Source organism: Papio anubis, chromosome 2, assembly GCF_008728515.1.
Source record: "Papio anubis isolate 15944 chromosome 2, Panubis1.0, whole genome shotgun sequence".
NCBI lineage: Eukaryota > Metazoa > Chordata > Mammalia > Primates > Cercopithecidae > Papio > Papio anubis.
Window position 1 is genome coordinate 40,503,231 of NC_044977.1, and position 144,179 is coordinate 40,647,409.

Below are 144,179 nucleotides of genomic sequence, written 5' to 3' on the forward strand. Positions count from 1 at the left end.
AATATGGATCAATTCTTTTGGAAATAGCTTTTCTTAGAGCACTGTAGGGAAGAAGAGCTTTCTTTCTTCACACATCACTAGGTTCACAAATGAGGCACCTATAACAAAAGACAGATTATTGAGAAAAGCACACAAATTTATTTACCGTAAGTTTTACACGACAGGAATCTTCAGAAATGAAGACACAAAAGAAACAGGAAAACTTGCGTATTTTTATGTACAGTCTCATGCAGAAGTATAATCAGAGGACAAAAGGACATAATCTAATGGTAATAAACTGGAGAACTTAGCAAGTCCTGTTTGTCCACATTCTTCTTGGTGTTTCTGTATCTGTGAGGATATAGGGTACCTATGGAATGAAGGTTTTATGATCTACTTCAGGGGACAGTCACTTAGGTTTTATGGCCTGCTTCAGGGTAGAAGGGGTAAGAGGAAGGTATGAGAAACCTTGCTTCTGCAGTTTTCTCAAATATCAGGGTACAATATTTTGGGGTTGTGTGTCCTGAATCCCATCAACATTAAGATGGAGAGACCAGCCCAAATCTTTAGTTGGATTCCAACTAAGTCTTATCCACCCAAGGGACAGAGGAGTAGTCATAGATACGCCTTCACATCTGGTCACCTTCATTGGTTAGACACTGAAATCACAACAGGAAAAAAAAAAAAAAAATCTTTATTGCTACCAACTTGTCCCATCAAGAGAGTAATATATACATATGTAAAGAGATGGAGTCCCACTCTATCATCAGGCTGCTGGAAAGCAGTGGTGCAGTCATGAATCACTGCAGCCTCAAACTCCTAGGCTCAAGTGATCCTTCTGCCTCAGTCTCCTAGAGTGCTGGGATTATAGGCGTGAGCCAGCACCCAGCCAATTACACTTTTTAAAAAATATTTTGACATTTATACTTGTTTATTATCTAAAAGCATTTTTTACCAATAGTTCTCAAGAAGTCCTAGCAAAAATTATGCTTCATGCTTTTTTGAAGAACTCTAGCTAATAACATTCATTTGTGCAAAAGCCTTATTATGCTGCTGCTAATAATTTAAACAAATTTACCTTAGATTATTAAAAACTATTTTTTTCTTAGAAAACCATAATTCAAGGAATCAAGCTTGGCTGCAGAAAGAAATAGAGTTGAGGAATACTGTTAATTTTTCCAGATTGACCCTGGAGTCATCAGCAATGGTTTATTTATTTACTTACTTATTTAAGATGGAGTCTCACTGTGTCACCCAGACTGGAGTGCAGTGGCATGATCTTGACTCACTGCAACCTCCACCTCCTGGCTTCAAGTGATTCTCCTGCCTCAGCCTCCCGAGTAGCTGGGATTACAGGTGTGTGCCACCAGGCCTGGCTAATTTTTGTATTTTTAGTAGAGACAGTGTTTTGCTATGTTGGCCAGGCTGGTCTCAAACTCCTGATCTCAAGTGATCCACCCACCTTGGCCTCCCAAAGTGTTGGGATTACAGGGGTGAGCCACCGCACCTGGCCTATTTTTATTTTTTAAATAAGATAGAAAATAAAAAAATCAGGGTGAATTTTTTTTTAAATTAAAAGAAAGAGGAAGAAAGCATAGGGAAGGAAGGCATTTGATTTATTTCTTAAAGGAGAAATACAAAGAGCTTTAGTTGGGTTAGGTCTCTGTGTAGCATTTCGTTTCCACTTCCCAACTCTATAGCCAATCCCACAACACATTTGTGACCAATTCTACACATAGATCATGATCTGCATAGCTTTCCTTTGTGTCAAAAAGAAACCAGGGCTATGTCCTTTCAAAGAGGAAGTAAAGAAAGGCTGGAGAACAGTCTAGCTGATGAAAGCTGCTTTAAAAAAGCCATAAAAAAGGATGAGTTTGTGTCCTTTGTAGGGACATGGATGCAGCTGGAAACCATCATTCTCAGCAAACTATCGCAAGAACAGAAAACCAAACACCGCATGTTCTCACTCATAGGTGGGAACTGAACAATGAGATCACTTGGACTCAGGCAGGGGAACATCACACACTGGGGCCTATCACGGGGAGGGGGGAGGGGGGAGGGATTGCATTGGAAGTTATACCTGATGTAAATGACGAGTTGATGGGTGCTGACGAGTTGATGGGTGCGCACACCAACATGGCACAAGTATACATATGTAACAAACCTGCACGTTATGCACATGTACCCTAGAACTTAAAGTATAATTAAAAAAAAAAAATCCTTTTCCAAATTCCCAAGACCGCCTTTCTAAAAGGACTCTCTAACATTCTTATTTTAATATTCTCTTGCAGCACACCTTGATTTCCAAGGTACTTCTGAAACCTAATTAAAATGGAATAGAAAGTGAATTTGGTGTTTTCTACCTAGGTTTTAAATGAGAAATGAAAACTGTATATTTATTATTATTATTTAAAAGTATGGAGCAAAATCAGGAGTGCAGACCTGCAGCAGAGCCAGAGAGAGAATATGAGTGATAAAGTGTTGAATAAATTGTTTTTAGAAATCAAATTCACATACTAAGGAAGAACTGGGGCAGAGAAGATTAAGCAAGCAAAAAGATAGGTTAAAAAAATGATGAACAATTATGGACACACACACATACACACACACACACACACCCCACCCCCAAAAAGCTTTGGAGTGATTATGAAATCCAAGAATCCTAGTTCATAATTCATGTAAATGTGTTGCTGTGAAACTTATTTTTACTTCTCTCCATAAATACATTGTTGACACAAGAATAATATTCTTAGTTTTCTGACTATAGCTAAGGGACATTTCAGTTGACTTTTCCTTAAAAAAAAAAATGGAGAGGAGGCTGTACATCTCTCTCATTGCCCTTGTGCAGGTATTAGATTTTGCCCTACCTATTTCCAAACAGAAAGCCTAGATTGCATACAGCAACAACCTTAAGAGTGAGGGAGTTGCCAATTTTTTCACATCATTTTACCAGAATTCTTTTTTTCTGGTATTGCTGTTCTCTATGTATTATTAATTTGTATTTATATTTAACTCTGGCTATCAGTCCACCTCTTCCAGTCACTGAGCCATTTGCAAAGGAGAGAAGAGGAAGCCAAGGGTAGATATTATTAGGCATTCCTGTGTGTGACGAGGGTGGAGACAAATAACACGATCTTGCATCTTTGAAAATGACAAAGATTGTTTGGGGTGGACAACTCAGGTCTGGTTAACAAGGCCTTTTCCCTCAAGAAGGTAAAACAATGGAGATACATTTTTGAAGTACTTAATTAAGCTTTCAGCAATGTGTGGGGAAAAAGTACAGACCCGTAAAAACCCTCCCGTTGTAGGCAAGAGTAAATTTTCTCTGCAGTACACTGTCATTGCTCATTTACTGCATCATTTTGACAACATCTCATATTTCCACAAGGCTTTTACATAGTCTATACACAGGGACAGAAAGGTAAGGAACACAGAGAACAGGGACAAAGTTTGGACCTCCCGTGTTGTCACTTCCTATCATTTTTCCATTAAAGGGTGAGGCTGAAGGGTAGCATTTAAGATGATTTCATTAAAAGGCTGTGATGGTAATAACTGAACACAGCAAGAGGAAAGCTGTGAAAAACTGCCACTGCTTGCTAACTCTTCCAAAGGATGAGTGTAACTCAGTCATAATGAAGGCTCTTTAATGTTCCTGCCCCGAATCTTTTCCGATCAGGAAAGCCTGGAATCTGTAGGCAAGAAAGATAATTATATTAAGTCTCAAGCAATAAAAGTTCAAATACTAATAGTAATTTTTCCCTTCTTTTCCATTTCTGTATGGCAGCGTGTTGTTCCTTAAAAAAAAACCAGCTTTCTGAGGTTTTACTCAGAAAGCCACAGATTAAATAATAAAAATAAATTTTACCAAAATGGAAAACATTTGCCAACAAATTGGTGATAGTGTCATCTAAATCAGAAAGAATGAAGGTAAATCTCATAATACCTACTAGACTTTTATATAAATTATTTGTATTGTGACAGACCCTGAATGTATACTCTTGGAGTCCCAAGCAAATTATTTTCTTCTTCTATTTTATAACACAATCTTATTTCTAGATTATTCTTGTTTCCTAGATCCTTATTTTCTCTTTGTTCTGATTTTCCCCTTTTGTATTTAACAGGATAGAAGGAAATCAGTTGCTTGTGCCTACAAAGGGCTTTTCCCAACTTTTTAAAACTACTTCTGAACTTAAATTTGGAAATCACCTATCTAAATTTAAGAATCTATTTTATCAAGAAAAGATAGATACCAACCTGATTACCTTCTCTTAAAAAGTATCTCTTCTCTATGACCTGTGAAAAACAAAGATTTTAAAAGCTTAGCACACATACCTGCAAAAAGTGGCTAACTGAAACAACCACTAATGGTACTAAAAGGAATATATCCAAACTAAGAATCTTTTCCACAGCAGTAGACATGTAGTAGAGTGAGCTAAAAATCTGGTGTTAATTAGATCAGAACTGTGGGAGTATTTCCACAGAAGCCTGCCTCATTCCAAAACGCATTAATGATAGATCAAAAAATAAATAAATAACAAAAACTAAATAATGACAGAATGACATAAGAACCCATGCAATTCTTAGAGTATGGCAGCAAATCTGACTCTAAGTTTCCTAGCAGTCAGTCCCAAAAGGTACTAACCAGAATCCATAAGATAAAAAAAGCACTTGCCTGCTACAATAGTCTTGTCTATTTCTTAAAGAGGGGACTGTTTAACATAGCAAACCACCACATCCCTATAGTAAGTGGTGAAAAATTCTATATGTCCTCAATATAGACAGATGACACAACATCAAAAGCAGTCTAATGACTGTTGTAGAAAAAACAAGTTCAAGTAGTAGATGTACCTGCACAAATTCATCACCATTATTGAAAAGAAACCCTCAAAATATATGTTCAAATGTAATGAGTTTAAGAACACCATGTTTTCATTTTTTTTCCCCAAACTGCTGTGAACACTAAAGAGCACTATGTTTTCAGATGATGAAAAACAGTTTCAAGAAAAATAAATTCTGTTCTGACACTTCAAAAACTGCAGTGGTTACAGAGGAAGTATTATAAATGTCTCTGATTTAGGATGGCTTGACTACGATTTTTTTACTTTATGGTGGTGTGAAAGCAACATGCACTCAGTAGAAACTGTACTTTGAGTGCCCATACAATAGGCATTTTTTTCACTTTCAGTATAGTATTCAATAAATTACACGAGTCATTCACAACTTTTTAATAAAATAGGCTTGTGTTAGATGATTCTGCCCAACTGTAGGCTAACGTAAGTGTTCTGAGCATGTTTAAGGAAGGCTAGGCTAAGCTCTGATGCTTGGTAAGTTAGGTGTAATCAATGTATTTTTGACTAACAACATTTCCAATTTACATGGGGTTTACTGAAATATAACCCTATTGCAAGTTGAGGAGTATCTGTATTTCCTTTACACAGACCTGCTGTGATAAGAAAAGTTAATCGGATAATGATACAGATCAGCTGGAGATGAACTCTAAGACATTCAAATCTGAAATTACGCAGCTAAGAGTTCCTCTGAATTAGAACAGAGCATGTTCTTCTAAGGCCAAGGCCAGCTTGCTCTCTCTGGTACGACAGCGATTCATTCAGATTCTTGCTGTCTTGAAGACTATAGCTAGATTATTTTTAGCCACAAGACACCAGGGCAAAGTTGCATTCACTTACCCCAGAGGTAGAAAAGTTGGTTTATCATTAGTGTACATCTTAAAACAATCCCACAAAAACCAAGAAGGAGACTGATTCCCTTTCCTGTCTATGGCAGGACAGGAAAATCTGATTATTCTGGAGTGTGAGGAGTTACTATTAGAAGGAGTTAGACTTCCTTTTGGAGAAGAAATCTTTTTTTTTTTTTGAGATGGAGTCTTGCTCTGTCACCCAGGCTGCTGGAGGGCAGTGGCACGAACTCGGCTCACTGCAAGCTCCGCCTCCCGGGTTCACGCCATTCTCCTGCCTCAGCCTCCCGAGTAGCTGGGACTACAGGTGCCCACCACCGCGCCCAGCTAATTTTTTGTGTTTTTAGTAGAGATGGGGTTTCACTGTGCTAGCCAGGATGGTCTCAATCTCCTGACCTTGTGATCCGCCCGCCTTGGCCTCCCAAAGTGTTGGGATTACAGGCGTGAGGCACTGTGCCTAGAAGGAGAAGAAATCTTTATGCTAAATTCTGGAAGAACTGATGTATAGAAACTGGGTGAAATTTGGTTGTCAGCTCCTTTGATTTCAGGCAACCACCTCAGTCTGGAGGTCTGGCCAACCTCCTAACCCACATACATTTTGTTGTGATTCAGGCAATAAAAAGAGAAGTTACCTTTTTGGTTTTGGTCATAATTCTTTACCCCTGACTTGCAGCGTGTACTCCTGATTTTTTAAAAAATAAAGCCTTGCCTGACAACTTGGATTTTACCAGTCAATAATCCAGTTTCTCTAGGATGTAATTTAGTATATCTTATTTTTTAATTTTAGAACTAATAAAAATTTAAATTTAAACAACATACTGTGGGATCTTCCCAGGTCAGGGCAGATCTGTAAGATGTTGCTCATAGGGGACAAAATTTTGTATTGATGCGGCCACGGATCTAAACCAAATGGAAATTCTTACATTTTAAGTTTGAAAGCAATGTGGAGAGAAAATCTGGCTCCTTGCAGTGCTGCACAACATTTTTCATGTCATGGCACACGTAGAAAATGCTAATATTTGCACAGCACACTGGGGAAAATGGAAGAGGCTGCCAATCACCCAACCCCCACCCTGAGGGCTCTGGCTGCTCTGAGAATTGAGGGAAATCAGTATCTAGGCACATCTGTACCCTATTTGCCACATACCAGTTAAGAAGTTTTGCAGTGAGGCAAAATTTTCCTAGTGGCCTAATATTAATCGAGGAGGGTACTGGAGCTTATCTAATGCTGACAAAAAGGCCGAATATTAAATCCCAAATTAACTAAACCTGGGGCTTATCTAATGCTGAACAAAAGGGCCAAATATTAAATCCCTAAACAGTTAAAAGAAAAAAATGATTGCTAAAGAAGAGCTATGGGGAAGATGATCTTCTTAGGAGATGTCACTTAAAAAGAAATATAACACAGGAGTTAACCTTTTTCAATAATACAGGCAGAAAGATCCTATTTTACCTTACTATGCAATGTCAGCATTGGGCAAACAACTTAAACTTGGTCAATACTATGTGCAATGCAGTTGTATGGCCTTGTGAAGGAAAGACAAACAGTGCTCAAATTTACCAGTATGCTGAGTCATTCTACATTTTCCTTCCAGTTGAGGACAATAAAATGATGTTAGCAGAGAGTCAATAATTGGAATGCAAATATTTCTGAGAGGGAAACACTAGGAAATCTAGAAGACGACATTACCTTAAAAGGTAACAGTAACATTTATGTGGAGAATATTAACAGCTGGGAGAGCAAAAAGAACTCAGGGCTTTAAGCAGAATCTCCTCAGTTCAGTGCCTTTATGTGGGTGGGAGGGTGAATAAGTGAAAAAGAGAGCTAGAAAATGGGTAAATAGAAATTATTTTAAGGAGAGGAACTAGATATCTTTTTAAAACCCCCATTTCAATCCAGTAGCTTTTACCCTTTACTTAGAGAACACTGGTGATGGAATAAATATGTCAGCAGGCCTTGGGCAATTATACCAACAGATAAGAGAGACCAAAACAAGTATTAGTCAGGCTGTGAAATTTTGGACAAAAAAAATAAAGGGTCACAGGATTCTACAAAAAAATTTTAAACTCTCATAATATATAAATTAAGTTTAAAAATAACTTAATTGAAGCCATTACCTTATCAAAAAACCTACTGAGCTTGACAGCATTGGAAGAACCTGCAGCTAAGTACCGTGGATTTGTGCAGTCCTAGAAGATAAAACATAAGATCCACAAGTGAAAGTTAGGAAACCCAAGCTCTTTGCTATTCATAACTCATCCTGTTGCACATTTCTATAGGCATAATACTGTTAGGTATAATACTCTCGTAAAATATTCAAATAATTTTCAAATTATGGTGCACAAAGCAAGGAGGAAAGTACTAAAGGAAAATACGGTCACTTAATCTTTGTCATTTAAACAATTTTAGAGTATATCAAATCAATGTATTCATCATCAAATAATTCACAGAGGAAGACAAGATTACTAATATTTTACTAATAACAAAACCAAGGTACTAATGGAGTGACCTACCTACATTTACCCTGAAAACCAGAGAGACAGCCATAAAAAACAGTAAGCGTTTCACTTTTGTACTCGTTATTCACCAGTGCTCAACTAATTTAGTACCATGCAGTTCATATGAACTGCAGAAAGCATGAAAATAAGGATTTAGAGGCGCAAAGAACAAACAGAACAATTGCCAAGGATTTCTCTTTGGATGCAAGGTACTACATCTTTTGGTAGGCCACAAAGATATATTATTTTTGGTAATAAACATCTACTACTATCGTTTGATAATAAAGATATATTACTACTCTTGGATGGAAGTTTTTTATAGGGAAAAAAAATGGGCCCAGAAGGGACAGAACGATCTGGAACATTAATCATTACAATAACTTTAAAACCTTAAAAGGCCTACTATTCGATGGAATCCCAGTGTAGCTGTTTTGTTTTTTGCTTGTCACTATTGACTTGTCACCTTGTGAGATAGAGTACTTTGATTTTTACCTGAAATGTACCTAAGACCAAACTATAAGGGCTACCATGTAAGCTCCTTTCCAAGCATGAAATTTTATCTTTTAGCTATACACCCTCTGTGCCCCTAGAAATTACTAAAATTACTGTTGTTACATTTATTCTGTTTTTGTAATCTCCAGGCCCACAGGATTCCTTTCTAATGAAGCCTCCTATTTTATTCATATGCAACATTCCAAGGCTCACATTTTAAATTTTGGCCAGAAATTATAATACATTCTCCAAAACTACAAAAAAGAGAGGCTACAACAAAGTTGTCAAAGATCACAGAGTACTAGAAATCAGGGGTCTTCAAAGCCAGCAAGCTCTAAATCGGAATACCTATTCCAACATTTCTACTCTGTGTAACATTGGTTAGGTAACTAAACCTTTAAATTTGGGCTTACTGATTTGTGGAATGGGGATAACAATATTTTATCTGATGGGATTTTTGTGAAAAATTAAATAATCCATACCTGGATACAGTGGGTAGTAGAACATTAGTCCTTCTCTCTTCAATCTAAGAAAATGCTAGCAGAGTGAATTTTCAAGCACAACAAGCACTTACCATAATAAAGATAATTCCACATATGGATTACATAGACTGAAACATCATTGCACAAACTATGGTATTTGAAATAGTGTTTGAACACATTTCTACAGCAATTGGGGCATATAAGACACACCTTAGACCTGTGGTAGAAACGTTTTATAAAATAGATATTGATTAGCTAGTCATCAGAATGTCAAAAGTTTGAGACAATTCTAAATAGAGCTGAAGTACTATATACAAAAACTAAAGCAAACAAAAACACACCCCCAAAACCTTAATTCTATGGTACCATAATTTCAGGTTGAGCAGCCTAGAGAAACACTATGATTTTTGGGATAAGAAATTTAGAGCTGAAAGAGTCATCTGCCATTTATCATGGCTGAGGGAAAAGTCTGAAAATTAATAGCTCCAAATAGCTTGTCTGAGCTTGAGAAAGGACTATTAACCAGGGAAGATACTTCAATATGATCACTTCAAAGTAAATACATAACAGAGAAAATTTTTTACAGGGTACAATAAGCCTAACAGGATTTTAGAAAATAAGTAATCGTTCACCTATTTGTAATTTAAACAATTTGCATTTATTCAGGCAGTTATTTATTAACTTTGATTCCACCTTTGATGTATACATTTGTTAATTCTTACTTTTCTACAGTTTCAAGTAAATTTATACAGTAACTGATGTTAGCACTAATATTGTTACATTAGTTTTTATTTGAGGCTTTATATTTAATTGCTGAATCTTTTTGATGGCTATTTCTTTTTGAAACTCTCATATTCAATCTTCTTCCTCATTTTTTCCTCCCTTCATTCTCCGAACCTCTCCTAGTCTTATTTGTGCTGTGTTCTTGAAGCTGTACACTGATAAAGGCCAAAAACATGTTATATTTGAACTCTTTGGGGACTGTGTGTGCTGAAGTCTCACTAACTGAGTACCTTTACATCTGACTTACAGTTAAAAGAAGGCCTTGGCTTTGTAAGGCAAGTAGGAATAACACACACACACAGACACACACAGACACACAGGCAATTATCACAGAAACCCACAAGCACTAGAAACAGATACATTCTAAAATATATTAAAAGTAAGCACTGGAACAAATTAAGTGTTTTCAATGGTAAATTTCCCTTTGGAAATAATGTTCAAAGTAATCTCAGCACTTCTTCAACAAGAATATTGTATATCTATATAGCAAGAATCCTTTGGAATATCATGGTTCAGTGCTGACTACCTGGGATATGCCCATCAATATTCCATTGTGGCAGCTGAGAAAAATAAGGGGCTCTCCACTGCAAAGCAGAATGTAAAAAACAATGGAATGATAGGCAGAAGCTGGGGGTAGAGGTGGGGCTGAACCAAGCAGTGTTCACAAACGTTGATTCACAGAACAAGGCATCAGAATCACCTGAGTTATTTGTTAGAACTACAGATTCCTGGTCCTCCTGCCAGGCTTTATGAATAAAAAGCTCCAGCTGTGGGGCAGTTATTCAAAATTTTCCATAGGTACTATTGGTAATATAAATACACAATCCGATTTGGGTAACTGTTGGTCTAGATGATTTCTACGAGATTTTTCAGCCGCCAAATTCTCAAGGTGAGTTGAAGGATTAATTAAGTGGAAAAGAGGCTTAACTGTAGAGCACAGGCTCTGAATCTGAATACCCCATTTGACCTGGGTAACCTTCCTTGGTCTTGTTACCTCTCTCCTTCTTGTCTTCATCATTAAGAAGAGGACAGTAATAGTATCTGTCTTATAGAGTTGATTGTGAAGATGATGTATGTGAGATCATATATGTAAATAACTAAAACAGTTTTCAACCCCTAAGTGCTCAACAAATGTTGGTCACTAGTACTATTACACCACCACCACTGCATTTCTGGAATGCCAGTGCACAGTTGCAGAAATCCTATTTGTGAACAACAACATGACCATGACTGAAGTTGCTGGCCAGGATCTTTTTCTGGGATCCTAACAGGCTTACATGACAACCATTTCTTAGCTTTTTTAAGCACTCAGTTCTAATTGAGCTAGTTATCTTATCAAGGGACTCAATCCTCTATATATGCATAAGTGTACATAAATTAGTCCTTATGAAGCACTCCTAGTTTAAAGTTTGTAATTTTTTCATGTATCTGTTAGGTTGCCCTTTAAGGTAAAATTTGTAGTTTAAGAAGCTAAGAGGCTTTTTACAAGCAATAATAATAAACTTATAATGCCACTTTAATCAATTTATTTTAATTTTGGTGTGATTTTTAAAAACTTTCTCAAGAAAAAGTCCATGGACCAGGTGCAGTGGCTCACGCCTGTAATCCCAGCACTTTGGGAGGTCAAGGTGGGCAAATCCCTGGCAGTCAGGAGTTCAAGACTAGCCTGGGCAACATGGCAAAACCCCATCACTACTAAAAATATTTTAAAAATTAGCTGGACATGGTGGTATATGCCTGTAATCCCAGCTACTCGGGTGGCCTAGGCATGATAATTGCTTGAACCCAGTAGGTAGAGTTTGCAGCGAGCTGAGATCACGCCACTGCACTCCAGTCTGGGCGACAGAGCGAGACTGTCTCAAAAAAAGAAGCCCATGATTTAAATTATTCATAGAATAAAGTTGGAACATTCCAACAGATCAACATAAAAGGCTGAAGTGACTGTGCACATCTCTCAGTCTAGATATGTTGATTCCAATCTTGACTACATTTTGGACTAGAATCCAAAAAGCCTGATTTCAAGTATAAAGTTTCTTTCACTAGAATATATAATTTGAACATGTCTTTAGTTTTGTCTTTATGTGATAATAATACAAGCATGCATTAGTGAAAATACACACCAAATTAATTTCTTCTGGATTGAAATCCTCAGCCAGGAAAGCAGTCCTAGTTAAAACTTCATGGCGCTTTGTTTCATGAATCTGGTCCAGCTTAGTCCCTATTACCAACAGCGGTATTTGGTTATCAGCAAACTGTTCTCGATCATAATCCCTGTGATAAATAATAATGAAGAGGTGAAGAGAATTTACCTTTCTGATGTAGATGTGTAATATTTAAATGCAACTAACTTAAACTATTTTACTGAAAATTAACTGATTTTTGCTGCCTTCACCTATAAATCCACTTTCCTTCCAACTTCTTCCATCTACTTGTTCTTTTATCAATCCATCCTCATCATCTATCAAATTCCAGCTATTCATCTAACTTCTCAAAATTTGGTCCCATGTTTTTATTGAATGTTGAATAATACTGAATAATTGAACAACTAAGTGCCCATCAAGTATATTATAGTCAGTGGACTTGACTTCCAATGTAGCTCTGTCTTCTAAGGCTAACATAACAACTCAGGAATGTTTCAGAGTAGAAGCAGAGAGTGGATTTAAGTCTCTGTGTAGCGAAAACCCAAAAGCCTAGCATAGTGTGCTGCAAGACAAAATGGCAAGCTTCTTGGGTACCTTTTGGGGTACGCATTAACTCTGTATCTACAATACACATTTCTGTCTGAATAGTAAAGAAATAAGAAGAATAAGAAAATAGAAATAAGGAAGCTGAAACCCAGAATAAATCAAATATAGGTGATACTATAGACTGAGAAAGGTGGGTTAAACACATGGAAATGGAAGGAAACAGCTGAAATGCAAAATGAATAGTAAAAGGAAAGAACTTAGTACCAAGTAGTTGTTTCCTGAAATGAGAGCCATGGGAGATAGAGGACGGGCAATAAGAATCACTTAGGGTTAGTGGCCTTGGATCACTGGCTATTATAATCCTTATTTTTTTAAAAAATTATTTATCCAAAGAACAGAGTGGTGATGTAAATTAAACTTTTCATTACTGAAAAGAACACAGAGGCCATTGCTGTTGAATTAATTTAAATTCTACTCACATATTAGAAATAAAGCAGATTTGGATTTCTGACACATCATAAGCTCAATTTACAACAGTCAGCAAAATCTGGTTGTGCACAATTTATGACAGTAAATCAATATTGCATAATCCAATCACTATAACCCAGTTGAGCAAAGCTTTTTTTCTTCCTTTAACACTACCTTTTCTTTCTCTTAGAGAAATTCTAAATTGGGGTAGGGGGCAAAGTTACTAAGTATTTATGTCCTTCACAATAATCTTACAGAGCCTCAACAAACTGTTCAGCCTCAGAACACAACTGTTTTAAATATATAACCTCCCATCTCACAAAAATATTACCATTCTATTTATTGCATCAAAGTCAATAATAGCATGATCAAGACCTTTGATTATTCATACCAACAGCAACCCTAATTAAAGAGACATGGTTCAAAGCTGCAATTCGCTTTGTTAGGGAATAAAGTTTTGAGCGTGTCTTTTGTTTAGGACTGTTTCCTTCTGTCTCACATACAAATTTTTGCATATCTTCTATCAAATACCATCTTTGATGTACATACATCTCTCACATAGTCTTGCACAATTCCTTGCACATTGACACATATAAAGCATACATATATAGTTTGCTCTCTTATTTCTCTTTTTAGGTTTCCTTTTATCTTTTTCATAAAACTTGCAGCATCCAATTTAAAATTTAATCTTGAAATCTTTTCTGGTAACCTTCTGAAGGACTTTATCATGGATGGATAAGGCTGATAACTCCTTAACATCACAGAGAGACACACAGCCAGGTATCATATTATATGCGTAATACTGGGTGGAAAAATAAAGACAAAAAACTTGCATCTTTCAGATCACTATATTTAATTATCACTTTAGAGAAGATTTAGAATTCAGAGAAACAAGGTTAAAAGACAATACAGGGAGACAATCAGCAAATCCAGAATATAGGAAACTGTACAAGACAAACAGCCATCTTCTTCTACAAATAAACTGCTAGGAGGTTGGAAAAAAAACAACTAAGAAGGGAGAACCTAAGATTTGACTCTTAAGAAACGAAATACAATCAGAGGACTTTATTTAGATACTGTTTCAAAAAAATCAACTACAACATTTATGAGACAATTGGGGAAATTAAAATAATATTTGGTTATTAAAGAATTATTATTAAAGTTTTGGCTGTGATAATTATATGCTGTCATGTTAAAAAAAAAAAAGCCCTTATGTTTTGAAGTATATATGGATGAAATGATAGGATGTTTTAACATTTGGTTCAAAATAATCCAGTTGAGAGTGGGAGAAGATAGAAAGTAGGTAGAGATATGGATGAAACAAGACTGGCTATATGTTGATAATTGTTGAAACTAGGTGACAGGTATATGGGAGTTCATTTTCCATTCTTCGTATTTACATACATTTAAAATTTTCTATAATAAAAATTTAAAATTTATTGTGGTAAAAACCACATAACATTTATCTAAATTGTTTAAATATGGCTAAAAACTCAATCTGATATAAAAGATATATATGCTAAGTAGTCTTGCTCCTACCACTGCACCCATCCACCCGTTTCCCCTGGCCCCCTATAGGTTATCATTTTTGTTAGTTTCTTATTTATCTTTTCACTGATTCTTTATCCAAATATAAATACATATTCTTATTTCTTTCCTTTCTTACACAATAGAAGGTATATGATATATATTCTCTGCATTTTGATTTGTTAAACCTAATAATGTACCCTTTGTAGATCTTTCTAATTTAGTTCATAGAGATCTTCCTGATTATTTTTCAAATGTTGAATACTACTCCAGTATGTGGATATGTCATTATTTAGTCTATGAATCTTTTGTTGCTCGGACACTAGGGTTGTTTCCAAATCTTTTGATGCTATAAAATAATGCACCAACAAAGCACACCAATGTATTAAGGTTGTTTTATACATTTGCAGGTTTATCTATAGGATCAAAATGAAGCTGTACTGTCAAAATGCAAATGGATACAGAATTTTTACTGAATTCCCTCACACAAATACAGATTTCTTTCTGATATTAATATGCTGTCTCCTAATCCTAAATTTAAAGATAAGTTTCTTAAGTAGAAATTTTAGTAGAAAATAGAGAACAAGCTAGGTTAATGAAGACATCAGTGATGAAAGGAATTGAGATAGGAAACAAGAAATATCAACTAGGCTTTGAAATATAGGTTTTAAATTAGTTGTGCTTATTCTTTATTAGGTATTGCAGGAATCTACATATATATACTCAAACTTATATTACATTTAGGTTTCACATAACAATTAGACTTCCACACAGAAAACAAAGTCTTTGAAAGACTTGCTTCAATCAAAAAATAGAAAATGGGGTTCTGTTCTAGGTAAGACAGAATAAGCAAACTCTATTTTGTCTTTCCCAGTGAATGCAGCTAAAAAACCTGGACAGGATGCATGAAGTGGCTATTTGAAGACTCTGAAAAATTCATAGTGAGCATCTTGAGGAAGACCGCAATGTGAAGAACCATTGAATTAGCAGTTCCCTTCCATATCCCCTTGTCTGAATGCAACTCAGCTTAAAACTCAGAAGTGCGAACAGAAAACTCCAGAAGGCGGCCTGCAGTTCTGGTTCATGAAACAAGAAAGGGGGCTCCCGAATACTTGGAGATAGCGTAGAAATACAATATTTTTCCTTCTGTTGTAAGCCAGCCTCTGAGCAATTTCATGATAGTTGTGGCAAAGGCGGTAACACAAGCAGAATGCTCAAAAGCAACAACAGTCCCCAACCTTGTTGGTACCAGGGACTGGTTTCATGGAAGACAATTTTTCCATGGACAGGTGTTTCAGGATGAAGCTGTTCCACCTCAGATCACCAGGCATTAGATTCTCATAAGGAGCCTGCAACCTATATCCCTCACAGGCACAGTTCACAATAGGATTCATGCTCCTATGAGAATCTAACGCCTCTGTTGATCTGACAGGAGGTGGTAATGCCCACTAACCTGCCACTCACCTCTCACTGTGTGGCCTGGTTCCTAACAGGCCATGGACCAGGGGTTGGGAACCCCTGCTTATGAGTACAGAGGAAGGGAAATTTTTCCGATTGATAGAACTGTATCTCAAGATGGTGGGGCAAATTCCCATTGCTTTTATTCTTTGTCCTTCTACCACTTGGCCCTGGACATAGGTGCAGTTGTGCAAGTGCATGAGAAAATTTGGCTTGGCGACCAAAAAAGGGAGCCCCAGCAAATCACAAAGTATGGCAGAGACTGCAGAGAGGGTGAAGTGTGAGAAAGCAACCCCATGAAGTAGTTCATGAATGCCTGAGCTCATTGTCAAAGCTGTGCATGCATAGATTTTATCCTCCTTAGCATACCAAAGACACTGAAAACTGAAACAACAGAGATAACACCCAAGTCACATACTGGGTGTTGCACAAATATAAAATAAGTGAAACCATATGAAGTATGCTCTTAGATCATGATAAAATTAAGCTAGAAGTCAATAGTAAAGAATAACTTGAAAGCCTCTAAATACATGGAAACTAAGTAACACATTTCTAAACAGCCCATGGGAAAATCTCAAGAAGTATTAGAAAATATTGTGAACTAAATGAAAATAAAAGTAAAACATTCAAACATTTGCAGGATGCAGCTAAAGCAGTGTTTAGAGGGAAATTTACAGCATTAAAATGCTTGCATTAGCAAAAATGCAAGGTATCCAATCAGTAATCTAAGAAGCTATAAAGAGAGAACAAAATAAAGCAAAAGCAAGCAATAGGAAAGAAATAAGAGCAGAAATCAATTAAACTCTATATGGAAAAACAATAGAGAAAAATCAATGAAGCCAAAAGTTGCTTCTTTGGAAAAAAAAATCAATACAATTGATAAACCTCTACAAGTCTGACAAGAAAAAGAGACATAAAATACCAAAATCAGAATGAAAAAGGTCATATCACTACAAACCATGAAACTATCAAAAGGCCAATAAACAAATACTACAAACAACTCTATTGATATAAATTCAAAAATTTAATGAAATAGATGAATTCCTTGAAAATCACAAACTACCAAAACTCATCCAAGATGAAATAGATAACTTGAACAATCCTAATTACTAAAGAAGTTGATTTTGTGGTTAAAAACCTTTCAAATAAGAAACCTCCAGGCCCAGATGGTCTCTTGGTAAATTCTGCCAAACCTTCAAAGAAGAAATAACACCAAATATACGCAATTTCTCCTAAAAAATAGAAGAGGAAGGAATACTTCCAATTCATTCTATGGGGCCAACATTATCCTCACACTAAAACCAGTCAAAGACATTATGAGAACAGAAAACTACACACTAATGCTTGTCATGGATAAAAATCCTGAAGAAAATATTAGCAAATCAAATCCAGCAACATATAAAATGAGTAATATACCATGACCAAGGAACGGAAGGCTGGTTCAATATTTGAAAATCAGTGAATGTAATCCACCAATATTGAAAATCAGTGAACGTAATCCACCATACTAACAGCCAAAAGAAGCAGCCACATGTCCATATCAATTGATGCAGAAAAGGCTTTTGACAGAATTCAGTATCTGTTCATGATATTAATAAAATTATCAGCAAATTAGGGATATAAAGAAATTTTCTCAACTTGATAAATGGTGTCAACCAAAAAACCTAAAGCTTACATCATACTTAATAGTGAAATGACTGCTTTCCCCCTAAGATTGTGAATAACACATAGATATTCACTCTTATCACTCCCAGTTAGTACCCTTTTGGAAGTTGCTGCCAGTGTGATAAGGCAAGAAATAAGACAACAAGCACACAGATTGAAAAGGAAAAAATAAACTTGTCTATGTACAGCATCCTAAGGATTTTACTAAAAACTCCGGTCACAGGATACAGGTCAGCACTCAAAATCAATTCTGCTTTTTTATACTAGCAATGGACAATTTGAAACTGAAGTTTAAATATACCATTTATGGCCAGGTACAGTGGCTCATGCCTGTAACCCAGCACTTTCAGGTGGATCACCTGAGGTCAGGAGTTCGAGATCAGCCTGGCCAAGATGGTGAAACCCTGTCTCTGCCAAAAATACAAAAATCAGCCAGGTGTAGTGGCACATGCCTGTAATCCCAGCTACTTGGGAGGCTGAGGCACAACTGCTTGAACCTGGGAGACAAAGGTTGCAGTGAACTGAGATCTTGCTACTGCACTCCAGCCTGGGCAACAGAGCAAGGCTCAGTCTCAAAACAAAACAAAACAAAAAACAATTTATAATAGCTTCAAAAATATTAAATAATTTGGTATAAATCTAATAAAACATGCACAGGATTTGTATGATGAAAGCTACAAAATGCTGATAAGAGAAATAAAAGAAGATCTAAATAAATTTAGAGATACATTGTGTTCATGAACTGGAAGATGCAACAGAATAAAGATATTAATTCTCTCCAATGTGATCAATAGGTTTAATGCATTTCTAATAAAAGTCCAACCAAAATTTTTGTCAATATAGACAAGCTGATTCTCAAAATTTATGTGGAAAACAAAACTATAATAGCTAAACAATTATGAAAAAGAATAAAGTAGAAGGAATCATACTGCTCAATTTTAAGACTATAATCAAGACAGTGTAGTACTGGTGAAGGGACAGACACATAGATCAATGGAACAGAACTAGAGTACAGAAATAGACTCATACTAATATGGTCAACTGATTTTTGGCAAAGGAGCAACAGCAATTCAATGGAGAAAGGATATCTTTTCAATAAATGGTGCTGGAATAATTACACATTCATATGCAAACATTAACCTCAACCAAAACCTCACATCTTGTACAAAACTAACTTAAAACAGATCATGAATCTAAATGTAAACTTACAAAACTTAAAATGTTTTATATAAATGGTTTACTATAAAAATGTAAAACCATACAATCTGTAGAGGAAAACATAAGAGAAAACCTGCATCATCTAGGATTAGGCAAAGAGTTCTTAGACATGATATCAAAAGCACAATCCACAGAAGAAAAAAAGAGTAATCAGACTTCATCAAAATTAAAACTATTGCTTTGTGAAAGATACTGTTAAAAGGAAAAGATAATCTATACACTGAAAGAAAAATCTTTGCAAATCAAACATCTTACAAAGTGTTACGCAGGGGAGTACATTCCTGTGATTCCTGCAACCTTTCAAACCAATTGTGAAATAATTCTGGGCTTACCCATTTGTTACCAAGACGCCAGTGGGCACCAAATCCCTGTTGAGAGCTTCCAATGACCAACGACGCAAGTTTTGGGAGGACTTCTTATTTGTTAAGTCGTGTACGAAAATAATACCTAAAATAATCAGAGAAAAAAATGTTAGTCCCTTAACAATTCCTCTTCATTTCACAATTGGCCAAATGAAGCTTAGTAAATAGAAGCATTAGGTTGCTTAATGAATCTAGCATTCTAGTATGACTAACAACTCAGACACAACTATTTTAAAATTTCCTCTACAAATATTTATAAATAATTAGCCATAAACTTTTCTCTGTCAGTTTTATAACTCTTTATTTTACAAGGGCTGACGAAATGCCATTAAACTTTTAGCAGATCTTTACTTCATTCAACACTTCTTGAGTGCCTACTCCATGCCTGTTCCTACTTGTAGAACCACTTCATTAATCAAGAGAATCAAAACTACTTCAAGTACATATGAAATTATTCATCCAAAAAGCTATGTTGTTTCTTCACTGTACATAGTACTGCCATAGATACCAGTACATACATATATTATTTATGCTCATTACTTATACTCATTAAAAATAATACTAAGTAATGAAAATCTACTAAAATAGTACTGATTTGATACAATTGCTATTCTTTAGCTGACAAAATAGTGTCCTGTAGATCACCTGAGGCTAATCTACTCAAATGTCTAATTTTCTAGTTCTTTGAATAATGTTTAGTCATGTAAGCTTCCTACCTATAAGAGATTTAGTTATGAGAGCAAAGGAAATATGCCACTACAAGAGAGTGGGTGGAGACATTAAATAGTAAAGAAGTATGAATAGTAGAAAGTACATGCACGGATTTCGATAGACTGAGAAAAATAACAAAATGTAATGAGGCCCAGAAATACAATAAAATACAACTGAAGAGAATCAATTAAAATCCTAGATAGAAAGGTAAATCCGGGAATTAATTATTACAGCAACATATAGACAAAAGAGGAAAACCTTTGATGCCCACTAGAATTTAGGATATCATCTTATGGTCAAAACACTATAGGTTTCAAACTCCCAACCCTTTTCTATATTACCCAGATTGTGAATAGGACATGAAACCAATGATCCCTCCATCTTCAAGAGGTGGTATGTGTCAATTTGAAAAAGAAAAGCAGAAGAGGTAGAATTAGCTGGCTTCTACAGTTTTTACAGCCATCTGTGTAACTAAAGGGCTTGTACAAGCTATAGTTGAGTTGTTTCAGCCAGCTTAGATAAACCTGCATCTCTTCTGGTGTCTGAAACTAATAGAGATCAGACACTTGCCCTAATAGCCAATTGTACCCACTCTTCCTTCCTCAATGAGGGGTTTTAATCAGCATCAATGGCATAGATTTAAAAAAAGGAATAAAGAACTACCATTAAAGACCACAGCTAATATTTATTCAGTACTTATGTGCCAAATATTGTGCTTTACATGTGTTACCTAATTTAATTTTCAGAACAGTCCTATGAAGCAAGAATTATTATTATCTTTATACACAAGAGAAAACTGAAGTTCAGAGAAGTTGAGTAACTTGCCCTTGGGCACATGGTAAGTCAGAATTTGCACACAGGTAATCTGACAGTAAAGACATAAAGACTAGTGGTAAGCAGAATAAAATCTCATTTTAGGGCAAACAACTGGCATATATTTTCTGCCTTTCCTTTTCCCCAGGTTATAAACACGGCAAAACTACAGGTGAGAATTTTGGACGGGGGAGTGAAAGGATTACAAAGGCCTAAGTTGGCTATTAGATGGACAGGGAAAACTTTATTGAAGATCTTTAGGTAAGACTTTTGAGCTTTTAAGGGCATTTGAGCAATTCTTTCCCCTCTATTCTTCTCTTTCATTTGGGCTGAGAGTTCTGCTTTGCAGAACATGCTAGAAGAACTAAGGCGGGCTGAGATGAAAGGAGTCAGGGTGATGGCAAATGGTAATATATCTTAATCTTAAGGGAGAGAAGTAAAGACACTTCATTATTTCCTTCTGAGATTACTAGCCTAGGTTATCAGAGAGGGAAGAATGTAGGGTATTAAGGGATGAAAGCTATTGCTAAGAATATGGACTTTGTATTTGGACAGAGTGATCCTTATGTTCAGTTTCTTAGGAAACTAAGGTTGGTAGATGGAATAAAGAACTTTGAGTGCTTCTACTGGGAGGAATGTTCCAGAGCTAAGGTGAAAGAACACAGAAATAGGTTTTTCAATAAATGTGATTTTTTTTTTTTTACTTTTAAGAAATGGAAATATATCTCAGTCTTATCTGTAAAATCAACATGGATATATGCAATTCTTTCAATAACATTAAAGGAGACAAATCACTAATGAATAGTAGGTATAGAAGAGATAAACAAATATGGATTAGATGGATTTCTTCTTCAGCACTTACAAGTTTACAACTCAGAATTCCATAGCTTCTAGGATTTGGGTGGTATTTATCTCTATTATTTATTTATAATTTTAATAAATAAATTTTAATAAATTTTAAAATAAATTTTAATAGCCTAAGTTGGCTATTAGATGGACAGGGAAAACTTTATTGAGGATCTTTAGGTAAGACTTTTGAGCTTTTAAGGGCATTTGAGTACCCTTTTCCCTTATTTTTTCTCTTTCATTTGGGCTGAGAGTTCTTGCTTTGCAGAACATGTGCTAGAAGAATCAAGGCGGGGCTGAGATGAAAGGAGTCAGGGTGATGGCAAATGGTAATATATCTTAATCTTAAGGGAGAGAAGTAAAGACACTTCTGTCTCAAAAATACCTAAACATTGAAGGTGTTATATATTCAGACTTCTCTGTGCCAGATCAGATAGATATCTTACTTTGACAAGTAATTTTACTGATACAAGTATAAGTCTAAACTAGGTTTCACTTCCCTCTCTTTCTCTAAGAGGTCACCTCACACTATACTAGTCTTATTATTGTTTGTCTTATTTATATGCATTCTATTAATATATACCATTATATATACTTTTCTGCACGATGATGGCATATATTAAGGTCATCTTATAACTGTATTTTGTCTCATTTATGAATGCTTTGTTTCTTTATTAAGACTGTGACATTTTCAGATAGAATTCTGAGCTAAATAGGATATGAGTCTGAACTGACACATCTCATTCTATATCCTATAATATGTATCCAGTGAAAAGAACCTTCTCTACGTCTTTTTGTAGAATCTACAACACCTCATGATATGGGAAGACATCAAAAGAGGAATATAAGGAATGAACATACTGAATAAATGTAATGCTTACTTAATATTGAGTGAGATCTAAGCACAGCATAAATGAGGTCTATTAATGGCTATGCATTTACCATGGGGGAAATGCCAACTCCTTTGGTATGTTAATCAAACAGAAGTTGGAATTATGTTTCACAGTAAAAACAGGTTTTAAAAATGAATTTTTAAGAAGACTAAGAAAGAAACTCTATTGGCAAATCATAAGTATAAGCAGTTTAGTCTCTTGATATAGAGTAGGTACTCTATGAAAGGAAATTATGTCCTATATTACACACCTCCATCTGGAAGTCTGCTCCAGGTATTTGAATATTTATAACTGGATAAAATTTCTGCACCCATAAAGACTCCCTTAAGCAGCTCTTCATAAGTAGCTAAGAAAGAGCCTTAAGGCTCTTTCTAAGGGGCAAATGAACAAAATCCCTCTATCTCTGTGATATCTGGCTTAAGACTATGAGAATCCTATGGTCCTACTGTACTTAGTCAACTCACTGGAGAGATAGCAGCCCCAGAGGACAACATTTTAAGTTCCATGTTTTATGTCAAGTATCAAAAATATGATTTTATTTCTCAATATTTAGTTTATGACAATAATATAAATAGAAACACTTAAGACAAAGCACAGGTTCAATGTTCTGAATTAAATTAGATGGCTACAATGTAGAAACACAAACTGGAATGTACTATGCAGATTTAAATCAAGGGTTGTGAGTACATTACATCTTTCTCAATATAAGATGAGTCTGGCATGCTATGGCATTCCATATCAGATGATCTATACTCTTAGACCATTAATATAAGATAGAAATTAAAAAATGCTTTACCATTTACAGAGTTGTAGAATACTGCTCTTGTGCTTTTCACGCTGCTGGCACTGCCCACAGAGCCTCCAACATCCCATAATTCTATGTAGTAGGTCTTCTCTTCTGGGGTTCCTTCTTTGTAATCATGAACCTAACAAATCAATTAAAATAATATAGCCACTAAACAAACTAGTAAGTACCCTTATTCCAGTTTAAAGCATTTCAGCATCTTACTCTGAGTTTCTGATCGCTACTTCTTATCTTTTAAGCTAACTCTCTTTAATACTTTAAAAATTTTTACTCCAGAGGACCTTTTGGTTAATTGATCTTAACATCTTTCACAGCTCTCTGTTCCACTTCCAAAGCCTTACCACCCTCTTAACTAAGCATAAATTCCATGATCCATCATTACAGTCACTCCTTTGCCCCCTCTCATATTGCATTCATCTGACAAAATTCCACTCTGGGTTATATCCACCTTTTGCCCTCTTCCATGTCTACAACCCAGCAACCGAATGTGGAGCTCAGAAAAATACGCATTCAAGATAAATGGATTCTTTCTAAATTTAAGTGTACCTTTGGAGCTGTCTTTTAATTAATTCCACAGTTAATTTACCATTTTTCTCTTCCAGATAACTATTTCATACTTATTATTCTTTTTAAACTTCCAGTATCTCTTCCCCATCCTCAATCACAACTAACTTTGCTTCCTATTGCAGAAGCAATTAGAAAAGAACTTCTACAACCTGTTCTTCCTGTATTTATCCACTTTCCTCCATCTGTGCCCACATAATCTGCTTTCTTTCTTGTTGTTTTCTTAGGCTGCCTGTGTCCCTAAGGCTAAATCCTCTCTCTATGCATGAGATCCCATCCCCAGTTTCTTGCTCAAAGATGTAATTCTATCAGTTCTCCCCTCTCTCCCTTATATCATTAAATTTTCCTTCTCAGCTGGATAATCCTCACCACACAATTCAATTCTCAGCATACAAACATGGCATAATTTTCCTCATCTAAAAAAAATCTTTCTCTTGACCTCAAGTCCTCTTCCAGCTACCATGCCACTTTCCTTTTCCTTTTCACAGCAAAAGTCCTCCAAAGAGTTGTCTATTCTTAGTGGTAATTCTTTTCTTCACATTATCTTTTGAACTCATTTCTATCAAACTTATGCCCTAATGACCCCAATGAACTACTCCTTGTCAAGGTCACCAATGACCTCCACATTGCTAACTCCAATGGTCAATTAACAGTTTTCATTTTACTCCACCATTTGATCCACCTAGTCATTTCTTGTGTCTTGCAATATTTTTTCACCTGGCTTCTGGGATATCACACTCTTCTAGTTTTCTTCCTATCTCATTGGCTAGTGCTTTTCAGCTTCCATTTGGGTTCTTCTTCTCTCTCTGATTTCTAATTGCTAATGTGTCTCAAGGTTTAGTTCTTCAGTCTCTTTTCTTTTCTATCAATACTTGTTCTTGTGGCAATTTCATCTAAAAGGCAGTTTTATTCTTCCAGTTACTTGGGCCAAAAACTTAAGACTGATCCTTGACTCCTTTCATATTGCATTATTGCATTTGTCAACAAGTTTTGTTGCTTTGACTTTAAAAAAATATGGCAAAAATCTGTTCATTTCTCCCTATCTCCACTATTACCACCCAGGTCAAAGTCTGTATCTCCTTGCCTGAATTGATGTAATGGTCTCTAACCGATCTCCCTACTAGAGGCATCCCCCAACCTCCCTGTTTGTCTTCCATACAGTAGCTAGAGTGATCCTTTTAAAATGCAAGTTCTATCATATGCCCTTTTGCTCAAAATCCTCCAATGACTTTCTCACTCACAGTTATCTCCAAAGACTCTCTTTTCCTTATGTCTAGGCTCTACAGGCATTTATTGCCTGTACTGTATAACTATTCAGAAACAAATTATGATATGTGGCAAGCAGATTAAAGTATTCTGGTTCCTGAGTACACATTGGCATCTTCCAATAATTAATTTTTTTTTAAAGAAATATACATGCCAGTCTTACTGAAGCAGGACCTTTGGGATTAAATACTAGGCATGTATATTTTGAACAATTCTCCAAATGATTCTGCTGTAACCCCCTCATTAAGAACTGCTGCTTTTATAGAATGGGACTATTCTGGTATCAGGAGGCCTAGATTCTACTCCTTGATTGCCACTGATTATCCTTGGTATCTTGGAGCCTCAGTTACTTTGCCTATAAAATGAAAGAGTTGTATTATGTGATTTCTAAAGTATCTACTGGCTTTGACATCATAATTAAAAAAACAAAATCAGTAGTTAAAACAGATGTCATAAAATGCACTAAAACTCACATACTACATTCAACTTAATGCTTTACACTTTTACTTATTCACATTTTTTTCGTTCAAATCCTTTTGGCCAAGGAACAATTTAAATAAATATGCTACTCTATAAACAGCCACATTAACATTAAGAAGACAATTATCAGACTGACATCAAAGACAGTATGACAGAAAAATGAAAACAGCACAGTCACAGCAGCTGAGGACCATTTGGGATAATGGAAATTAATTTTGTATACTACAATAGAAGGCATCACTATTTTGTTATATGGCAAAAATAACTTATAATATGTGATCATGCCAAGTCAGCAATAAAAAAGTTAAACCAAGCAGAAAAAACACACGTTTTAGCAGATTTCTAAGCAAAACAATGAGAAAAAGCAGTATGAGGTCTTATAAGGAGTAAGTTTTCTGTCATGAAAAAGCTCAGCCACTTCAGTTAAGTCTTTCCGATCCTACCTTCCTTCTGGGCCCAAATCAACCAGAGCACGTTTTGCACTCCTCCTATTTGCTTCCATAGCATCCTACACACCTCTATCATTTCACTAAGCACACTGTCTTATTTATCTACTGATATCTCTTCTTCTGGGCTCTGAGTGTAAGGGCAGGGACCATGTATTATTCATCCTTTAGCCCTAGAAAATAGCATATCATCTAGCATATATTAGATGCTTAGACAGGTTTGTTAAATACATGAATACATTTTGGATAACTCATCCTCCAGGTTTTTATTACATTCAGTTTATTATTTACCAAATTCCAGTGTTTCTCCAGTACAGTTCCGAGAGCAAACTAAATCAAAACCAATAGGAAGTTTGTTAAAAAATACAGATTCCTGGACTGTCCTTGAAGCTTCTGGGATGGGGCTCAAAAGTCTGTATATTTTTTTTAAGTTCCCTAGGTGATTCTGATACATGATTAAGTTTGGCAACCACTGCAGCACACCATTTTTTTCTCTAAATTATTTCAAGTGTTTAATGTTGCCTCCTCTAAAAGACTGTAACTCCTCTGAGAACAGCCACGATCCAATATAAATTTCTAGGCAGCATACCCTCTTAGCCTTGCACTGTATCAAACCTGTTAGCCAGCACCTTTCAGGCTATGCATATTCCCAAGCCAGACTGACTCACTCATCTATACTCTTCTCTACCACAAATTACCTTTCCTAGTCAAATCCTTTCCTGTTTCCTTCTGAAATCAGAAGATAAGGTGTCCTCCTTCCTTTCCAACTTAATTAATACTGGCTAAGTTTAACCTAATTCACATGGAATGAATCCCAATGACTTTAAATCAGTAGCTTACAGCTTGTAGTTATGACATCACATCTTTCATATGTGTGAGTAATCTCCAAGGGAAAGCCTGACATTATAACAAGTATTGCTCTCGACACAGTAAGTAGTACTTTGGTGCTATACTGAGAGCCCAACATGATGGGAGGTAACGCCAAACTATAAGAAGTGTGTTTTATATTTAAAGCAGGTCATTGAGGATCTGATACTTAGAGTCACTGCAGACCTTACAGCTATACAAAAAAGGATTTTCTTAACAGGAAGCAACAGTACAGCTGATCATCAAATGGAAAAAGGAATACTTCTCAACGATGCTGCCACTTTGGACCTTCTCATTTATTCAGCTTTTGACTTTTTCTTGAAAACAATATTAAGACCTATGTACATAAGGTTTTGTTTCATTTGAAGAGTTCATTCATTGTAACTTTTAAAATGCAGAAACACATTGAGAAAGAAAATGACACACATCAAGAAAGAACAGTGGATAGTGTAGATGCTAATAAGTTTGGTTCAGTATTTGTACCTGCAGAATCATTATTAAAGAGAGGAAGGGAGGTAGGAGGTCTTAGGAGGGAGTTGGTAACAAAGAGAGAAAGGTGAAAAAGACATACTAGGAGAATATACCACAGGAGCAGAAATTAATTTCTCTCATTCACTGCTATACTTCCAGTTCCGTGTCTGATACCAAGGAAGTATGCAACATATGTACTGAAGGAACAGATGAACAAATGAATAGTGTCAAGGTTACTGCTAACTGTCTCTTCCCTTCTGGTTACTGCTCTTTTGCCTTCAGTCAAGCTTAATGTTTTCTAGTTTTAAAAAAGCCCTTCACTTTCCCTTCCATTCTGTAATCATTTGCTCCTTTATTTAATGTCTAAACTTTGTGAAAAATTGATTTAAACCTGTCTCTGTTTCCTCTCTGCCAGTCATATCATTTGGTTTCTGCCACAAATATTCCATTGCACTTTCATAGGTCAGCAGAGACTTTATCATCACCATATCCAGTATTTTTTTTCCTCTCTCAGTCCTCATATTGCTACTGTTTCAAACTAAAAATCAGTCCCTCTATGAAGTTCTCCTCTCTCTTTGCTCTTGTAGTTCATTTTGGCTATCCTCTTATTTCTTTGATTAGTCTTTCTCTGACCCCTCTTTTCCCATCAACTCTCTAAATATATCCCAAGATTCTCCCCACCTTTTTCTAAATTTTCTCTTTTAGAAATTGAATCAGTTCTAGTGGTTCAGGATTATTTCTATAAATATGATTCCAACTCAGAATTGTCTTTTGAGCTTTAGCATTTCATTTCCAGGACAGTTCCAGTTGGCTAGCTCACAGATACCTCCTTTCACCATGTTTGGAACTGAACTTACTATTGTTTCCTTCTTTTTCACCTATAATATGGCCCTCTTCTTGGGGACAGTTCATCTAGCCACTTACTCAAGCCACCCATTCAATCATTAGTGTCTAGGATAATTTTACACTTACTTTCTTGAACTATTATAACACTTATTTTCTATATCAGTGCTGTCCCCATGGAATTTTCTACAGCCATAGAAATGTCCAATACAGGCTGGGTGTGGTGGCTCATGCCTATAATCCCAGCACATTGGGAGGCTGAGGCAGGCAGATCACTTGAGGCCAAGAGTTTGAGACCAGCCTGGTCAACACGGTGAAACCCTGCCTCTACTAAAAATACAAAAATTAGCTGGGCATGGTGGCACGTGCCTATAATCTCAGCTACTCGGGAGGCTGAGGCACAAGAATCTCTTGAGCCTGGGAGGCAGAAGTTGCAGTGAACCGAGATGGTGCCACTGCACCCTAGCCTGGGCAACAAAATGAGACCCTGTTTCAAAAAAATAAAAAAATAAATAAATAATAAAAAAAGAAAGAGTGGATGAAATGTCCAATACAGTAACCATTAGCAACATGTGACTACTTAGCAATTGAAATGTGGCTTGTTTAACTGAGGAGCTAAATTTTTAATTTCAGTCAATTTAAATTGCCACATGAGGCTATTGGCTACTATATTGAACAGTATGAGAATTTTTTTTTTTTTCTTAATACTGTTCTGGAACAAGAGGCAGTACAGAGTAGTGATCAGGAACACAGTTTCTTGAAGCAGATTGCCTGGGTTTGAATCTCAATTCCATAACTTACTAACTATATGATCCAGGACAACTCATGTAGCGCCTCTGTGCTTCAACTGCTTCTATGTCAAACGAATAGGGGCACTAATAGTTTCTGCCTCAGAGGGTTGTGAGAATTAAATGAATTAGTATGAAAATGGATGCCTAGCCAAAGTAAGCAATAAAAAGTGTCCCACCTCATATGCTTAGTGAAGATAGAGACTATTCCTTTAACTTCTCCCCAGTGCCTGTATATTGATATGCTGTCCAAAGAGGAATTCAATAAATATCAATTGTATGAAATGTGTAAACTAGAGAGTTAAATTACCATTGAAGTGAACTAGAAATGACAAATCAATTTTCTTATTTATAATTTGTGAAAAGATTAAATTTGTTAAGTCTTGTTTTCATAATTAAGAGTAGCCATGCATTTATATTACTCCCATTAGACTTGGGGCAGCGAAGTTAAAGACAGGAATGAATGAAGAATACTACAAAATAAAACTTTTCCTTCTTTTCTCTTTAGTTCAGTTGTGAACACCTCTGTACTAAATACTAAATCCAAAATTTTCATAATTACTGAGCACATACATTAAACTCATTAGCTTCACCTGGTACTTAAGATTAAACAATTACATCATCACCGCTATCATCTCTATCTTTAGTTGGCTCTTAATAGATTTGAAGTAAAAGAGGCAACTGTTTCTAAGAGTTTTGAAAAGTGTGTATTCATGAATCTACACTAATTCTGGAGATCCCTTCTCACAGGTTTCACTAAAACAAACACTATAACTGCAATATAAAAGCTGCTACAGGTAACAGTGTTCTCCCAAGTTATTTAGGTAAAGGCTTTATAAGCTTCAGTTATTCTTTCTATAGAAAAGAACTGTTCACTTTATTATAACAACAAAGTGATTTACATGTCTATGACAACTTTCCTTAAGGTTATAATTTAAAAATGCCTCTTACTTATGTTGTCACTCAAGCAATGCATTCTTCTAAAAAATGGAAGACGTGGCCAGGCTTGGTGGCTCACTCCTGTAATCCCAGCATGTTGGGAGGCCGAGGCGGGTGCATCACCTGAGGTCAGGAGTTTGAGACCAGCCTGGCTAACATTGTAAAACACTGTCTCTACTCAAAATACAAAAAAAGTTAGCCAGGTGTGGTGGCACATGCCTGTAATCCCAGTTACTTGGGAGGCTGAGGCAGGAGAATCGCTTGAACCTGGGAGGTGGAGGTTGTAATAAGCCAAGATCGCACCACTGCACTCCAGCCTGGGCAACAAGAACAAAACTCCATCTCAAAAAAAAAAAAAAAAAAAAAAGACAGACGTCAACTGGCTTAAGATACAATGAACAGTAAAGCAAGTCATTTTCAGCTGTGTCCCATTCTTCCACAATAATACAATTCAGGTAAGACTGTCTTTAAAGGAATCAATTAGTGCCACACTCATTCCAGTAAACCCAGTCACATAATTATATGACATTTGACTTTTTGTTTTGTTTTTGAGACAGAGTCTTGCTCTGTTGCCCAGGCTGAAGTGCAGTGGCCTGATCTCGGCTCACTGTGACCTCCGCCTCCTAGATTCAAGCGATTCTTCTGCCTCAGCCTCCCGAGTAGCTAGGATTACAGGTGTGTGCCAGCACGCCCAGCTAATTTTTGTATTTTTAGTAGAGATGAGAGTTCACCATGTTGACCAGGCTGGTCTCGAACTCCTGACCTCATGTGATCCAATGACTTTTGGCTTCCCAACGTGCTGGGATTACAGGTGTGACCCACCGCACCCGGCCCCAAAGCAGAAGTTTCTAAAGGGAATTACTTCTAAAACTTGGTCAGCGTCTTGAGAACTAACTAGTAATCTCATGTTGGCCTGCTCTCTGGGATTTTGCACAAAAGCATTCCTTGCAGACAAAATCAAGTCTCCACTCTCACATACAGGGGACTGCTGAGATAAAGTTTCTTTTGGAAACTTTGCCACCAGCTATACTCAAGATATTTATATCCCAGTTATCCTCTGTTACTATATATATTGGGTCCTTAATTGGTCTCTCATATTCTTATTCCCAGACTGCTTTTGCTTCCTCTACCCATCATTAAACTCCTAATTGTTTTCTTCTCCAAATATTTCCACTTTTCTCCTGGAATCTTACTCCACGGTTACAAAATTCCATTATATCCTACCCTCAGTCTCATTCTATTAACAAATCTCTGCTTCTGCCTTGAAAACACAACTTCTTATGTCCTCTCAGATAGATGCTGTTCACTTTTCAAAATTCTAATTACCTTGGAGTTCAGAAAATAGGAAATGCCTTGCTTACTCTCCAAAGCTACTTCTAGTGTGTTATTCCTCTACTCTTATATTAAAAATCTGTCTTCTTTAGATGCTCTGGACCATCAGCTATACTCCCTTCCCTCCTTGTCTTATCGTTAATATGTACTAGCTTCCTATTAGCATCTCATTCTTAGTCTTGTCCCTCTGTTCTATAAGTCCTGTCATTAAACACTTCTATATCCACTTGGCGATCTGATTCCACACCTTACCCAGTATTTCTCAAGGCATTATTCACCTACAACAGAATCATCAAGATGCTTCTTAAAATGCAGATGCTTGGGCACCAATCATAACTCTGAGTCAGAATATCTGGGGGCAAGGCTCAAGAACCAAATAAAAATACTAAGACTATCAGACTGGTCATCAAAACAAAATTTAGTGTATCTTACTTATAAGAGATATCCCATAAATGTTAGGACACAGAAAGTACGAAAGTTGAAATATGTAAATAAGGTAAACCACACAAGCACTAACTAAAAATAAGTTGGCTTTAACTATTTTAATATCAGACAAAATAGTCTTCAAGGTACAATGTATTACCAGATATAGGGAGGGGCATATTAAAATAATAAAATGTTAAACCCTTTAGGAAGTTCAAACAATCATAAATTAGTACTCATCTAGTAATATAATCTCAAAGTATATAAATGAAAAATGGACAGAATTAAAATGAGGAATAGACGAATTCACACTTATAGTTGGAGATTATATTACTCATTCCTTAGCAATTGATAGAAAAAACAGAACAAAAAAAAACCCCACCCAATAGAGATGGAGAAGATTTAAAAAATGATTACCACATATTTAGAACACTGCACCCAACGATTACATAATATACTTTGTTTTCAAGAGAATATGAAATTTTTATCAAAATTGACCATAAAATTGGACATGGAGCAAATCTCAACAAACTTCAAAGGATGAAAGCATACAGCGTATATTCTCTAAGTACAATGAAAGGTAACTGAAATCAATCATTAAAAGATAATAAACATTGTCAAATGTTTGGAAATTAAGAAGCATATTTAGAGTTATTACAGGACTGCAAGGTTGGTTTAACATTCAAAAAAATTAATCAACATAATTTACCACAGTAATGGAATAAATCAGGAAAATCATGATTATCATGAAGAGGCGACTGGTAAATTCGACACCCATTCATGATACAAACTCTCATTGTAAGAGGAATAGAAGGACATTTCTTTAATCAAATATACCTATAAAAAACCCTCTAGCAAATACTTTACTAAATAGTGTTATACTGAAAATTTCCCATGAGATGGGAATGAAACAAAGATGCTTGTTGGTGCCACTTCTATTCAACATGGTACTGGAGTTTTAGCTAATTCAGTAAGACAAGCGGGAAAGAAAACCAAGACAAGAAGTGAACAACATGAATAGAATGCATGCTGGGTGGGGATAGGAAAAAGGAGTAGGGCAGAAGGCAGGGAAGGGGCAGAAAATTGGACTAAAGTTCAATTACAACTTCACATTGTAAAGCCCTAGACCATAACTTCCCTCTTACTAAGCTTCTCTGATCCCTCCTACAAACCTGTAGACTCAATAAAGCACATATTATTGACCTCTGTTTTCCAGATGATGTAACTATGCCTCAAAGAGGTAAACTGATTAGTCTAAGGTCACTCTTTCAGAAGTGAAGGGCAATTGACTCAGGAGGTGAGGGTTTAAATCTAAGTTTCTTTTCAATATGTCATGCTCTTTCACAGAATGGGAGCTAGAAAAATCCAAAGGGAATATTTGTTCAGAACTTGCTATTGGGTCTCCCAAACCTAAATAAAGTTGCCACTGAATTTAGGAATATGGTTGGCCAAAATGACACAAAATAGGTCAGCTCCTACTTCAAACTTATAGAAATGCTATAAAAATATTTTGAGACAGAAAGACTAGACAGAGGAGAGACAGAGACTAGCTCAAGAGAAAGTTAGGAGAAAGGAAGGAATATCCCCAAATGCTAGAAATGAAGAAAAAACTTAAAATCAGAGTGAGAAGTGGGAACTGACATAGATTCAGATATAGCTTCAGGGCTGGTGCCTGGAGTCTTAATGCCCATCCAGGAATAGCAGACCTGTTTTCCAGCATTCAAGGCAAAAGTATATGTGGATGAGTGATGAAGACTAGACTGTAGTTGCCTTTTTGAAATCTGGACCTTTGATGAGCTGCCCTGTGAAAAGAGAGGTGGAAAAACATTGTCCACAGGCTCAGGGAAATGGCAAAAACTTTCAGTCAGGGGCCTCAGACAGAAGGTAGAGATAAGATAAATGGTCCACAAGAAATGGAAACTACAGGTCTGTGCTGCAATCAGATGCTGGGGGAATTTACATTACCTAGATTTACATTATCTGAGCTGAGAAATTGAAATCCTTAGGGTCTTGGCAATGACAGAAATGAAAAGGCACTGTATAGGGATACTTTCACAATATAGCATACAGCACTTCCAAAGGGAGAGGAAAAAAATCCTGTTGAAGATGTGATCATCTTAAAGAATTACAAGCCATACAAGGAGATACATTTCCATGAAGCAGAGTAGCATATATAGCAAGAAGCATAGCTACCTCTCCTCCAGAAAAAAATAACTATGTTAGAAATGATTAAAATAAAAAAACAGACACCATAATGAAGGATCAGGACATTTTGGAAAATTTTTACATTTTAAAAAGAACTAAAAGGAACATCTAGAAATTAAAAAGTATAGGTACTTGGGATGAAAAACACTGTAGATATATTAAAAAGCAGATTAGATATAATTGAAGAGATTCTTAGTTAACTGGAAGGCAGATGAGTACACCATCCAGAAGGCAGCAAGGAGAAATATTAACAGTTATGAAGAACAAAAATCTCATAGAAAGCCAAGAGGAAGGGATAGAAGAAATGAGGGAAGACAGATAATGACTTAAAATTCTGAAGAATAAAGACATGAGAACCATGACTAATTCTGAATAGGATGAATAAAAACAAACCTACACCTAGATACAGGTTAGCAAAACAACGAAATAGCAAAGATTAAAAAAACACAAAAAATATTTTAAAAGCAACCAAAGAAGAAATTACCTTAAAAAGGAATAATAATTAGGCTGATGGAAGATTTCTAATCAGCAGCAATGTAAATCAGAGCTATGGAACAATAGTTTCAAAGAACAGAAGGAAAATAACTATCAATCTAGCCAACTACGTTGCCTTCCCTATGTTTCTTAACATAAAGGAGAGAGGTGTGCCAGCAGATGAGAGACTTGTCAGAACTAGCTGGCATTAGCAAGGACCAATGATATCTGGGAAGATATTTAATTTAATTAAAACTATACCTAATTCCTAAACACAAGATGGAACAAATGACCCAGACATGAAGCTCCAGGAGCTTTTGCCTTTGCATTATATTTCTAGCTGAAAGCTGGCCATCTTAATAGCACAAGCTTAGACAGAATTATTTACAGAGGATGCTATGTGAACTCTAGATAAATAGCATAGTGATTAAAACTGAAGTCTGTGGCATCAAACTGTTCAAATCTTGACTTTGCCTTAGTTTCTGCACCTACACATCTCAGTTTTAAAAAGGTGAAATAAGAAGAGACATGTAAAGCAACTGGCATAGTACCTGGCACATAGTATGAATGTAACAAATTCTAGCTATTGCTATTAATCTTGACCATAGTACTGTAATTTGATCATGTAACCAGAAGCAGTTATCTTTAGTACAATTATTGAAAAACTAAAATATAAAAGACACATACTCTGACATCCACTGAGCAGCCCACAGTCCATGATGGATTTCCCAGTACTTGATTTTGGCATAGAAGATGGACTAATGAAGATTTTCCAACACCTGTAAGAGATACAAGAACTCTAGTCATGTAAGAGACGATGCTGAAATCTGTTTTGGAAAGAGTAAGACTAATACTACACAGGAATAATGTTAAGTAAAGCATAGTTGTTAGAATGCCATACCAACAATATAAGCTTCACTGAATAAAGTGAAGATGGTAAAAGGCAGTGGTTCTCTCAAATTTAGTATCAGAATCACCCAGAGGGTGGGTTAAAACATGGAATGCTGGGCTCCACCCCCATACTTTCTGATTTAGAGGGTCTGTCTTGGGGACCAAGATTTCTAACAAGTTCCCAAGTGATACTGATACTGGTCCAGGGGTCTCACTTTGAGAACCACTGGTCTAGGGCAATTTCATATTAATGAATCCCTTTCCTTTTGAATGATTTAATCAATTTAGCCTATTTTAGAATTGCAGAATCTCAACAGATCTTAGAAGTAATCCCTCTCTCCTTCACACCAACGCTGAGGTCCCCTCCATGGCATCCTGTTAGAGGGTCTTCGGTCTTCCAGACTGAGCTTGAATACTGTCAGTGAGAGGGATTCACCATTTCACAATTCTAAATTTAGACACTCCAGTTCTCCCACATGGTGATTTAAAAAAAGCAGCCAATCACTTAGCCCAGACTTAGCTTTTGGAAAAAAGATCAACTCCCTCTTCTACATCACGTCCCTTTAAGTCACCATTTGATCTTCTTTTCGATTTCTTGGGCTTAGGGAAACCTAGTTATTAATGCTAAGGATAGCATTCAGAGATTTGTATCAAGCGGAAAGGGAATGAGCTCTTCCTCTACATCCATGTGTGGAGTCACTCACGCATTAACAGCATTTTTGGGGTTCCATTATGACAAACATGGTTGGTATTTTTACAAATCACTAGTTTTATCAAAAATTTAGATCATCTCTTTGATCCTACTGTGTATGAACCTATTGTTTATGTTAATTTTTATTATTAAAAGTTACATTTACAACCTAGAAAGTATGCACAAATGAAGGCCAGGCACAGTGGCTCACATCTGTACTTCCAGTGCTTTGGGAGGCTGAGGCAGGAGGATCACTTGAGCCCAGGGGTTTGCGACCAGCCTGGGCAACATAGCAAGACTGCATCTCTACAAAAAATAAATATTAAAGAAATTAGCTAGGCACGGTGGCCTGCGTCTGTAGTCCTAGCTACTCAGCAGGCTGAGGCAGATGATCCCTTGAGCTCAGGAGTTGGAGGTTGCAGTGAGCTATGATCACACTGATGTACTCCAGCCTGGGTGACAGAGAGAGACCCTGTCTCTCTAAAAAAAAAAAAAAAAAAAAACAAAAACACCTTAAGACTACTGTCAACATGAAGGTTTATTTAATTCCACATGAAAAGTTTTTCTATGAGCAGGTGGTTATTGTGATTATATACACAGTATACTTAAAAACAATAAAACAACATAAGCCTCTGCTTCCATAGCTTGTTCTGTCTGGAATATCCTACCCATCCTCTCCTTTCCCTCCCCTCCCACATTGGCCTGGTGAATTTACCTTTGGAGACTCAGCATCATTCTAGTTATAAAGTATTTTCTGACCCCACACAGGGAGAACTAAGCATAACATCCACTATCCTCTGGGCCTCCACTGTACCCTGTACATTTTCCTACAGAGCACTTAAAATACATTATCATATGTGTTTGCTTATAGGTTTTATCAACTCTATTTAATTTTAAGTTCCTTGAGGGTTCTCATGCATCTTTTTTATCTTCAGTACTTAGATCAGAACCTTAATTAGAATTTATTGACTAAAAGTTTCCATATTATTCCAAAATCTTCATAAACATTTAAAGTATCTCCATAGTACTTCAAAGAGTAGACATAAAAATTTACTTAACCATTCTTCCATTATTAGATATTTAGGGTGTTTTGAAATTTTTGATATGCTAGTGAAAGGTTATTTCTGTTTAGACCTTTGTTTAAAACTAAAATTATGTCCTTAGTATACCTTCCCAGAAGTAAACTCAGTACTTAAAAGGAAACATTTGAAGTTCTAGATATGTATTGACAAATAACTTCATGGGGTTATGCTGCCATCAGCCATACACTTGAGCCTGCAGGTCTTGTTGCACCTCAACAGTATCATGTAGTTGGTTTTTCATCTTTGTTAACCTGATAAAGGAATAAAAGAGACATCTTGGCCAGGCGCTTTGGCTCACGCCTGTAATCCCAGCACTTTGGGAGGCTGAGGCAGGCAGATCATGAGGTCAGGAGCTCGAGATCAGCCTGGCCAACATGGTGAAGCCCGTCTCTACTAAAAATACAAAAATTAGCCGGGCGTGGTAGTGGGCACCTGTAAGCCCAGCAACTTGGGAGGCTGAGGCAGGAGAACTGCTTTAACCCAGGAGGTGGAGGCTGCAGTGAGCTGAGATCGGCCACTGCACTCCAGGCTGGGTGACAGAACAACACTGTCTCGGTGGGGGGGGGGGGGGGAGTGACATCTTACTTTAGTCTGCATTTCTTTACTTTCTGATAAAGATCAAAGATTATCACTATGATTATCCTGGCAAATCAGTTGTTTTTCCTCTCATAAATTCTCTGTGGATCTGTTCTGTACGTTTATCTACCGGGTTTTAGTGTTATTAATTGATATGAGCTCTTTATCTATTAAATATATTAATCATTTTATGTATGTGTAATTGAATCAAACATTTTACCAGGCTTCCCTTCATTCTTTTAATTTTTTTACATAGAAACATTCAAGATTTTTAAACACTCAAAATTATATTTGTCATTGAGTTTACTGCATTGTATCTGATATCTGTAACTTTTAGGATATACCATTGATTCTGTATTTGTAAATAGGTTTGTTTATGTTCAAGGAATGTATCTAGCCACTTAACTGCTTGATGCAACACTTGAGGCCTAGTTTAGCTTAATTGTGTTAGGGTAAACATTTCTAGGCAGTAAAATCGTATAGCTCTCCATGAATTAACTGCTTTGGGTGATTAAGTATTAGCTAACACGGGATGAAACCCTAAACAGTAAGAACAGTTGAAGTGCTAGGGAATAATGGCTAATTTCATTTCTTTAAGAATTTTGGGAGCTTCTGACTCTATGTTTTCACCTTTAGAACTAAATTGGATCAAAAGAATGCACTTGACGTACTTGGGGGGAAAAAAGTCCCAATATAAATAAATGTCAGCTCCAAATACAGCTATTTGGTAACATGTTAAACTAGTCCCTAATCTCTGAAAGAAAGAGAAAACCAGATGGTAGTGAGACTTTCAGGGTTCTTCACCAAATTACCAAATATCTCAATAGGATAGAAAACAAATCTCCAAATATCAACTCATTTCTTTCTTCTTTTTATTTTTATCTTTGAGATAGGGTCTCACTCTATTATCCAGACTAGAGTGTAGTGGCACGATCCTAGCTCACTGCAGCCTCAAATTTCCGGGCTCAACTGATTTTCTCACCTCAGCCTCCTGAGTAGCTGGGACTACAGGCGTGCAACACCACGCCTGGCTAACTTTCTGTATTGTTTTTGGTCGAGAGAGGGTCTTGCCATGTTGCCCAGGCTGGTCTTGAACTAAGCTCAAGCAATCCACTTGACTCAAACTCCCCAAGTGCTGGGATTATAGGCAAGAGCCACCTTGTCTGGCTAAGTCATTTCTTTATATATTTGTGAAACCCTCAAAATTTTATGAGGGAAATGGTCTTTATTTAAAAATAAACTTTCAGGTTTGAAACAAAGGCAGAGGAAGTGTAAAAAGTGTATTCTAACCTGTCAGACTGTGTACTATTAAATGACAGTTAAAAGGAGACTGACAAAATTGCCTTTTAAAAAGATAAAAAGACAATAACTAACTTTGCACATAAAGGTTAACATTAGTGAATGTGTGACAACATCTGCACATAAAGGTTAACATTAGTGAATGTGTGACAATATCAATCACTTTCCTGGCCATCACAGCTGTGTCTTCTGCTTCACAACTAAACCATAAGGGTGGGGGGGTGGGGGTAGGGAAGCTTATCAATTGCCTGATTACTTTTCCACATTTAATGTAGCAGCTAATTCTACTCCTGTTATATGATGCATTAATTCCACAGTTATAACCCCAGAACCTAATACAGTGCCTGCTGGAAAGAAAATAAATTGACTAGTTGCAGCAGTTTGTAATATGAAGGGATTGTTACATACAACAGAAAATGGAATTATAGAGGACAGAAAACACTCACTTAACATATCGTGAAGAAGTCTGTTAGTTCTGGATTCTAAATTCTACTCAGTGATACTCTTGCTAAGTCCCTTTAGGCCACCATTACTTTCTTTATCTGTAAAACTGAGTGATTTTATTAAATTAACTTTGGCACCACTTCAAGCTACCTGATAGAAATGAAGTCGACATAAATTGTGATTATGTTCATTGAGTTTTAAAAGGCAACTTTCTTAGGGGAATATTAAATAATGCTCTCTGTAAAATATTTCGTAATGCAAATAATACTCAGGGCAATGTGAAAACAGTCTTAACCTATCTTTGCCGGCCACAATTTTATTTAGTTTCTGTTAAGCTAGTTTTCAAGCCTCTCCACCTCCAAGCATCTAGCACAATGTCTCTGCTCACAACACACGCTCTTAGGCCAACTCCAGAAGAGCACATCTATAAAATGCAAGTTCAGCATTTATTGAAGTTACTAAGGAGAGATGAACTGGGGATTATGGAAGAAAAGATAAGGGCAGTGAGGTGGGGGCTGGAAATCCAGAAGTCAGCTGTAGTTCTCAAATGTCCCAGGGGTCAAAATAATTTTTCTTTGCATCCATTGAGATAAAAAAAAAAAAAAGAATTTTAACACTAGGATTAAATTCGGCTCAGCGTTAAATCCTAGCTGCTTCAGAATAAAACTCTTACTTTAATTTCTCTATCGTACAGTCTAGGACATAATAGGTTTTCAATGAAGATCAAACGAGAACCAGGAAGTCAAGAAGCTCAGTTAAGAATAAAACAGGACCACCACCCAATATGTCACTGCGTATTTATAACTTAGTGTTTAAGTTTGTGGACTCTGCGTTCAAAAGGATTCTGCCACTCACATCTCTCTGCCTCACTACTCTCATCCGTAAAATGTGATCATAGGACTAATCTCAGAATTAAATGAGTTAATGTATGAGAAGCGCTTGCCAGTTCACGTTCGTCAGTGCACGTTTGACTTCCTTAATGAACAAAATCTCTTGAAGGCACGGTCCTACTAACTTCTGTACCCTTAACATAGAACTCCATACAATACTCAATGCCTGCCTTTTTTTTTTTTTTTCTTCAAATAAAATAACTGACAATACACTCTAGGCTGCAGTCGTCTGGAAGACTGATGTGGAAAGCCGCGAAGGAAAAAGACCCGGGCTCCGCGACCCCCACCCGCGCGACGCCGCCGCCGCCGCGTCGTCACACGGAGCAAAGTCCCCTGGGAAGTGTAGTCTTCAGGACTTCGGAGGGACTTCAGCCACGGGCCGAAGAGCCAGGAAGTTGAGGCAAGGAAGGTAAGGGGAGGGTTACTGGGTAACTCAAAAGTGTCTGGAGCCCCAGAGGTGGGGTAAGACGCTCACCTGAGTCTCCCAACACCAGTACCTTCACCCGATCCAGGGACGCCATCTTGCCACTGCCTTCCTTGGGTTAACGCCTGTTCCGGGATTGTAAGCCAATCAGAGTTGGGCATGGAGGGCAGAGCTTTCAATTTCATTGGCCGCTCGGAGCGTGACTGTCTGAATCGAAGGCTTCACTGAGCTGATTGGCTGGTCTGGTAGCGGGGTGTTTCCCCAGCTGGTCGCAGGAATAGTGCGTTTTCTTTGTCGCGTAAGAGGCGTGGCTCATTTAAGCCGGTAGTTGAAGAGCTGAGGGCAGCTGTAGTGGGAGTGTTCCAGGATTCGCTGTGGTAAACCTTGTTCCCTGTTCCTTGTTCGGAGTTCCCTGGCCGGGCATTGCATTTCATGATTTCTTCTTCCTTTCGCTCCCTCTTAACTATCCTCCCCTATTGAATTACCCTCTTGCCTTGGTCCTCTTGGTTCTCCAAAGAACCATTGACCCCGGAACGGCCCGTGTGGGACCTCGGGTAGGGCGGGCTTGGGTGCGCCGAGTGTGGCCCTAGACCCAACTGGGAGAGTCCGAGGGCGTTTGGGGTCTCGGGGTCTCGCAGTGGGGAGGAGTGTATATCACCGAACGCGTCTCGTGGAGGGCAGCTGGGTCCGGAGGTTTCGCAGTAGTTTGCCGCTATGTGTTCAGTGAAGGCGTGGAAAGTGCCATGAAATGTGGTACCAGAACACCGCAGTTAGATGTGTAGAATCCCAGGTTGTTCTAGAACTGGAGTAGTGGTGTACTGAAGTAATCTAACTGGACTCTTCGCATCCAGCTTTTTTCTCCACTCTGCAGTCAGCGCACACTTTTAACATCGTGAATTTGATCCACTCACCTCCAGCTTAAAACTGTTTTAAATTTAAGAAGAGAGTGCCCAATAGCCTGTCCAATTCTACCGTGGAAGCAAGAGTGGAGGAAGTGAAGCGGGGGGAAGCTGGCAAAATGAGCCATGTTGGAACAACACATGTACCTAGGACACATATGGAAAGTTTTATGGAAGTACTTGTCTGGCTGTGCTAGATACTGGAAATTAATTGGTGAATAAAATGAAGTCTGGTCTTAGAGATAGACATGGAGAAAGTACAAGAAGGGAGAAAGAGCCATGGAACATGTGAGAGGGGATGATTGTACGCTACCTAATGGGGAGTCTGGGAAGGCCTCTATGAGGAAACGTCATTTGAGACTTGAAGGATGATTAGGAGAAGGGGGTTGGCTTAGTTGTAGGGGCAGAAGGAACAGCATGTGCAAAGCTCTGGTAAGCACGGAAAGCACATGTGGCTTATGGAATTGAGAATATGCTAGTGTGGCTGGATATGAGGCTGACAGAGTAGACAGGGCAGAGGGTGCATTCTTTTCAACTTTGTTTCTCTAGCTCCGTGCCTGGTGCACAATAGTCCTTAAATGTTTATATGATTAAAATACACGTGTCTGGACTGGGGTAGGGAGGTGAGGCTGGGATATGACTCATGGACTATGAAGATCAAAGGAAGAAACAAAGGTCCTAGGAGGTACCACACTCAGAAGTCTCCAGAGACCAGCCATACTCCTTCCCTAATAATGCCAGCTGCTATTCGTCTTCAGCTTATTGTTTCCATGTGAGACCATGGACTCACTTTTTCCTCAGATATTTCCAATTTTTCAGGAGGAGCTGGAAGTTGAAATTTATGTGAACTCTTACAATTTTTAAATGTTGACAACTAATTCAGAAAATTTTTGAAACATTTCTTTGGGTGAAACAATGCGTGGGGGGGCTGCCAGTTTGAGAATTCTTACCTAAGACCTCTAGAGATTGAGTAAGGAGATTCAGTGTGAGTGGGAAGTGGTGGAGGAGAGAAGTTAGTGGTCAGGAAGGAGGATTTTAGAATGCACAGATTTTGAACAAGGTGGCACAGCTTCATTTCATTCCTAAGCTCTAGTTTCATTTGTTCAGCTACCTGCTGGGCATATTCAGAGGAATATCCTATGGTATTTCCTCAGAGACACTTCTAAAAATGATTTCCTCATTTCTTCCATATCTGCTCCTCTTCAAGTGTCACCTATTTCTCATGGCAGTACTTTTCCTAGCTACACTGGCTCAAAACAGAGCTATTTAAGATTTTTCCTACTCTCATATTCTGTATCCAATATATTTTGTTGGGTCCTTGTTATTTTTTTTCTGTAATAACTTTCATTCATTCTGTTCTCTTCTTGCAATTTTTTGCCTTCTTCCTTAGTTTGATTTTATACCCCCAATACTTCCACATTGCCTCCACCTTCACCCATGTGAGTCCATTCTTCATATTGGTATAAGAGTCGTTTTTCTAAATAGGGGATTTATTATGAATGCCAGTACTTAATTGAACTCTTATGCCAGCCCTGAAAGCAGAACACTTTGCATTAATTATCTCACTGAGTTCATACATTAACTGTGTGAGCAGGGGACCGTTAATCACTTTTTTTTTTTTTGAGGGTCATGTCCTGTCACCTAGGCTAGAGTGCAGTGGCTCAATCATGGCTCATTGCAGCCTTGACCTCCTGGCTCAGTTGATCCACCTCAGCTGGTACTACAGGTGCACGGCACCATACCTGGCTAAGTTTTAAAATTTTTATAGAGGTGGGGTCTTACTGTGTTTCCTAGGCTGGTCTTCAACTTCTGGACTCTAGCAGTCCCCCCATCTCGGCCTCCTAAGGTGTTACAATTACAGGTATTAGCCACTGCACCTGGCCTAATCACTTTTTATATATAGAGAAAATGAGTCTGAGAATTTTCCGGGGTCAGGGGGGCTAAGAAATACTGGAACTGGGATTTAAACCCCAAAACTGTTGGATTGTAAAGTCTTCACATCACTCCCTGACTTTAGTCTTCACAGCTCCCTAGGGTGTTTTAGGCAAAGGAAACAGGCTGAGTGATAAGTGGCACAGGGACCTCTCCATGCAGGATGAGCATTGGCAGGATATATAGTAGGTACTTTTGCTGTATAGTAGAGCCACCTAAAGAGCTTTAAAAATTTGTGTGATGCCAAATCTGGCCGCCCCGAACCACCTGAGACAAAACCTTTAGGAATGGGGCCTATGGTCAGTATTCTTAAAACGTTCCCTAGATGATTCTGCTTTAAAACCAGGCTTGAGAACTATTAGTCTGGGACATGGCATGTATGGAGCAGGGAAGGAGAATACAATAGTAGGAAATAATCCTGGAAACAGGTTATGTTGACATTTTTTTGCTGTTCTTTGTTGAATGTTTCAGAAGTCATATGTTGTGTTCTGACAACTGTTGAGGATGTAAAACAACAAAAAACCAAAACTGGGTTCAAGTACAATGTACAGACCAAACTGAGAAGGAAAGCAAAGTGTGTCCAGTAGTATGCTGTGATACTACTTTGGTGTCTAGCCCAGGCACTTGCCGGGCATCCTTAAGCCCTGGGGTAGCGGGAAGGCTCTAGGTTCACAGATTTGGATCTAGGTGCTACTTTGTTATATCTTATAATATATAGTCATACCTAAGTATTTATAACCTAAAGTACATGTTTTCTTTTGACTGCCTTTTCCTTTATTACACGAAAGGCCTTATATTTTGCCCCCAAAATATGTGCATAGATTGGTTATAGATTGGTGTGTAGAGTTTCCTTATAGTATGGTACTATGGATATCAAAACATTTCTTATAAAAAGAGTATTAAATCTGTTGGGGTTGATAACCATTGATTTCAAATAAAAAGGTCAGTTGAAACTAGTATTAATAACAGAATATGATTCTCCATGAAATAGTTCAGTGGGATGTCTGTTAAAAATTATCCTGTGGAGCCTGGCCAAGATGGTGAAACCCTGTCTCTACTAAAAATTCAAAAATTAGACAGGTGTGGTGGTACACACCTATAGTCCTAACAACTCAGGAGGCTGAGGCAGGAGGATCGCTTGAACCCACAAGGCAGAAGTTGCAGTGAGCTGAGCTCGCACCACTGCGCTCCAGCCTAGGTGACAGACTGAGACCCTGTCTCCAAAAAAAAAAAAAAAAAAAAAAAAAATCCTGTGCTGGGTGTGGTGGCTCACATCTATAATCCCAGCACTTTAGGAAGCCCCCAACATGGGTGGATCCCTTGAGCTCAGAAGTTCGAGACCAGCCTGGGCAAAATGGTGAAACCCTGTCCCTACAAAAAATACAAAAATTAGTCAGTCATGGTGGTGTCCACCTGTAGTCTCAGCTACTGGGGAGTTTGAGGTGGGAGGATTGCTTGAGCCCCGGAGGTTGAGACTGCATTGAGCCAAGTCACACCACTGAACTCTAGTCTGGGCAACAGGGCACCTGTCTCTATTAAAAGAAAAAAAAAAAAAAATTCCCTGTGGGCTAGGGAAATTTAACTTGATTTAATCTATGTGGATAGTCTAGCCATTTTTAGTTTGGAACATATTAAGTTGATATGGAAGCTGTCCTTCCTAAGCACTTTAATTACATTCTTATTAATCACCACAACTCCATTGAGGTAGTTGATACTATCCTTATATCTTAGAGAGTAAAATGTGGTTTGAAATTGTTTAAGGGATTTGCTCAGGATTACATAGTTACCAAAACACAGGCTGGTACTCTGAATTTCAAAGCCCAGGTTTTTTTTTTTGTTTTTTGTTTTTTTGGAGACTGAGTTTCGCTGTTGTTGCCCAGGCTGGAGTGCAGTGGCGCAATCTTGGCTCACCGCAACCTCCACCTCCAGAAGCCCAGGTTTTTAAATTAAACCACATGCCAATATGGGCTTTGAGAAGACAGCTTTCTGTGTCATGGTATGGAAATGAGATACACTTAGTTTCTGCTTTGTTAAGGGATTCAGTATTTAAGAATATTTTGGGCTGCTCTCCCTCTCTCATTTTCTACCTTTTTAAGGACTGGATGGTCTTTCCTTGATTATCAGATTTAATTTTTCAAGGTTAGTAAAACTATCTGGATCTAAGTGTTACTTTCTTTCAGTTTTACACCAGTTAATGATTTTGTCAAACACCCCAGGTGGTGATTACTTATGTGTTTATTGGTTTGTTGTGATATTATTGTGAAAGCATGAGTATGTAAAACATCCTAGAATCTTGGTAGAAAAATTTTACTCAAGAAAAGAAACAAAGACACTTTTAGGAAATGCTAACTGCTAGTTTTCTCAGGGTTTCCAGCATTCCCAAAGAATAGTGAGCATTTCATGTAGTTTTTTGTGTTTGTCTTCTGAAGTAAAGGAGACTTGACATAATATATTGTTTTATGAATAAGTTACTTTTTAATCAAACATACTCTAGATCATAAAAGTAGCTATTTAAGAAATATGTAAAACTTTTTGGGTGTAATCTTTTGTGCACTCTAGAGGAAAATCTTGTTCTGCTCTGTTAAATGCTTAGGTATTAGAAATGTTTTAAAACTCTTTGAGTACTTCTCTGGCACTGCAAGAATGGTGGATATGATTACCATGTTTTTATACCTGGCTAATTTTCTATTTTTTTCTGAATTCAGTATATTTAAAGTTGGAGTTCGTTGCTAAAGATGACAGACCCAGATGTCCTCACTGAAGTTCCAGCAGCATTGAAGCGGTTAGCCAAGTATGTGATCCGGGGATTTTATGGCATTGAGCATGCCTTGGCCTTGGATATCTTGATCAGGAACCCCTGTGTGAAAGAGGAGGATATGCTGGAGCTGCTCAAGTTTGATCGGAAGCAACTTCGATCAGTTTTGAATAATTTAAAGGGAGACAAGTTTATCAAATGCAGAATGAGGGTAGAGACTGCTGCAGACGGAAAAACCACTCGCCATAACTACTACTTCATCAATTATCGTACTCTTGTTAACGTGGTAAAATATAAATTGGACCACATGAGAAGGAGGATTGAGACTGATGAGAGAGATTCGACCAACCGGGCTTCCTTCAAATGTCCTGTCTGTTGTAGTACTTTCACAGACCTAGAAGCTAATCAGCTCTTTGATCCTATGACAGGTGAGGTTTATCCAGTTTGTGAATCTTTAAAATAAAGTGTGTACTACCCTTTTTCTTAAATTGACTCATCTAATTTTTAAACCATCATATATATTATTATAAAAGTGAATGGATCAGTGTAAGTCACAGCATGCAGTCAGTCTTACTGTCCTGTTTGGCTATCGCACTACTTTGAGAAGCCTTTGCATAAGCCTTTCTCCTTCACAAGGGAGTTTCTCACTTATGGCCCTCCTACCTCTGCCCACCCCGCCTTATTTGCAACTGCAGTCTACTCTGAAGGGTTGATTTGTCTACCACTTTGAGGCACAATTAACACAATTTAGAAATGTTTCTGAAAATATAATATGTATTTTCTGCATGTTTCTGAAAATACATTTTCTGAAAGTACAATATATCTAGCATAAACATGAGAAACTTTAAATTTCTCAGTTATATAGTTATTTTATCTTGTTATCTGTTTACACAATAAAAAGAGACTAGTTTTGTTAAATACTCAATGGATCAATTTTGTCTTATTTTCTACAGGTAAAAATCTATAGAAGGACTCAGTGCTATCAGATTAAGTCATTTTGTTATGATTGAATTCAGGAGTATAGGCTGCTTTTTAGTTCATACATCTGTCTTTTTAAAAACTTCATCTGAAAGTTTAAACTTTGACCCATGTAATATTTTGTCGTACAAAAGTACAGATTTCTGTGTATGTTTTATTTTCTGATTTTTATGTTATATATGGTGCATTTTAAATAATTTTAAAATTATTTTTTTAAGTGGGAAATAACCCCAATATAAATTCAGGTTATGACAAAAAGAGCCAGAAACAATCTGTGACCTTTTTTTTCTTATTTACTGTGAGGCAATGATTTTGGATGCATTTAAAGAATTCACAATTAAACATTTAATTTGTCTGAGCCTAGCTTTTTACCTTGAAAGGGCTCCACAAGGAGAGATCTTGATTATAAGAAAGTCTTAACCATCCTCGGTATGAGAATTGCTTGAGTGTTCTATAGAGAAAGGTTGTAGAATATATCTGGAGCTCTTCAAAATAGGCTAGAAAAGTCTCATGATTCTTGCCATTCACTCTAACAGATTTCTTACAGGAGGTCTGGGTTTGGTTTTGTAATGCTCTACGGATGTTGGTTTTAACACTCTTGTTAAAGAGATGTTTAAGATGTTGGCTTCATCACTCTTGACCACAGTGAAAGGTGTTATCCAGTCCCTTGGAGCAATCTAAAATAACATGCTTCTACTACATTTATTTGTCATTTGAGTCCTATTTAATATAATGAAACTTTCCAAAAGGAGATGATTTCTACTACTTACATATCAGTATTTAGGAGATTGATCATGATACTCTTGAATTTCACCTAGATTCTGAATGAAACTAGTTGAACTCAATAGATGGCCTGTGAAAGAGATGGCCTAACATTCTGGTACAGTCAAGGTGACTTGAATCAAGGAGTTAGGGTAGAGGGCATGAAAGTATTTTATGAAATAAAGCTAAAACTGAAACAATTGAGTTGTGACCAGTGTGAACAAAGACTATTTTTAATGTGAGGGCTATGGTCAGCATGAAGATGAAAAGAAGGGGTACCTGAGAGCAAGAATAAGTCACTTAATCTTGATGTCACTCAGGGGAGGGTGCCCTTATCAGCCAACACTAATGCTTGACTTAATTGGCAGTTATGTCCTACAGTGAAGCCTGAGGTATTATGATTAAAAATTTATAATCATTAGGGACCCTCATTCTGAGAACATACTTGCCTTTTTATTGTAATGTGGCTTTTCATTTAGATGCTCCTTTAAGGGGAAAATGTGCTGATTAGGCAATATTAGGCCCCACTTGCTTGCCAGTTCTGATGTTGTGAGTTTTGTTTTTGTTTTGTTTTGTTTTTAAACTGTTAATACCCAACAGCCTCCTTTGGTCTATACATTCCTTTTAGAAATCTTTGTATTTTTCTCTATTATTCTTTCTTGTTTTGCTCAGTATTCATCTCTCTCTTCTCTACTCCCACCCCATTATGAGGAAGATGGGCAATAAAAATTTGGTGTGTGTAGTAAGGTAGGAGGGAACTTTTTCTGCTGTGATAATTATACTTTGTCTAAATTGGTAGATTGCAGTTTTCTTTCTAAGCCCAGTCCTGTGCAAATCCAGTTTCCTGGTTGCTAGAGGAGATTGATAATATTTCTGATCAAGTGATGGAAGTATTTAATGGACTTCTACCTGCATTTCTTTTCAGTAGTTCTCAGATTGACTTGTGGTGTGCATGAGCAATTAGGGGATACTCAGGAATTGGATTTGCAGCCTTCTAGGCTTTACTGTTTTCCCTGACAGAAAATGCTTAACTCAAGTGTATGGGCAATTCTCTGCCACAGGACAAAGGGTAGTAACTCCTAGATGAGCTCCTGAGGACCGCCTGCAAATTCTGGACTGAGGAAACAGACCAGCAAGGATTGTTTACCATTGTTAATTCACACATAAGCCATCGATCTTCCTACTTCAGTTTACCACTTTTCCCTATTCCATCTCTACTTTTCCTAAAGATTGTAGATTTTCTCCATACTTTCCATTTAGATTTGCTTTTGGTATTTCTGGGTTGAACTCTCTTCAGATGTATAGATATATTATTTACTAAAATGGAATAACCTATTCTTTGCACACTAGTCCCTCAGAAGCTTAATCATTAAGGTAAAACCAGCTGTTTTAAGTTTCTAAAATATGGGAGGATTATGTAATCAAAACAAAAACATGACATGAAATCTCTCAATGAATCAGCAAAATAACATCTTGTGTTTCATAAATGCGTGTTTTAGATTTAGCAAGCTTCCTGACCGTTTAAATAGACTTAAGTATTTCTATTTTAGCAGTCTCAGCCCTGGGTGATTGAGTTAATGGCACTTCTAAGTTAAGTTCAACAGCATGCTTCTCCTGAGGGGGAGAGGGGGATCTTATCTCTTTTTAGATGTTAAGGTTAGATGATTTGGAAATAGCTTTATATTTTCCATTTTTAGTTTAAAAATTATGCAACCATAATGCCAGAGACAAATTTGAAGAGAAAAAATTCACTCACAAAGCCACCAACCTTTTACATATTACCTACAATTACAATCATAGCTTAGAATAGTTTATGATCTCTTGGTTTCTTAATGTACCAAACTCTCCTGTTTCTATCTAGTGTTCAAAATATGTTTTAATAGATGTAATTTTTTCCCATTTTCCTTTCCCCTCCTTTTGGGCACTTCGGTGGTATCTATTTTTTGCTGGTATAGATAAGATGCTTTGAATACTTTTGTATATATAGCATGTTATTCGTGTTCACATTTTTCCTTATGAATTCATGGCAGTGGGAATATTGGGCAAAAAAATACAATTTTAGAGCTTCTCTAAAAACATATATGGCGTTGTAGTTTTACTGTGGGTGAGTGGAGTAGAATTGTTAGATGTTTGAATTGGAAATAATTTGGGAGCCCCTTTTACTGCATTCACCTAGAGACCTAGGAGTCACATTTTAAATTTTGACATGAGATAATTTAAATTTTTTTAAAAAGGAATCTTATAAATGTATATTTAATAAAATCTTAGAAATAGAAATTGAGAGATTATCTAGTTCAACTCATCAAATAATGTGTATATGGGTGCAGTGTACATGCCTGTGTTGTACTCTTGGATTTGGAAGATCTTATAATGTAATAACGAATAAATTTAGGGGTATATACATTGCTAGACTGTTTTAGATTTACTATTAAGGGAGAATATGACACTTCTCACGGAGATTCACCTTGTTTTGTTTGGCTCCGTGGAAAGACTTAGCAACAGATTTTAGGATTAGCATAAAAAAGTCTTTGATAATTAAGTAAGTCTCTAATAAATAACTCTTAAAAACAGCCAACAATTGAATAGTTCTCTTCTAGTGATGAGCTCTGAGTCACTTGGAATAGTCAAGTAAACTTGGTATCTACTTAAGATATTCATATGTAAGTTTGGAGTTAAATTATATGAGTCCCTTCTTGGCCTGTGACTACAGATAAAGCTTTTTGATTTGGACAGATCCGTTTCCTGATGTCCTCATTCATTGGGATTCCTTTTCTGTTCCCTTACCCTAACATTTAAAAATTATTAGGATTCTGTATTTGTGAGTCTCAATTAAAGAGTCTGCCTTCATAGGGCAGGCTACTTTTTCCTGTCTTCATCTCTTTCTACTTAGGATAGGAGATGCCTTTAAAATTTTTTTTAATTAAAAGAAATTTTTTTGTGGCTAAGTAAGTGTTTATGTTTATGGGGTACATGAGATGTTTTGATATAGGCATGCAATGTATAATAATCACGTCATGGAGAATGGCGTATCCATCCCCTCAAACATTTATCTTTTGTGTTACAAACAATCCAATTATACTCTTAGTTATTTTTAAATGTATAATTATTGACTATAGTTACCTGGTTGTGCTATCAAATAGTAGGTCTTACTCATTCTTTCTAACTATTTTTTTGTACTAGTTAGCCATCCCCCATCCCTACTACCCTTTCCAGCTTCTGGTAACCATCCTTTCACTCTCTATGTCCCTGAATTCAGTTGTTTTGATTTTTAGATCCCACAGATAAGTGAGAATGTACAATGTTGATCCTTCTGTGCCTGGCTTATTTCACTTAACATGATTATTTCCAGTTCCGTCCATGTTGCAAATGACTGAATCTCATTCTTTTTTGTGGCTGAATAGTACTCCATTGTGTATGTGTACCACAGTTTCTTTATCTAGTCATCTGTTGATGAACACTTAGGTTGCTTCCAAATCTTCGCTATTGTGAACAGTGCTGCCACAAACATGGGAGTGCAGATATCTCTTTGATATACTGATTTCCTTTCTTTTGGGTATATAATTAGCAGTGAGATTATTGGATCATATGGTAGCTTTATTTTTAGTTTTTTGAGGAACCTCCAAACTGTTCTCCATAGTGGTTATACTAATTTACATTTCCACCAGCAGTGTACAACAGTTCCCTTTCCTCCACATGCTTGCCAGCATTTGTTATTGCCAGGACAGGAGGTATCTTATAAGCAGTGTTTTCAATTCCTGAAGTGCTAAAAACACAAACAAGAAGAAATCTTTCCAAGGTTGTTTTGCTCAGTTGTTGAGTTCTCAGTCTTTGGAATCTTACCCAGCATGGGTTAATTAGACAATTATGCCGCAAAGCTCAAAAGTATGGATTGGGGAGTGCGGGGAGCAAGAGAGGGGGGTGTTTATTAGATTAAGTTAAAATACATATAAAAACAAGTTCTGGAAAGATAGGAACAAGTATTGTTCCTCTTCTACCCTTCCCCCCCAAAACCTTTAGGTCTGATTTTTAAAAATTCTGCTGCTTTTGATTTTGAGGATTTGAGAACTTTTTTAAAAAAACAACGTTTTGGCTGGCCTCAGTGGCTCATGCCTGTAAACCCAGCACCTTGGGAAGCCAAGGTGGGCGGATCGTTTGAGGTCAGGAGTTCGAGACCATTCTGGCCGACATAGCAAAACCCTGTCTCTACTAAAAATACAAAAATTAGCTGGACGTGGTGGAGCGCACCTATAATCCCAGCTACTTGGGAGGCTGAGGCAGGAGAATCCGTTGAACCCAGGAGCCAGAGGTTGCGGTGAGCTGAGATTGCACCACTGCACTCCAGCCTGGGCGACAGAGTGAAACTTTGTCTCAAAAAACAAAACAAAACAAAAAATCTTTTATCTTTTTTGTATTTCAATGCCAATGACATAAGAGCTAATTTATTTGCTTATTTGTGAAGAGTTGCTGTCTGGTTTTGATGCTTTGGGTTTTGATACAATATTCTATTCGTTATTGTCTTTCAGATAGTTGAGATGAGTTTGATTTGGGCCTAATTTAGAGAATTTATTGCAAGCTTTAATATTCATCCATGTACCATCCTTCAGTTTGTTGTTTTCTACCCTTCTCCTCCCACATTGTACCTTTTTTCCCCTTTATCATAAATTCCAGAATTGAGGAATGATGCATGATTAGAACAAATTCAGGTAAATTCCTATTTAAGGAAGGAGAAGCCAATTTTATTGATTAAATTGAATTTTGGAGGGTGAGGTTGTGTTGTGTAAATCATTGATACATTTGATTCTGAATTTCAAAAACATTAAATCTGATTTTTCTTTTGCATGCAGATGAATGAGTATTTTGCAGTGTTATGTGTTCTGTGGTGAATTTTTAAAAGATAATTTTTCAAATTTCTTTTTATTATAGGTAAAATAATTAAATGTAATGTAAAACTATGTTCCTGTCATGTGTGCTACTGTTTGCTAATAGCAACTCCTTTTTCTATACATTTTCCCTTGCCCAGTTAAACTGAAGAAATTTGCTTTATGAATATAAAGTTTAGGAATTAGACTAAAAGGTGACTTTTTGAGACTTCAAAATTACGTTTTAATAGATATTCCCCTGAACATTGTAAGTTATAAAAATTGCAACAAAGGACTTGATAATGCTTTCAGAAAAGCCCAGGAATGACTGTATAGCTTCTGCATATTGATTAAGAGGGAATTGAATGTTTTTGGAGAGTTCAATATGGCATTCATTTTCTTTCTTTTAAAAGTACATAAGTAATATATGGCCGGGAGTGGTAGCTCAACGTGTGTAATCCCAGCACTTTGGGAGGCTGAGGTGGGCGCATCACATGAGGTCAGGAGTTTAAGACCAGCCTGGCCTACAGGGTGAAACCCCGTCTCTACTAAATATACAAAAAGCTAGGCGTGGTGGCGCACACCTGTAGTTCCAGCTACTTGGGAGGCTGAGGCACGAGGATCGCTTGAACCTCGGAGGCAGAGGTTGCAGTGAGCCGAGATCATGCCACTGCCAGCCTGGGCAACAGAGCGAAACTCTGTGTAGTAAAATAAAATAAGTAATATATGAATGAAAACTTGGTAAAGACACAAATAGTAGAGAGCTATGTAAACTAAAATGGCAAACTAGTTTTTCCTCTCTGTGACTTTTCCACTTACCCACCAATTATCTCTGTCATAACAGAGAAACTATGAAGTTTTTGCTTATCCTTCCAGTCCTGTTACCTTGTATCCCTAACACCATCCTTCAGAAGCCCTTTAGAAATCTAACAATGCACAGTGATTCTTTATTTTCTTTTTTAAAAATTTTATTTTTTTATTATACTTTAAGTTCTGGGGTACATGTGCACAACATGCAGGTTTGTTACGTAGGTATACATGTGTCATGTTGGTTTGCTGCACCCAACAACCTGTCATTTACATTAGGTATTTCTCCTGCTAATCCCTCCCTGAGCTTCCCACTCCCTGACAGGCCCTGGTGTGTGATGTTGCCCGCCTTGTGTCCATGTGTTCTTATTCAACTCCCACCTGTGAGTGAGAACATGCGGTGTTTGATTTTCTGTCCTTGTGATAGGTTACTGAGAATGATGGCGTCTGGCTTCATCCATGTCCCTGCAAAGGACATGAACTCGTCCTTCTTAATGGCTGCATAGTATTCCATAGTATATATGTGCCACATTTTCTTAATCCAGTCTATCATTGATGGTCATTTGGGTTGGTTCCAAGTGTTTGCTATTGTGAATAGTGCCACAATAAACATATGTGTGCATGTGTCTTTACAGTAGCATGATTTATAATCCTTTGGGTATACCCCCAGTAGTGGGATCGCTGTGTCAAATGGTATTTCTAGTTCTAGATCCTTGAGGAATCACCGCACTGTCTTGCACAATGGTTGAACTAATTTACACTCCCACCAGTAGTGTAAAAGCATTCCTATTTCTCCACATCCTCTCCAGCATCTGTTGTTTCCTGACTTTTTAATGATTGTCACTCTAACTGGTGTGAGATGGTATCTCATTGTGGTTTTCATTTGCATTTCTCTGGTGACCGGTGATGATGAGCAGTTTTTCATACGTCATCTATGCTGTATATGCATATGTTGGTTGCATAAATGTCTTCTTTTGAGAAGTGTCTGTTCATATCCTTTACCCACTTTTTGATGGGGTCGTTTGTTTTTTTTCTTGTAAATTTGTTTGAGATTCTGGTTATTTGCCCTGTGTCAGATGGGTAGATTGCAAAGATTTTCTCCCATTCTGTAGGTTGCCTGTTCACTCTGATGATAGTTTCTTTTGCTCTGTAGAAGCTCTTTAGTATAATTAGATCCCATTTGTCTATTTTGGCTTTTGTTGCCATTGCTTTTGGTGTTTTAGTCATGAAGTCTTTGCCCATGCCTATGTCCTGAATGGTATTGCCTAGGTTTTCTTCTAGGGTTTTTGTGGTGTCAGGTCTTACATTTAAGTCTTTAATCAATCTTTAGTTAATTTTTGTATAAGGTGTAAGGAAGGGATCCAATTTCAGCTTTCTACATAGGACTAGCCAGTTTTCCCAGCACCATTTATTAAGTAGGGAAACCTTTCCCCTTTTCTTTGTTTTTGTCAGGTTTGTCAAAGATCAGATGGCTGTAGATGTGTGGTGTTATTTCTGAGGCCTCTGTTCTATTCCATTGGTCTATATATTTGTTTTGGTACCAGTACCATGCTGTTTGGTTACTGTAGCCTTGTAGTATAGTTTGAAGTCAGGTAGTGTGATGCCTCCAGCTTTGTTCTTTTTGCTTAGGATTGTCTTGGCTATGTGGGCTCTTTTTTGCTTCCATATTAAATTTAAAGTAGTTTTTTCCAATTCTGTGAAGAAAGTCAGTGATAGCTTGATGGGGATAGCATTGAAATTATAAATTACCTTGGCCAGTATGGCCATTTTCATGATATTGATTCTTCCTATGCTTAAGCATGGAATGTTCTTCCATTTGTGTCCTCCTTTATTTCGTTGAGCAGTGGTTTGTAGTTCTGCTTGAAGAGGTCCTTCACATCCTTTGTAAGTTGGATTCCTATGTATTTTATTCTCTTTGTAGCAGTTGTGAATGGGAATTCACTCATGATTTGGTGCTCTGTTTGTTTATTATTGGTGTGTAGGAATGCTTGTGATTTCTGCACATTGATTTTGTGTCCTGAGACTTTGCTGAAGTTGCTTATCAGCTTAAGGAGATTTTGGGCTGAACCCATGGAGTTTTTAAAATATATAATCATGTCATCTACAAACAGAGACAGTTTGACTTCCTGTTTTCCTAACCGAATACCCTTTATTTCTTTCTCTTGCCTGATTGCCCTAGCCAGAACCTCCACCACTATGTTGAATAGGCGTGGTGAGAGAGGGCATCCTTGTCTTGTGCTGGTTTTCAAAGGGAATGCTTCCGGTTTTTGACCATTCAGTATGATATTGGCTGTGGGTTTGTCATAAATAGCTCTTATTATTTTGAGATACATTCCATCAATACCTAGTTTATTGAGAGTTTTTAGCATGAAGGCTGTTGAATTTTGTCGAATGCCTTTTCTGCATCCATTGATATAATCATGTGGTTTTTGTCATTGGTTCTGTTTGTGTGATGGATTACATTTATTTATTTGCATATGTTGAACGAGCCCTGCATCCCAGGGATGAAGCTGACTTGATCATGGTGGATAAGTTTTTTGATGTGCTGTTGGATTCAGTTTGTCAGTATTGTATTGAGGATTTTTGCATTGATGTTCATCAGGGATATTGGCTTGAAATTTTCTTTTTTTGTTATGTCTCTACCAGACTTTGGTATCAGGATGATGCTGGCCTTATAAAATGAGTTAGGGAGGATTCCCTCTTTTTCTATTGATTGAAATAGTTTCAAAAGGAATGGTACCCGCTCCTCTTTGTACCACTGGTAGAATTCAGCTGTGAATCCGTCTGGTCCTGGACTTTTTTTTTTTGGTTGGTAGGCTATTAATTATTGCCTCAATTTCAGAGCCTGTTGTTGGTCTATTCAGAGATTCAACTTCTTCCTGGTTTAGTCTTGGGAGGGTGTATGTGTCCAGGAATTTATCCATTCCTTCTAGATTTTCTAGTTGATTTGTGTAGAGCTGTTTATAGTATTCTGTGATGGTAATTTGTATTTCTGTGGCATTGGTGGTAATATCTCCTTTATCATTTGTTATTGCGTCTATTTGATTCTTCTCTCTTTTTTTCTTTATTAGTCTGACTAGCAGTCTATCTATTTTGTTGATCTTTTCAAAGAACCAGCTCCTGGATTCGTTAGGGTGTTTTGTGTCTCTGTCTCCTTCAGTTCTGCTCTGATCTCAGTTATTTCTTGCCTTCTGCTAACTTTTGAATTTGTTTGTTCTTGCTTCTCTAGTTCTTTTAATTGTGATGTTAGGGCGTCAATTTTAGATCTTTCCTGCTTTCTCTTGTGGGCATTTAGTGCTGTAAATTTCCCTCTAAACACTGCTTTAAATGTGTCCCAGAGATTCTGCTATGTTGTGTCTTTGTTGTCATTGGTTTCAAAGAACATCTTTATTTCTGCCTTCATTTCGTTATTTACCCAGTAGTCATTCAGGAGCAGGTTGTTCAGTTGCCATGTAGTTGTGCAGTTTTGAGTGACTTTCTTATTCCTGAGTTTTAATTTGATTGCACTGTGGTCTGAGAGACAGTTAGTTTGTTGCGATTTCTGTTGCTGCAGAGTGTTTTACTACCAATTATGTGGTCAATTTTAGAATAAGTGCGATTTGGTGCTGAAAAGGATGTATATTCTGTTGATTTTAGGTGGAGAGATCTGTAAATGTTTATTAGGTCCACTTGGTCTAGAGCTGAGTTCAAGTCCTGGGTATCCTTGTTAATCTTCTGTCTCGTTGAGCTGTCTAATATTGACAGTGGGGTGTTAAAAGTCTCTCATTATTATTGTGTGGGAGTCTAAGTCTCTTTGTAGGTCTCTAAGGACTTGCTTTATGAATCTAGGTGCTCCTTTACTGGGTGCATATACATTTAGGATAGTTAGCTCTTCTTGTTGAATTGATCTCTTTACCTTTATGTAGTGGCCTTCTTTGTCTCTTTTGATGCAAAGTGATTCTTAAATACTTTGTTAAAACAGCTTATGGTTAGTAATGCTTGATCAACTTCTCATAATATTGTATGGTTTTATTTAGAAAACTTATTATGTTGAGTCCTTTTGCATAATCATTGTGTTCAGTGTTCATGTCATTTCCAGAAGTTTTTTGGGTTTTCTTTTCAGCAGTGGCTGTAAGACAGTAAAACAAGAGGATATTAAGATTCCAGAGCCCTGGCTTTTAGTCTTAGTCATGTTAGTAACTGTTACCTTGGGCAAATCCTGTAACCATTCTTGGCCTTCTTTTAGCATGTGTAAAATGGTAAGTTCATCCTATTCTATATCATATATGGCTTCTCTCAACTCTAATTTTATACTTACTCTTTGATTTGGAACATATTTGACATTCTAAAAGTATGGAGAAGCTTGGGGGTTTTATCACTGGTTTTAGAGGATTATGTTGGTCACTTTGGGTTAATTTAGAAGCCTTGGTTGGAATTGGAACCCCCCAGTTATAGTATTCATATAGAAAATATGCTCTGTTTAATTATGTCATCTTCAGAAATGCACAGGCATAATGGAGAATAATTATTTAAGCTGGCTTATTTTTCCAAGCTCCCCAATTCACTACCTTCCATATATATATATATTCTATTGGCTATTGTCTTTCAGATAGTTGAGATGAGTTTGATTCTGCATGCTGAGATGAATTTGATTTGGGCCTAGTTTAGATAATTTATTGCAAGCTTTAATATTCATCCATGTACTATCCTTCAGTTTGTTGTTTTCTGCCCTTCCTCCCCCATATTGTGCCTTTTTTCCCCTTCATAATGAGTTCCAGAATGGAGGAATGATGCATGATTAGACCAAATCCAGATAAATTCCCATTTAAGGAAGGACAGACTAAATTGAATTTTGGGGGGTGGTTTTATGTATTTCATAAAATATTCAGTGGGAGGGGAAAACAGTATCTAAATATGCTTCCTAAGCTATGTGGTGGTTGGATGTTTACAGTGCAGTAAAATTAATCATATATGTTAGTGTTATGTCTTGAAATTTTATAGTTTCCTCCTTATCTCACTAAAATCCTGGGAGTTCTGTTCCTAGCTACTTAGTTTTAACATGGAACTCTGAAGTGTCTTTTGTTTTTTTCTTTTTCTGGGAAGCTTTTTGAGTGAAGGGGAGTAAAAAACTTGGATTCAAAGTTTTTTCATAAGATTGTCCAGAAAAATTATGCATGCCATTATCTCTTGCTTAGATTTTGCAAAGCTCTCTTAGGTAGTTTCCTTGCTTTCACTCTTGCTTCCTGTGTAGACTGTTTGTCATAGCAACTAGTGCTCCTTCTAGCATATCAGGGCATGCCACTCTTCTGTTAAAAATCTTACAGAGGCTGCTTCTTTCCCTCAGAAAAGTCAAAGTCCTCAACAGAATTTATAAAGTCTTCTAGTTGCTTCTTCCCCAATTTCACCTTTTGGAGACTATTTCTATCACTCTTCCCATGTTCACAGCAGCCACCTTATTTGTGCTTTGTGTGCACCAGGCATGCCTTTACTTTATTGCCTTTTTGCATGCTATTTTCCCTTGTCCAAACATTTGCATGACTTGCTCCCATCAAGTCTCTGCTCATACATTACTATATCAGAGAGGCCTGCCCTGAGTTTCCTGTATAATAGAGCAACACCCCTTTCCCTTCACCTTCTTTCTTCCCTGCTTTTTTTCCCCCATATTACTTATATACTACTGATGTGATTTTTTTTGTGTCTTAACTACCCCCAACTAGAATGTGAGGGCCATGAAAGTAGCTCAGAAGATGATTGGCTGAACTTAGGAAGGCTGAATGTCAGAAGCCCTGAGGATATCAAACCCACTGTTCTGGGGTGAGGGCTCTGCAGCAGCAGACATTTGATCCTCCCTGTTTCCTTGGCCAGCCTTGAGGACATGGGCTGCAATATGAGTCCCACTTGAGCACTGAAGCACCTTGTGCCATATCAAAGCATTTGAGCTTATTTTGATTTTTTAAAAATTTGTGGGAAAAATGGCTGAATATTTCAGTTGCAACTAATGCCTTTGCAAATATTTGTCAGTGAATTGTGGGCATTAGCTGATGGCTTATTCATTGTATATACTGGACTGAAGAGAGAAAAATATAATGCTAAGTAATGACTAATTGAGGGTTTGACTAATAATGTCTTCTGCCCATAGTATAATGGGTCTATGTCCTTTTTGTCAGTTATGCATTTCCAGAGCACATACATGTCAAACTTAAGAGAATAAACAAGTTTTTGGTGGGGTTTTCTTTTTTTTGCTTTTTTTTTTTTTGTATTTATTTATTCTCTTAGCTGAATACCCATATAATTACAGTGAGTAACATGTATGTTAAAATGAGTAATATGTTGGAAGCAGTTAAGTTGAAGGCCTTGGCTGGTATAATATATACCACTTAAATTTTCTTCTGTGTTTAGCAAAGAAAAAATGTCAAGTTTCAAATTTTGCTGAGCATTACTGGTTTTTTTTTTATTGTTGTTACCAATCCCTTCCCCCCACCCTCCCCACTGCCAATTCATTTTTGCTTTTACTTTTATTATTTTGGAGAAAGTTAAAATTAAAATGGTGTAGAACTCTTTCCCTTCCCCCCCCTTCTGCCACTGTCCCCCTCATCCCCACAATTAGGTATCCATTTCTTTTCTCATTTGGAGTGATAACTTAGCTTCTGTAGAAGAATCCTGAGTCATAAAATTGGGACATTCCTATACTACTGAGTAGATAACCCTAAAATATAGCTTTGAAATACTATTTATAAAAGGTATTTTTTCTTCCCACTTTCAATGCCTGTTGGTTATCTGCAGTTGGATTTATTTTTATTTGTTTGGCAAACCTGATAGGTTAAGACTCAGCCGAGTAAATGCGAGGTATGTGACAGGCACTTATGTTTGTTAAATAAATTATTTGTTATAAATCTTTTCTCCTATTCAATATTTTTAAAAAATAAAGCTAATGTATATACATGGGAAAAGTTTGCTGAATTGTAGCTGGCAGGGCTGATAGGAGGTTGGAAAAGGAATGTATGATTCAGGATTAGTGAATTTAGTATTTTGAGACAGATTTGTATTTGAATCCAAGTTTAGTGATTTTTGTTTTCAAGCTATGACTTGGTAAACTTAACGCCTCTTAAGCGTTCATTTCCTTTTATGTCAGATTTGGATAGAATTATTGCATAGATTTGCTTCTGATGAATATATAGGAATATTTGTAAATAGCTTTCTTAGTTCTTTTTGTGGTTTCTGAGTATAGTTGATCAAACAAATATGTTGTCATAGAACTCCTTTTTTCTTCCTAACCCCATCATTTGTCAAGCTTTGCCTAAAGAATCTTTGTAGCCTTCATTTTCTCTCTGTTGCCACATTCTTAGATCTAGCTTGCATGTTCCCCCTTGCATGCCTTGGATTCACCGTTTCTGGTTTTTGCCTTCTTGATCTTATATGTGAAAAGGGGAAAATTGTGCAGAGCTCTGAGTTTCAATTCCAGTTTCTTCTCTCATTCTTGAGTAGTATAGTCTATGCACACTACTTAGTGTAGAATGGTCTAGTTACAAGAAGAGTTGGGATGTTTATCATATTGCTTAATAGCAGCTCTCTACCAGGTGTAGGCATCAGAATTCCTTGTGTAACTTTAAAAATTCTCATTCCTGGGCCCCACGCTGGACCTCTGGGATCAGCATTTCTGGCATGGAGCCTCAGTATAAATTCCACAGGGGATTTTTATGCAGACACTCAGTTAAGAACTGCCTTATTGGGAGGCCATCTCAAGCCACTCAAGCAGATCAATATATGTAAATATTAGTTTTCATGACCTCACGGTCTTTCCTAACACCCTTCTATGGCTTTCCTATTACTAAAGAATAAAGTAAAAATGAAGCGTATCATTCAAGATCCACTTATGGTCACCCCAGTTTATCTTGTTAATTCTGTTTTTTATCATTCTTTTTGGTATTTTCCTATCAGACTGAAATTGCAGTCTAGCATCATTTTTCAACCACCCTACTTCTCTTATGATGATCTAGAATGTCCTATTCCCTTACCCCTTCATCTTCTTCATCTTTTATTTTCTAAACTCATCTCAAAAAGGTTTACCTTCTCGATAAGCTTTTCCTAGTGCCCTCAGCTAGAAGTCACATTCCTTCTTTGAACTCCAAAACATTTATGTACTTTATTTTTTGCACTGATCCCTGATTGTTTTATCTCCAGACATCTTTCTTCCCTGCTAAAGCTTCTTGATGACTGGTTCTGTCTGTGTATGCCACCACCACTCTCTCAGTTACTTGGGTGCTTCCTTGGTACATAGTATGTGCTGGGTTTCCGTGTCCTCCTGCCCCTTGCCACTTGCCCCTTCTGATTTCAGGAAAACTGATTTGCATTTTTATAATGCGTAGTGAAATGTATACAAAATGCTGCTGGTGTATTAAACCAGTCTTAAGTCATTTTCCATAAAATGTCAAATTTCTTACTTTTCTTGGATTTTTTAGGGTCCGAGAAGAAAAATAAGAAATTCTACATTTGGCTTTGACAGGCTTCTCATTTACAACTAATGTTTTTGTGATAAACATAGGGCTCAGAGATGTCGGGCTAGTTTTTCCTTTTGTAATATTTGCTAGACGTGGTAATTATTGGTAGACTATTCTCCATGGATCTCTCACATGTTATGCATGTCTTACGAGCAGAGATACAGACTGCATTTTTCCTGGACTATCATTTTCAAGGATGTTTATGTAGCGAGCTGCCTTGGAAGACAGAGATAGTATTTCTCTTCAGAGCAAAGAGCAGGTTTGCTTATGGTCCAGTATAAAAAGTGTCTCCTTCCAGAGCATGTTTACATAGAGTTTAGTGCAGTAAGGATAATGCCACCCTTCAGTGCAAAGAATGGGCATGCTTATGCCCATTTAAAATATTTGAGTTCCTATTAAGCTCAGGTTTTCTTTCCTGTAACACAACCCATTGCATGTGTAATTGTTACCTGGCCTTTCTATCACACTCCATGGAAATTGGGGCATGGGGAACTGGCTTAAATATTGACACTGGCTACTGCTATTGCCTTGAGTAGTAAAGTTCTTTGTCTCTGACCTGGGGTCTTGTGTCTTCTACCAGCACCCATGAAACTGGCAGAATAACTTGTTAGCTTACAAGTAGGGTAAAATCTCAGACCCTTCATAGTTCTTAACAATAGTTTTAAAGCTGCTCTCTTCATACCTGCAAAATCAGCCCTTCTGTAAGTAACTCTTGTTAAATTTGGCTGAGATTAGAATTCAGGTGCCTTATGACTATATACTTTGTTTATTTTTTCCTCTATTCTTTTTCATGAAAATAAATTACTCTAGTTAAAGGACTGTCATTCTGAGATTGTCCTTCTGTGAAATAATGGTATTAGTAGTGTTCTCTATCTTTCTCTCTTTTCCCCAAATAAAAGCACTGCTGTTTTACGAGGATTGAGCTACACCGACAAGCATGTTGATTTGTTTACTTAAAGCTGAAGTTTGGAGTACATATTGTCTTGAAATGAGAAATGGGGTTTTTGGGAGGACATTTTTTTAAAATTCAGGTATAACATGACTTTTTAATGATAAATTAGATAAATAGTAAAACATGTTGGATAATGATAATGCTAAGGGAAAAGAAAATGAAAGAGGATAAGATTGTTTGAGTGGACAAGACAGTATTGAAATTTTAGATAATGCTGGCTTTGGAAGGCCTTACTCCATGGCTTCTGAGTAAAGAACTGAAGTAAATTTGGAGATGAGCCATGTGATTTTCTGGAGGGAAGGCATCTGGGTAGAGGGCACAGCAGTGCAAAGGTTCTGCAGCAGAGTGTGCCTGATGGGAAGCATTGAGGAGGCCAGTTTGTGATGCTTTTAAAACAGATAATGAGAGGGTTGGAGTATTGACCTTTGTCTTAGCTGTGTTTCTTGACTTTACTCCAGAGCATTTGCTTTTATGTTTATATATTAACCCCCTTTCCATTTGAGAAATGGGATTCCTTTCTTTAAAAACATATTTGAAAACTACAGAACTAGGTAACTTGTCTTCCAAACTATTCTTAGTTCTCATTGACAGTCTCTGTAGGTGCTTATTTTTCAACAGTCAGTTTAAGTCCCAGTCTCACATTGGTGTGTTTTTTAATTCAGCAGGTATTTGAGAGCTATATTCAACCCTACTTTATGTGGTTTATTTTTAAGCCCCCACATGATTATATTCCTTGCTTCTGTTGAAGAGAAGAGGCTGAGACAGCTTGGAACAGTTAGAGAATAATATAACATTCTATCTAAAACCCCTCTAGCCAAGGTTGCTTCTTACCCTTTGTTACCAAATATAAAGGCTAGTTTTCAACTCTTGTTGGCCTTGAAATATTAGGACTATACCATTTCCTTGGAACACCATCCTGTCACTCTGGTTACACCATTTCTGTTTCTCAAGGATTCCTCATTCCTTGAGTTTATGCCTTAACTGCCTCTTCTCACTCTCTTTAATCTCTATGGATGCTCCTATCTACTATATGGCTTCCGTTACCACCTATAGGTTGTTGATTCTCATATCTAAATTTGTAGTCTAAGCCCCTCTCTTGAGCTGAGTTGTTAGCAGTTGTAATAAGTTGGCTTTCTACGTATTCATTTTTATATTTAAAGCAATTTGATATCTTTTACTTTAAAAAAAAAAAAAAAAAAAACCTTGTTCTTCCTGTCTTTACTTTGGTAAACAGTATTCTTGTCCATTTGATTAAGTTATAATCTTTATGTTGGTGACCATTAGTCAAAGACTATCAGGTACACACCTGTAGTAAACAGAGTTAAGTTTATTGATGCTTTCCACAGCAAGGGAAGCCACATACCGTGGGGAACCATGAAATGTCAGTAAGATGATGTTGGACAGACTTAGAGAATGTGGGCTTTTGTTGGGTAATTTTGGGGAGGATTCAGGGAAGCAATGAAGGTTTCCTTTGGATTGGATGCTGTGAAGAAATGGGGAAATTCTATGATTGGATATCTTAATAAATCTTATCTAGGAGGTGACAAGAACAGGGTGACGCTAAAACTAATTGGTAAAGAAGCAGCAGTCACTTGTGCAAGATGGGATTTTTTGTGGTTTGCATGGAGTCCTTGCTTTTGTCTGTTCTCAGACGCAATTCCACAGTGGCTTGGGTTTGCCTCACTTCCATCATAGTCTGATGTTGGTGATCTGTGAGATCCTGTTTGACAGAAAAATGCTAAAGTCTAGTGAGTGCTGAGCCACCTTCTAGCTCTGAGGGGTTGCTTTTCTCTCTCTTTCTCAGTTATTTGGGATAGATGTAGATTAGGTAGCATTCAGACAATAGGAAGATGTATTTTAGGGTATTCGAACAAATAATTTACATGCTATTGGCTATGTGTGAGGGGCAGTAAAGAAAATTATTATACTGGTAATATATCAGTAGGCTCTAGTGTTATGTTGAAGTAGAGATCACTTGGTTGTTTATTCTTTATGTATCAGTCATACATGGGGCCTTTTATAGCTAAATGTTTGAGTACTTAACTATTTGCCAGACACTAAGTACTTATATGTTCTCTCTTAATCTTTCAAGTAAGTTGACTCAGAAAGGAAGGATGTATATTCCTGTCTTTGGGAATAACCAAACTGGAAATCCAGGTGTGGCTAGTGGTGTAGACTGTTAGGTAATGTTTAAGAATATGAGTTTTAGCATAATAGATTGGATTGATTAGATGACCAGAAACTCTTGGTTTTAGGTATTTATTTGGCCTTCCGCATTATGTAGGCCCAAATGTGTAATGTGAAAAAAAAGAAAAGAGAAAAGCTGCCAAGAAAGGGTATAAGTTGTGGTAAGCTGTAAAGAATTTGGCTTTAAGTTAAAATAAATATATGTTAGAAATATTGTGATTAAAAACTATGCTGAAGTTAGGGATGAAATTACTTTGAAATACATCAAAAATTATAGATGGATAGATATGTGATGAATAGCAAAATGCTAACTGTAGAATCTAAATGGTGTTCACATGGCTGTTCACTGTGAAATTCTTTCAACCTTTGTGTATATTTGAAAGTTTTAATAATAAGATATTGGGGGAGGGTGGAGATATCAACTGTCTGCTAAAGTCTTCTCCCTGACCTGAGATACTTATTTTCTCTGTAGGAACTTTCCGCTGTACTTTTTGTCATACAGAGGTAGAAGAGGATGAATCAGCAATGCCCAAAAAAGATGCACGCACACTTTTGGCAAGGTTTAATGAACAAATTGAGCCCATTTATGCATTGCTTCGGGAGACAGAGGATGTGAACTTGGCCTATGAAATACTTGAGCCAGAGCCCACAGAAATCCCAGCCCTAAAACAGAGGTGAGTGTAGGCCTTGTGCTCTTACTAAGAATACTTTTCAACCTGTTCTTGTTACCTATACTTTGGAGAGCAAGAGTGGGTAATTTACTAGGAGACTCAAGACTGTAATGTTACACAGGTTCTCAGTTCTGCCACATTTGTCTTATTAGCATGTGCCTGTGATGAAATTCGTTTGTTCTAAATGCAGAACACTGTGGACTTTAGGCAAAAGTCTTTAAATATTTAGGTTTGACTTCAAGTACTCATTCTGCTTGGGCCTGCAGCAACTCAGCCAATTGTTAGCTAATCCTAAATTAGTTGTGCCACTTGGGTATATTTGAATTTTCCTAGCCAGCTTCTGAAGGCTGAAGTCCTTTAAGGAATTCAGCATTTTCTTTTTTGTTTTTGAAGCAATTTAACCACCTTTCTTTCTTAGTTATAATTGCAACTTCCTTGAAAGTAAAATATAGCTGGTGTTACCTGTGGGTTAATACTCCTAATAGTGGCTCCCTATTTTTATCAGTGTTCCCTAATGTTTGAATTGCAGAGGTAGGCTTAGTTTTGCCATGCCAGAAAAAGTTGTTTATATTTTCTTGAAAAGCATAAACGAAAATGGGGGTCAGGGAGTGCTCTCCTACTCTACCCTTTTTTTTTCTCTCTGTCTTCCCAGCATCAAGTAAGGGATATCTTTATTTAGATACCCTTCACTCCACCCACTCCCTTCGAAAGAGCTGAACAATCAGGTTGTATCTGTATAGTTTTTAGGAGCATTCTTAGTATTTTATTTCCTGTGGAACTGATGTTACAGAATAGCCAGTCCTGAGTAAATTTGGCTTCTTTTCGATGGTTAAAAGCAATCCAATTCAACAGAAAATTTTGTGTCTGTAAGAGTTATGAATTTTCTAATCCAGTACCTTGTGTCAGTTAGGATGCCTTTGCCTGTGATAACAGAATATCTAACTCTAGTTGGAATTAGAATCCAGTCTAGAAGTAGATTGAACAGTAAGAAAATTTGTCTTGCATGACTGGAAGTCCTGAAGTAGTACAGTTCAAAACTGGTTAGTTTCACAGCTCAATTATATCTTCAGGGATCTAGATTTGTTCCATCTTTCTACGCTGCTGAACTCAGCCTGTTGATTGTCCTCTTGGAACCATGAGGGGAGCTAGCCTAAGATGGCCATGTATTTCTAGGTATCACATGCAGATGAAAATGTTCAAATGCAGAAAAAGGGACCATCCCTTCCTTGTGTCCTATTTTAAAACTGAAGAAAGGTTTCCCAGAGGGCCCCCTAGGATACTCTGTTTATCCCCGGATGTCTCACTGGCTACAGTTGCCTTATATGCATATTTCTAAACCAGCAGCTGGCAAAGGAAATGAGATCACATGACTGGTACTTAGAGTAGTTAAGGTTTACCATCTAGGACTGGGGAAGGTCCCAGAGCTCTTTGGAGCAAATTGCCATTGGTATTTTAATAAAGCCAATAAGCAAAGAAAGAAAGGAGCCACAGTTGATAGGAAACTAATAACATCCGTATCACAGATAGCTTTAACTTTTGGTACTGGTTATTTATTTCTTTTTGTATACGAAAAGGATTTCCTCTTTTGAAAAAGGAATTTATTTCTTTTTGTATCTTTTTCAGTCCTTTTAAGTTATATTGTAGCTCTAACATACAAGCTTATGAGGGAAATTGATTTTACAAAAGTACAAAATTTTCTAAGCTTATGGAGGGGATTATTTCATGTTGAAGTATGCATCAGTGTACTATCTGATTTCTTCCTACACAATATACCATCTGATTTATTCTGATGTTTCCTCTCCTACCTGTAGTTATTTGTCCTGTTTATCAAGATGCTTCTCCACTACAATAGCATTCAGTCACCCACCACCACTGACTTCCTGTCTCTAATGTTCTCCACCTACCACAATCCAGCTCCCCTTCCAGGATCTTTATTTCGATATCCCCCACTCACTGCAGGCCTGAGATGAGTCTTAGTGGTACAGTGACACCAGAGGCCCAACAGCAGCTCTCTGTATCAAGTCACCTTCTTCTCATCAGGAATGATGGAGACTCCAGGGATGAAGAAGAACCAGGAAGTAGAGGAAATAAACCGATCAGGAAAAAAGGATACCCAACAATCTGGCCATTAAGAAGAAAGGGAGGAAATGGCAGCAGACAAAAAAGACAGAATGGGGTTCCTAGAGCTGCCAGCCAGACCAAAGTAAAACCGTTTCCATGTGGTCAGGAAAAAAACACATTAGGTTAGAAGATGTTACTGAGGTTATAATATCCCCACCAAAGCATTAGACAAATTCCACTCCTTGTATATAACATCCTGGAGGTGATATTGATTTGGCCTTTCTATACTATAGGAGTATGGAGTTTTGAAATGGCCCATCCTGCCTCAGTACAAGAGAAGAAGCATCAGTAGAGTGGTATGGGAGCTCAGAGATGATAGCTTTTTTTTTTTTTTTTTTAAAATAAGTGGCAATATTGTTAGTTTGATTACTGATCTGTAATCAGTTAAATTGTAGCTTGTCCCTAGGTCAGAAACCAGGGGCTATCTCTGCAGAACTGTCAGTAGGCCTAACCCAAGAGTTGATGGACAATTCTGTCCTTTCAGCAAGTCAACCTACTGATGATATATAAAAATCTTCCTGTCTTTCTAAAGTGGAATTCTTTGCTAGTAATCCCTTTTTCATCATCTCTTAACACCTTAAAGATCTTTAAAAATTTAGTTTTGAAATAATCTTCCCCTCTCATCTCTGAACAGGAGTTACATTTTTTAAAAGTTCTAAAATTTCTTAAATAATATAAAAAGATTCAAACATGAATTGTCGTTTTTGTCATCTTCAATTAAAATTGTTCCAGATTTTAAAATTTGTTTGACTTGTGGTCAAATGTCTGCTGCCTCACACTGGAATAAAACCCATCTTGAATTTCTGTGACAGAATACTGAAAACAAAAGACTTTTTAAAAGTACTCTTGTGTTAACATTTATTTTAATTGTTCTGTTCTTGCTCTCTAGCTTTCTTGTTTTTCTCAAAGTACTCCTCATACCTTCATGAGATAGTCTTTGTAGTCAATGCTAAAGATAGAGAATAGAGAAAAACTCTGTGTTCAGGATTATATATAAAGAGAAACAGTAACCTCAGAGTGAGTGAGTCATTTAAGTCTGGATCAAGGAAAGATAAGGATGTGGTTGGCCAGATCAGAGAAATATGCCTATTCTGTCTCTCCCAGGTGGGGTTAGCTAACTCGGGGAGATACATTTTGGGGTGGTGGATATATAGAGCAGACTCAGCACATCAAGATGGGGGTGTTGGCTGAGGATAGAAGAGGCATTGAAAGGAGTCAGAGAGACAAATGGGTGCAGGAGGAGAGGCCAGAATGTAGAGTAAGCCCAGAAACATAAAAAACCAGATCAGACCAAGAGAGAAGAGAAAGAAAAGTGAATGCTGAAGGAGACAAAAGTTCAAAAAGCCAACCTATACAAAGTAAGCAGCATCATATTACAGTGACGGCAGCAACACAGCCTTTAAAAGACCACCCAGAACAGATGGAAGATAGAAAATGACTAGGGACAGTTAATGGTTAAATTGAGATGAACGAGAAATGATACACAAAGTAACATCAATGAATGCAGAAAGAAATAGCAGAGAGAAACCAGTTATTTGCATTTGCAATTGTAGCATAAGACTTCAGAATATAGCAAAAAAAAAAAAAAAAAAAAAAAAAAAAAAAGATGGTTTGGATATGTTTACAGAGAGATGCCTCATAGTCCTAGATTTAGAGAGCAAATAACTGGTAGAAAGTAGGAGCAGTGAGGAGGCAAAAGAAGTGATTGAGACATGGAACAGGTAGAACAGGCACCAGGAAGAAAAAGGCTGTGGGAGAAAGTGGTTTACAAAGTAGCCCTGGGAACAGAGGTGGAATAATGAAAAGAATGCAAAGGCAGTACCTGGAAGGCATGGATTAAATGACTGGATCAGTGTGGACTGGACAACTGGAAATAACATTATTTTTTTGTTGCACAAGTAGCAGTGGCCCTATAGATATCCAGAGGTAGGACAGGATAGGTGGGATAGCTAAGCCCAAGTTTACCTCCAGAGGATGGTCAGAAACAGTGTAATTAGGGAAAGATGTGATGGGCTAATCAGATACACGGACACAGACCTCAGCTAAGTATGAGTTAGAAAACCCTGGTAGATAAGAAGTGACCCGGAAAGAAGTGAAGAGTAAGGGAGTCAGCAGAGATGAAGTAAGACAAAAGTGAAGGCAAAATAGTGAATGGCTTAGGAGGAAAGACTAATGAAGTATTTATTAGATTCAGAATGAGTCGACGCTTCACACGGGAGATAATTCAGGATCCGTGGAAAAGAGTGAGAAAAATGGATGAAAAATAAAGGAGAGACGTGAGGCCAGGTCAGTCATGGACACTGAAAGAAACACCCAAAAGGTTTGGAGTGAGCAGGCAGTTCAAGAAACATGAAGATGGTTACAGGATAAAAAATAGCTGTCTGGACAGAGGGAGGTGGAGAAGCATATGTAGAAGTTGAGATGGAAAGCATCAGTAGCAGGCAGAGAAAGGCATGAGCTCAGAGAATCAGGATATTCAAAAGAATTTGGAACAGATTGAGAGTGAAACAGGCAGATAAAATGGGGAACCATCAGAAATACTGAAAACTTGGCCTAACACAGAGGCGGAGGGGAACATAAGTGCCTAGATGATAAGGACGTGATCAGACTTGGAACAGGCTAACAGACAAAAAAGATCATGGGTGGTAAAAGTAAAAAGCAAAACAAAATAGACTGAGTGAAACAGACCATTGTCACTGCAGAGTAGAATCTGGTTGGGGATGGATGCAGAGTATCAGCATAGATGTGGAGATAGAAAGATACAACTCCATAGAAAAGAAGCTAGTCTCTGCAGAGGATTATACCTTATTCCATGGGTGGCCAGAGAAGAACACTACTTGAGGTCAGTCTTTGTAGAATAGTTTTCTAGCTTTTTCCATGATCAGCACACAAAAGAAAGGAAAAAGCATATAGAACCACTTTGAATTATTCTGGGTTGAGCTGAGATAACATTTTTAAAAATTCAGTGTGTTTTGTTTTTGTTTTTTATACAAAATACTGGGAGAGATTTTTGCCAGACTAGTGGCTTTAAGTAGATGATGTCACCATATCACTCTCTCCTTCTCCAAGTATTAATAGATTTATTGAAACATCTTAAATCTATAAAACCGCAGTCATTTATATACACCAGAGGATCCTGTGTTTGAGGAACTTAAATATAAATATGATGTGTTTTTCTAACACATGCACCTTTTACCCTGAGGTTTAGAAGCCCTTTCTTGGCCTTGTTGAAGCATGTGTGCATGATTACTAAATAGCATTTACATGTAGTATTTCAGTAATTGCCTCCCCAGCTGCCCTTCTTTTCCAACATCAAGACATTAATTTTTCTTCTTCCTATATTTTTATATAGCAAGGACCATGCAGCAACTACTGCTGGAGCTGGTAGTCTGGCAGGTGGGCACCACCGGGAAGCATGGGCCACCAAAGGTCCTTCCTATGAGGACTTATACACTCAGAATGTTGTCATTAACATGGATGACCAAGAAGATCTTCATCGAGCCTCACTGGAAGGGAAATCTGCCAAAGAGAGGCCCATTTGGTTGAGAGAAAGCACTGTCCAAGGGGCATATAGTTCTGAAGATATGAAAGAAGGTAAGAGTAGAAGTCAGCAAAATGGATATGTCTTAGGTTCAGTAGAACATGAATTTGGTTTAGTGGGAAGCTGCCTGAGCGATTCTGGATCTGTTCTACAGAACAATTAATTGCATTATATTAGGAAGTAAGAAATTGAGCAATAAGATAAAAACCAACTAGTATACTTGCATTGCCCTTCAACTTAGTGAAAATAACAAATAGCCTTTTAAATTTTCAATTTTAGATTTGAAAAATTGTCTTCATTTTATCTTAATTTCTTGGAAAAATGCTATCTATTGTTTTCAAGGTAGCCATACTCACCTCTCCTTTAATCTTATATTACCCTGACTTATATGCATTTAATTTTTCTGAATTGGGAGCCAAAACTATACACTCCCCCAAACTTTATGTTGTTTCTTCATAAATACCAAGGAGTGTGTGCTACCTGAAATATATACAAAGAGTCCACATGAATAAAGGATTGAGCATTCTCACAGTCCAAGACGGTTAGCAGAACTTTGTTCTAGAGGATTTTGGAAATTTCTGAGCCATAAAGGGTTAAGAATTGCATACTAATCTTCAGAAGTTAGAGAACTGCAAGATTTTACTTTTTTAGTCTAAGTTACTGGATTCAGGACTTTGAGTGATGATAGTTTACGAGTATGTAGAAAATGGGAGGCGAAAATGGATGACGATGACTCAAGCTGGAAAGTAGAGAGGAAAGATGTCTCTATTTCTGGCTGGATTTTATCAGTGTAACAATCTATGTGCTGCTACTCCCAAGTTAATATATCGTTACTAACATATCACCAAACTCAGGTTACTAACATATCACCTGAGTTTGGTGATCTGTTAGTGCCAAAGAATAATCAGTAACTGAAAACCACTTGTTTTTTGACCTTTCTCCTAGCCTCTTTTCCCTTCGGTATTAGCATTTAGTATATGTATATACTAGAAACCGTGAAGGTAATGTGGAGTTTGGTAGTGATGGTAAAGCAGCTAATACCTCTACTGTGCTTCTCTTTGATATATTAATTTTAATAAGAAAAAATTTTCCAAGGTAACCATACTTTACCTTCCTTCTTCCTCACTGATTAGCCTGCCACGTTGGTTTTTTTGACGGAGTCTCGCTCTGTTGCCTAGGTTGGAGTGCAGTGGTGCGATCTTGGCTCGCTAAAACCTCTGCTTTCTGTGTTCAAGTGATTATCTTGCCTCAGCCTTCTGAGTAGCTGGGATTACAGGAGCAAGCCACCATGGCCAGCCAATTTTTGTATTTTTAGTAGAGATGGGGTTTCGCCATGTTGTCCAGGCTGGTCTCAAACTCCTGACCTCAACTGATCTGCCTGCCAAAGTGCTGGGATTACAGGCATGAGCCAGTGTGCCCAGCCTGTTGTGCTATTTACATTCAAGTTGTTTTAGATTATACAGTAGTTAGGCTATACTACTATTTAATAAATTTGTTTTTCCCACCTTGGCTCTTGCTTGTTTTTAAAGCAGCCTTCTTTTCTTTGAACTTAGGAAGAAAACTGAATAAAATAAAACTATTACTAACCAACATTATATATTAAGCTCCTAAGTTTAACATTCTAGTTTACAGTTCCTAGAATGATAGAATATGAATCGTATGGGCCTTAAATAAGTTATCTGGTCTACTTAAGTTTTATAAATATTTATTTCAACATAAAATAGGATAGTATATTGTCATGTCTAAATTTGTCTTAAGTTTCTTGATAGTAGAGCAGACTCTATCCAGTGAATGTATGAAGTGGGTCTTACACTTGATTTTCCTCAAACTTCAAGTCATGTTGATATCTTTCACAACTGTATTAACTTCAGTCATGTTCTCATTACCATACTGAAGAAAGTTCTAATTCCTTTTGATTATGTTTTCCTTAAACAGTTCTCTTTTCCACTGTTACCACCTCCTACCGTTTTTGTTTATTTTTGTCTTTTTCTGGACCATCTCTAATTGTAATATACTTTACTTGAGACATAGTGACCAGAATGATACATGTTGTTCATGCATGGATTCACCATTGATTTGAGTTTTATTTCCAGTATATCTTTCTGGTTTTTACTTGAGATTTTCTTTTTTGCTTTGGTTCTGGGAGCATGCTAAGACCAAAAACTTTAGAAACACATAGAGGTACTTTTTAGGATCTTCTCTGCCTTGAATTCAATAGCTTGGATCATATCTTTCAGTATATTTTAGATTATTTTTCTGTAGGCAGATTTTCTTGCACTTGCTGAAATAGAAATAGATCTGCTACTTTTCTGCCCACGTATACAACCTTCAGCTCTTCCTATGTTTTTTTGCTGCAATTTGGCCTTTTGGTACCCACAATTGTTTAGCATCAATTCCGTGAATATAGTTTCCCAGTATACATCTTCTTTGTAATTTATAACTCTGTTGAAAAAGACTGTTCCTAGAACCACTGTTTCTACTTTACCATCCAGAAATTAGCTCACTCATTTATCCTTGTTTTTTGTTTTCTGTCTTCATCTGTAACAGAATAATTCTTTTTTTCTCCAAACCTCTCAAGACCCTTGTCGAAATCTGTTACGTGTGACTTAATTTAGTTTACAAAACTAATTTTCTTTTTCCCTAATTTTATATTTAAATATTAATCAAAATAGTGTGCTGATATTATTAAACTATTTGGAACATTCTTTTAGGAGCAATTATTGTTTTAAAGGCTTGCATGCATTCCCTCTTTTCTTTCTGTTGTAATGCTGCATTGGCAGTAAGCTCTAGGGAGGAGGTTCAGCCTTTGACAATATTTTGAAGTAGTTAAGTTTGATTTTAACTCTCATTTTGACAGTCATGTTACCAAAAGCCCCTTTTCTCTGACCTAAATTTTTAACTTATCTGTTTCTATTTCCCTTTCTGTCTCTCACCTGCCCAGTATCTCATTTTAGGAGTTCTGTGCTTTCTAAAATATCCAGGGTTTTAGCTAATTCATTCTAATGTGTTAATGAAAAGATGTTTTCACTTTATCCATAGTCAGAATTGACCATTTCTGCGCCGTCTCGTGATAGTGATGGTGATGATGATGATGATAGGTAGGTAGATAGATAGACAACACTATTCTAAGTGCCAGGCCCATTCTAGACACTTCACAGACATTCACTTAATCCCCACAGTAATCTAGTGAAGTAAATACTATTTTCCCCCTTTCTGTACTTGAGAAAATTGAAGTGGAGAGATGAAATAACTTGGCCAAAACATATGGCTAAATAGTGTTAGGATTCGAATTAGGGAGTCAGGTTCCAAACAATACTTTTAATCTTTTTATATATTTTAAATGGCAGTATGTTTGGTAGTAGTATCAGAATGCAGAATGCAGATAGTTTTCTTAAATATTTCATCTGCAGTATATCAGGTAAGATATGTACGCAAAATGATAGGAGGTGTGTGGTGAAAGAAGCTTCATTCCTAAAATTAGATTCTTTCTTTATAAAGAGTTTGAAGTATGCCTAGTTTGCTTCATGAAAATAAAACTCACATTTATTCACTCATTTGTCAAATGTTTATTCAGTGCCTAACAGAGTGGCAGGTACTATCCAGGTAAATGGGATATATCCATGAATAAACAAGATAAATATCTGTTGTGGTGGAACCTACACCCTTGGAAAGGGGATGACAAAGACAATAGATGTAAGTTATTCATTATGTTAGGAAATAAGTGCTATGGGGGAAAAATAGAGCATTGGGAATGTAGGGATGGGATACATTTAAAAGGTAACATTTGAATAAAGACATGAAAGATGGAAGGGAGTTAACTGTGTGAGTACCTAAAGGAAAAATATTCCAGGCAGAGGGAACAGGCAGTGCAAAGGCCCTGAGGTAGGAGTGTGTCTGATATGTACAAGGAATACCATGGAGGCTACTGTGACTAGACGAGAATGAGCAGGGGAAAGAAATAAGAGGTAGATGGTCAGGAAGGATTCCAGATGATGTGGTATCCTATAGGCCATTGCAAAGCTTTTGGCTTTTACCTTGAGTGAGATAAAAAGCCATGTTTTGATTTTCTATTATGCCAGCTACCGTAGTCGAGTCGATTTTTCATAGACATTATTGTTTATGTTTTTATCCAGAATCTTAGAAAGGCGATGCTTTTATCACCTCATTTTACAGAAAAAGGTATTGAAGTTTAGAGATTAAATAACTTGCCCAAGATGCTTGTGTATAGAAGAACCAGGATTCAACTCTATGCTATAATACTGTTAAAGCCGATGTACTTGACCATTATACTACTTAAGTTCCAGTTTGTAAGAAATATTTTGAATATTTTATGGATAGCAGCTCAAAAATAGAACCAGTGAAGTCTGTTATTTTATTGTATCATTTAAATATATGTTAAAATATTATCTATATGTTATAAAGAAATGCCATTTATATTTAAGATTATTGACTTTCTGAGTTTTACTCCCCAGGGGGCATAGATATGGATGCATTTCAGGAGCGTGAGGAAGGCCGTGCTGGGCCTGATGATAATGAAGAGGTCATGCGAGCACTGCTCATTCATGAGAAAAAGACTTCCTCTGCCATGGCTGGTTCAGTGGGGGCAGCCGCTCCAGTGACCACTGCCAATGGCAGTGACTCGGAAAGCGAGACCAGTGAGTCAGATGATGATTCTCCACCCCGTCCGGCAGCTGTGGCTGCGCATAAACGAGAAGAGGATGAAGAGGAAGATGACGAGTTTGAAGAAGTAGCAGATGACCCCATTGTCATGGTGGCTGGCCGTCCGTTCTCCTACAGTGAAGTGAGCCAACGGCCAGAACTAGTGGCCCAGATGACACCAGAAGAAAAGGAAGCATATATAGCCATGGGACAACGCATGTTTGAGGACCTCTTTGAGTGAGATTTCCCTACTTCTTTCTCCTTTCTCTAATGCTTAGTTCAAAAAGAAATGTCTCATCTTTGAAGAAAAGTATTTGAGTGGCTTTCTGCCCCTCTTGATGGTGATCCTTGTGCAAAGAATGATGGTAGAGAGTTTGACTTTTATGCCAGAAACTTTCCCAGCAAGGTGGGGTGCTGGGAATCCTACCCTTCCTTGCTGTCACTACAGTACTAATATTTTACTGTATTTTCTTTTCTTTTCTTTTTCTTTTTGAGATGAAGTCTCACTCTTGTCTCCCAGGCTGGAGTGCAATGGTGCAATCTCGGCTCACTGCAACCTCTGCCTCCTGGGGTCAAGTGATTCTCCTGCCTCAGCCTCCCAAATAGCAAGGATTACGGGCACCCGCCACCACACCTGGCTACTTTTTTGTATTTTTAGTAGAGACGGGGTTTCACCGTGTTAGCCAGGATGATCTCGATCTCCTGACCTCATGATCTGCCTGCCTCAGCCTCCCAAAGTGCTGTATTTTCTTACCTAATTTTTTTCTTGCCTTATTAAGACATAATTTTCTCCCTTCTGAAATGAATGAGGGAAGTTCATAAGATAAATCTTTCCCATCCATCTGTTTACTACAATAGGTTACAATAATTCACTGATCACATCCATTTTATCTGTTCTAGCCAGGCATTCCAAACTTCTTCTTATACTGCTGCCCACCAAAGCAGCTTGCCAACAGTCAAATCATTGATTGGGGGGAAAAATCCTGAAAGTTGCTTAGAATTTGAGCATTTCCTCAAAATTGAGATAGGTCAATATGTAATGGGAGGTGGAAGTGTGTGTGGAAGGGGGATAGATATACTTGAGTCTCATGATTAATGTCTAAACCAGAATTTGTGTCTTTAGAACTGACCAGACTGTTAGATTTAATTGTATTGCTTAATGTCTTTTGGTTTGGGTTTGGGATGATAGAAAGCAGAAAGTGTAATTGGTAAACCCTTAGGAAGAAACTAGAAAAACACGGACATTGGACGAGAAGTCTGTGTAAAGGGTTGAAGAGTGACAAACATTGAGAACAGTGCCTTAGAACTGTGTCAGTTAGTCTGATTTGCAAGCCTTTATATAAAGCTGAGACTGGTCCTGGTTTTGTTCCCTTTGGGTACAGACCTCTTGTCAGTGCTATAAATTGTTTAATGAGGCCATTCCAGCAGAAATCAACATAGAATAATTGATTACTCTTCTCTGTCACTCTCCCTCTTTCTAAACATCATTGAAGGCTGTCTCTCTTTTGATTCTTGTCAGACATGGTATTTTAGGGTGCATCCAGTATACCATTGAGCATTGTAACCTCAACAAACAGTTTATTTTGGGTTCTGATATGTAGCATGGTATTTTCCCTAAGGCAGAACTCTAAAGAACTTTCACACAAGGGTCTATAACAATTGTATATCTTAAAATATTTTTCCTTGCATTGTAATTTTTAAGTATTTATCATTTTATAGTCACGTGTAAAGGATATATGAGCCTTGTATGGAGTGATGTTTCATTTACCTGGGTTGTATTAATGACTGAATGTTGACAATAAATCTATTTTATACTGACTGAAATTTGTTCATTTTAAGCCCTGTAACATCTTGGAGCATATTAAAATGAAAATTCTTCCCATTAAAAAATGTTAAAGACTTTTTTATTAGTCATATTTTAAATAATAGATGCATCATATGGGATCTAAACTTTTTGTGCAGTAAGATACCTTTGTACCTTGTATACGTATTCAACTTTTACACTTGATCTTAGCCAAAAGACCAGGAAGCAATGTTATTCAGCTTTAAACATTGTTTTTTAAACTTTTATAGTTCTAGAAGTTAATTTAAATAAAATGGTAATCAGATGTTAATTTTTAAAATGTAGTTAATTTTTTAAACTATTTTTTGTGAGTGTGTTCGTGTGTATGTAGAATTCGTGTTATGAAAAAATGTCACAAGCGAATATGGAGATAAGAATAAAGGTATTCATTGCAGCAGTATTTGAAATAGAATAAAAAGATAGATACACTCACTAAATCTGTATTTTGTCCTAAGTACTCAGGACACCAAGGCAGGAGGATTGTGTAAGCCAGGAGTTCAAGGCTAGCCTGGGTAACATAATGAGATCCCATCCCTCCCCCAAAAAGAATGTATTGAGAGGAAAAGATATCCATAATGTGTTAAATATTGGATTCAGTTTTTCTAGGGGAGTGTGTATTGCGTGTGTGTGTGTGTGTGTGTGTGTGCGTGTGAAGGAGAAAGTAGCTAACATATAGTGAACTATGTGCCAGACACTATTTTAAGTGCTTTATATATGTTAACTCATTCAATCTTTTATAATACATCTGTGAGGTAGGTATACATATGTAAATATATATATGAATTAGGGATGACAATTACAGTGATCTTAATATGTTGTTATGAGAAAGATATTTTTATTTTGAAAGAGAATCAAACACATTTAATGAAAGAAATAGTAGAGTGTCAAAAGCAAGGTCTTTTTAGGTTAATGCTAGGATTTTTAGGTGAGTAGGCCCTCAGTTAAGTAAAATGAAAAAATCCAGAGTTTATCATTTTTTTGGATAAACATCTCTAAATTACTCAAAATCAATGGGAAGATATAATTTAATAGGTAACTATCCCCCATTCAGTGACATCTAATAACTCAATAGAATTTATATTACTTTATCAGATAGGTTTATCTCTTGAGTGGCAAAGTAATCTGGTGAGGAGAGACAGTCAGTGACAGAAGGACCAAAAATGGCAGCCCTGCCGATTAGCCTCTGAAGCTCTAGTAAGGGCAGGCTCACACCCAAGGTTGGTAGATACATGTAGTCGCTGTGTTTCTTGACCCCAGGAAAGCGAGAGTCATCACCACACACAGCCCATAAGCGATGATGGAGGAGCTTGGTTTCCCTGAATGTGGTTGACTATATTCGTGTATCTCAAGTGTCAGCTGAACAAGTGTCCCAGCTTTCCCACTGTCCTTTAAGATTTAAATAGAACTTTTTATCCTAACGTGTTGGACTACTTCTTCTAGTATCATTTCTTTTGGGAGATGACAGTTTTTTGCAGGTGGTAGGGGACAGGGGAGTATAGGCAGGGAGCTTGTATCCTCTGGCTTCGCCTTTCTGCTTCCCTGGCTTTTCCATCTCTCCTCTACACCACCTGTCCTTGACCCCCCAGTACCATCAACATAAGTTTGTGTAGCAGATCTTCCCTGAAGCTTTTATAGTAGAGAGCAAAAGGAGCGGGGCAATGAGAGAGGGATTTTTGTTTCTGTGTTCCTTTTATTTTTAGTTGACATATAATAATTGTACATATTTGTGGGATGCAGAGTGATTATTTCTTCCAACTTTTAGGCTCAGGGGTATATGACATGCAGGTTTCTTATATAGGTAAATTGCGTGTCATGGAGTTTGGTGCACAGATTATTTTGCCACCCAGGTAATAAACACTGCATCTGATAAGTAGTTTTTCAGTCGTCACCCTCCTCTCACCCTCCACTCTCAGGAAGGCCCTGGTGTCTGTTGTTCCCTTCTTTGTGTCCATGTGTACTCAGTGTTTAGTTCCCACTTATAAGTAAGAACATGGGGTATTTGGTCTTGATTCTTGCATTAATTCAGCTGGGATAATGGCCTCCAGCTCCATCCATGTTGCTGCAAAAGACAGGATCTCATTCTTTTTTATGGCTGCATAGTGTTCCATGGTGTGTATGTACCACATTTTCTTTATCCAGTCCACCAGTGATGGGCATGTGTTTTTATGGTAGAATGACTTATATTTCCTTGGGTATAAATATACCCAGTAATGGGATTGCTGAGTTAAATGGTAGCTCTATTTGGGGTGTTTTTTTTGTTTGTTTATTTTTTGAGACAGTCTCTCTCTTGCGCAGGCTGGAGTGCAGTGGCATGATCTTGGCTGGCGTGCTGCAGCCTCTTGAGTAGCTGGGATTACAAGTGTGCACCACTACGCCCAGCTAATTTTTATATTTTTAGTAGAGAAGGGGTTTCACCATGTTGGCCAGGCTGGTCTTGAACTGACCGCAGGTGATCCACCCGCCTTGGCCTCCCAAAGTGCTGGGATTACAGGTGTGAGCTACCATGCCTGGCCAATTTCTGTATTTTTAGTAGAGACAGGGTTTCACCTTGTTGGCCTGGCTGGTCTCTGATCTCAGGTGATCTGCCTGCCTCGGCCTCCCAAAGTGTGCTGGGATTACAGGTGTGAGCCACCATGCCCAGCCCAATAGCTCTGTTTTAAGCTCTTTGAGAAATTTCCAGACTGCATTCCACAGTGGCTGAAATAGTTTACATTCCCACCAGCAATGTATAAGCCTTCCCTTTTCTCTGCAACCTTGCCAGCATCTGCTCTTTTTGACTTTTTAATAATAGCCATTCTGACTAGTGTGAGATGTTGTCTCATTGTGGTTTTGATTTACATTTCTCTAATGATTAGTGATACTGAACATTTTTGTATATGCTTGTTGGCCACGTGTATATTTTCTTTTGAGTAATGTCTATTTTTTTGCCCATTTTTTAAATGGAATTGTTCATTTTTTGCTTGTTGATTTAAGTTCCTTATCGATTCTGGATATTAGACCTTTCTTGAATGCATAGTTTGCAAATATTTTCTCTATTCTGTAGGTTGTTTACTCTGTTGATAGTTTCATTTGCTGTGTAGAAGTTCTTAAGTTTAATTGGGTCCCATTTGTCAGTTTTTGTTTTTATTGCAATTTTTTTTTTATTATTATACTTTTAGGTTCGAGGGTACATGTGCACAATGTGCAGGTTTGTTACATATGTATACATGTGCCATGTTGGTGTGCTACACCCATTAACTCGTCATTTACATTAGGTATATCTCCTAATGCTATCCCTCCCCCTTGAACAATGCATTTGTTTTTGACATCTTCATTGTAAAATTTTTGCCTGGGCCTATGTCCAGAATGGTATTAACTAGGTTTTCTTCTAGAGTTTTTGTAGTTTTAGGTTTTATATTTAAGTCTTTCATTCATCTTCAGTTGATTTTTGTATGTGATGAAAGGAAGGGGTCCAGTTTCAGTCTTCTGCATATGGCTAGCCAGTTATCCTAGCACCACTATATTGAATAGGGAGTCCTTTCCCCATTGCCTGTTTTTGTTGACTTTGTCACAAAGATTGGATGATTGTCGGTGTGTGACTTTATTTCTGGGTTTCCTGTTTTCTGTTCCATTGGTCTATGTGTCTGTTTTTATACCAGTACCATGCTATTTTGGTTACTGTAGCGTTGCAGTATAGTTTGAAGTCGGGTAGTGTGATGCCTCTGGCTTTGTTCTTTTTGCTTAGGATTGCTTTGGCTATTTGGGCTCTTTTTTGGTCTTCTCATATGCGACAATAATTCAAACCAGGTGAAGGATATTTTAATTAAGGGATTAATATAGGTAGCAGGTTTAGGATTGAGGTTGTAGCAAATCACAGCAAAAGCATGAGTTAATTTGGTTTCTCCTTCCTCATCTTGCCAAGTTACTTCATTTCTAGTCATCTGAATGCGTGAGGGAGAAATAATTGATTCATTTCATAACTTGTTGGTATTACCTGAGACAACTGGACACTGAGTGGAAACAAGTTTGGGAAGAACAGTTCATTTTATTTTCTAGCAGTTGGCTTGATGGCTGGACCACAATTGAAAGACTTACATATGTACTTTCTTATTCTCTTTATTCTTGAGTTTAAAAGTAGAAAATAACAATCAAAAAACAAATATAAAAATCCTTAGAATTTAGAAATTGGTGTAATTTCACCTTTGTTTTGTTTCCACTAAAGCTACTTTATGTCATCTCTAACAGAGCTGAGCTATCACTTTATTTTTTTTAATATCTAAAAATGAGGAAGATTTCCAGAAAAGAACTGGCACTATAATAAATTTACTGTCAATTCTGTTGGTTCTTTCTGCTACAGAAGAAGCAAAATAAGCAGTGAACAAGATAAGTACAGGTACTTTTAAAACATCTAATGCCAAAATGGGTTGGGAAGGGGAAAGAGTTATGAAATTTTACTTCTTCCTTTGAAGAGCTAAAGGAATGAACCTATTTTGACATGTCCTCGGGGCAGGAACAGGTACCTTAGCTTCTCTTCAGAAAGAGCTTCATGACCTTCTGAGTATCAGAGGTGGCCTTTCCTATTCTAGTTGCAAAGCAGATAGGCCTAGTACACAATCCAGTTTCGACAGTCAACCCATGTTTCCCATAATGCAGAAGTGCATAATCTCCTACCTAATGTAAATAAGTCTGAGAAATTAGTCTGGAAAGAAGGCTGGTGCCAGGTCTGAAAATCCCTTCAATCGTTGAGGCATACAGGATGGTTGTACAGTTTTTTGTTGTTAATGTTTTAATTATTTAAAAATTCATTCAATAGGAAATGTGTATAGTAAAAAATGAAAACTCCCCAGCCCACCGCTGTCTTACTAGACTGAGGTAATCATTGTTGATAGTTTAATGTGTATCCTCCCAGACCTTTTCTAGGCCTTTAGAAACCACACATACATACTACAGTGCTGTTTACACAAATGGAATCATATTATACACATTGCCATTTGATTTTGAAATATCTTGGAGAGCTTTCCATTCAGTATATTTAGATCTTCATTTTAAAAAATAAAATAGAATTTTATAGTTGTATAATGGTTTATGTAAAAATTCCTTTATTGACGGGCATTTAGATAGTGTCCAGTTTTTCACTATTACATGCTGTAATCAATTACTCATTTTCATTTTCTTCGAGTATTTCTACAGAACAGAATCATAAAAAAGAAATAACCAAACAAAGGGCATGTCTATTTTAAACTCTGATATATACTGCTAAATTGCTCTTCAAAAAGATTGCTGGATAATTTTAAACAGAGGAGTAATTTGTAGTATTGATACTGGATTGGAGTTTAAACCTAGAGATTATTAAGGCCATTTCAATAGTCTTGGTAAGTAATTTAATCAAAAGACCTGAGCAAGTCAGTGGGGATGAGAAAGTGGGGACAAATTTAAGAAACTCTGGGGAGGTAAAATTAATGAGATTTGGTGACTGTTTGGATAGGGCAGTGTCTTGGATGATTCTCAGGTGTCGAGCTGGTTAGTTATTCCATTAACGCCATAACAAATACAGGAGAAGGAGGTTTTCCTCCTGTTCCAGACTCAGTAAATGTCACCACCATTTTACCTACAAGCTCAAGCCAAAAGTCTCAATATTTGACTATGCTTTCTTTTTTTTATCCCACATCCAACTTACCAGCAAGTCCTGTTAGACCAAAATATTATCTGATTTTGAAAGTAGAGGTGACAGGGCTTGCTAATAAATTGAAACTATACTCTAAATCTGACTTCATTGCTCCCACCACCTCCACCCTACTCCCAGCCATGTGAACTCTCACCTTGACTACTACAGCAACCTCCCAGCTGGCCTCACTGCTTCCTTGCTTATCCCCCTCTCACACATACATGCATTTTAACCAATTCCCACACACAAAGGGATCTTTTAAATGTAAATTAGATTATCTCACTCCCCTTAAAACCCTTAATTGATTTTTCTTAGAATAACCGCCAAACTTACTCTATTCAGTAGGCTTTACATGGTCTGGCCCCTGGCTAACTACATCTGCTAGTCTACTCTCTAACCATATTGACATTCTCTGTGTTTCTCAAATGTGCCAGCCTTTTTCCTGCCTTAGATCTTTGCCCTAGCTGTGTACTTCACTCTTGTCCCTGTTATTTCATTCTCAGCTTCAGCACCACCTCACAGAAGTCAGTCTTCTTTCTCTAAAGGAATCTCTTCCATTCACTATCATATTTTTGTTTTATTTTCTTCATAGAAAAATTATTTGAAATGAACTTGTTTATTTCTTATTTGATTGTTTATGTCTATCAACCCCTCAAAAGACTAAGCTCCTTGGGGGCATATAGAATTAATTCTGGCACATAGTAGGGTCTCAATAAATGTTGAATGGATAGATGGACAGAATTGGCACTAGGGAGAACATAGCCTTTTCTCCACCAGGGCTCATCATCTTGTTCCTGCTTGAATGGCAAGTCAGTTAATTATGTTCATTTGTGGAACATGTTACCTAGGGCTGTGTCTCCAGGACCATCAGTAGGGGATGCTGGGATATAGCTTCTAGGGCATAGCCAATGAGATGTTTAGAGGCGTTAGTACCCATTAGCTTTAATGTTTTTAGAAAAGGGAATTAAGTGAGTACTTTGTCTAGGGCTGTGGTGTTCAATAAGGTAGTTGCTAGCATGCACTTGAAACGTATCTAGTCCAAATTGAGGTAGGCTATAAATATATAATCTATGCTGAATGTTGAAGACCCAGCATGAGAAGAAAGAATGTAACATATCTTAATTTTTTATATAGAATATGTATTGAAAAGAATAGCATAAATATGTTAAATTAAAGAAATACACTGTTAAAAATAATTTTACCTTTTTTTTTTTTTTACTTATTTTAATATGACTGTTCAAACATGTAAGACTACATAAACGGCTCACATTTGTAGCTTAAATTCTATTTCTATTGGACAGCCCTGTTCTAGGGCATCTTCGAGTGCTAGAGTTACACGAATAACCTTATGTATTATACTTAATGATTATTTGCATTTTTCCTCACATACAAGTTTTTTACCTGAATCCTGTGCCTGCCTTCCTCTCCTCCCCTGCCCTCTACCTGAAAGGTAGGTTTTACTTTGTTTGTAGGCTCTTTGTTCTTGGGAATGAATGGATTTTGTTTCTGGTTTATTTTTTTCCCACTGAGGAGGTAGGTTGGGGTGGTTGGGGTAATGTGTTTTGTTTGTTGCTTTTTTCTTGAAGTAGAATAGAATGGAAGGAAACTGTAGTAATGGTGATAAGGAACTGAAATTTTTAATTACTGAGACCAATGGTGTGATATTAACAAAGCTGCTGACTTTTGGGTCACTGAGGAACCTGAGCACCCTGTGAAGCTATGCCAGAGATGGAGGAGCTAAGAGCCAGTCCTAAATCAGAGGAGAGTTGGAAGCCCAATGTGTTGATCTAGATGCATGTATTAATAGATATTGTATGTTAAATTGCTCATGTGTTTATTATCTATCCTCCCCCGCCCCACTAGAATGTGCGCTCCATGACAGCAGAAGCTTTATCTTGCTTGCTCCCTGTAGTATTCTGGCTCAATGCCTGGCACATAATCATTAATAACTATTTGTTGAATGAATAAACAATTAAGTGGCAACTTCTTCAGGCCATGAGTAAACTATGGACCTTATGTAAAGGGCTTCTATTTTCCATTTATGTCGTTATTTCTATACCTCATATCTGTGATGCTATTTTGTATTAATTTTTTTGTCCAGAACTTCCTGTTTGGAATGCTTACAGATAGTAAGTGCTGATCTGTGTAGCAAAGGGCATTTTCTCAGCACCTGGTGAAGCCACTTAACCAAAAATACCAAGACTTGCGCATTAATTTGTTCACTTAGTCTACCTTAAGATCACTCTTTAAAGAGGACATTTGTAAAGAACAAAGATTGCGCTGTTTGTTTTGTTTTTAAATCTAGGAGTTTTACTTTTTTCATAAAAAATGGTGGTTCTGTGGTTGCCTTCATGATATCAAAGACCCAGTTTGCTTTTATCTTTATGCTTAGCCTGCTTTGGCAAATGCTTGTTGCTTCATAATGCCTGATCCATCTTCACCTTCAGGTAGAAGGAAAGGAGGGTATTGGGGGATAAATGTGTATGCCAGCTGAGTCAGTATTCCCCCACTTTTTTGTGTGTGTGGTGAAATTCACTTAACATAAAATTAACCATTTTAAAGTGAACGATTCAGTGGCAATTAGTGTATTCATGGTATTGTGTAACCCCCACCTCTATTCAGTTGCAAACCACTTTCATCACTACAAAAGAAAACCCAGTATCTGTAAAACATTTACTCCTCATTCTCCCTTCCCCCGAACCCTTGGCAACCACCAGTCTTCTTTCTGTCTCTGTGGATTTACTTATTATGAATATTCCATATAAATGGGATCATATGGTATGTGATCTTTTATGTCTGGCTTTTTCACTTAACATGTTTTTGAGGTTTTTACATGTTGCAACATGTATCAGTATTTTGTTCCTTTTTATGGCTGAGTGGGTATCCCATTATATGTATATGCCACAATTTTGTTTATCCATTCAGCTATTGATGAATTTAGGTTGTTTCCATATTTTGGCTATTGTGGATAGTGCCCCTATGAATGTTTTTGTAAGTATTTGTTTGAGTACCTGTATTCAGTTTTGGGGAGTATGTACCTAGGAACTGTTGGGTCATATGTTCTATGTTTCTGTGCTATTTCATTTTAAAGTAATATTCTTCCTGTACTATCTGCAATAATTACTGTTATCCAATGGGGAGTAGTACAAGATGACTTGTGGATGTGGGAGTCAACACAGAATACCAGAACTCTAGGGTCTGTGACCAGAGAAGATTTCCTGGCAATAACTACAGAGGAGAGATTACTAGGAAATATGCATATGAGGTAAGAATTCAGGAATTCCAGGCCCCAACCCTCCACCCCCGGGAAGGAATTAGGTTCTCTAAGTCACCCTTTACATTTTTCCTGGGATTCAGTCTCTTAGTCAAACGATGGATTCATCCTAGCCTTCTAGCGCCTTAATCTGGAACTGTGACCTGTATGCTCCAATTCTCTGTCATAGTCAAGCCTTCAAGTACAGGATCAGCGGTGGGCTAATAGCTTCATTTGGTTAAGCATGGAGGTGAGGCCCTTCTGTTTGAACATACTTGGAACTGTACCAATATCAGGGGTGGTAGTGATGGCAGTTGTTAGCATCCAGAGGATGGATCCAGAGCAAAATTGCCTCTCACAGTATTTACGCAGTATGGAGTCAGCGTTAATCAGCCCTATTCTACCAGCTTCAAAAATTGGAGGCTGGCAGCTTTTAATTTCAGGGTAGTGACCTACCTGGGAGGTCTAAAGAATGGTTCTGACAATGTTCCAAGAGAATCTTTTCCTGCTGCTGTGTGCTTGTGTGCAGGTATTATGTGTATGTAGGAGGGTGGAAAAAAGGCAAGACAGGGTGGGCCTTTATGTTTAGTGTGTGGGTGGGGAGGACCTACCGTGTGGTATATGTCAGTCACATTTCACATTTCTGACAGTCTGTAACTTCTGGTAAATTTAGTGATAATTTCTTTGCTGCTTTTTTCACTGAGACGCATTAAGCTATAAAATTATCACAGTGTTATGGGCATCTGTGTCCATGTTTCCAGCATCATTTAGGCATCTGGCTGCTTCCTACTGTTGCAGCCTTCTTACCCCTCTCACCCCCTCCCCTGCCCTACCAACAGTTGGGAACAAAACACTCCCCAAGCAGAGAACGAACTGAAAGAATGTGACAGTGGCTGCTTCTCCCTCCTCAGCTACTAGTTCTCAAGAAGCATTTTGGGCCACTTTGGAAATTCTTAACTATGTCCTTGCTGCCCTCCCCCTATTTGACTCACAGATGTCTTTCCACACCACCTCCCCATCCCCCAAAATGCACTTGGTAAGTCCCTTTCTAAACTTGCCTTTCTCCTTGAGTGATACTCTCCCTAGGCTACGCCTTGGATCCTCCCTTGATTTTCTTCCCTCCTCTGTCCTGCATCCTCTTCTCCGCAGTCATCACTTCTGGAACAAGCCTCTTAAACCTACTTCCAATGGTGAGCATGAGTGGTTTTCATGTGCTTCCCTGCAGTTTTTATTCCTTCCCCACTCTCCATCCATGTGATTCAGCTGGGATTGACACCCATCATAGTGACTGGATATGGGCTCCAGGACAATCACGTTTTTGTTGAAATGGGAAAAAAAAAAAAAAGCCACTCTTTTTTTCTACAAGGATTACTAAGAGACTAGAGGTGGGGAGAGACAGATTTCCAATCATGACACTTGAGCTCCTAAATTCTGCCACGCTTGTAGCCATTCTTACCCTTACAATGATTTCCTGTTGTGTGAATCAATACATTTTATTTTATGCTTGGGCCAATCTGAGATGGGTTTTTATCCCTTGCAATTAAAAGAACTGACCAAGACAAGGCCTGTCAGCCTACTGTTATCTCCACTTCTGCAGTTCCCTCTGGGCCCTATTCAATTGGAGATAGCATCTTGCCCATATCCTTAACCTTCTCAACCCCTGCCACTGGCTCACTTCAGCATTAAAATTCCTACATACACTAGGGCTTTTTAGTCTATCAAGAGGCTTTCCTGTCTAATTCGATCTTTACATAAAGCTTTGAGGAAGATAGAGGAGGAATTTTTATCCCTTTACTTCTGCTGAGGAAACAAGTTGAAAGAAGTTTATGCTGATTTACCCGTTTCAAGCTTCAAGCTATTCGTAGTCACTGCTGGGACTCAAACCTGATTTTCCTAACTGCAGATCTAGAGTTTCCCTTCTTTTCTTTTCCTTTCCTTTCTTTTCCTTCTCTCTCTGTTTCTTTTTTGTTTATTTGAGATGGGGCCAGGTTGGCCTTGAACTCCTGGCCTCAGGCAATCTTCCCACAGTGCTAGGATTATAGGCCTGAGCCATTGGACCTGGTCTTAGAGTTCTTTCTTTTATAAATTGTGTGTTGCCTCCCCTGGGTAGAAACATGGCTCTAATGTAAACACACTGCCTTCTCCCATGGAAACCTTTTTTTAACACCTGTAAGTCCCTGTGGGACAGAAGGCCTTTGTTTCACTATCTTTCAGATTGCTGTCCTCCATTTTTCATTATTTGGATAACATTTCATCTTTGTGTACCATCTACCACAGTCTTTGTTTCTGTTACAGGTTCCTTCTCAAGGACTTATTCTAGTTTAAAAATACGACTTTTGCCCAAATTTGATTTGGGTCCTAGTGCCCATTGGAGAACCCCTTGACTTCTTCCATCCTTCAACAACCCAAGACCTCCCACAAAGCCCGTCAAATCATTCATCATTTCTACTCTTCCTGATCTGCTTCTTATGATCCCACTCCTGGGCTGGGAAGTGCAACAGCAAAGAGACTAACGCATGCACTATTGGCCTTGCTGCCTATTTTCATCTGGGCCCTTTCTGCTGTGCAGATCTCTAGGTGGCTACATTCCTATAGTGGCTGCTTCTCAACCTTTGCCAGTCTGTTCATTGTCTTGCTTTCTCTATTTAATGTCTGAAACCAGTTTGCCTTCATAGAACTTCTATAATAAACATTATTGTTTGCCTACTTAGCATCTATTGCTTCCTTCCTTATAATATCTGATTTTTACTAAGGGATCCCCTTACCAAGGAAGTACATGTGTTTTAAGAGAAGCTAACTCTATATTCATATCCACAGTTGGTCCTGATTGAGCCAAGGGTAATTACAGTAGTAATTGGGGCTGTTCATAAATATTCTGGTTCTCCTTGGGATATAGTAGAATTCTATTTCCCAGCTTGTTGAAGTTAGGAGTGACCATATGACTTGCTTTGGTCAGTAAAATGTGAATAGGAATGATATATATCACTTCTAGGCAAACACCTTTAAAAGCCAGCATGTGATTCACCAGACCACCTTCCCTCTGCTGCAATGGTTGCTAAAGCCTGTGTCAAGGTGAAGCCTCCATTAGCCTCCATCTTAGGGTGACTATAATGGTAGAGCGCCCCCTGCTGACACACACTGGCATGTAGTGAGAGCAATAAAATTTTAGCTGTATTAAATAGACACTGAGATTTGAGGGTTGACTGCCATTGCAGTTTAAGTCCTAACCAAAATAGTAATCACGTCCTCTAACCTGTACCTGGGTCAGGAACCTAGCCTAAGCCAAGGAATAGGTTGGAAAAAAGCTTGTGACTCAGTTGGTACACTGACATGAGAAGGGAGATTTGCTGGGGCTTTGATGAAAGAAGTAAGTTACTTTTAGGAAAGCCATCAGAAGAGATGAATCCTCTCTTTCTCTGGATGTTGTGTGTAAACGTGAAGCCTGGAATTATTGTAGTCATCTTGCTACCTGCCTGAGGATAAAGCCAATGCAGGGGGAGAGCAGTACTAAAAGAATCACAGAGAAATGAAGCCAAAGCCCTCATTGAATCATAACCAATCATTACTCTACTTCCGGACTTTTTCATTTAGGAAAACCAATAAATTTCCTTTACTGTTTAAGTCTTTTGAGTTTTCTGTTACCTGCCTCCAAAAGCATCTTAACAGTTGCAACTTCTTTCTCAGTTCTTATTTCCACTTCCCACTCTTCCATTCAGTCTAAAAGAAATAATAACTAATAATGGCATTTGTTTAGAGAAGACTTACTGTGTAGCTGACACTATACTGAGTGCTTTTCAGAAGGAGATTATCATTCCATTTCAGAGTAGCAAAATGTGTGAGCTCCTTGAGAGCAAGATATATGTATTTTTAAATTTGTAGTTTTTGTAGAGATGAGGTGTTGCTAGGGCTGGTCTCAAACTCCTGGCCTCAAGCAGTCCTCCCACCTTGGCCTCCCAGGTGTTGGGATTACAAGCATGAGCCACCATGCCCTACTTGTAAGAATCTTTTCTTATTTGTACATATTTGTTTTCACTGCAATTATGATACAGTACAAAGCCGGTACTGAGCAAATATTAACTGAACAAATATAAGTTGACCTTCATCCTTAAAGGCTTACAGTATTGTTGTATATTCAAGTGTTAGAAACCTGGATGATTCAAGACCAATACAAGACAGCATGTACTGTTACTAAATTGAAGATCCAAAGGGCATGGTACTAGCAGTAAAGGCTATGAAAGAAAGATATTGTTATTATCATGATTGCCTGAAGGTTGGGAGCAAAAACTTTTTGGAAAAGGTCAAATTTGATCAAAAAAGAAGGATCAGAATTGAATAGTACAGCAGATTGGGGGAGTGGATATCACCTAAAATCAGGGCAATAACAGAAGCAATAAATAGCATGGTGTCAAAAAGAACTTGGTGCATTGAAGAGCATGCAGTATATCCAACTGAAGTGCTCAATGTTAGACCTTTTATTTCATTTTTCTAATCACAATAGACAATAGAAAGCCATTTGCCTTTGAATTGCTTGAGGTAGACTTGATATAAAAGAGGTATTGTGGCCACTACTCTGACTATATACTCAAACCCCTTGCACACAGTAGTTAATGATGTTTGTAAACTTGCAAATGCATCCATCCATGTACTGTTTCTCCCCAAAGAGAGCAGAAGCTTCCAAGGGCTTTTGTGCCAAGCATCCTGCTTCTTTCCTGGCTTTCTTAACTCAATGCTAGACACATACTGATGTACAGTAGGCCCTCAGTTAAGTACTGACTAAATTGATTCAAATTGTCTGGTTTGGGGAAAGAAGTTATGTGCCTAGTGAGCCTGGTTTCTCAGCACATTAACACTTCATCAAACCTCTGTCAGATCAGATTCTCAATAGGATATCTTAAATACATGCTATTAAAATACCTAAGTAGAAGTTCCATCTGTTTGAATAGACTGAGCCTGATGAATCAGCCAGAGAGGTGGGAGGCTGATCCAGCCAGACGTGAACCCATCGGGTGGGGAACAGGCAGCTAGCTCTCCCTCCTTTTGCTACCCTGGTAGTGCTCACACTACAATGTACAGATTTATAAAGACAAAACATGATCAACCAGTTAGCAAAACGCAAAAACTGGAGCAAGCTGTAGGGCATTGTTTGTGGGCTCGTTAACAGAGGTCCGGCTGGAACCCCTCATCCCAGCTGTAGATCACGCTGAAGCCCTTGTTAGAGTAGGAGAAAGAGGAGCTCTGGGACCTGCCCTTTTCACAAATCCTGGGCCACTGGAGTCTAGATTTTGTTTTCATGCCATTGTAAAAAAATGTTTAAAAGACACACACACAAAAAAACAGGACTTATTTTGAAAACTGTCACCAGTGAAGTCACTAAGGACTTAAAGACAAAAATACAAAGATGGAAAAATGTCGAGGAAGCTGCATCCTTTTATATTTGCCCAGCAAAATTTTGGACAAACATCCATCCTTAATGAGATGTCATCAAGCCCAAATTTCCAAATGGTCTTGGCTGCCAGAATTCTAGTTACAATCAACTTCTCCCCTTTCCCATTTTCCCTTAAATACCCTGGTTGTGGGTTGCATTTTTTGATGCTGTGATTAAAGAAGGAAAATGATTTTGGGGTCACTCTTCACACCGAAATACATGTTTCAAAATGTTCTTTTCTAAACTTTGCTTCAATTGGTAGCACTTAGTACACAAGGCCTTGCACACAATAGGTGCTCAGTAAATAATTTGTTGAATTAAATTGAATCAGACTTTCATTTTTCTAAACTAAGAAAAAAATTGAGTGTGTTTTCTTATTACCACCACTGTCTGATTTCTCTTCTGCTGTGCTGTCAACTTGCCTTCCGTATCTGTAGCCTTAGCCCAGCCCCGCCCCCAACACAAATACATGCAAACACAGTCCCATGCTATCCCATTCAGGTGTTTCTATTGCTCCTTTATGGGTCTGCTTATGGTATTTACTTTGTTAAATGAGAAGGTAAGTGAAAAGAATAATGTCTAAGAGTCAAAAGACCTGGATTCTCGTCCTACTTGTGTCATTTACTTTGGATCTTAGGTAAGTGACTATATGCTCAGATTCCTCATCTCTGAAATAATAATAATAATATTGACCTACCTCCCAGGATTGTTGTGAATATCAAATGAGCTAATATATGTGAAAACCCTTTGAGAACAGAAAAGGCTTTTTAAAGAACTGTTCTTACAAGAACCTCACCCCAGTTCATGCACCCAATAAAGAACACCAGCATCAAAAAGGTCTTCCATACTGTGTTTCCCTGGGAAATGGGTTCCTTCTCACCGCCTTTCTCCAGGAGAGGCTTACTGGCTGACTTCTTGGGACACATTTACTCTGATGAATACACTGAGGTCCAGGGTTGGACCCTCAGCTTTGCAGCACCAGAAACTGGATCTTGGCAGAGCCTCTGAGTTGATCAGACTCAGAGATGCTGACTCATACTAATCCACAAGACTGGTATATAACCAGAATGCCAGTTGATTAATTTACAGTGGGAAACATTTGGCCTGATCTGCCCCTTTTCTCCCTATAGGCCAGTTGCATGGGAAGAGAGAGCATCTGACAGTTGCTCAATGAATAAGGAACTTTGACAAAGGGAGTTACATTATTCAGTGTTTGATAACATAGGACTCTGCTCAACTGGAGCCTCTGTCTTCTCAACAGGAATCTGCTCCAGATGATCTAGATGTTTCAGGCACTTTGGCGGAAGCCCCCATTCCTGAACCATGCACACAAGAGCCGGTGTACCATGTGTGCCCTTTTCCCCACATTCTCTCTGTTGACCAACACATTGCTCTTTATATATATTAATCCTTTTGAGACTTCTTGCAGTGCAACTGTGGTTCCCAAAGCCAGTCTGCTGACCAGAAAGAAGCTGGTTGCCACAAAAGCACCTGGGGTACATGTAAAGAAATAATGGGCTTGTATAGCTCTATTGGAAATTCTAATAATTAGGTCTGTGGAGGGGTCTAGGAATCTGAATGTTTACAGGCATCCCAAGTGACTCTTATCATCAGCCAGGTTGGGGAACCACTGATATAAAAGTCTTATTTGGTTAAGAATCTATTCTACCGCTTTAAGATGACTTTGCATATTCTGATCAGATCCATTACAGACCGATTGTATAGATAAACTCTCAGAACAAAACATTACTTCCTACTTCTCAAAGGCCAGTTGCTGTTGTATCCTTGAGCCTGCTTCCTTCATTCTTTCTTTCCTTCCCTCTTTCCTTCTTTTCCTTCCTCCCCCCACCCCTCTCCCTTACATAAATATTTATAAATACATAATGCATAAGGAAGCTTACCAAGAGGAGGCTGTAGCAGTTGACACTCCTAGAGCCAAAACCAAAAGCTGCTTTCAGGTGATAATAGACTTGGAGGATTAGGATATATAAGCCTGGTGCACAGACAGCTCTAAGGCCAGCCAGTAATACCAAGGCCTGACATTGAACAATCTTGAGATAATTTCTCTGCGGTAAGCAACCCTGGGCCTTGGCATACTTCCTGAGCTGATGTGCTGTAGGAAACAACATTATGCTCCCAAGGGACCTTGAGGGAAACTCCAAGAACCATGTTCCCGTCCCACTCATGACAAAGCAGACAGCCGTCTTTCCTCTCAAATATGGCTCCCATGTCGCTAGCACCTGGCGGTGCCTTGCTTCCAGCAGAGCACCAAAATCAGGACAGCAAAGTGACAATCAAATCTAAGGAGGGATGCCAATGTGTGATGGGCATCTCTTTATACCAGGCTCTGTGTTCCCATACTATATATCCTACGCACCACAAAAATCACTGAAACAGGTTTCAATATCTCCATTTTCCAGATGAAGAAATTGAGGCTCAAAGGGATGAAGTAACTTGCTAAATAAAGGTCATGCAAGCAGTTAAGTGGTGGAATTGGGATTTGAATCCAAGCTCACTCCATTCCAAATTCTATGTTCTTTCCATAATCCCATGCTGCTTAGTAAACAGGGAGGTTGGAAGTGGGAGTTTTGAACATAAGCTTCATTTGCTATGCATACGTATTTATAGATAATTTTTATAATTTCTCTATACAGAATGACATAAATAAATACATATTTTTTTCAAACATTCCATAACAAGTATCACATTCCTACATATAAAATATACTAGCATCTAAATCTGCATTTGGTTAATCCTGATTCTTTTCTCAGAGGGAAAAGGGTGGCTATAATTAGGGATAGGACTGGGAGTCAGGATACCTAGTTTATAGTCCTGGCTTTGCCTTTCACTCACTGGGTACATTGGGAAATTCCTTTTTTCTTCCTGAGCCTAATTTTCATCATCTGTCAAAGGAAGGGTTGGATTAGATCTTTTACATGCTAGGATTCTAAAAATCTAGTAACACTGTTGTTACCATGTTTCTTAATCGTTTTAGATCAAAGCACAGAAATTGAACAGTAGAAAAAGAAAGCTGAACACATATATTAGAAGCCTGTTTAATAATAACTAATTTTATTGAACACTGTTTGTATGCCAGGGACTGTACTAACTAGTTTGTATTACTTATTTTGATTACTTCTTATCACATCAACTCTATTGTTATTTATCCATCTCTTAGGAGTAGAGAGGTAAGTAATTTGCCCAAGATCACATGGCTGGTAAGTGGAGAAGCCAATGCTGAAATCCAGGCCCAAGCCTAGGGCTAGCTCCTAAATATAGTCCTAGCCTCCACTCTTGCTTTACAGCTCCCACTGTGATGACTGTGTAGGACATTTATTAAAATTGCATTTGAGATTATCTGATCTTGGGACATGAGGAAAAAGGAGGGCACATATCAGCCCATGTAACAGAATTTTCTAGAGATTATTGCTATGATTATCTCCCTTAGGAAAGGAAGCTGTAAAAGTTATATAGAATATGTTCAGGTTCAGAGAATCAACTGCATCAGAGAAAACATTATACTGGTCAGCAGGCCCTAGACATAAAATTACTTCTATTCCTTAATATTATTAGTAAGCTTTGTTTTCCTAACACCAAGGTCATAAAAGTTAGGCCCCAGTTTCTCTGCCTAGGTCTAAGTAGGAGGAAATAAATCAAGAAGGAGAAGAACTTTTCTTGCTCTTACTGATCTGTGGAGGTGAAGGCAAGTGGGAGGAAGAAATGGTTGCTGGTGGGTAGATAAAGAACTATCAAAAGGCTGAGTCCTGTACAGATGGGGATGCTGTATTTGATATCCACCCTATTCAAATGATGCCTTGATATCTACCTATTGCCTCTGATCTCCCTGGACAGGGAAGTTGGGTGGCAAGGCTGAGCCATGGTCTAGGATGAACTATAAAAACATTATGAACCATTTCCATCCCCAAAGGATACTACCTGGACAAAACTACAAGAATGTCCAATCTTGGGAGCCGGGATGGAATAGAGAGCGAGCTACCAGCAATGCCGCTACTTCTTTCTGTTTTCTTCCTTGCTCACTACCCACATTAAGTAGGACTCTTTTTCTTTTTTGTGAGCTTTGTATTACATGTCATGCAGGTGGGTTGGAGAGAAGTGAAAAAGGCTGTCTATAAATTGCTGTAGCTAATTTAGAAGTCATTTTGCGTCGTGTACCCAAGCCTACACTTTCAATAATGTCAGAAAAGTTTGCTTTACTTTTGCAATGCATCGATAGGTTAAATGGCATTTTTATTAAACCTACAGGTGACACAAAGCTGGAAAGTATACTTATAGCTACAGAGCTAAATCAGAATTCAAAATTGTCTAGACAGTCTGGAGTTTCTTGTCTAACTCAATAAGTTGGAATATATCAGAAATAATTGCAGAATTCTATATTTAGGGTAAAAAGAAAACCATCATATAAGTTCAGGATGGAGATGATTACCCGAACAGCATTTGTTCATATGAAAGGACTAGGGACTTTATCCACAAGTTGAATATTTTCCAACATTATCATGTGTCTGCTGGATAAAAGCAACCCAATCTTTGACTGCATGAAGGGAAGTGAGGGAGAGATTATAGGAAGCCCTGGTCCTAGTGCAGTGGGCTGTGGTCAGACCACACTGAAGTACTGGGTTCTGTGGTAGGTACCACAATTCTTGGGGGATTTTGACCAACTAGAAAAAAAGTAATGGGTTGGTAAGGGGCAGGAAATCAGGAATAGTCGATATAAATTATCACATTTAGCCTAGAGAAGAAAAAAAAAAGTCAACCAAAGGAATACCATATCCTAGTCTGCAAATATTTAAAAGGCTCCTTGTGTGACAGGCAGAATAAATTTGTTCTGCCCTGTCAAGATGTAGAGCTAGATTAAAGAGCAGAAGTTAAAGAAGGTAGATTTCAGTACAATATAAGAGCTTTTCAATACCTGAGCTGTTGTCCTAAAGAAAGAGAGAGCTCCTAGCATCTAGAGGTACTATAGCTATGGCTACCTTAAAGGAGACCTTTACACTGGGCAGAGGTGAAGTGCAAAGAAGACACCACTGTCTGTTTTGCCAGGACTGGATTCATTGCTCTTATTTCACCTGATATTTCGTATATATTCTTGGGCTTCAACTTGGAAGCCATCAATTTTGGCTGAAGAACCAGGCCCATGACTTTCTGAGCAGGGACTACCACTTCGGAATGCCTGAGCTTATAGCCCCTTCCTTAGGAATTCTCTGAACAGTGAAACTCACTCTCGTACTTATCCATTTGCCTAATAACAGAACGGCTCACTTTGCTTCTTGAGCATATATTAGGCACTTATTTTTTTTAATTTTTATTTATTTTTTTGAGACAGAGTTTCACTCACTCTGTCACCTAGGCTGGAGTGCCGCGAGTGGTGCGATCTCGGCTCACTGCAACGTTTGCCTACCAGGTTCAAGCAATTCTCCTGCCTCAGCCTCCTGAGTAGCTGGGATTACAGGCATACACCACTACACGCAGCTAATTTTTATATTCTTAGAAGAGGTGGGGTTTTGCCATCTTAGCCAGGCTGATCTCAAACTCCTGACCCCAAGTGATTCGCCCGCCTTGGCCTCCCAAAGTGCTGGGATTACAGGCATGAGCCACCACGACTGGTCACATATTGTTTCTGCTATAGAAATATTTTATTACTCCATAGATTGCACTTTTATTTCTTTGAATTTCATTTGTTAATATTTAGACACTTTTTTCTGAACAGACCTTTGATAATATAATGATTTTAATAATAATTAGAATTGTTACACGAAAAGAAACGAAAATTTCTGCTCAGAGGCTTGGCTGTACTGTTAACAATAGTGCCAGGAAGCCAGGTGCAGTGGCTTATGCCTGTAATCCCAGCACTTTGGGAGGCCAAGGCAGGCAGATTATGAGGTCAGGAGTTCGAGACCAGCCTGGCCAGCATGGTGAAACCCTGTCTCTACTAAAATTACCAAAAAAAAAAAAAAAAAAAAAAAAATGAACCGGGCATGGTGGCGTGTGCCTGTAGTCGCAGCTACTTGGGAGACTGACACAGGAGAATTGCTTGAATCTGGGAGGCAGAGGTTGCGGTAAGCTGAGATCACACCACTGCACTCCAGTCTGGTGACAGAGCGAGACTCCATCTCAAAAAAACAAAACCAAAACAAAACAAAACAAAAAACAAACAATAATGCCAGGAAACTTCTCCCTGCAAGATACATCTATTCAGCCCCTAAGAGAGTCGCTATCATGCCCCAACCCATCTTTATCCTACTGGGAAAGGCAGGTAGCCTCATTCTTAAAATCCATTATCCAGGAGCTTAGGAGAAATAAAATCTAAATTTCTTTTCAGGAGATGTAAGAGACTGGAAAAACTGGTCCTTTGGTTTTTCACACACTACTCAACACAACACTTCTGACACTGGATGTGTGAATTCTTTTCCCCACACACCAAATAATTTTCCATTGGACATCAGGAGGGTGTCCTATAATTCAGTTCTGACACATCTACCTAGAGTAGATCTCACAGGTTGAGGGCGCAGCCTCTCAAGACTCCCTCTCGCTTTAGATGCCAACTGCAAGTCCCAGGTTGCAGCCTGTACTCCTGACTGTCTGGCTATAAATTGGGGTTCTCATGACCCTCCTCCTCAGGTTTTATTAATTTGCTAAAGTGGTTCACAGAATTCAGGGAAACATATTTACCCATTTATCGTAAAGGGTTTTATAAAGGATACAGAAGAAGAGTCAGATGGAGAGATGCCTAGGGCAAGGCATGTGGGAAGGGGTGCTCTGCTCCAGGCACCTTTATGTGGTCAGCTCTCCAGTGGCTCCCTGAACCCACTGCTCCTGGGTTTTTAATGGAGGCTTCATTACATAGGCATGATTGATGATATCACTGGCCATTGGTGATTGACTCAACCGTTAGCCCCCTCCCCTCCTGGGAGGTCAAATGATGGAACTTAATGTTCCAACCCTCTAATTACAGGATTGGTTCCCCTGGCAAACCAATAGAGATGGGGTTTTGCCATACTGCCCAGGCTGGTCTCAAACTCCTGAGCTCAAGCGATCCTTCAGCCCCGGCTTCCCAAAGTGCTGGGATTATAGGCATGAGCCACTGTGCTCGGCCATCTTCTCATTTTTATAACAGTCCAATTCCCTAAGATAAACCCATGATTAAGTTTCTAGTTTCAATATCTTACAACCAAATAAATGTAGTAGTTAAGAGTTCTGACTTTAATGTCAGATAGACCAGAGCTCATATACAGAGTACCCACTGAGAAGTTACTTACTTTCTTCAGCTTCCTTATATGTAAATTCACAGATTTGTAAAGAGGATTAAGTGCTTAGCACAGTGCCTGGCCCAGAGTCAGTGTGCAGGAAATGTTAGAGCTCATTAATATGTATTATAATCAAATAAAATATGAGGAGACTGAAAAAGAATAAAATCACCCATAGTTCCACCACCTGAACTGATTTTGAACTATTTTCTTTTTGTCTTTTATCTGTGTGTATGAGAAAGAAATGTTATATATGATTCTGAGAGGCAGTCCTGGTAGTTAGAATGCCCTTTGTTTGCCAAGTCATCATAGGTGGTGGGGATAAAATCTGGAGGTGGAAGCTGGGGTGTGTGAGTGCAGAACTGCTCTGCATAATGAAGGGAAAAGGCAAATGAGATTCCCTAAGGGAGAAATAGTTTAATCCCTGGGTTAGATCTTTTAAGCACTCCCTAAAGACAGAGAAGGAAGCCATTAAATGTTCTGAGTCTTAGAACTACCCCTGTTAGACTAGATCACCTTTGTAATATCTTTTATACCAGTTCCCAATTTGCTGAGAGTACTAAGTCCCTGAGAACTGAGCCTGAGACACTTGTGCCGAGAGCCCTTTATCAATCCTTCTATCTCTTTCAAGTCATTCTTTTCTGACCCATTCCTCCTAGGCAGCCATGGTGGTCTCTTCCATGTTTCCCTATCTCAGGTCAGGCTCTTTTGAAAGTGGGCGTACACATGACCATCTTAAATCACATTAGTCAGTAGTTCTGCGGATACCTTATTAGTAGGGAATCTGGATCAGGAAGATTGCTTTCCTATGGGCTTGGGTAAAAGCCACTAGAACCCAAGGAGACAATACTTGTCCAAACTGATTTACAAACAAAAGCTAATGTTACTGAGTGGTAACACAGGGAAAAAATTTATTTACTACTAACATCTAGGAGCCAATATTTTAATTTAATAATTTACTTTTCTTTATTTCTATTCACAAGTTGAATATTTTAGATTGGTTTGAAAGTTATCACTTCTCTATGCTGTTCTCTCTCAGCCTCTATTTCTATTTGATAAGCAATTTGAGATTATTAATGCAATTTATGAACCTATGGAAGAAGAATGTGAATGGAAACCAGATGAAGAAGACAAGATTTCGGAGCAGTTGAAAGAAAAGGCCAAGATTGAAGAAGAGAAGAAAGATGAAGAAAAAGAAGAGCCCATAGGAATTCCTGAATTTTGGTTAACTATTTTTAAGAATGTTGACTTGCTCAGTGATATGCTTCAGGAACATGATCATGATGAACCTATTCTGAAGCACTTGAAATATATTAAAATGAAGTTCTCGGATGCTGACCAGCCTATGAGTTTTGTCTTAGAATTTCACTTTGAACCCAGTGAATATTTTACAAATGAAGTGCCAACAAAGACATATAGGATGAGGTCAGAACCAGATGATTCTGATCCCTTTTCTTTTGATGGACCAGAAATTATGGGTTGTACAGGGTGCCAGATAGACTGGAAAAAAGGAAAGAATGTCACTTTGAGAACCATTAAGAAGAAGCAGAAACACAAGGGACGTGGGACAGTTTGTACTGTGACTAAAACAGTTTCCAATGACTCTTGCTTTAATTTTTTTGCCCCTCCTGAAGTTCCTGAGAGTGGAGATCTGGATGATGATGCTGAAGCTATCCATGCTGCAGACTTCGAAATCGGTCACTTTTTACCTGAGCGCATAATCCCAAGATCAGTGTTATATTTTACTGGAGAAGTTATTGAAGATGATGATGATGATTATGATGATGAAGGCAAACAAGCTGATGAGGAAGGGGAAAAAGAAGGAGATGAGGAAAATAATCCAGACTATGAACCAAAGAAAGATCAAAACCTAGCAGAGTGCAAGCAGTAGTGAAGCAGGATGTATGTGGCCTTGAGGATAACCTGCACTGTAATAGCCTGAACACAACTCTTATTTACTTACAGGCTTACGCTTTTGTATTTTCTTGGTAGACTAGGTCATTTTTTTTAAAGGACAGGAAACTGATATTTTAAAGACCAATTTGTCCTACGTAGAATTTTAACTAGTTTTTCCGCCAGATATGTTGAATGCACAAATTCTGTCACGCATGTTCATTCATTGCTACGTAATTTGGTTCTTCTGGAACATTTTCATGTAGCTCTTGGAGTACAACTGTGAAAATTAACAACTGCTAAAGGAAACACTTTTTTTTGTAATTTTTTCCTTAAAGAACCAAAGTATTTTTTTCAGCTGGTTGTTGAATAGGGTTAAGTCCGCTTGGATTAGTTGTGCCTTTCATTAATTTGTTACAGAAATGCAGTGACTTATATTAAGACAATTCATTGTTTAAAAATAAAATTGACAAGACAACTATATGGTTAAGAATTTCCAGTATGACCACATCCAATAACTGTATTAGATTGTTAATGGATTATTGTGTTATAGGTGACACAGTTAACTGTAAAGTAACCTGACTCAGGATAGTTACTGGTACCACAGTGAGGTGAATAAAACAGGATTTTCAGAAGTTAGCCCTAATTTAACTGTACTTTTAAATTTAACCTCCATTAACTAAGCATCTTTTCTTTGTGGTAGAGTCTACCTTCTGCTTCCCTGGAAAGGATGAATTTACATAATTTGACAGGCCTATTTTCAAGTTATTTGCTATTTGTTTGCTTGTTTTTGTTTTTGCAGCCTAAAATAAAAATTTCAAATACAATTTTGTTCTTACAAGATAATGTCTCAATTTTGTACCAATTCAGGTAGAAGCAGAGGCCTAGCTTGAATTAAGGGTTATACTCAGTTTTTACCACATTATTGAAGAAAAGGGGGAAAAAAAGCTTTGGAAAGACATACTATACTAATAAGCAACTGTGGAAGAGGAAGAGGAAGAAGAAGAAAGAAGAAGGAGGAGGAAGAGGAGAAGGAGGAGGAGGAGGGGAAGATCTTAAGTGATTTGATGCTTTTTGTAAAACAAAAATTATTCTTTGGGTTAGAGCTAGATAAAAGGCCCCAAGCTTCTGTGGTTTATTCTAATTCTTATTGCTTAAAGCATGAGTATGTCACTTACCCATGCTTCTTTTACTATGTATTAAAATGTGTAGTACTGTTTACCTAACTACCTCATGGATGTGTTAAGGCATGTTGAGTTAAATCTCATAAAATGTTTCTCAATCTCGTTAAAAGCTCAAAATTTGGGGCCTATTTGTAATGCCAGTGTGACACTCAGCATTTTGTTCACACCACAGTTTGATAACTAAATTGGAAAACAAAGGTTAAGTACCTCTGTTCTGGACCTGGGCAGGCAACACTCTTTTAGATCTTTGTGTGGCTCCTATTTTTACAGAAGTGGATGGATGCACTATTTCACAAAGTCCAAGAATTTTTTTCAGGTGTTTTTGCTGACTGTATAGTAGTAAATACTACAGGGATAGCACTATAGTATTGTAGTCATGAGACTAAAGTGGAAATAAGACTGTTTTTGACAAAAGATGCCATTAAATTTCAGACTGTAGAGCCACATTTACAATACCTCAGGCTAATTACTGTTAAATTTGGGGTTGAACCTTTTTTTGATGACAGCGAGGGTGGACTATTGGGTTGTCATTTAGAGGAAGGTCTAGATTTCCTGCTGTTAATAAAATTACATTGAATTCATTTTTAGAGGTGATGAAAACTTCCTTTCTGAGAAGTTAGTGTTAAGGTCTTGGAATGTGAACACATTGTTTGTAGTGCTATCCATTCCTCCCCTGAGATTTTTAACTTACTACTGGAAATCCTTAACCAATTATAATAGCTTTTTTTCTCTTTATTTTCAAAATGATTTCCTTTGCTTTGATTAGACACTCTGTGCTTTTTTTTTTTTTTTTTTTTTTTTGTAACCACAGTTCATCTAAATTCAGCTTTTTCTAACTTTAAAGCTAGAATCTCATTTCTAATGAACTGAAGTAGCAAAATCATCTTTTTCATTCTTTTAGGAAATAGCTATTGCCAAAGTGAAGATGTAGATAATACCTAGTCTTGTTATATAATGGTGATGTGGTTTGCAGAAGAATTTTCTTTATAAAATTGAAGTTTCAAGGGATGTCAGTGTTTATGCCATTTTTCCAGTTCCAAAATGATTCCATTCCATACTAGAAATTTGAAGTATGTAACTTGAAATCCTTAATAAAATTTGAATTTAATTATATAAAAAAAGAAAGTTATCACTTCTTCATTAAGTGAATCTGGATCCTAAAGATTGAAGATTCTGTTTGTTGCCAGAATCATAACTTGATTAGAAAGATTAAGAGGTAAAAAGAATGAAATGGAATAGGCCCTCTCTATTTCTATGGCTAACGTTTGGGAAAATTTTTTTTATAGAAACAGAAGCTTCTTCATTAGCCACCTATTGATAGATTTTAGGCTGTGTCTAATTCACAGTGATTACCCCTCACTAGAACCATTTTATGGCCTTTTGGCTTAACTAGTCACTCAGTTTGATAGAGATTGTTAGGAAGGGGGGAAAATAAATGTGGAAATCTTAGATAAAAATCACTTGAGAAGATGTTAGAGAATGTCCTACAAATAAATACTACATGTAAATATTCTATTAAGCATTTGGTAGAGAGTTGGCCAAGATGACCCCTAGCAGGTGCACAAACTAAATTGGGGTGGGGATGGGAGTAAGGACAGGTAAGATTTGGAAGCAGCAAGAGCTTCCTAGGCAAAGTCAGGACCTTTTGGGGAATGCAGCTGGAAAAAGGGGCAGTGTAAGAGGAAAAGAGCTCAGCACTACAAGTCCAGAGTGTTAAGCCCAAAGAGTCCAACAGCTGAGGTTCTGGCTTTGCCAAGATACCAACATGGAAGGTAGGAGTGCATAGAGACGACTGGGGAATCCCAGGTAACCAAAAGATTCAGGCTCAGAGGAGCCATTAGGGCTTCAAGAGAAGCTTTCCTTGTACACATTTCAGGATTATTTGGCTCCTATACTAACTAGTACTTTTTAGCTTCAAGTAAAAAACAATCTAATAAAAAATGTGGCTTAAGTAAAATGGAAATGGGCCTTTCTCTCAAGCAACATAAAGTTGAGCAGTCGTTAGTCCACAGCTCGTATAGAAGCACCACAATGTCAGTGAATCCCACCCTTATTCTTTCAGATGCCAACATCCTTAGCATCTAGTTTCCATCTTCAGTATTGCTTCATGGTTAGTCACAGTTAGTTACTGTAGCTCCAACCATCACATCCACCATACAGGGAGGAGGAAGGAGGAAGAGAGGAAAACAAACATACACTTATCACCTAAGTCAGCCAGTCCCCTTTAAAGAGCATTCTCTTCAGTACTCCACCCTGTGATTTCTGCTTACATCCTTTCACCAAATCTGTTTGATATGACCAATCCTGACTAAAAAAGAAGCTGTGGAAAGACAGTTTTTAAACTTAGCACTGAGTTGCTGTCAATAAAATTGGAGTTCTCTTAGTAAGATAAAAGGGAATAATGAACATTAAATAGCAATTAGAAATCTCTGCCACAACGTCCTAACCAAAGAATGGCTGAAAACTTATTTCCAACTCCCAGTTATGTGTTGGGTGAGGCTCTAGATGTATTGATGTTCTTGGGATGCTTTTTCATTGATTCCAGGGCAAGGCAGTTTATGGACAGCTTATTCCAACACTGGGTTTGAACTAAGTTGAATTATGGAAAAATAATGATAATAAAAAGGGAATGCTTACAGGAACAGTCTAAAGGAAGTGAACTAATATGATTTGACTCTTGTCCCCACCCAAATCTCATTTTGTAGCTCCCACGTGTTGTGGGAGAAACCTGGTGGGAGATAATTGAATCATGGGGGTGGGTCTGTCCCATGCTGTTCTCATGATGGTGAATAAGTCTTATGAGATCTCATGGTTTTAAAAACGGGAGTTTCCCTGCACAAGCTCTCTCTTTGCCTGCTGCCATCCTTGTAAGATATGACTTGCTTCTCCTTGCCTTCCACCATGATTGTGAGGCTTCCCCAGCCACGTGGAGCTGCAAGACCATTAAACCTCTTTCCTTTGTAAATTGCCCAGTCTCAGGTATGTCTTTATCAGCAGCATGAAAGCAGACTAATACATGCATCATCATAATGGTTACAGTGTTGGGTGAGGTGATGGGATCATGACTTTTCTAGTTTTCTGTTATGCATTTGTATTATTTCAAATGTTCTTGTATTCTTTTAATATCCTATTGAATTCTTTTTTCTATTTTAAGACTCCCTGGAGAAGGAAGGCATTTGGGCCAGCCTACTTAAAGTGAGACATATGCCCAATGTGCACATTAAGCCAAAAGGCCATAAAATGTGTTTAGGAAACAAACCAGGGCATGTGAGATTACACTTGCATAAACATGTTGTAAGTGTGTAATATTGATCTCCATCTCACAGGGGAGCAACAATGAGCTGGCAAAGGCTCCTGGGAGAGAAAATTAGAGGATGAGAAAGCTACTCCATGAAAGTTATTGAAGAGTAGGTGGCATGTTTGGAGGCCTTTGGTAGAAAGACCTGGGTTCTAGGCCTTTTCCCATTCTTCCCCTTAAACAGCTGCATGATCCTGGGGAAATTAACCTATTTAGTCTTGGATTTTTAACCTATAAAATGGGAAAAGAGAACAAGATGATAATTAAAATCCTTTGAAATATAAATAATTTTATTTTCCATAATTGTTGAGCCAAAAGAGAAAATGATGAAATATTTTCGGAAGTGAGGCTAAGGGGGGGAATGAAAACAGACAAGTAGCCTAACTTATGAAGAGGTTTCACCAAAAGTAAGAAACTTAGAATAACATGAAAGTAAGAAAACCATTTGGGGGCAATTTTAAGTGCATAGTAGCTATGTGGAACCTCTTTAGATTGGGAGAATCACCCAATTGATGAATCGAACTCTGTTGTTGCATTGAACATCCTGATGGCAGTTCTAGCACCAGGAGGGGATTCCTCATGTACATCTGGCTGTAGCCACCCAATTAAAATTCCCACAAAAAGGAATTAATTTTATAACTATCTAAGTAAGTGAAATGGACTAATTTCCATTAGGAAGATTTCTAATGCAATTATTTTTAAATAGCATTAATTCCACAATTCTTTTAACCTTGCCATGTAGCTTTCCCTAATGCCTGTTCCTCCAACCCCAAGTCCTTTTATTTTTAAACCTCTACAAATCTTTCCCTCTTTAAATTTAGGAACATCCCCTGATCAATTTATCTTCCTTTTCAAATTGCTTTTTAATTGAAGTATATGTACTTTTAAGTGGAAAATTCAGTGTGTGTGTGTGTGTGTGTGTGTATCTGTGCGTAGGCACACATGCCCGTGCAAGAGACTGCTATGGTTCTTCTCAAACATTTTTCTGGAAAATATCTTATAATATAACATACTGCTCTAATGAGATAGTTTTTTCAAATGCAAATAATGCCCCGAATTCCATAGAAGAAATGGAGTTTCTTTCCCTGCACTATCAGACTAATTACAATTATTTTGTTACATTAGCTCTTCCTTGAGCAAAACCTTGCTCATTTATCCTGCCTTCAGCAGCTTGAGGATAAGGAGATGAGTCTGTTTCCTGGGTTGGTGGGTAAGCCAATGAGCAGAATGTTAAGGAAGAGGAAGAATAGTGGAGATTTAGCCCAAATTCAGTGGAAATTCAGGCTTCTTTCCTTCAACTGTGGCCTCAATGCATCCTCTACTCTTTGAACTCTGTAAGCCTCAGCCTTCACATTTCTTTGATAAATTCAGGATTCTAAAACTTCTGGTCCAAGTTCCTGTTTTCGTTTTCAGCAAATGGCACTCGCATAATTCCTCACAAGTCTGCTCTTTCAAAGTCTTCCTTCACTGTAACATAGAGAGAGAAAACTGTTCCCATCCTTCTTCCCTTATTTTATCCTGTTTATCCAGAGAAATAGGTATCTCTTTGTCTATAGTTAATTCTTGCAATTGATACTCCTCCAAAATCCTGGGAGAACTTATCTCTAGATAAACCTGAATGAGTTGGGCTATCTAGCTCTTCCTTCAAGGCCAGATTAGGTACATAATTGGAGACGAAAAACAAAACAAAACAAACAACCCTGAAACAAAAATAAGCAGTCTAGGTATTTACTAAAGTTTCTTAAGGAGATGGGGAAGGAATATATAAAACTTCTTGAAATATATTGTTGATTTTCCTTTCTAAATCCCACTTCCTTGCCTGTATCTCCTCCCTCTACTTCCCACTACCCAGTCTTTCCTTCTGGAAGTGAAATTAATTATCTGAAGCCATTTGGCTGCTCTCACGTTTTCTAGTGATCCTCTCTCCTCCTCATTACATGGCACAACTAAGGCTCAACAATTAGCTGCCCAAGAAAATTTTATTTTTCTTTAGAGCCCAGGGGATTGGGTGATACACATCATTCAACATTATAGAACAAGGATAAGAATTATACTTCATAGAGTTGTTGTGAGAATTAAGTGAGATAATATAAGCCAAATTTTTAGAATAGTGACTGGCACTAGGTAATAACTCAATACATTTTAGTTCCTATCATTTTTAGCTATTTTTTCCCAGCACATAACAATTACGTTTGCTTCTCTAGCAGTTTTTATTTTGCATTTGCTCATGTTCTCTGTCCAAAACAACCTACATTTTTGGATCATTTCCAACTATTATTTTCTTTTTTTAAAAAATGCGAAGCTTCTTGAAAAGATAAGCTATGCTTTATGCCTATTACCTCCTCAAGTCTCTGATTTCTAAGAGTTCAAAGAAGTGAAAAGAACATGAAAAGGATGTAAGGACACATTCCAATACAAACTATAGCTTTACAGTGCTCTGTTATTACCAGAAGGATGATGAAAAGCAGGGAATATCGGGCTATGTGGAGTGGGCCAGAAAGACTTTAGCAGAGTTTGGAACAAGAGGAAAATAATTTTTGGCATAGAATGGGGAAAGGCATTCAGATGGGCAAGAACTGTGGTTTGGAGCAAAAATGTAGAAATGTGTTCAGAGAACAGGAAGAGTTTTAAAACAAAGCATAATGTCTGAAATAGAGCAATGAAATGTGAAGTTATTGAACAGTACTATTTATGATAAATAAAGAGGTAACTGGTAGAGAGCTTAAAGTGAATGTAAAAGTGTCTAGATTTAATGAAGGCAGTAAGTAATATTATGTAATTCAGGCTTATAATAATAATAATTATTATTCTATTATTATTATTATTATTATTTTGAGACAGAGTCTCACTTTGTCACCCACGTTGGAGTGCAGTGGCATGATCTCAGCTCACTGCAGCCTCAGCCTCCCAGGTTCAAGTGATTCTCCTGCCTCAGCCAACCAAGTAACTGGGACTCAAGGCACAGGCCACTAAGCCTGGCTAACTTTTATTTGTATTTTTTTGTTGAAACGGGGTTTCATCATGTTGCCCAGGTTGGTTTCGAACTCCTGAGCTCAAGTGATCCATCCACCTCGGCCACCCGATGTACTAGGATTATAGGTGTGAACCACTGCACCCGGCTAGGCTTATAATTATTAATAATGACCATGTTGGTCTTATTTTTAGAGGGCTTACTACTATGTGCAAAACATGTGCAAGAACCTCCTGAGTGGTTTTCCTGCATTTCCTCTTGTTCTGCTAATTCTTTCCTCAACATAACAGCCACAGTAATTTTTAAAAATGCAAATCTGATCATGTTATTGACTCCTCCACATCTTTCTTAAATCTTTCACCAGCTTCCCTTTCCTCTTAAGATAAAGACCAAAATCCTAACACATCCTTCTAGGCCCTACTGTATCTGACTCCAGCCTCTTCAGCTTCAATTCTTGTTCTCTTTTTGTCCCTTAAAACAAGCACTGCTGTCTCTTGGCTTGGTGCTTCACACGTGTTCTTTCTTTCTTTCTTTTATTATTATACTGTAACTTCTAGGGTACATGTGCACAATGTGCAGGTTTGTTACATATGTATACATGTGCCATGTTGGTGTGCTGCACCCATTAACTCATCATTTACATTAGGTGTATCTCCTAATGCTATCCCTCCCCCTCCACTCCTCCCCACAATAGGCCCCGATGTGTGATCTTTCTTAATCCTGGACAGCTCCTGCCTACACCTCTGGGTCTGATTTACACTGCCTCATCCTCTACATCTCCGAGAAACTTTGTCAGGGTAAGCCTAGGCAACCTCTCCTATCGATTCCTTTACAGTGTGGACAGCTGTGGGGGTACACTAAGTGGATGTCCCTTCAAGATCTTGCCATTCAGCTGAAAGGAGTGCAGATGACTAACTGCCTTCAGCTGTTAGTGTCTCAGGGCCTGCCTTAGCCACACTTTTCTGGAGAAGCCCCAGTGTCGTGACTGGACGTAGTAAGGGGACTAGCATCTGATCATTTCTATCCAATCTGGGATTCCTCTATCAGGCAATCTTTGTTTCCAAGTCTCTCTTGAATTGGCCAAGACTTTGACAGAAGAGCATTGCAGTCTGACACTCTTCCTGCCCAGTCCTGCTTCTTCCACCCTTAATTTTTCTCTAACATTAACCCCCGATGAACCTTGTATGCTTCTGACTCTTTCTCTGAATCTACTCTCTGCAGAACTCAATGACACATAGCATTTACCATTATTTCAATCTATAATTTTATTTATGTAATACTTAGTTAATATAGACACTACACTGCAAATTTATGAGAGGAGAAGCCACATCTACAACTCAAAGCTGTATCCTTAGTTATCTTCTAAAATGCTCAATATATAGAATATCTCAAAAAATATTTGTGGAAAAAAGTGAGGAACTTTTACATGAGCTATCTCACTAATTCTTTGAGAAATATACTATCACTGCACCCTTTTACAGGTGGGGAAACTGAAGGAGAGAGATTAACTTGTCCAAATTTGAATCCAAGTGTGTCTGATTTCCAAGATCTTCTTCTGAATCTCTATTTAATTTTCTTCCTGAGCAGATGAACAAGAAGTTCAGAATGGCTCATCAGCTAGGACCCTTGGGTTTTTACATTGCTAGGTTTTTCTTTTATCAAACATTGTGAGTTTGATTTGGAAAAGGATCTTAATCCATTTCTGTATTTCTAATAATGCCTGGCACATAAAAGTGCTTGCTCAGTGTGTAGTGAACTGGATGAGCAGTGGAGGACGGGAATGATGCTTGAAATAGATGGTTTTTGCTGGTCTCTACAGACTCTACTGCTTCTCAAGAGAAACCGATGTCCAGGACAGCTGGAGCACAGCTTTATTTGATAACAGCTCCTCTCCTCCATATCTAAGGCTATATGGCAGGGTTCTCTGTAAAGAATTTCCATTTGTGCTGAAAAAAGCAGTAAGTGGACCTGAGAACCAATCGTTTTCCTCTTGCCTTCAGAGTTATGATGCACTTGATGCAGCTGGGAATGAATTATTGCAGCAGAGCTTGGAAGGAATGTTAAAGAAAGATTTAGCCTATTTATTTTGTAAAGGGAAGAAATTGAGGTCCAGAGATATAAAGCAAGCCAAAATGGACCTGGAACGAGATCTCATGTCTCTCCTTTGCAGACTTCCAGCCTACAAAAGAAATTAAGAATCTTCATTTTACTTCCTAGCTGTGAGGCTAAACTTTGCCTCAGAGAGAGTCATGCAGCCACCTTTTGCTGGGATGTGACCCAGGGAAAGAGGTATGGACTGTGGCAGGCACAGAAGATTCTAGAATCACAGTACTGTGCAAGAATCAGTATTTCCTAGACAAGCACAACTTCTGACAATAAGATATACTCACTGGAAAGAGAAGTATAATTGCTTGACTAGAGGTACCTAACCTAGTTTGGATTTTATTGTTGGAAAGTCTGATCAAATTTGAGTTTTTCTGTATGACTTTCTCAAATCTTTAGTGGTTCTAGCCTAACGCAATCACTGCTCTCTTCCAAGGAGCTCTTACCACTGCTGTGACATTGAGTCTCTTTCTTTGTGAATATTTGTACCTTCCTGGTGTTATTTTTATCTTATAAATTTAAAAGGAAGCCAAAATAGGCATATGTCCTGCCAGAGGTCATGCCACTTCAATATTAGGACCAGTCTCTCTTCATTTATGAGGGTAAAGGCAATTCTCAGGCTGGGAGAGATGGACCAGACAGCCCCAGTTCTCTCCTGGCCGCTGGTCCTCCCTGGTACCCATCAGCCTGCCAGGAGCTGGTACTGCAACTCTGTCTTAGTGCCCATCATTCTCCTGGTTGGCTGGGAGGACCTGCTGGGTTTAGAGAGGGTCAGGGCACAATGCCAGGCAAGATGAGAGGCCACAGAGAAGACGTGAAGAAAAAAAATCCTGGCAAAATGCATCAAAACAGTACTGAAAGTAAACCTTGGTGTGGACTGAGGATTGGCAAGAAAGTGAAGTATCCCTGTCCAAGGTCAGAGCAGTGCAAACATTCTCAAGCTGGAAGCTGAAATCAATTTTTCTTCCCTTTCAGTCTGGCAGCTGCATATGGTGGGTACGTCGGAAGCTAGAACACTATCAGCCCTGGCAACAGTAACACTAGGAAAAGGCAAAGGGGCCCACAAAGGACTGGGGCCAAAAGGGGCATTGATCCTTGTTGTTAAGCCCCTTGCTAACAGGGCAGAGCTGGTCCATGGCCTATGAAAGGCATCATGGGAGTATCGATTCTTGTGGGTTCCTATTTTTATCATAATTAGTTTTTCATGAGATTTTTTTAAAAAAATAATTCTTTAAAATAATTATATGTCCTCATAGCTAAGGCCATGTTTTGATGAGAGGGGAATAAGAAGAGACTCTTCCTCTATTATGAGGCTTAAAATTCAGGACAGGGAAGCTGCTGCACTTCTGATCAGTCAGTTCTTGCCAAGACAGGTCCAAAGATTTTGGATCAATGGAGGACAGAGGAAGGGAGGAGGGGAATGTAGGGAAATCAAGCTCCTTTTCTGTCTCTTCTGCCACACTGCTCTGTGGAGTGTATAAGGGTGAAGGTAATTTAAGGATGGAAAAGGAAGCAAGGGAAAACACTGTCCAGTGAACAAAAATATCACAGAATAAGAATTTTTAGAGACAGAAGAAAATCCATATTTTGAAAACTTAAATGTGATAGATTCTCACACATTTATAGCTTATATAGATCTGTAAATGAACAAGTAAACTGAGAAGGGAAAGGAGGAGAGAACACATTGTCCAGAACAAGGTCGGCTGTAGGCAGATGACAGCCTCCGCAATGGAGAAGACAGAGGAGATGCAGTGGAGCCTAACAGTCTTCCCTTTGCACATTTCAAGTCAATGAACATTTGTTGAGCGCCTATTAGGTGCCAAGTATTGTGCTGGACCCTGGACATTTAGAAGCTAGTAAGTTATACCATCATAACATTTTAGAGAATAAGGTAGATCTGTTCATAGACAACCTCAAAACAAGGCATAATGTGACAGGTTCAACAGAGGTAGAAGCTGTATGCTACAGGAAGGCAGAAGAAGCTAAGGGTGATTCTATCTAGTAGATCACAGAATCCTTCAAGGAGGAGGGGTCATTTGATCTAAAAATTGAAAGATGATTTTCTTTTCTTTTTCTTTGCTCTATACATTGATGTTTTATTTGAATAGGTAAATTCATTAACTTAAGAACATTAAATCCCTTCACTTTGCACTAAAACAACAGCAGCACAATATGTATGATGAATTCCTAGGGATATTATCATTCTGTATCAGAGCTCAGGTTCACATTTGATTGTTCCAATAGCAGTGCCAAGGGTCTTTATTATTATTATTTTTTTTACTTTTACTTTAAGTTCTGGGATACATGTGCAGGTTTGTTATATAGGTGTACATGTGCCATGGTGGTTTGCTGTACCTATCAACCCGTCATCTAGGTTTTAAGCCCCACATGCATGCATTAGGTATTTGTCCTAATGCTCTCCCTCCCCTTGTCCCCCACCCCCCAACAGGTCCCAGTGTGTGATGTTCCCCTCCCTGTGCCCATGTGTTCTCATTGTTCAACTCCCAACATGTGGTGTTTGGTTTTCTGTTCCTGTGTTAGTTTGTGCAAAGGGTCTTATGGAAACAAGAGAATGCAGAGTCCAGAGAAAACCTAACAAGCTACAATAAGAAACAGAAACTTCTCCAGCGAAAATGACAACTCATTATTTAAGAAAAGCAACACTGCCCTTTCCCCAATAATATGCAGCTACTGCATCCTTGTGATTGTAGATCAGATCATATTTATAACCCACTGTTATAGTGAAATTGCTTAAGACCATAGGAAGTATTAAAGTCAGAGACTGGATCACTTCATTCAGGTGTTTTAATTAGAGGTCAGCAAACTTTCTGTAAAAGCCCAGATAGCAAATATTTTCAGCTTTGCAGGCCACACGGTCTTTGTTGCAACTATTTGACTCTGCCATTATAGCATGAAAGCAGCCACAGACAAGATGTAAATGAATGAAAGTGGCTGTGTTCTAATAAAGCTTTATTTACAAAAACAGCTGGATTTGATCCTAGAGCCATAGTGTTCCAAACCTTGCATTTTTTTTTTTTTTTTTTGAGACGGAGTCTCCCTCTGTCGCCCAGGCTGGAGTGCAGTGGCGTGATCTCGGCTCACTGCAAGCTCCGCCTCCCAGGTTCACGCCATTCTCCTGCCTCAGCCTCCTGAGTAGCTGGGACTACAGGCACCTGCCACCACACCCGGCTAATTTTTTTGTATTTTTAGTAGAGACGGGGTTTCACTATGTTAGCCAGGATGGTCTCGATCTCCTGCCCTCATGATCAGCCCGCCTCAGCCTCCCAAAGTGCTGGGATTACAGGCATGAGCCACTGCGACTGGCCTCAAGCCCGGCTTTTACTAATCACTTTAAAGTGACTCCTCCCCATTCCTGCTACACTCTCACTTCTGCAACATGAAGGGCTGTGGAGGTATCCATTAAGAGCATAGCTCTCCTTTCCAACCCCACATTAGTATTTTCCAATCAATAGTTATTTTCCTTTTTATGTTTAAGAATCAAAACATTCTATCCTGGCTGGGTGTGGTGGCTCACGCCTGTAATCCCAGCACTTTGGGAGGCTGAGGCGGGTGGATCACTTGAGGTTAGGAGTTAGAGACCAGCCTGGCAAACATGGTGAAACCCTGTCTCTACTAAAAATACAAAAATTAGCTGGGCATGGTGGTGCATGCCTGTAATCCCATCTACTGAGGAGGCTGAGGCAAGAGAATCACTTGAATCTGGAAGGTGAAGTTTGCAGTGAGCCGAGATCACACCACTGCACTCTAGCCTGGATGACAGAGTGAGACTCTGTTTAAAAAAAAAAAAATATATATATATATATATCTCTACTCTTTTACATAAATTTATGCCTCCATTTTTTTTTTCTACATCTATCCAGGCATATCTCAATCATCATATGGATTAATATTTCCTTATCCTTAGCAACAACTGTGGCTAAGCTGCTCTGGAAACAGAATTTCCAGAGCTCCATTCTGAAATGTCGCACAGATTGCTAGTTGTTTACCTCAATATCTATTCTTCTCTTTCCATAGTTATATAACTCCCAATATTTATCTAGGCACACAGCCACCCAGAATATAGACATTTCCCACTCTCTTTGCAGCTAAGATTAAGTTCTAGCTAATGTGACATAAGCAGAAAGATTGTGCAGCACCTTCCAGGAAACAGTTTGAAAATGCAGTCACTGAGTGCCTTCTGCCCTTCTTCTTCATCTCTTTCTCCATTATGCAACCTGGAAAAGGGAGGTGATGACTGAGCTCTAGCTGCCGTCTTGGACCATGAATATGGACTTTGTTATGAGGATGTCAAAACAGAGCTGGAGGAAGCATTAATATTAAGGACTGTGGATTCTCATACTAGCCCTGGACCACCTTACTTTTGTCTGATAGAAAAATAAACTGCTCTGTTTAATTCACCATTATTTATAGTCATATCTATTCCTAATGAATACATTCAGTTACTTCAAATTTTTTATTTTTATTTTTATTTTTTTTGAGACAGTCTCACTCTGTCACCCAGGCTAGAGTGCAGTGGTATGATCTTGGCTCACTGTAACCTCTGCCTCCTGGGTTCAAGCAATTCTCCTGCCTCAGCCTCCTGAGTAGCTGGGACTACAGGTGTGTGCCACCACGCCTGGCAGCTAATTTTTGTATTTTTAGTAGACAGGGGGTTTCACCATGTTGGCCAGGTTGGTCTTGAACTTCTGACCTCGTGATCCACCCATCTTGGCCTCCCAAAGTGCTGGGATTACAGGCGTGAGCCACTGCACCTGGCCCTTTAATATTTTAAATAAGGACTTTTTTTTAAACAAAGGCTGAAATGAGCTTCATTATAGTTCTTAATGACTATTTTAGAAAACAGTAATCATCTTACATTTAAAAATCATTGGATATTTATATTTGTTAAATGTGGCAGGATGGAGCACAAGAGTTGTCTATCTGAATTTATTGGACTTTTGTACTATAGCTTTAAAATGTTCATTGCTTCTTGTGAATTCAAATAACAAATAGAGGCAACTGAGAAACATTTAATATGTTAAGTAAGCCTAGGATATACAGCCTGCCTGGTTCTCTTAGCAACAGTTGTTAAAGCAACAGGGCAAAGGTTGTGCTGTATAACCAGGTTAACTGGACACTGTCAGGTTGCTGAACAGAGCAGTTCCTCTCAGAAGGGCTGAAGGTGGGCAGGCAACATACATACAAATGCAATTCATTCATTGCCTACTTACACTCTAGGCCTGCAATCATCTGCAGCAATCCCCCTATCCACACCCTACAACCACCAGTCAAGCTTGACCTGTATGGCTAGCTTCTTGTGGATTACAGGTTATGTGATAGCACCAGGAGTTCCCATAGGTAACAGTTTACATTCTTGATTCTTTGGAGAGGAACTTGTCTTTTGGTCACCAATCACACTGCCTGAGTTTTCACACTGCTGTAGGAGGTCCCTGTGAGGGGAGACCTTACAGAACAATCCTTTCCTGCTCATTACCCTAATACTGGGCAGCATAATTTGTCTTTTTTTCTTTACACTTAGCATGGGCATTCCATGCCATGTTGATTTGTAAGACACAGGACAGATGCAAAAAGGATTACCTACAAGGCTGCACAATGGCCCTGTGTTTCTCTATCTGCTGCTAGCTGGGCAACCTGGAAGCAAAGATTGTTCTTTTCTTGTTTCACTTTACCTTAGAAAATAAAAAGTAATAAACCACAATTCTTTACTTTCATTGCTCAGAAATGCTCTAAGGCAGTGGCCATAAGGTTCCTGAAAGACTTGTCTTTCAAGGGCCCAAGATATCCCAGCCCCTGCTTTTTTGTCTTTCCAGCCTTAGTTCCACATACTCTACACTTCTGTATTCTCTTACTAGAATGAGATGCTACTGCCCTTCATCCTGCTAACAGGCCACACCCAATGCCACATTTTAGTTGGATCTACGATGTGACACCCTATTCCTGGTATCGATTTCAGGTTTAGTTAAGTTCCTTTGGTTGCAAGGAACAGAGACAAATGGGGTGAGGGGGTAGCTATTCTAAGGGTATACTTGAACTATAATCGAGCCTGAAAATCTGGTGAGAGCCAAAGCAATTTAGAAAATAACTGCTAGGCCGGGCGCGGTGGCTCAAGCCTGTAATCCCAGCACTTTGGGAGGCCGAGGCGGGTGGATCACGAGGTCAGGAGATCGAGACCATCCTGGCTAACATGGTGAAACCCCGTCTCTACTAAAAATACAAAAAACTAGCCGGGCGTGGTGGCGGGCGCCTGTAGTCCCAGCTACTCGGAGGCTGAGGCAGGAGAATGGCGTGAACCTGGGAGGCGGAGCTTGCAGTGAGCCGAGATCACGCCACTGCACTCCAGCCTGGGTGACACAGCGCGAGACTCCGTCTCAAAAAAAAAAAAAAAAAAAAAAAAAAAAAAGAAAATAACTGCTTTTTTGAATTTTCTCAGGGACATATGGCTTCTCTAAATAATATCATCTCTGTGACTTTCTTGTTTCTCTGGATTGCTTTCTCTTCATTCATTCACAAATATTTATTGATGTGCAGGATACTGCTCTATGTACCAAGAATGAAGCGTTGAAAAAAATAGACAAAATCATGGAGTTCAGACTTTAACAGATAGATACAGGCAACAAGCAGATGATAAATATATAATGCCAAGCAGCAATAAATGCTATGGAGAAAAATAAAGCAGGGAAAGAAAATAGGGAATAGCAGGATGCTATTTTAGATAGGATAATCAGAGAAAGTCTCTCCAAGAAGGTAAAATTTGAGCACAGACCTGAATGAATTGAGAGAGGAAGCCACAGGGCTAGGATCTTCCCGGTAGAGGAAGCAGCAAGTGCAAAGACCCTAAGGCAAGAATATGCTTGTTGTGCTAGGATCAACACCAGAATCAGCTAGGGATGGAGTGCTGAAAGCAGAGGGAAAATTCACAGATAATAGAGTCAGAAAGGTATCCAGGGATCTGATTAAGTAAGGCCTTGTAGGGTCTGGTAAGAACAGTCATATGTTAAATTTGAATTATTTATTAGCATGAGGCAGGATTGAAAAATTAAAAGCATATGATCTGGGACCAGATTCGTTTAGGTTAATGTCTTAGTTCTGCCAATTTCTAGCTGTGAGATATTTTGCCTCAGTTTCTTCTTCTGTGAAGTGAGTATATTAATAGTTTCTGTCTCATGGGGTTGTTGAAAGTATTAAATGAGTTACTTACAAATAAAAGCATGTAGAACAGTGGTTAGAATGCTATGCCTTGTGGGCCAATCCTGTTCACTATTTGTTTTTTATGGCCAGAACAATGCTAAGAATGTGTGTTTTTGTTTTGTTTTGTTTTTTAATTTATAAATGGTTCAAAAATATAAAACTATTTGTTATTTTATTTATTATTTTTTTTAAATCAGGCAGGTTCCCAAGCCAGAATAGGCTCAGAGACTCTCAAAATACTATTTCTCGACTTATGAAAATTATATCAAATTCAAATTTCAGTGTCCAAAAATAAAAGTTTCTTTTTTATACACAGACATGCTAATTCATTTACATGCTGTTTATGGATGTTTTCATACTATAACAGCAGAGTCGAGTGGTTGTGACCAAGGCTATAAGGCCTACAAAATGTCAGATATTTACTATCTAGCCATTTTTAGAAAAAGTTTGTTGACCTCTGATACAGAACATCAACAGATATGAAAACACTCGATACTTGTCAGCTGTAAGCTTTACTAGATAGTTCAGTTACTGCTCAGTCTCTACTCTTTTCTAAAGGTACATTTCACACAGTCCACACTGGCCTCAAATCTGTGTCATTGCTTTGCATTGTGCTTGCCATGGCTTCCCAATCTCAGCGTGATCTGGCTTCTGTCTCCCTCTCTGATCTCATCTTTCCCTCTTGCTCACTCTGCTCCAGTTGCCCTGGCTGTCTGTCAGTTCTGGGAATCTGCTGAGAATTTCCTTCCTCCGGGTCTTTGCAATTGCTTCTCCTTATATTTGGAACATTCTTTCCCCAGCTATACACAAATCTGAATCTCCATCATTCTTCAGATCTCAGTTTAAATATCACATCTCAGAGAGCCCTTCCCAAACCGCCTTATATAGAGTGTCCCTCCCCCTTGCTATTCCTTATCTAAATTCTTTATTTACTTCATTCATGGCAATAATAATCACCTGTCATTCTTTCATTTATTTATTTGTTTCACTGCTTTTTGTCCTCTTTCCCACTAGAATGTTAGTTCCTTGAAGACAGGCACTTTATGTTTTTAATTATTTGTTATAATATAGTACTGCACTCTATAAGTATTTGTTGGATGAATGAATGATATTTTTGCTTCAGCTCTCATGGTGAAGTACACTAATTCTCTTGTTTGTTGATTTGTTTTTCTCATACTGTCATACCAAGGAAAATGATTTATCTTTTTCTCAAGGCTATGTCACAGGTCACTGGCTGGGCTATTGTTTGGCTGACTTTGGTCAGATAGCCTTCCCTGGTCTAATGAACTATGGCCAGGAGTTGGGAATGAGGTGGCATCACAAGGGACAAACTGGCTCCTTTCAGCAGGACCTATGGACAGACAGCACAAAGTGGGGTGCAATCAGGAAACAGCTTTGTACTTTCCCTTTACTGCCTGTACTCTGCAGTTACATCTTCCTCTGCTCTCAGATGAAATCTGGGGTAGAGCTCATATCTTATATGCTTACCATTAGACAATAAAGTCTGTCTCCTCTGGTCACTTGATTTCTTAAAACAGCCTTAGTTCAATAATTAATATATCTAGTCCACTATAATAGTAAAAATTTTGAAATTCATTCAAAGTTACATCTTTTCGTTTTCCCCAATTTGGACCTGCTTCAAGTGGAAGCTTGCTGTGCAGGTGGGTGTGGATGGGAGCACGTGGGTTGTTTCCCTTCCTTCTGCCCCACTCACTAGGCTCTCTCTGGCTCCTTTAATATTGAAGTACAGGAAGGCAGCAGAGGTGTAGGATAGCAAAAGTCTGACTAGCACCACTTTAGTGGTCTTAATTTCCTCTGGCTATGGCAGAGATGCAAGCAAAGCACCTAGTGGTACTGTTGTGACCTCCTCAAACATTCCCCTGGTGGGTTACTCAACCGTACCCTCCTCCCCTACTTGCAACTTCTGTGCCCATAGATATTTCTGAGCTTCTTTCTGCTGAAGATTGTCTTATCCCCCTCTAAAAATCCTCCTGGGCACTCTCCTAACCAGTTCCGGGCCAGCAGCCTTTCTTCTGTGTTTCTCACAACTGATTCATGGCACACAAGCACCTTAGCCCTTTTGTTAGCAGTGACCTAGTTACCTACCAACAAGATAATGCTATGTCTTGCTAGCTCAGGTTACTTCAGGCAGCCTTTAACCCTCTAGATTTCTCATGATTGACCTGGAGACACATACTGAATTCTCTGATGCTGTCCTTGGCACTCCTGTCACTGGGCTTGGGGTACTGTGGAGGGCTCCATGTTAGGACAAAGTGGGCACAATAGAGAAAGAAAATGACAGTTCCACAATTCACTCTAGAATAAACCTTTTTTTTTTTTTAATTGCCAAAAACTTCCTCAGCATGTTCAACCTTATTTTTACAGGCAGGGGTTGGGTGAACAATTAATGGTCATAAAGCTGTAAGCCCTGCTCTGAGGAGCTTCACCTCACTTTTGAATAGGGAATGGATTGCAATTCATTATCTTAGGGTTCTCAGTCAAAAAGAGACAGAATCTCTCTTACTCTTTTTTTGAGACAGGGCCTCATTCTGTCACCCAGGCTGGGGTACAATAGTGAGATTCTGGCTCACTGCAGCCTCAACTTCCCATACTCAAGTGATCCCCCCACCTCAGCCTCCCAAGTAGCTGGGAGAACAAGCACATGACACTATGCCCAGTTAATTTACTTTTATTTTTAGTAGACACAAGGTCTCACTATGTTGCTCATGCTGGGCTTGAACTCTAGGCTTAAGTGACCCTTGCACCTCAGCTTCCCAAACTGCTGGGGTTACAGGCATAAGCCATCAAGCCTGACTCTTTTAAAACATTCTATTACATGTCTGGTACACTCTGAAACGTTACATGTCTCATGCATAAAACACTCATTTTAAATCATGTGTGTAATGGTTTTTATTAATTCTATAGACTGCATTATAGACTTTTCAGTTCTGGAGGGTTTACAAAGGCCCATGGCCAAAAGGTTTTAACTTCATTTATGGACTAACTTTGGGTCTATATCAAAGACATCATGAGAAAAAAAAAAAAAAAGACAAAGAAAAGGAAATTTTTGTAATAGGTTTAGGTGTTCTGAGTAGGGTGGTATGGTTTTATTGCATGGTAGATTCTACTTCTATCCCTTGAGGCATCATTTTTGCAACACAGCTTATAAAGGCAGCAGAAGGTAGTTCTGCGTTTATTACTTATGTGTTGGTGGAGTGAGAAAGAACAATTTCTAATTTCTGCCAGTAAAATTCTTTTCTGTTCCTGTCTGTTGAGCTTGTTCTGGCAGTATTCGTATTCTCCCTCCCCCTTTCTCCCCCTAGCCTTAACAGAGATACATTTGTGCTCATGCTGGATTGATGTAGGAAAAGTGAAAAAACTCTTCTTTTTTAAGAATCATTAATTTCTCCTAGAATTCACAAATTACGATTGAGTAGCCTACATGTCTAATTGTCTTCTCTGCTATAAAATGGAGAAAGCTTATGAAGACAGATGAAGAGTTAAACGCTTTGTGGCATTTTATCAACAGCCTGTGTCTCTTTAGCCCTCACTAATTGTTTTTCTCTACTCCTTTATTCATTGACCACTCTTTTCTATGCTTGTCCTTTTTTGAGTGTGGGTGATATTGTTCTGGATCAGAGGAGGTACCTGGTGTATGTTAATAAATAAATGACTGCTTTTCTAGTAGTATCTACCTATAAAAGTTTCCATGGGTACTGTAACACTCAATGGGCCTCATGTGAGGGCTGATCAGATGTATGGATTTTAGGTCAAGTGGCCATGAAACTGGAGGGATAGTCATAAAGGGGAGGTCTCTTTTCTAGTTGATGCTAGTTGTCTATATACTCAACCTAAACAAAAATAGTTTGATCCACACTTTATCTTCCCAAGGGTGACCTTAACTGGCTAGGAGAAGAATAATGGTAGACTCTTACACACTCTGGCTTAAAAAAAAAAAAAAAAAAAAAAAAACGTAAAAAGAGCATGGGTCATATTTTACATCACTCCTAGTTAATACCTGAATGAACCGTTGACATAGCTCTTAGGAACTCCACCCACCAACAAAGCTGTTAATATTTAGTTTTCTTCTATAGCAATAAGGAGTTTTGTGGAAGATGATCTTTGGGAGCCCTGGGGCATCCTCATACATTAGAGACCATACTCTCTAGTCAGAAAGAGCAGCTGCGGTAGTTTACCATGCATGCCTCTCTCTCCTTTACAAGCTCCTTCTCTACCTTAGCTTTTAAAACTTAGTTTTATCTTATCTTAGTACTTATCTGAGTAAAAACTGCCATTTATTGATCTTTTACTATATGCAAGCTACTGTGCTAAGTACTTTACATACATTATCACATTTAATCTTTCAATATTCCATCTTAAGTCCTGAATTATGCTCTTTCTTTTTTCTATTCACTCTGGGGAGCTCATCTGTTCCAAAGGCTTCAGCTATCACCACCATACTTAATCTCAAAATCTGGGTATATCTACATCCCCAGGTCCATACCACCAAAAGCTCAGTTGGTGTTTTCCCATGGATGACTTGCCATCACCAGTCTCGACTTCAACATCTCAGAAACTCTTCCCACTCTCCTCTTCTGCCTTATTTTTTGTGTATTAAATTGTCATATTTGCCATAAGTCAGATTTAAATCTTACAGTTATTTTAATACATAGGTATCTATATATGATATAGATACATATCTCTCTAAATATATATCTATATGTATGATGTATGTACATATAGATATATGGAGAAATAAGCAGAGAGAGAGAGAGAGAGAGAACAAGTCCTGATGATTTTTCTTCCCTCTGTCCCTTCATCACAATGCTACTTCAGGCCTCCTCACCTCACATATGAATTACTTCAACTGACTGTAGGGGCCTCCATGATTCTAGACACTCTGCTCTTTGATGCATTTCACCACCACCCTTGGCTGCTCTTCTGTACACCCTTTGAGGTGTTGCCATTGAGGCCCATTGAGTTGAATCCACATCCTTATTTTGGCTGTATTTATTGAACTCTATCCATGCAAGCAGTTGACCTGGATTGAAACCTATTTTAATCCTCAAGACTGTGCTTGCTTTCCTCAGTGACAACTACTTGTTTCAGAATAAGATGAACATAGGATGAAATTCACGGATGGAAACTCAAACTACATTTGTATAGAGTTTGCCTAATAATAAAATACTACCAGCTTAGGCCAGCATCAGCTCCTGAAGACTGTCTCCTTTGTGCTGGACCCCAGCCACGGCAAATGAAGACATTTCAACACCTCCAGCCAAATTAATCTGCAAAATATGGCTCAATTTTTAATAGCTTTCCATCTGTAGTCCCTTAAAGAAAACTTCAAATTTGAAGAAAACAATAGTAAGATGCCTACAGTTTATTTCAGCTACTGAAATCCTCTACTAAATTTCAAATTCAATCATAGGAGTATTGCCCCTAGTTGTCCTCGGTTTGCACTTTAAGCTGCACCCAAAGTTCCAGCATCAGTTTTTTAATGATTCTAAAAAAGGATGAGATAGCATATGTTCAAGCTGAGCAAGTTACTAGGATGCCAATTGTATGTTTCTGTAAACTTTTGATTGTGAATTTCCTAGGCAAATAGGACTTCTCTGGCTAGTTTTGCTTTTAACTAAGGACATGCCCTTTAGTTCAAATGAATATCAAAGATTATTAGACTCTGATCTGAAGTATTTCTTAAGGGTATTCATAGTGCAGAGACATGGATTTGTGATCTGGCTGGTAACTTGCTGAATAACCAACAAATGTCTTTTCTCCATCTCAGTTTCCTTCTCTAATAAAGGAAGGCAACAATGGTCTCTTTCCATTCTCCCAGGGGTATCAAAGGATTAAGGATGTTGGTGAACATTATTAAAAGAGAGGTTACATTTAATTAAATGTAAAACTCATAAATATAATCACATCATGGCAATAGCTGAGTTTTATTACAGGTCCATACAATGAACAGTTTTTGTTACTCATTAGTCAGCCTCATTGTTTGTCATGACCACATTGATTTCAGTCCGAAAAGTCAGATTATCAGAAACATAAACATTAAATTTGATTCAAGCTGACAGCACTCATGGCCTTGAAAATCTTTAGGTAGAATTAGAAACTAGGCAGTTGTCAAAATCTGCCTCTGGAATCTTCTACACTTTTCTAAGATTTTAGTGTTTGGGTTCCAGAGGCTGGCTGCTAATAGTAGCAGAAGATACGTCAATCTGATTCCAAACTCTCCAAGCCATGATGAAAAGCTAAACATCTGTGATGATCACAGTAACTTCTTTCCACTGCCTTCCCAGTAAAAGAATACCACGCATTATACCACAAACTGATACTACTGACAACTCATTCTTTTATTAATTCAGCACCTACTGTGTATAAAACATTCTTTCTAATTATGGGAGGTGGGGAGAAAGTTTCAATGATGAATAAGACCCAATCTCTATCCCAAAGGAATTTATAATCCAACACAAATATGTTGTATTATCAATATCATAATTTATATTTCATACCTAATAATGGAATTATTTGTCTACTTTCTTTCTTTTTATACATCCAATAGTGTAAAAAGCTTCAGATGAGTGGTTTGGAAGCTTAAGTCTTTCAACTGGCTCTGCTATTGACCTGCTTATTTGACTTTGGTAAGTCACTTTACTTATCTGGGTTCCAGTGTTTTTAATCTGTAAATTCTGAGCTTTAAAATTCTACTCACTCCTCTAACATTCATCAGCTATTGTTACAGTACCTACTACATACCTACTACATGCAAGGCAATGGTCAGTTACTTGGGATGCCTTAGTTACTGAAACAGACACATATGCCTGCCCTCCTCCTCCCTCACATTCTATAGGGAAGGAAGACAAATAATGAACAGTAAACACAATAATAAATAAGTAAAATAATTTATCAGAAGGTTACAGTCCTATGGAATAATGGGCACAATGTAAGAGGGAATCAGAAGTGTGGGATGGGGCAGAGTTCCAATTTTATACAGAGTGGTCAGCTGGGACTAAGGAGATGTCATTCAAGCAAAGACTTGACAATGCCCTGTCCAGTGCCCTCTAAAAAGTATTTTTTTTTTTCCTGTATGGTATGAAGGAAAATTATTAAAGAAGTGCTGGAGCAAACACCACAGAAATAGTGTTACCGAATCAAACTGGGCTCTACTCACCCAGCACAGTAAGGCCAAACATTCACACTGAAAGTTTGCAGTGGGAGAAGGGAGGGCGTTTATTTGCAAGATGCCAAGAAAGGAGAATTGGGCAGCTCACGCTTAAGATCCGACCTTTCTGATACAAGTAAGGGTTTTAAAAAGCAGGGATAAATTTCAGGAAAACAGAAGTTACAGGCAAATTATAAATGGAGGTTATATATTGCTGTGGCTTAAAAAGGTGGATATCTTGAAGCAGGTGGCTTATAAGTCATAGGTAGAGTTAAAAGTTTCCTGATTTGCAATTGTTTAAAGAAGAGAAGCTGTGTTTTAAAATCTGGGGTCAGCAGAAAGAAAGCGTAGGTCTGGCTCATGGGCATGGCTTCCTCACAGGGTTGTCCAAGGAAGAGAATATAGCCATGGGTTCCTAGTTTGTTTCTGGTTGAACCAGTAAAGCCCCTTCCTCATCCCTTTTTTCCACTTATCAATAGAGACAGAAACTGAAAACCGTCACTTCAGGCTGCTAAAAGCCTAAAATAAAACAAAGCAAAACAGAACAACAACAACAACAACAACAAAATAAGGTGGGTTGGATAAACTTGCACCCCTCAGGAAGAACTTTAGAACAACGAATGACTGTTCAGTCCTCAGTTTCTCCCTAGCTGAGGTCTATGTGCCAGTGGATTTGTTTGATGGGGGTCCAGGTCTCTAAAAAACAACTCAGGGACATATGTTAAGATGTTATTGCTAGTTTCTATATGGAACCAAACATCTCACAGCTCTAACTTCCCTGGCTATTGTTTTAAGCTACTATTACGTCTGGCTTATCAAGTTGCTCATTTACTTTTCAGGACTAGCTAAGTACCTGGAATTTCCCTTGAAGGAACTCAAGATTTTCTTTTATTTCCTCGCTCCCTGGGGAGAGGGTGTGGGGTAGGGGAGAAGCAGGCCCCTAAGAGGAGTCTAGACTCCATCCCAATGGCCCAGCCTTTGTTGCTTTGCTCTTTCCTTTCCTTGCAGTTGAAGCCAGATATAAGACCTAGAACTTCTTTGTCCAATATAGTAGTGATTAGTCATATGTGGCTATTGAGTTCTTAAAATGTGGCTAGTTCAAACTGAGATATTCTGTAAGTGGGAAATACAAACTGGATTTCTAAGAATGTAAATACTTCCTTAATGTTTTTGTATTAATTTCATGTTGTAATGGGAATATTGTGTGCATGTTGGATTAAATAAAATATATTTCTAAATTTAATTTTGTTTTTTACGTTTTTAATGTAGCTACCAGAAATTTTTTTTTTTTTAATTTCTTGTAGAGACAGGTTCTCACTATGTTGCTCAGGCTAGTCTTGAACTCCTGGCCTCAAGCAATCCTCCTGCCTCAGCCTCCCCAAGTATTGGAATTACAGGCATGAGCCAGTGCACCTGGACTGCTACCAAGAAAATTTAAATATGCACGTAACTCACATGATCTTTCTATTGGGTAGTACGTATCTAGAACTTGAAATGGGGGTTTTGCTATTAGCATGTATGTCACTCTTGCCTTGGTAGGTAAGTCATCTCATTTTGCTAGTTGTCTTTCCTTTTGTATTCTTTAGAATTCTTCTCCCTAGGGCCTCTGGGTCAAGGAATGCAAGCATAGGATTCACATTTCTAGAATTCAGGATACTTTCGTGCTATCATCAGCATATAATTTGGGAGAGGTAGAAGAGGAAAAGATATTTAGGTCCTGGGATAGAATATAGGATTCAAGGGCATGTTTTAGAAACTATAAGACAGACTATTTTGATTATATTGTTATGCTAATGAGGGTACATTATTTTTATCTTTAGCGTTCATTCTGCACTTAGTGACAGAAAATGTTAGCTGTCATAAGTGGTGAGTGAGAGTAATGCTACTATAAAATAGAAGCCATTTTCCCCACACCATAGCTAGTCATGGAGGTCAACAAACTGTGAAGGGTCAAACTAAAAATTAGGAGAAATACCTATATAAAATACAGATATCTCTTTTTTTATAGAGTCAGCATATAGCATGGGACCAATTCAACATACAGTTCTAAACAATTCCCTTACCAGATTCCTGAATTTCCCTGAACCATGTTTTTTAAGGTAATCAAGGGCCAGAGAGGGTGTTGAAAGATTGTTCAGCTACCTTTCTTTAAGTAAGCAAAGAACTAAATCCTTCAGCTCAAGGAGTTTTTTATTCTCTTTATGATTCCCCAAGGATAGCAATAAATCTTACTGACTGACTAGAGATTCCACAATCTCCCTTAGAAGCCCATTTCAGTATTTTATCCCTCATCAGTAAAGAAAGCATTGCTGGTGTACAACCAAATATAATATTCTTCATTCTAAGCTAATCTTCCATTCTCTTTTTTCCTCTCCTCTCCTTGCTTTTGTCTTCTCCCCTCCCCTCCTTTTCCCTCCCCTCCCCTCCTCTCTTCTTCTTTCTCCTTCCTTCCCTTTTCCCTCCTTCCTTCCTTCCTTCCTTCCTTCTTCCCTCCCTCCCTCCCTCCCTCCCTCCCTCCCTCCCTCCTTTCTTTCTTTCTTTCTTTCTTTCTTTCTTTCTTTCTTTCTTTCTTTCTTTCTTTCTTTCTTTCTTTCTTTCTTTCTTTCTTTCTTTCTTTCTTTCTTTCTTTCTTTCTTTCTTTCCTCTCTTTCTCTCTCTCTCTTTTTCCTTGTCTTCTCTTTTCTTCCTTTCTTCTCTCTCTTTTCCATGGAGAACAACTGATAAGCACTAGCTTCTCAAAAATTTTTAAAGTACATAAGCAGTTTAAATGCAATTCATCTTTCTCTTCTTCTTTTCCCCAAAACATTAGTTGTAAAGCTCCACACAGTTGCACAGTATTGCTCCCTACCTTATATTTATGTGTGTGTTTCTGTTTATAAATCAACTACCTGGAGTTTTCTTTGACTTTCATCCTGTTTTATTTTCTCACTTATCAAGGTTACTATCAATGTTTTTTCTTTCACTTTATCTTACCAAATAGATGTGTTCCTGGACCTACAATATCAGAATGTCATAAACCATGGCACTACTAAAATATATGTTCCAATAAGGAACCAACAGAAATCAGGTTTCACTGAAGAACATAGAAGTGAAAAGCACAAAGAATATGGGATTGCGAGGAAATCTATAATTGAAAACCAGACAAGAGCCACTCACCACAGAACATCAGGGAAGATGAAAAGATAGAATTTACTGAAAATAAAATAATTCCTACATATCTGGAATTAAGTTATATAATCTGGATAATCTCAAATAATAGGCTATTTAGAAGGCCCCTTCCCCTCCAGTTTAGAACAATTTGGTTTGGGCTTTTTTGTGCAGACCACTTTTCTTTGAGAACAATGGAGATTAAATCTTGTTCAAGTCCCAAAGGTTCTTCTAATCTTTCTTCTTCAACCAGTGCTCCCATTAGTGAGTTATTCAATCTAACTGCTATTGTCTTGCTGGGAACCAAATAAAATTCTAAATGCAGGAAATATGACCAGGTCAGAAGAATAATCACTTCAATAACAATGAAGAATACTCATGAGTCAACTGCTTACTGATGGACCAATCATCCTGGAAAAGTGAGGGTAGAATCATACTGCCTTTTGTGACTGTGTGAGTGGGAAAGGACAATTCCTAGAAAGAGAGATGGTAACTACAGGTGTCTGATACAATTACAACTATCTAGTTTCTTCTCTGTGTCTTTCACTGGTCTGTGAGTTCCTTGAGAGTAGTGATGGTGTCTCATTCATCTTGGGATCTCCAGCTCTCACATCAGGGCTGAAGACAAAGTAGGTATTCCATAAATAGTTGATTTTTGAATAAATAAATCTATGAATGAATGACTCAAGTTATCTATCCATGAAGGACAACAAGTGGCAATGCCAACATTTCAAAGTAAAATTATTTATTTCTTTAAAATGCCTTATTAGTAATCTAGTTTATGAATAATTCCACTCTACACTGATGAAAAATTAGTAGAGTCCCTTTATTTTATATAAATTAGTTTGGAAAATAAATAACATGTAAAAAGAATTTTATATATATGTATATGTACATAGATGTATGTAGATGTATTTGTATCTGTCTGTCTGTCTGATAGTACATGGAAATGAAAATCAAGGTGATCACCAAGGAGAGTAGCAAGTGAATATTGAATCTGATTTTAATTGAGTGGTGGTCCTGAATTGATGGGGAGATGCTGAGAGCCACCCAGGCAAAGGGAAAGATCATAAACAAATGAACAAAAATCAGAATGATCAAGAGTTGAGAGAAAAATGATAAGGCTACCAATTTGGTTTGTAGTAATATTTCTTGGTACTAGAGTAGCGGAAATATTAATACACATGCGTATCTATCCATTTCTTTCTTTTTGAGCCAATATGAAGTTGGAAGGAATTAGATTCTTAAGCAAAAGAATGACATGATGAAAAGGTTGTTTTGAAAGTTGTGCCCAGAAGAACTGGATGCCAGAGGAAGAAAGTTCAGTTGGGAAGATATCATAATGCTGACAATGAAGCGACTAGGGCCTCCATGAGAATAATGCCTATGGGATTAGATAGGAAGAGGGATACAATGAGGATATATGTATCCTCTCTTTTTCCTCATTCAAAATCTCCAAGTTAATTTTTACTTTTTGTTGTTCCATGTATAACTCATGGCACAAAGTTCTATGGTTTGTTCTATGAATGTCTACCTACCTCTAGGCCTCAACACTGTCTTTGGGACTTTCTTCTGAGAGGGTCTTTAGAATTGCCTTTTCTCTCTCTCTCTTACTGTCACCTTCTTTGAAGGCCAAGAAAAGGAATCTGTTCTCTCTCCAAGAGTTGTCATCCTGCTACCTGCACTAGTGCTGGCTGGCGCTCTACCGTCGAATTTGTCTGAGTCTGGCTTCAAACTGCAACTCATCATCTGCCTCCAATTCCACAGATTTGCCTCTTCCTTCCATCTTTTCTTCATATGTCTGTAATGCTCTTTTGTTTTTGTTTTGTTTTTTGAGACAGGGTCTCATTCTGTCACCCAGGTTGGAGTGCAGTGGTGCAATGACAACTCACTGTGGTCTCGACCTCCCCTGTTTCAGATGATCCTCCCACCCAAGCCTCCGGAGCAGTTGAGACTATAGACACATGCCACCATGCCTGGCTAATTTTTTATCTTTTGTAGAGATGGGGTTTATCCATGTTGCCCCAGAGTTGGTCTCGAACTCCTGGACTCAAGCAATCCTCCCACCTCGGCCTCCCAAAGTGCTGGGATTACAGGCATGAGCCACCATACCTGGCCCACTCTTTTGGATTCTCCAGGGGTATCCTAGATCAGTGCTTCACAAATTTAAGTTGCATAGGAATCACCTGGGGGTCATTTAAAATGTAGATTCTACTTTAGTAGGTCTGGGCTGAGACCTGGGATTCTGAACTTCTAAAAGCATCCCAGGTGAAGCTGATGCTGCTGATCCATGGATCACACTTTGAGTAGCAGGGTCCTAGTCCTAGAAGACCTGGAGACTCTCTTCTTGCAGGGGTATCCCAGCTCAGGTCTACATAAGCCACCTCATTCTAATGTGGTCACCACTGCATCTGCCTGGCCCAGTTATGCTCCCTTTCACCCTCATTCCTGGATCCCTGAGCTTCCAACTGAGCCTCCCTGGGGACTTAGCATAAGTGGAATCAACCTCATATCTGGTCACCAAACTTTAGAGAACCTCACACAGGCCCCTCCTCTCAGCCTCAAGGTTTCTAGAGCAGCTCTCTGTATTCTGCTTTTCTTTTGTAGCTGTTGCCGTCCCTGGAGATCTGCCCCAACTTGACCACAGAGTGGGACACAGACTCCTTAGCTCCCCAGTCACATGGCCTTTTGAAGGGAAGCTCACAGGCTGTATTGGTTTTAAGGATTTTCCTTCAAGTTGTGTTGCCAAAACAATTTTTACTGTATTTATAGTAAAAATTATAAACATAAAGAAGTTACAAAGATTAAGGTTCTTAAAATCCTGGTCCCTGTTTTACACAACTGCAGTTATCTTCCTCTGAGATGGTAAAATAGATGCCTAAAATCTTTTCCTTCTGTTGTGAAAGTTCTACATTCTTCTGGATGCCTTATATCTGCTATCTTACGGTTTCTCCCTGCTTCTCTGGCTTTGTGACCTCACTTCTTGGTTGCTGTCCAGTATCTGACCCAGCCTCCCTATCACCCTCTCACTTCTTGGCTCTTCTGACTCTGAATTTCTACTCTGGTCCTTTTCCTGCTTCAAACTGCCCAACCCACTGTTTTTCCTCCTCAAAGGAGGTGAGGAATCAGGAAACTCTGTTGGCTTGACAGCAGCCTTTTAGATGTTTTAGAGTGCTACCTTGCCAATATTATTTGACTTCAGTTCTGGCTCCTGACTAGTACTTTGGACCTTGCCTGTGTTTATGCTATGCCTTTTTCAACTGCCTGAGCATGCCATGAAATTGATTGTTTTCTGACACTTAATTTGGACTCCTGTCCCTATCCCCATTTTCCACAGACCTGTTGTCAAACAAGTTCTTGGCATAGAGCAATCAGGGCTTTCTCACATCTGTATAAGATTTACTACGAACAAGCTGACTGTTCTTGCTCCTCTTTAAAAGAGTTGAAAAATCAAAACCGTGTATTCTATATTCAAAATAAACTGAAAGGAAATATGCATTTCTTTAAAAGTCGACCCAAGTATCTATGAACAGATGAATGGATAAAGAAAATATGGTATATATACACAAAGGAATATTATTCAACCTTAAAAAAGAAAAAATTCTGTCATTTGCAACAACAAGGATGAACCTGAAGGACATTACGTTGAGTGAAATTACCTAGGCATATAAAGACAAATACTTTGCGATCTCACTTACTATGTGGAATTAAAAGAAAATCAACTCAGAAACAGAGAAAAATGGTGGTTACCAGAGGCTAGGGTTTGGGGGATTGGGGAGATTTTAGTCAAAGGACATAAAATTTCAGTTAGAGAGAAGAAATAAGTTAAAGATATCTATTGTATATCATGGTGACTGTGGTTAATAATAATATACTGCACACTTGAAAACTGCTAAGAATAAATTTTGTGTTCTGACCACAAAAGATACATCTGTAAGGTAATGCATATTTGAACAGCTTGATTTAGCCATTCCACAATGTATACATGCATAGAAGCATCATAATGTATACCATAGATACATGCAATTGTGACTTGTCAATTAAAACATAAATTAAAATGTAAAAAGTTAACTCACGACTCACAGACTGCACTGGCCTATGCATATGCTGTTTCCTCCTAACACTTTCCCCTCTGCATTTTACATAGCTGATTTCTTCTCATCATCTACATCTCAACTCAAACATCACCTTCCAGACTCCCTGACCCTCTAAGATGTTTCTTCCTTCTTGTTCCACTATGCTCAGATACTTTATTCTGTTTGTTTTCTGCTTAATCACAAATGGTACTTGTATACTTATTCATATCTTATTTTTATTCATATTTATTTTATTTATTTATTTATTTATTTACTTACTTATTTATTTGAGACAGAGTCTCACTCTGTCGCTCAGACTGGAGTGCAGTGGCACAATCTCGGCTAACTGCAACCTCCGCCTCCTGGGTTCAGGCAATTCTCCTGTCTCAGTCTCCAAAGTAGCTGGGATTACAGGCATGTACCACCACACCCAGCTAATTTTTAGTAGAAACAAGGTTTCGCCATGCTGGCCTGGCTGGTCTCGGACTCCTGACCTCAGGTGATCCACTGCCTCAGCCTCTCAAAGTGCTGGGATTACAGGCATGTGCCATACCATACTTGGCTAATTTTTGTATTTTTAGTAGAGATGGGTTTTGCCATGTTGGCCAGGCTGGTCTCAACCTCTTGACCTCAGGTGATCCACTCACCTCGGCCTCCCAAAGTGCTGAGATTACAGCCCTGAGCCACTGCGCCTGGCCTCATATCTATTTTATTTTTCATATACTCATTAGGCTATAAATTCTAAAAGGACACAAGAACTATGTTTGGTTAGTTTGATATTAAATAAAGAGCATGCTGATTTAAATAAGTATTTAAATATGCATGGCATGTTGTAGGTGTTCAATAAATATTTGGTAAATGAATGCTTCAGTTGGATCTAACCTTGATAGGAGACAAATATGCCAGCATTGACTCAATAAAACTATGTGATGAAGAGTGTTTTAAGGCTTTTCATTGACGATGAATACTCAAAACTTTGAGTTGAAATAGGCTGAATGGGAAGCCTGTAGAAATACATATATTAGAAACATTTTTATTAACTGTAGTTGGGAGTAAAAGTGCACCCTGGCTGGAGTCATGTGGAGTCTTATAATCCCATAAATCCTAGATAGGTTTCAAGGCTAATCAGCAATCAAGCATGACAGGCCCTTGACCTAGTTTTTGCTGAAATCCCTCCTGAGACCATCGAACCTGATAAATTACTGGATTAGCAGACTAAAGATTAATGGTGCCTTCTGGTTCAGATGGTTTGAAAAGCTGATGTAAGGCATTCATATCCTCTTAGTCTGTCCCTTGAAAGATTTTTTTTTCTGCACTTAAATATTTTCTGTAGCTCCTGTATGTAACTTAAAGGATAACCACCTGTGGATTTTTGTTTTTCTTTCAGTACAGTTAAAAAAGCAGATGTGAGGTCAAGAAGTGGACGGGGAGAAGGACAGCCTGGTATGATCAGGGAATGGCACTCTGCATGAGTTTAGAAAAGTTAAATGTAAGGTTAAACTCCCTGACAAAAGCACCGAAGATAACTAAGAATTTTCTGTCATGGTTGTGAGAAGGAGGACAGTGAAGGCTTTTATGCAACGTTCTCAGTCTCTATTCACAGAATAAGACTCCATTATGCTTAGACTATTTGACTTTATTACATCTAGGCAAAGCAAGCTTCATGTTAAAGAATAACACATATATGCACGTGGGTAAGTGTAACTGGAAAAGGAGAAGAGGAAGGTCACTGCGTGGACAGCAAAAAACAAGAACAAGGTTCTCCCCCTGGAGTGTGAAATCATTAGAACTTCAAAAGTGCTTGGCAGGACTAAAAGTCAAATATGCGAATACCATATGACTCAGCAATTCTACTTCCAGGTATACACTTGACAGAAAGGCACATATCATATATATATTCACCAAAAAGAAGGTATTTGAATGCATATAGAAGCACAATTTATAATAACCTCAAATTAGAAACTACCCAAATGTCAAATAACAATAGAAAGGAAAAATAAATTGTGGTATATTCACACCATAAAATACTATCCTGCCATGGAGAATTAAGATATAAAATTGTTCATGACAATATGAAACAAATGCATAAATATACCATTAAGCAAAAGAAAACAGGCACACAGAGTACATACAAAATGATTCAAGTTCTATAAAACATGAATACAGGCAAATGTATGCTATCAGAAATAAGAATTGCAGTTACCCTTGAAGAGGAAAGTAGGGACTACAGGGGGTCACTGGGATTTAGGGTTTCTGGAATGCTGGCAATATTCTTCTTGATCTGGGTATTGGTTAAATGACTGTATTATGTTTTTGAAAATTCATCAAGTTGAATGCTTATATGTACTTTTCTGTAGGTATATATTATATATTAATTTTTTTAAAAAACCTTCTTTGGGACTAAGGATCCTCTGCTTCCCCAATCATCAAATGAATACTCTCTTTTCTCCCTGTTTTCATTCTTTTTTGTCAGTATCTTGAAAATTTAAAAGAGGAACAGAAGTAGTGATTTAAAATGGTTAAAACCAAATGAAAAGATAACAAAGAAAGTTAAAAGTAAAAAAAGAAGAAAAAGGAATGCAAGAAAGAAAGAAAAAGAAAGGAAGGAAGAAAGGAGAGAGAGAGAGAGATCCCATCAGCCAGTGTCAGCCCTTACCACTCGCTTCTGCTGATAGCTACTAGACCTTCTCTTCGAGAATAGCCATTTTCCCTTGGCCTACCCATAACAGAATAGCCAAGTTCTACACAGTCTAGGGATTTTGTCAGAAAGACATGGCTGAAAGAGGAAGGAGAAATTTTTAAAAAGGGGAGGAAAGGATAAAAAGAAGGAAAGGAAGCCTCCACCTTCAGTGAGGCACTCTATAAATCACCACTTGCAAACTGCTCTGAAAACGTTTTACATTTTCTTGTCACTTAACTTTCAATGACTATTTTGGGAAATGTACTCAATAAAAAATATTAGGTTGTAATATTCAAATAAAAACATTTAAACAAGATACAACTTCTCCATTTATTCTTTAATATAAACAAAAATACTAAACTTACTTATTCTTTCAATTCTATGACCAAATTTTATCTTTTATCTATTTCAAACAGTATTTATGTAAGTGAATTGCTTTTGTTCTCAGAAAAGGTTGTTGGTCTGTCTGCAGGAAATGAGACTAAAAATTACTTTCTGACAAGACTCTCTCAAGTGGTTGAAACCTTACCTGGCTTGGATCAGTGAATTAAGCCACAGAATACAGAAAAAAGAGTCAAACATTTCAATCCCAAATATCCTTAATGTATAGCATGATTTGTGATGGCTTTTACTTATTTATGGAATGTCTACAAAATTACTTCTAAATGAAAAAGGTCAATTGACTTTTATCTACACAATGCCAAATCTTCAGAAACATTTTGATCCATTTTCCATCCAGAAAGGAAGTATTAACATATGCATCGTTATTGTTTTCCACTAAGTTGGAAAACAAACTCTCAGAAGTCAAAAGAAGCCTCATGGCCTGCAGTCCTAAGTAGAAGAAACTCCAGTGACCACTTGGTACCAATTCCTCATTTTTATAGATGGGCAGGCAGAGACCACTCAAGGTTACACAGATGGTGACTAGAGCCCAGGCCAATACATTTGTGTCATCCCTGGGTAATATGTGATATATGTTATCTATTACTTTTAAGACTGGTTTCAGTTCAGTTTCAGGGCACAGAAGAGACTTAAACTATTTTCAGTTTTTAAACTCTAGCTATTAAACAATGATTATAGAACTGGGAGTGCAAATTGTAGAATAAATGCCCCCCGAAGCCTCTTCTTTAAAAATATATTCCTACAATAAAATTTTCTCCATTCCTCATCCTTTCTTCCATAAAAGATTTCTTCTTTCCTGCCTGTTCCCAATATTACATAGTCTTTCATTATCTGTTTTTATTCACTCAACTCATTCTTTTTATTTCTAGGTTCAATTGGAGGATGATTTTAAATTAATTACATAATGAAAATGTTCACATACAGACCTTTCAGTAGTTTAAATAACCAAGTTATAAGAATATTGAAATATGAATAAAATTCTCTTACATGAAATTCTACCCAAATTCTATTTCTTTTTGAAAAGTATTTTGGTGCAGAACATCCTTCTGAATTCTTGAAAATAAATTATTTCTCTCCACCTTAATCTTGAATAATTGTGAAATTTAAAGTATACTTGGTAAAAAATATTGTTATGTATATTTTTTACAAAGTCTTTAAAATAAAAGAATGTTTATTTTTCTCCTTTGGAAAAACTAAGACTTAAAAGAGTTGTCTTAGACACTAGAGTATCATGAGACGAGGATATAATATTTTAGTTTACAAAATATTTTGAGACAAATTAAACTTGCTTGATTCTTATAAAAGCATGAGAAGTAGGCATGAGAAACACTATTATTGAATTTCACAGATGAGGAAACTGAGACTAAAAGAGGTGAAGAAATGTTTGCACAGTCACATAGCAATTTAGCGGCAAGAAACAACTTGAAACTAGGTTTTCGGTCTCTAAGTTCTGTATGTTTTTTAATGCTATATTAGAGCTTCTGCCCCTCTTCTCCCTCACTCTCCCATCAAGTGCTCTTCCCATTCCACAAAGTACTTCTAAGCTGGACTATTCAGAGAATATACGCAGGAAGACATATTGGATTAAGAATTCTGGCTGCGTAAGCCTTCACCCTCCTACCCAAATGAAAAATTTCTGGCAAAGCCATCTGTTTAGTCAAGCATTTGCCTGATGGCTGTGGGAGGATCGACAACTGTACCACCATGGATTCAGTCCCTAGAGAGTAAATATTGAAACATGTGTTTGTTTCTGTACATGTGCCTCAGAGCTCAGTGATGGGCACATTTTAAAGATCTAAATAATAATAGTCACGGAGATGCTGCCAGCCCTAGTGCTACTGCAGTACCTGAGCGTCACTTGAAGGAGAGCTGTGGCCATTTTGCTGATTATACGACTTCCCTCCCATTTATGTAATGTTTCCAGCCAAATCCCTGCTGTCCCCATATACCTCCCTTGATTCTCTCCTTCCTACTCTCCCAGCCATATTTTCTCTTTTGAAGGGGCCCACCATGTATTCCCACGGGTTCTTGATAATGGATTTCTTTTTTCTTTTTTTTTCTTTTTTTTTTTTTGAGATGGAGTCTCACTCTGTCGCCAGGCTGGAGTGCAATGGTGCGATCTCGGCTCACTGCAACCTCCTCCTTCCAGGTTCAAGCGATTCTCCCGCCTCAGCCTCCTGAGTAGCTGGTACTACAGGCACGCACCACCATGCCAAGCTAATTTTTGTAATTTGTTTTAGTAGAGACGGGGTTTCACCATGTTGACCAGATGGTCTCGATTTCTTGATCTCTTGATCCGCCCGCTTCAGCTTCCCAAAGTTCTGGGATTACAGGCGTGAGCCAGCGTGCCCGGCTGATAATGGACTTCTTCCAAGGAGATGCCTAAGTTTCCTTCCTTCTTTCTTTCTTTTTTTTTTTTTCCTCCATATGGTAGGATACCTACTCCATGTATCAGTAAGAAGCAAATAACACAGTTATCAAAGATTGCTTGGGTAGGGTATGCATCAGATGTTGTAGGAATATACAGAACAAATAGAAACCTGTACCTGCCCTCAAGAACCATTACCACTGGTCTGGAAGATAAAGAATGAGATCACCTAAGAAAAGCAACCTTTAACTAGATGCCCCAAATTATATATGATGGTACATACAAAAGAGTCAAGAGAATTCTGAATAAAGGAATCAGGTGGTGTTACACAGGGGTGGCTTTTAGGAAGAAGAGAAAATGGTGTCAAGCGGTGATTTAGGTGGGCTTAGAGCCAATAATCTTTATCAGCACTCATTCTGAAACTACCCCAAATAAACCACTTACCACAGTACTCTAGATTACTTTAGTTCACATAATCCTCTGACAAAAGTGTTATGAATCCTGTTTTAGATGATGCAGTAAAGGGACTAAGATGGTTGATCAAAGTCACATGGCCTAATAAGTGGCACGTCTGTCCAACTCTGCAGCTCATGGTCTCTCCCCTTTCCATAATTTAAAGTAGTTAAAGTTGACTATGCTAGGAAATGTTATTTTTTCTTACAGGTTTCATTTTCAATTACATTTTATTTTTGTGAGTAATATATGTGTATAGTTTATAAAAACATGACAAATTTAGCAGTTCCCCATCTACCTTTCCCTCCCCATCTTCAGGCACTGCTTCTCAGAGGCAACCATGTCCATTTTTATTTATTTTTTTTCATTCTATCACATTCTCCATATTTCAAAATGATATGCTTATACTATTTATTACTTTATCATTTTAACATTATCTATTGTTATCTTATTTTTGTAGATGAAGATTTATGTTTTATCTAGCTCCACCTCTTCTTCCTCTCTCTACTGCATCTTTTCAACAGTTACATAATTTTTAAGGTAAATTAATATTCAAAGCTTACATTATAATGTAGACACTGTTTATTGCCCACTAGGTAATGTACCTTGACTATGTTTCCTTCCTGTACAACTTTTTGCTTTTTTGGAGTAAAAAAATGCCTCAATTTTTTAACAATCTTGTTTCTTATACTCCATATATTTTAAAAATGCCTCACAATGCTGTTTCCATATGGTTAAATGTATCAGATAATTTATCAGTTCTCTTTTATTTTTTGGTCTTTGAGAACCTCTCTCTGCCCCATCTCTTGTCTGGACCAATTGCTCTGCTGTCACCCTTCACTACTCTCCTTTGCTGGAGTTCATGTTTCCTGAATTCTGTATCTTCCTATTACTCTATTGGTTTTAGTGGAGCACATCCTCCAATAGTACTCTAAGAAAGCATATGTTAAAGGAATAGTTTTGAGTCCTCGAATGCCTAAAAAGCCTTTATTCTTACAAATGATTGATAATTTGACTATGTATAGAATTTAACATTAAATTTTCTCTTAGATTTTTGAAAGTATTTCTCCACTATCTTACAGCCTTCAAGTGTTGCTACTGAAAAGTCCAGTGACTTTCAATCCTTTCCTTTGTGATTTTTCTCTGTCTTTTTTTCTTTTTAAATTTTGTCTTTATCTCATGCTATTATTTTCTACAAGTCTTGGGTACCTGGGTCTTTCTCTTATCTCTCCCTTTCTGTTATCCATCTCTTTGGCTTCTATTCTATATTTAAGAGCTTGCCACACCTTTGTATTCCAAGCCTTCTATTGCATTTTTATTATCAAATTTTTATTTACCAAAAGTTCTTCATCTCTAATTATTCTTCCCTCCCCATTTTTGCTTCATGGATGCAATCACTTCTCTTTTTTCTCCCCACAGATATTAAGTTATGAGTATTTTGTTATTGGAAGCATTTTTTTTTCTTCTCCTTGTGTTTTCACTGTTTGTTTTATGCCTTTCTTTGTTTTGGTCTGTTTTTCTTATTGAAGGTTTTCTTCAACTGTCTGGTAGTCCTTTCCTGCCCATTTGTATTTAAGAGTGAGGAACTACAAAGCTGGAAGCTCTGGGTGTGGAGGCAGTTAGAATGATAGAGCAGCCAAATCGTTTTTTGTTGTTGTTGTTGTTGAAGACTTGCAAGTGCCAGTGTTGGGTAGTTATGTTTTCTCAGGAGTCATTCAGTTTCTCCAGAGAAAAATCTCCCATCTATTGTCTGGGGGCAACAAGCTGGCCTCTGTGAGAGAGAGCTAATGGGAGGAAGCAGACTAGAGGTGAGCTGTCTTCCTCTTGAACACATAGGCTTTCATTTATTTCCCCTATTTTTAGCTCCAAGCCTCACCCCATTCTAGCGATGCTAGTATTCTCAAATTTAGAGTCTCCCTGGCCCATTTTTCCAAGAAATACATCTCTAGTCTTATGCAAGGATAAAGGAAAAGACCTGGGGTTGTACCCTATTGATATATTGATTTCAGTCAAGCCCTGTTTTCAGCTTTGCTCTTGCATTTGTCTCCAGGAACGTCTGTCCATCCAAATTCTGAGTCTTTTGGAGATTCTATGGAAGAAATCACTCAAATCCTCATTTATATCACACTTTGCAAGACATTTCTGTTGCTTTCTTCTTTCTGCTACGACAACTTTTATTTCTTCATCCACTGAACTTCTTTTCTTGTTCTCTTTAACCTAATCAGTTAAAAAATAAACAAAATTACTTTACCTTCATTTTAGTGGGTTTCTGCGATATGGAAGATATGAGCATGCCTAATCTGCCATGTTTAGTATCATTACAGTTTGTGTTCACTGGAAGCAGATGCTGAGATAGTTTGGGGTTCAAGGTTAGAGATCAATGTTGTGAAAGACAGTGGGAGGAAGCAGGATTGAGCAGAGGAAGCAGTCCAAGCATGATGCAGGTCTGTGAAAGCTTCAGCCAACCCAGCAGGGAGCTCTGGAGTGAGCAGTGCTGATAAGAATTGTCCTTCATCCAGCAGAAATGGCTGGGCTTTCGCTCCCTGCCTCACTGGGATGTGGGCTGCCCTAGGAATGGTGTGGCTTTGACCAAGGCAGCTCCCTGGAGCTGTGGCTGACTCTGAAGGAGCTGACAGCTGTAGGCTATCTGCTGACTGTACTCCTCACAGCTGGGCTGTCCTTCCTTGAAGGGGAATTTAGGTAGCCGTGTCTACCATAAACAGGAAGCCCACCATAGGTTAAAAAAAAAAACCCAGCTTTTTAAAGATATAATCCATGTAACATAAAATTCGCCCATTTAAAGTATACAATTCAATGACTTTTAGTATATTCAGAGTTGTATATCCATCACCACTATTCATTTAGAATTCAATTAGAGTTGTATATCCATCACCACTATCAATCTTCATTACTAAAAAGAAAAACTCTGCTCCCCTTAGCTGTCACCTCTCAGTCCCCTCATTACCCTCATTCCTAGGCAACCACTAATTTACTTTCTGTGCCTATTTTGGACACTTTATATACATGGAATCATACAACATGTGGTCATTTGTGACTGGATTTTTCATGTAGCATAATGCTTTCAAAGTCCATCAGTGTTGAAGCATATATGGGTTATTCATTTCTTTTTATTGCTAAATAATATTCCATTATATGAATATTATTTATCCATTTACCAGTTAATAGGCATTTGAGTTATTTACATGTTTTTACTATTATAAATAATGTGCTATAAATACTCAGGTGCAAGTTTTTGTGTGGATGTGTTTTCGTATGCATGTGTTTTTATTTCTCTTGATAAGAATTCCTAGAAGTGGAATTGGATCATATGGTAGCTCTATTTAACTGTGTGAAGCCCTGCCAGACTGTTTTCCAAACAGCTACCCCATTTTATATTCCCATCGGTAGTTTATGAGAATTCCAGTTTCTTCACATCATTGCCAATACTTGTTATTATCTGTTTTTTGATTATAGTCATTCTAGTGGTGTGAAGTGATATTCCTTGTGGTTTTGATTTACATTTTCTTGATGGCTAATAATGTTGAACGTCTTTTCATGTGCAGAAATATCTATTAAAATCCTTTGTTCATTTAAAAATTGTGTTATTTGTCCTTTTATCATTGAGTTGTAATCTTTCTTTTTAGGCTCTAGATTCAAGTCCCTTATCAGATACATAATTTGCAAACATTTTTCTCCCATTCTGTGAGTTGTCTTTTCACTTTATTAATAGTGTCCATTGAAGCACAGAAGTTTTAAATTTTTGATGATGCTCAGCTTATCTAGTTTTTCTTTTATCATTCATGCCTCTGGTGTATCATTCATGCCTCTGTATGTTTTTTAATACTATATTAGAGCTTCTGCCTCTCTTCTCCCTCACTCTCCCATCAAGTGCTCTTCCCATTCCACAAGGTACTTCTAAGCTGGACATATCTAAGAAATCATTCAATAATCTAAGGTCATGAAGGTTTATACTTATGTTTTCTTCAAAGAGTTTTATAGTTTAGGCTTTAAAATTTAGGTCTTTTCTACTTTAACAATTCCAAGTTAACAGCAAAAGAATCTCAGCAAAATACTTCATATTGAAACTTTGGCAGTAGCAGCAAAGTGACCAAGTAATAATAGGGCTAGAGGGGACCAAAAAATAAGAGCCTCCCTTCTGTCCTATTCTTCCCAGAAGAGAGAAAATCCAAAAGAATGTGAATCATATGTGTCTAGTTCCATTTTCCTGAGCTCACATCATTCAATAAGCCCACTCCACCCTGGGGTAGAGGAAGAGGGCTCGGTAAGTTCCTCCCAAACTTCCCCCTTTGGAGCGTTAATGGTTTCTCTCTCCCAGACCTAACTTAGATGAGCATTTATTGGCAGGAATTATGTTCACAATGTATTACTAAATGAAGATTATTTCAAAGCAATATGGATGGTGGGGGGAGTATATACCATCCCAAAGTGTTAGTAGTGCTTAACTCTCATAAGTAGGATTGGGAATGTTGTTAATCTTGTCTTTCCTTACCTGTACTTTCTAACATTTATAATTCAAATAATAAAAAAATGGCTTTTGTAACAAGAAAAAAAATAGATTTAGATCTTTGATTCATTCTGAGTTATTTTTAAATGTACTATGAGGTAGGGGTCCAAACGAGGATATTCAGATGTCCTAACTACCATAAGAAAAAAGCTATTGAACATATATATTCTGTATGCAGCATTATATTGGGCACTGTAGGATACAGAGCCACTGTCTTCTTAATGGCTTCTATTTTCCAATTCTTATTCACTAGAACATTTACCTGTAAAATTTTATTTATTTTTTGCTAGTATTAAAGTGTTGAATAGAATAATGGTCATGCACAGAGTATTTAAAATATACCTCATAAGAATTCTTTCATGGTTGATCTGCTGTTCATCGCACAGTTCATTTTGAGTAGGTTTGTTTAAGCACTTATGAATTCAGGAAAAATGGATTGGCTACCTGGTATTTGCCAGGCATTGAATTAGGTGCCACAGATACAAAGAAATATAAAACATGCTTTTTTTCTGTGATTGAGCTCACAGTCTAGTGGGAGAGAGTGATACATTCTTAAGAAATGTCAGCTATCTAAACCACCATTCTAGCTCACACCAAATCATCCTGTCCATGACATTCTAAGAGATTTACTGAAATCATAATTTGTCTTTGGAATTCCTTCTATTCAGTATACCTCTAATCTTATTAAGGGAAATGATGTTTTTCTTTCTTTGCATCCCATGCTGCCTTCTGATATTCACTGCTTCACTTTCCATGTGCTTACAAACCATTGTAAATAAATCAGTTTCAGACCTTTGGAAAGATGCAATTTTATACTTATTTGTCTATGGTTCCTAGTCATAGAGAGCTACTCTCTCTTCTACTCTACCATTTTTGTTAATTGGGCAAAAATTATCC

The 144,179-nt window shown here is 37.9% G+C and overlaps 2 protein-coding genes and 1 pseudogene across 4 annotated transcripts; 2 read left to right on the top strand and 1 right to left on the bottom strand.

Annotated features, from left to right (window-relative positions):
• Positions 1–3,308: 3,308 nt before the first annotated feature.
• RABL3 (RAB, member of RAS oncogene family like 3) lies at positions 3,309–40,985 on the bottom strand. Of its 2 annotated transcripts, XM_003893984.4 has the most exons (8): positions 40,830–40,985; positions 35,169–35,260; positions 23,375–23,504; positions 19,286–19,400; positions 12,051–12,201; positions 7,793–7,864; positions 4,234–4,272; positions 3,309–3,668 (listed from the first exon to the last, which is right to left on the bottom strand). In XM_003893984.4, the coding sequence occupies exons 1-8, from the start codon at positions 40,873–40,875 to the stop codon at positions 3,603–3,605; spliced, it is 711 nt and encodes a 236-aa protein (XP_003894033.1). In that variant the 5' UTR covers positions 40,876–40,985; the 3' UTR covers positions 3,309–3,602. The 2 variants fall into 2 exon arrangements, with proteins under 2 accessions (XP_003894033.1, XP_021789772.2); XM_021934080.2 differs by lacking the exons at positions 3,309–3,668; positions 4,234–4,272; positions 7,793–7,864 and adding an exon at positions 7,871–9,191.
• A 76-nt stretch (positions 40,986–41,061) lies between these two features.
• On the top strand, positions 41,062–78,280 carry GTF2E1 (general transcription factor IIE subunit 1). The gene is made up of 5 exons (XM_003893985.4): positions 41,062–41,155; positions 46,315–46,792; positions 65,859–66,060; positions 71,531–71,772; positions 76,192–78,280. The coding sequence occupies exons 2-5, from the start codon at positions 46,345–46,347 to the stop codon at positions 76,617–76,619; spliced, it is 1,320 nt and encodes a 439-aa protein (XP_003894034.1). The 5' UTR covers positions 41,062–41,155; positions 46,315–46,344; the 3' UTR covers positions 76,620–78,280.
• Positions 78,281–100,811: 22,531 nt separating this feature from the next.
• LOC101000216 lies at positions 100,812–102,539 on the top strand (annotated as a pseudogene). Its single transcript, XR_004182063.1, has one exon. The product of XR_004182063.1 is annotated as a nucleosome assembly protein 1-like 1 pseudogene (transcript).
• The last annotated feature ends 41,640 nt before the right edge of the window (positions 102,540–144,179 follow it).

What these genes read in the sequence shown, in the direction of transcription:
- GTF2E1 (XM_003893985.4), top strand. Translation starts at nt 46,345, where the DNA reads ATGACAGACCCAGATGTCCTCACTGAAGTTCCAGCAGCATTGAAGCGG. An exon ending in GCTCTTTGATCCTATGACAG is followed by an intron (nt 46,793 to 65,858) that starts GTGAGGTTTATC and finishes TTTTCTCTGTAG; the next exon opens with GAACTTTCCGCTGTACTTTT. An exon ending in TTCTGAAGATATGAAAGAAG is followed by an intron (nt 71,773 to 76,191) that starts GTAAGAGTAGAA and finishes TTTACTCCCCAG; the next exon opens with GGGGCATAGATATGGATGCA.
- RABL3 (XM_003893984.4), bottom strand. Translation starts at nt 40,875, where the DNA reads ATGGCGTCCCTGGATCGGGTGAAGGTACTGGTGTTGGGAGACTCAG. An exon ending in ACTGGTGTTGGGAGACTCAG is followed by an intron (nt 35,261 to 40,829) that starts GTGAGCGTCTTA and finishes TATCTCTTACAG; the next exon opens with GTGTTGGAAAATCTTCATTA. An exon ending in ATTCTACAACTCTGTAAATG is followed by an intron (nt 19,401 to 23,374) that starts GTAAAGCATTTT and finishes TGATTATTTTAG; the next exon opens with GTATTATTTTCGTACACGAC.